This window comes from Lichenostomus cassidix, chromosome 21, assembly GCF_008360975.1.
Source record: "Lichenostomus cassidix isolate B80296 chromosome 21, HeHo_3.0, whole genome shotgun sequence".
Lineage (NCBI taxonomy): Eukaryota > Metazoa > Chordata > Aves > Passeriformes > Meliphagidae > Lichenostomus > Lichenostomus cassidix.
The window spans coordinates 7,333,853-7,477,312 of NC_139501.1; the positions used below are offsets into that span (position 1 = coordinate 7,333,853).

The 143,460-nt window shown below is 51.0% G+C and overlaps 1 protein-coding gene across 2 annotated transcripts; it reads right to left on the reverse strand.

Moving 5' to 3' along the window:
- Nucleotides 1-9,384: 9,384 nt before the first annotated feature.
- On the reverse strand, nt 9,385-62,992 carry EPHA8 (EPH receptor A8). Of its 2 annotated transcripts, XM_085080383.1 has the most exons (17): nt 62,723-62,987; nt 50,275-50,339; nt 39,066-39,729; nt 26,321-26,476; nt 24,807-25,142; nt 22,427-22,551; nt 22,139-22,301; nt 21,279-21,375; nt 20,572-20,639; nt 19,980-20,105; nt 18,986-19,171; nt 18,316-18,377; nt 17,736-17,945; nt 15,546-15,695; nt 14,130-14,320; nt 12,945-13,100; nt 9,385-11,662 (listed from the first exon to the last, which is right to left on the reverse strand). In XM_085080383.1, the coding sequence occupies exons 1-17, from the start codon at nt 62,805-62,807 to the stop codon at nt 11,548-11,550; spliced, it is 2,955 nt and encodes a 984-aa protein (XP_084936509.1). In that variant the 5' UTR covers nt 62,808-62,987; the 3' UTR covers nt 9,385-11,547. The 2 variants fall into 2 exon arrangements, with proteins under 2 accessions (XP_084936509.1, XP_084936508.1); XM_085080382.1 differs by lacking the exons at nt 9,385-11,662; nt 12,945-13,100; nt 14,130-14,320 and having other exon boundaries at nt 14,352-15,695; nt 62,723-62,992.
- Nucleotides 62,993-143,460: the final 80,468 nt, after the last annotated feature.

A 143,460-nucleotide genomic window follows, 5' to 3' on the forward strand; every position in this document is an offset into this window, starting at 1 on the left:
CTCAAAGCGTGTCCTGGCCACCAGCCAGGTGTCCTGAGCCCTCAGGCTGTGCTCCAGAAGGGACCAGGCTCCCTGCTGCTGCCAAACCCATGGTGGAGGCTCCAGGAGCAGAGTGCAGGCACATGCCAGTTAAAACCCGGGGACTTCTGCATGACACTGCTGTCTCCCTGGGACTGCACTCTGCTTTCAGCCAGAAGCCACCTCCCGGGCTCCCAAAGCTTTCCATCCAAAACTGGTGAGTCATTTCAGCATCACATAAAGAGGTCCAAGGGCATTCCCAGGCAGCTCCCCCCATCCCTGTGGTGCCAGGGGGTCACTGACAGGGAAGACACCTTCTTCCTAAAGCAGATCAGTCCCATGTCAAGAAGATGTTGAGCCGGAATTTTGCTAATCCAGGCTCAGGGCTAATAGAGCTGTGCAGAAGCAGAAATGCCACCACAGGGAAAGTGAAAATGAAGGAATGTCAGGAGCAGCCGCTGAGGCTGGGGCTCGTCAGGGATTGCCATGAGGCTCTGGCCACCCTCACCCTCCTCCCATGGCCACAGAGGATGCTAAAATGTTCAGGGATTGTGGCTGAAAGGGTGATTGAACCCTCCAGAGTCCTGATCTCCTACAGGTCTGGGGTGCAAGGCAGCATCCCACGGTGGGACCTGTGCCTAGGGAGAGGGCTGGACCTGAGGACCAACAACCCCACATGTAACCTACAACAGGAAGGGGCTCACTTGAGGGCAAACCCAGCCTCCTGGTGGTGATCCAGGGCAGGTGTATCTGTCTTGGCTTCACAAGCTGCAGGTTTGCATCCCCAGCTCTGCCCCCAAGGGAAGATACTGAAACCTCAACAGGGAAAAGAAGGATTCAGGGCAAACAAACAAAAATACCAGCAATTTCCTGCATGGCCTCTCCTCTACCTCCTCTTCCCATCAAGTGTAAACTCACGACATGCCTACTGCATTTGCTCTCATGTTCTACACTCAAGCTTCCAAAGCCCACACAAAAACATGGGCTCAGTGAGAGACAGCCACAGCAAGATCTGTGGGCAGTCAGCACAGGGGCCTCCCGTGGACACGCAACATTCTGAAAAAACTGTGAATGTCACCCCAGCTGTAACCTCGGCCCTTGAAAACCTGTCCCAGGTGCCAATCGTGTGTACCACACGTGGTGTGTGCTGTTGATTCCTTTCCACTGCTCTTAAATTCCAAGGTGCCCCCCAAGCACCCCAACACCCTTTGCAAATAACTGGGATTTTTGAGAGGCTTGAAAAGTGAGTGTGGATATAGACATTGTAGTAGATGTGGATATAGAGACAGTAATAGATGTGGATATAGACATGGTAGTAGACCTGGAAAATTGAGAACAAAGGATACAGGACTGGAGAGAAGCAGCTGGTACAGACCCTCTTGTCTTCCCAACACTGTTTCACCAGGCTGGTGGAGAACTGGGCCTGGTGCAGCTCATCCTTGACCTGTTTCTTTTCACCCCAGCAGCTTGTTCCTCAGCAAAGACATTCCCCATCAAATCACAGAAACACAGACATGTTTCAGCTGGAAGGGACCTTAAAGTTCGTTCCAGTCCCACCCTCTGCCATGGGCAGGGACACTTTCCACTATCCCAGATCGCTCCAAGCCCTGTCCAGCCTTTCCTTGGACACTTCCAGGGATCCAAGGGTAGCCCCAGCTTCTCTGGGCATCCTGTGCCAGGGCCTCCCCACCCTCACAGGGAGCAATTTCTTCCCAATATCCAATCTAAACCTGCTCTCTTTCAGTTTGAAGTTATTCCCCTTTTTCTGTCACTCTCTGCCCATGTAAAAGGTTAATCTCTCTCTTTTTTTAAGCCACCTTTAAGTACTGGAAGGCCACAGTGAGATGTCCCATAGTTACAGGCTATGAGAATAAAGATTTTGTTAGACTGCACCGGAGCTCTGTGACGGAACAGGATCAGTAGTCTGTGGATGCCCAGCAAGGGCAGGGCAGGCAGGGAGGGCTCTGCCCCGAGGATCAGTGCCCGTTCCAAAGGAGCCATGTCAGGTCTTTGCTGCTGAAATGAGGATGTGTAAAAGCTGAGGATGAGTTTGTGGGGAGAGAATCAGACTGAAGGCACAGCTCTGCAAGGGCAGGGAGCCGGCGGCTGTAAGTGCTGGAGGGCTCGTCAAAGCTCCCCCAGCTCCCAGCAGCACACCCCGAGCATTGCTCAGCCCAGCCACGTCTGTCTGTCCATCCTGTCCTCCCAGAGGTGGGCATCTCTGACAGGCTCTCTGCAGAGAGAAAACAAAACCCAGCTCCCCCCAGCCCAGGCCCCCTCCTGAATACATGTGCAGGGAATTTCAAATGTGCTGCAACTCTGCTCTTCCCAGGAAGGAGCTCTGTGCTGCCATTCTCTTGCAGGCAATGTATTGTCCCAGTCACAGCTGTCCTCCTTGGCGCTGCCCTGCTCAAAGGACACTCTCAGGGAGGTGAAACAGGACTCACAGAATCTGAGACTGAGAGAGATCCTGCCATGGCCAGGGACACCTTCCACTATCCCAGGCTGCTCCAAGCCCTGTCCAACCTGGCCTTGGACTCTTCCAGGGATCCAGGGGCAGCCACAGCTTCTCTGGGCACCCTCTACCAGGGCCTCCCCACCCTCACAGGGAAGGATTTATTCCCAATATGTAGTCCTAATATCCTAATGTCCATCAGAATATCTAACATCCTAATTCCTATTATCTGGAGTGGGCAGTTTGCCTAACCCCACCTTCTCTAATTTTAAAACCATTCCCCCCTTTTCTTATCTCTGCATGAGTACCATGACATCCCTGACCACCCCAGATGCTTCCCCACTGCTGCCCTCAGTGGGCTGTGAGGAAGGTGTAGGGGAGGAGGCAGGAGGCTTTCAGGAAGCAGCTGAACACAGGGTCAGGAGAGCAAGGGGCAAGTGAAGGCTATGGAAACCAGAGCAGGTGAGCTACAAGGAGTCTCGGGCTCGCTTTCTTCCAGGACAGTATCTCCAGGCTCATTGCCAGCTGGAAACAAAGCTCTGCCAGCAGGGAGCCGTTCCAGGTCCCCGTCCCGTGCCTTCTCCCGGCCATGTGCAGACACAAGCTGAGGCTGCCACCGTCTTGTCTGCGGGGGCACTCTTGACTCACCGCTGCCAGCTCTCGCCGTGCAGCCTGGACAAACACCAGCCCCTCGTGCCGCTGCCTCTGCCATACCCGGCTGGGACCCACGGCTGCTCCAGGGGGTGCAGGACAGGTACATACTGGGGGAGGGATGCTGTCTACAGCTGCAGTGCCAAGCCCTTGCTGCTGAAACAGGTGGAAGGTGTGGAAATGTCTCGGAAAGCTGTGTCATAACATTTGAGTGCTTTATGTGCAGCATTTATTGATGAGTTCTGCTGCTTAGAGATGTTTTGCTGCCTGGAAATTTCATAGGATGGAGCAGGGCTGGTGAAAGGGACCTCGAGGTTCTCCTGTCCAGCATCATGTTCATGGTATCGCTGTCACTTGTCACAGGTCAAGTTGTCCTGTAGCACTGTGTGTCCTATCCAGTGGCACATCCTGGCTGAGCATGCTGGAGTCCTGCCAGCCTCTCCTGATTACAGACTCTTCTGCTGCCTCCCCACTGCCAGCTCCAGCCCCCAAGGCTCTCTGAACAGATAATCCCAGCCCATTGCACGCATAGGTGTGTGTGACAGGCACAGTGTAGGCAGAGGACATGTGGTATGGAGGGGTGAGAGCTGAGGTTCTGGCTCAGGCATGAGGGCAGGACTCAGAAAGCACTATGAAACAGAGACTGGAGCAGCGCTGAGGGGACTCACACCTCCCATCAGGCTGGATGTCCTTTATCCCGACAAAGCCTGAGAGGGGCTGTGCTGGGAACCGCACACCGTGTTTGTTCCTATTCCCTGAAGTATCAGAGCATTGAAGTGAATTGAAATGAAAGGGCCTGGAAAAACAAGGATCTGGGGAGGAAGGTCAGGTATTGACAGGAAAAAGGGTGGTGTTTTTTTGCATGGTGAGAACATGCACAGAAAGGTGCCCATGGCCAGAGAAGGGGCCACAAACCAGCAAGCCCCATCCTGTTTTCATCTCTCTGAGCAGAAAAGCCAAAGATTTCACTGCAGCATTTGTTTCCTTTGCAAAGCCTTTGCTCAATAAACCTTTGCCTCTAGGTATGAAAAGCCCTTTTCCACACCAGGCACATCTTGCCCTGGGCTCTTATTTCAGCTACTGCCCCACTCAAGCCCACCTTGACTTCCCTGTACTCCTCATCTCCAGCTCCTCCTCCTGCCTCTGTTCTTCCCAAGTCTCTCAGCCACATCCTATTTCACCCAAATCTTTCCTAGACACCTTCCTTTTCCCACCACCCATGGGTCCTGAAGAGCTCCACCCCCTGAGCAAGGTGCTCCTGTGTGACATTCACACCTCTCGGAGATGGAACTGCAGAGATGGAGCCAGCGGACTCCTGCGAAGTATCTGGAGTCAAGAAGGCTGCTGCTCTACTCCTGAGACCCTGGAGAGCCCAGAGATTTCCAGGTGCCTGGGTTCACCCCTCCCCACCCCAGCAGTGCCACATCAAAGAGCACAGCCTTTTGTTTAGGCCCTGTTTGAAGTTTGTTGCTAATTTTTGGTATGCATGCAGTGGTGTTTGGCTCCTGCTTGTTCCTGGAATAAATGCTCATTGCATTGCTCTTAAATGATTGGAGACCTCCAATTTTAATCTTTTATTCATAATCTTCTTCCAGCTCAGACACAGAAAAAACATGTAAATTCAAAACCTGTGAGAATTGAAAATTTCATAAGTGCTGCTGACCCTTCACTGGCAGCTCTGAATGTGAGAGAAATAAAGGAATTGTAATGAGGAACCTAATCTTTTGATAACAGGTTTAGAGGACTTGGGCTTTAAATGGGGTTTCACACGTTTCTGCTGCGTGTCCATGAGAGATGTGGTTGGTCCTGCTGGGCAGGGAGCGTAATCCTGCTGCTCCTGCCTCTCTGTCATCTCCTGTGTCTCCATCTCATAACCTCTGCACTGAGGTGTGAGCTCACCTGGTGATCACCTGGCGACTTTGAGACATGGCCTGCCCATGATGCAGCACCCATTGGTCTGGTGCTGCAACATGGTCAACAAGCTCATGTCCCATCGGTCACCAAAGCACATCCACCCTAACTGTCTCTGTCCTCCCATCTTCCCTCAGCTCCTGTCCAGGCATAAAGACCATTGCCTCCCATGGTTTGCACCACATTCCTCACCTCTTCTTAGAATCATGGAACCATAGTATCATGGAATATCCTCAGCTGGAAGTGACACACAAAGATCAGTCCAACTCCTGGCCCTGCACAGACACCTCAACAATCCCATCCTGTGTCTGAGTGCAGTGTCCAAACACTTCTGGAGCTCTGGAAGCCTTGGGACCATGACCACTCCCTGGGGAGGCTGTTCAGTGCCCCACAACCCTCTGGGGGAAGAATCTTTTCCTGAAGTCCAGCCTAAGCCTCCCCTGGCACATCTTCCTGCCATTCCTTTGGGTCCTTGACTCACCCATCCTCTGCTCCATTCTGTGCTTGGGAAGGACACGTTACCTGCTGTTACCTGCTCAGTGCCACCCCCCTGCCCCCTCTGTCCCACTGAGTACTCCCTGCAAGGACCACTTTTCAGGACAACTTTGTGAGAGGAAATTTGGAAGGCAGGGAGGAAATGAGACATATGATGAGTAATAAGAAATCTTTAAGAGTAAAAGACTCTGGGGTCAGGCAGATGCCAGTAAGTGCTGGGAACAATTTCACCTTTTTTCAGCATTAGCAAAATGAACATAACTTGTCCTGGCTGGGATTCAAGATCAACAAGTGCCAAAGGCTTTACCCTTTTCACAAGTTTCCCATGTGGTGTGCAACCCCTTAGTCCTTTTAACTCAGTGAACAAATTCTTGCCTTTGTTTTTCTACTTCCTGGAATAAGCAGGATGCTGTATAGGGAAATACTACCAGCTTTGCATCCAGAAATTTTTCTGGCATTTGCAGCTTGTCTGCGATTCCCTTCTGGAAGGACCATCGTAAGCAGGAGTTGCAGCAACTGTGCACCGGGATTCACCAAAACACAACTGCCAGGAGTTTGCACCCAGGAAATGTAAGAGGCTTTGTTGTTTGACTGGATATTGGGGATTTTTGGCAGCCCGTTTGGAAGAGGTTGCTGGATGAGGGCCCCACAAACTGCTGAGGGTGCACAGATAAGGATCCTGCTCACATGCACAGCAAACTCTCCCATCCCAGGCCCTGGGGGCTGGGACACAGGTCCCTGGGGAGCTGGGCTGTCAAGCTGTCCCTGGCACTCCCCTCTGAGTGAGATGGTTCAGGGTGCATCCCATGGACTGGTGGGACTGCCCGGGATGCACATCATGTGACTGGAGGTAAAGTCAGGCTGCTTAGTCCAGGTTTACACCCAGAAGAGAGAGGAAATCCCCTTCACGGGCAGGGGATGAATGCCACTGCTTTCCTCCTTTTCCTGTCACAGCGGGTGACTGCTCCAAGGGAGCCCTCCTAATGTGAGACCTGCCTTTCTGCTCTGAGTCCTGCCTCATATTCCCAGCCCTGCAGCATAAGTCAGGGTTCCTGCAGTCCTGGTTCATCCCTCCTCGAGCCTGGCTTGCTTGAGGTGAGGAGACACTGCCCTGGTGGCAGACCAAGCATTTCTGTCATCCTGGGAGGAACTGTGCTGTTATCTCAATCCTTGATGATGGTTTCCAAGACATGACCTATGGGACACATCAAAACCCACGCAGAACTTAACCCATAATCCTTCCAAGGGTTAAAGCAGCAGCTGGGACTGATACTTCTATCTTGCATCAGATTATCCTGAGTAATTTACTTGGACATGATGCTAAATGACTGTGCTAAAAGCAGGGAGAGAAGATGGTTTGGGAATACAGCCTTCCTTGGCAGACTAAGCTGGTATGTGATCAGACAGGAATCATATCAGGAAATCCGAAGCTGGGTTCACCATCTGTTCCCGCCAGCCCCGGAATGCATCTCACCCCTGCAAACCTGCGCAGGGCTGGCACCGACAGGGTGTGAGGGACAGCCAAGGCGGCGGCTCCATGCAGGGCTCTGCAGGTGCTCCGCAGGTCCAGACTGCCACCTCCAGGCACACAGAGCTCGCAGAGCCTCAGTTCCTAATGGCACAACCAAATTGGGCCCAGGCAGCTGCAAAGCAAATGCTTCCGAGATTAGTTACTGGAAGCCTGTGGTAATGCTGGGTGTGAGCAGGAAAGAAAAGCTGTTTTAGAGGGGAAAGACCAGTTCCCAGTGGTGCAAGATGGGATAAAAGTCTCTTGGCCGATATTTAGGAAGGTGTGAAAATCCTGAGGGCTCTTTTGGTACAGGAAGGGCGTATATGAATCAGGGTGTCCATCATCTCTCCTTGGGTGGAATACTTTGCTTCTTGACCAGCCCCTTCCCCAAGATCCTCTTCCCAGGGGGATTCCTGCTGAGCCAGTTCCTCTCCCAGCCATCAGGATCCCTGGGTGCCAGGTCTGGCCCCACCTGGCCAGATGGAACACCCCCTGAGTGAGTGCAGGAGGTCTGAAAACATGCCTCTGTGTCCTGGACAAGTGTCCCCAGTGATGGGCCTTTGCCAAGACTGTAATTCCATGACAATTTCCATAAAAATAACTCAACTGTGCCTCATCTTCCTGGGGCTGTGAGCAGGATGATGCCCTGGGCGTGGTGCTCAGAGGCTTTGGCAAAGTGATGCTGTAGTGGCAGTGGGCCCCTTCCCACACAAAGCAATGCACACCAATGTGGCTGAGTGCCCCTGCCTCTGCCTGAGGAAGGAGCCAGGCACCAGCATCATCCATCCTTCCAAATGTTTGTGTATGAGAAATGTAAAAAAACCTTGTGCGTTTTGCACGATGTGGGTATTGGCTTTATTAATAACTGAAATAAACTGGTGAAATGTGGGTCCTCAGTGAACAATGACAGGTCCTAGCATGTCCAGGCTGTCCCACTGTGCCCAGTGCCAGCACCAGATCAGGAGCAAGGTATGATGTGGTTGCTGTCCCTGTCTGCATGATGTGATGAGGGTCTGAGCAGAACCTGCACAGGTGTGTGCACTGCACAGGCACCTGGAGTGGCAGGATGAGGTGACCTTCAGAGATTCCTACCAACCATATTTATCACAGAATGGTTTGAAAGGGACCTTAAAGCTCATCTCTTTGACCACCCTCATCCCATGGGCAGGGACACCTTCCGCTAGCCCAGGTTACTTCAAGCCCTGTCCAACCTGGTCTTGGACACTTCCAGGGATCCAGGGGCAGCCACAGCTTCTCTGGGTAAAGGAAGAGGGTCTGGGAGAGGGTCAGGGTTCTTGTGATGGGAAATGTAAATACCAAAATGGGGTAAGTGAAGTGGAATGCAGAGCACAGGACTTGTAAGCTCAACCCTCAGCACAGGGGGCACTGCCTCAGAGCAGCTTGTCCAGCCTGGGGGCCAGTGCTTCCAGAAAGGGGCACTGGAGAGAGCAGTGGGATGGGTGACTGTGAGGGAGGAAGTTCTAGATGGGCTGGCAGGACAACTTGACAGTGCACAGGCAGGCTGGGCTAGGACAGAGCCCTGGGAAGCTGAGCTGGCCTTTCCTCACAGCTGGGATGGGGAACAGGGCTGGGGCCAGTGAATGGTCACCTCCATCCTTGAAGGGTGGCAAAGGCTGGGAGCATGCAAGCAGGCAGTGACAGATTTAGAGCCAACCCCACCCTGTGCTGTGGGGCCCTTTTGCTTTTATAGGGCATTTCCTGAAAATGGTGTTTTCTTTGTCCTTGAACTCATTTGCTGGTAAACCCTTCACTGAAGGGCAGCAGGATCACAGCTAAAGACCTGCAGGAAGAGTTTTGCAAGCCCATCTACAACATACTTGAGCTCAGACTTCAGGGGATGAGGGCTGGTTTGGGTTTTACTGGTTTGGGTTTTTGGTGTTATTTTTTTCTTAAAAAAAAAAATTAAATCTGCATTTCCAAAAGAAGGTAAGCCTGGGTCTGGGAAAACCTGCAAGAGACCCCTGAGGTTCAGAGGAGCCTTTGCACACAAGATATCCTGTGCTTGCATCACATCCTGTATGAGATGCTCCTACATAGCAATGACTTGGTGGCTTTGGGGAATCCTCTCCCAGCCCACAGCACCCCTCCCCTGGGAGTCTACAAACATCCCCTTGGCTCTTCCCTGTCCCCATGGGCCCATCCCATGGATACTCCTGCTTTGCAGGGAAGCATCCTTCACATGTGGGAGGCTTTCTGGAGCAAGGGAGGTGGTGGCTAGCTCAGCATCCCAGCACCCTCTGCAGCAGCTGGGGTGTCCCCTAGTCTCACTGCAAATGGTGGCAGCTCTGTGCAGCCCAGTGACAATAACAGGCAAGGACATGGATCAGGGGAAGAGGGATTTTTATTGTCCAGGGGGAAGTGCACACTCTGAACATAAAAGGCAAACCCTGCCCCACCATCCCCACAGCCAAGAGCAGCCCAGTGACCCCATGCTGCAGGATCTGACCCATGAACCACCTGGAAAGGGGCCATCTGGCAGCTCCCAGCCTCAGATCCTGCAGCCCACCTGACTGGGGTTGCCCAGCAAACCCCAAGGACACAGGTGTGGCACTGGTCTGACCTCTGCTCTCACCAGTGTGTCCATGACGGAGTCCCAAATGTTGGGAAGAGAGGACAGGGCCAGCACCCAGACCCCTGTGCTGCAGGGCTTGGGTGAGCTCCGTCACGTGCTGGCTGCGGGGAGGGAGTGTGCCAGGGCTGTGTGCAGGACACAGGGTGCAATACAAATGAAACAACACATTGCATCTGTCCCCCTTAGAAAAAGCTTCCATAGGAAGAAGTAAAGTGCCCGCCATAGTCAGAGAATCCATCAGGACACAAGTGCCCTGCATGGAAAGCCAAGCCAGCCCTGGAAAGACCAGTTTAGCCAGGATTATTGCAGCTGAGAAATGGCTATAACCCACCCTCCACCCCCCTTGTACCCAAACAGGCCTGGCAGGAATAGCCCTCAGCCCAGGTGCCCCCAGTGCCCATGTTGGAGTGATGCTGGGTTTGCTGTGCCTGTGCAAAGGATGGGGTGCTGTGGGCCAGGCTGGATCCTGGCAGGGACTGTGGCTCCCCTCCAGACCCTCTCCCCTCCTGTCACCCCTGCACCCCAGCCACGCTCCCAGCAGACCTTTTTTTGCAGTGAGTTCAGCCCCATGACTGAGGCTTCTGTGCTTTGAGACCATTTTGTGTACTTAACATCCTATTTCAGTAAAACAGTTCCCAAACCCATAGAAAATTGTATTTACACCAAAAGAAAACTATCCCAGCCCACAGCCTGCACCATTCCCCAGTTCATCTGCACCTCTGCACCCAGCTCAGCCTCTTGGACAAGCTCCACACACCTTTGGAGGCCACTGCTCAGCACCAGGCAAGCTCACCCAGACAGATGCTCTTGTGGAGGACAGATCACCCTCCAAGACACTGGGGTCACCTCCAGTGAGATCCTTAGTGCCCAGAGCCCATGTCCCCAGCCACGGGACACTGTGATTGCAGCTGGAAATGCTGTCAGGACCCCTCCTCTGCAGGTGACCCAGCATCTCTGAGCTCAGGCAGCCAGGTGATGGCACAGCTCTTGGGTTTCTCTAGGACAGTATATGAACAAGGAAGAGTTGTTTCTCTGTCCCTCCATCATGTGAGATGGGAGCACACTCTCCCATTCCTCTCTGTTCTGGGTGAGGCCAGGATGTTTCTGCTGGCAAAGAAACCTGAGCTTGTGGCCCTCGAAAATGTGCCTGGGCTGCCCTGGAGGGCTGTGCTGGATCTGGGGAGGAGTAGTGCTGGTAGGTTGAAGAGGTGGAAAGTGTCCTGCAGCACCCCAGAGCTTCTTGAGGCTCCAGGGAGAAGGCCCTGGACAACTCTCCTCCAAGCTGGGAAGTACAGTCTGAAGGCAGAGACAGCTGTTCCTGGCACTGCCATTTTGTACTCTGTCCCCTGCCCTCTGCCAAGGCAGAGGTGGACCATGAAGTCACCTTCAGGCTGGTGCAGTTCAGGAGGTCCAGGCTGGAGTACGCTGGGAGGTACTGGAAGCAGGCCTGTCTCTGCTGTGTGCAGCCCTGCTCAGTTCAGAGATCTAAGGAACTCCTCAGCTGCCTGATCCAAAGGAGCTGTGTGCCATGGCAAGCCCAGGGCCACTGCTCCTGGTTATTGCTGATGTGTCTGATACCCCTCCCACCCGCAGGAGAAGCTGGACCATCCCGCCGGGTGAAGGGGTTGCCTCCTGTCCTGCATAGCTGTGCGGAGACCCCCAGTCCCACAGGGAAATGGCAGAGGCATGATGTGTCCCTAGCCTGCTTGGAAGGCTGCTCCCCCCTTCAGGTGGGGGAAGGAGGCAGCAGGACCACCAAGGTATCAGGAATGCCATGTTTCCACTGACACTGAAATCAAAGAGATGCTGGCAGGACTCCAGCTCCTGGTGCCCCTGTTCCTGCTCACCACCCTGCTGCCCCTTTGCCAGGGTAAGTGTTAAGGAATGCCCGATGTGGGTCTGCAGAGCTTGTGATCAGAGATGCCTCCTGGGGCCATTTGTATTCAGCAACTGGGATCTCATGGCTTGGATGCTGCTCAAGATCTTCTTCTGGTGGCCCATCATGGTGATGCCCAGACTCCGAACATCCCTGGAGAACAAAGACACTGTCAGACAAAGCCACCTGTGCCAGGCCCCAGGGAGACACTGGCATCCCATGGACCAGCCCAGGAACTTGTGCCTGGCTCTCTGCTTGCCCATCAGCACAAGGCTGGTCCTGCCAAGGGTCCACGGGCATCCTCTCAGGGACATAGAGGCTGCCATTCCTTGGGCACGTCCTCCTGACAAGACCACTGTGACAGCCCTATGTGGAGCAGGAGCAGGATCACTCCTGACAGGCTGGTAGGTGACAAGATTGATGCTCTGAAATTGGATTCAGTTTTAGTGAGATGCCCTCAGATAACCCAGTCAGAAAGATGGATGGATGATAAGGCTTCCCCATTCAAAAGATTGTCTCATGTGCATGAGAAACAAGGATCACTATCAGCTCAATCCCAGAGCAAAGGCCCCGTGTTCAGCCCCCGATCGATGCACATGACAGCCCTCTGTCTGTGTCTCTGTGTCTTCCCTTTCACTGCCACTGACAAAGGCTCCATGCCTTTGGACAGGGAACAAGGCTGCTTGGAGGCAGGAGAGGTTGTTGCCAGCCCTGTCACTACTGGTGACAGCAAGGCATGGGGGATGTAAGCCGGTATAAGGGCAGGAGCAGGTATAGTTGCCTTCTTTTCTGGTACTGCTTCGATACTTCACCTTGGAAACTCCATAGACATGGGGAAGATCAAGTTCCTTACAGCAGAAGGGTGGTGAGACACATCTTCTCCAGCTCTCCTTGCTTAACCCACCCTTGGTCATGTGTGACTTTCCTGGCTGCACTGAGCAGGGGGCCAGTCCTGTGCACAGGGGTCTGACAAAGCTCCAAGGTAACCCCCAGCTCCAATTGTTTCCCAATGATGCGAGAGAAGCTGTGCAGGATGGCACAGCCACACTCTGGTCCAGAGATGCCTTTTGCAGGGGAAGAAAAGATAAGAAGCACAAGGAGACAGCAACCTCCTGCCCAACCCTGCTGTGGCCAGGATTAGGTGACCTCCTGGAGCCCTTGCAACCTGAATTACCTCCTGTGGGCCTATGGTGACATTGGAGAGCCACCACAGAGCACTGGAGACGACTTGGTGCTCACAGCCTCTCAGTATAACTCCCACACCTTCCCTCAAAGTTCAGCACAGCTTTGGACATTGTCCCAGCTCTCAACACTGTTTCCCCAGGAATGTGTCTCTGGTACCAGGGACCAAATAGAACAAGCCAGCGGGATTCTCACTAGCTAATGGGTTGGTGCATGGACACCCAGCCAGCGCTGTTTGTTCCCTGCTACTCACTCAATGTTCATGCGCATCACCATGCCCAGGGAGGAGTACCCGGCCATGGCAAAATTGTCCCGGTAGTGCCCCAGTCGGATGGAGTCCAGCCAGTCCTCCACAGTCAAGCTGTTGGTCAGGTCGAGGAGACTCCTGTTCAAGCATGTCTGGGTGAACCTGGGAGCAGGACAGAAGGGGTTAGACCAGAAATGTCGGTCTAAGGTGACCAGGGGGTGAGTGCCACCTGAATGCACCTAAAGAATCAGGGAAACTTTAAGATTGGAGAAGCCCTCTAAGATGATCAACTCCAGCTATTAACTCGGTACTGTCAGGGCCACCACTAAACCACGTCCCCAAGTGCCACATCCACACATCTTCTCAATTCCTCCAGGGATGGTGATTCTACCACTGGGCAACCAGTACCAGGGCCTGACCACCTTTCTAATGAAAAAATTTGCCATAATGTCAAACCTAAACCTCCCCCTGATGTTACAGCTTCAGGCCATTTCCCCTTGTCCTCTCCCTTGTTTCCTGGGAGCAGAGCCCAACTCTGCCTGGCTGCACCCTCCTGTCAGAGAGTTGTGCCGAGCCAGAAGGTCCCTCCTGAGCCTCCTTTTCTCCAGGCTGAGCTCCCCAGCTCTGTCAGCTGCTTCTGGTGCTTCAGACCCTTCCCCAGCTCTGTTCCCTCCTCTGGACATGCTCCAGTCCCTCCATTTCTGTCTTGTGATGACGAGCACAGAACTGACCTTAGGATTTGAGGTGGGGTCTCACCAGTGCCCACCACAGGGGGACAATCACTGTCTGGTCCTGCTGGCCACACTATTCCTGATCCAGGCCAGATGCCATTGGCCTCTTGCCCACCTGGGAACACAGCTGTGACCCTGCAGGTCCTGCAAGGCAGCACAGAGAGAGCCCTTGCAGGCAGGTAAAGGCAGGGATGCTCCTGCATGGGCACTGCTGCATGGGCACTGCTGCACTTCCTTGGCCTTGGCATGGAGATGTCATGGTGGGAGCAAGGTGGTGAAGTGCAGGAAGTTCCTCGCTACCCACCACAACCTGTGCCCATGGGCCCTGTGCGTGTCCATGGTCCCAAGGGCAGCCATTGGTGCTACAGCCAGTCAGAAATATCCCTTATTCCTGTAACCCACATGCTCTGCCCAGCGTCAGACATCAGCCCCTGCTCACACAGGGTCAGGGAGCCCTCACCTGTTCACAGTGCCTGTGCACTTGAGGTTGTCAGGGTTGCGGATCAGCTTGTCCAGGATGCCGACAATCTGGGAGAAGCGAGGCCTCTCGCTGCGGTCCTTCTGCCAGCAGTCGAGCATGAGCTGGTGCAGGGTGGTGGGGCAGCCCATGGGGGCAGGCAGGCGGTAGCCTTCCTCCACAGAGTTAATGACCTGGAAGGAAGGCACATGGCCACAGTGGAGCTGCATCCACACCCTGCTCCCAGCCCCCGAGGGGAAGGCTTGTGTGAGTTACTGGGGCCATGGGATGGGGAGCAGAGGGCTGTGCACAAGCTTTGTGCTAATCAACAAATGAATGGCTGCATGCAGGCTCTGTGCAGAGCTGGCAGCAGGCTGGACACCATACATGTGCAGGAGATCACTGCTATGACAGCAGAGTTATTTAGTAGTCCAGTGGCCTAAAATATAGCAACTAGTCTACAGCAGACAAGCCATGAGGGCTGCACTCACATTTGGTTGCCCTTACAGCCAGGGCTTGGCACTGCTCAGCACAGTTGGAAGAAAACCTGCTTGCAGGAATTGTGTGGAGGAGGAAGTGTAAGTCACTGCATTCATGCCCTGCTGCCCCCAAAGCCACCACAAAACTAAACAAAACAAAACAACACAACAAAACAACTAGGAAGAGAGGAGACTCCCAGAGCAGGGAGAGATTTATAGTACTCATAGGTTAAAAAAAGGAGTCCTATGGTGCCGCAGAGCCAAACCACTCATTTTACTGCCTCCTTTGGGAAATTTTGCCCTCAGGTTATGGCCAGGATTATAACCTACATTTCCCTTCAGATTTATGCTACTCTTGAGGTGAGAGTGGTTCCACCCAACCCAGACAAGCTAAAAGGCTACAGCTGGGTGGTGCCAGCCTGAGGCTCTCAGCAGCCTCATCTGGGCAGTGGAAGGGATGGACGCTCAGCACTGGGACTGGCAGGCTGGTGCAGTGGGGCTGCAGTGATCCTCGGGAAGCCCTGACCCCTTCCAGGGCTTGGGAAAGGTGGCACAACATGTGCTGAATCTCTCTCCGGAGAGCAGAAAGGAAGGGTTGGGGACAGCCACAGCATACACAGTCAGCGTGGCAGTGACCTCCCTGCCTGCATTCACACCGGGGACATGAGTCAATGTCCCCAGGAACAGGGCGCAATTGGGAAGGACCAGCAGGTAGGTCAATATATGAGCTCTGGTCAGTCCTGGGAGCCACCATGCTGCAAAGGCAAAGGCTGTGCAGTGCAGGGATGGACTGCCATCCCCACAGAGGGGACATGCATCCTGTGCATAGCCATGGGGGATGTGAGGAGAGACAAGCGCTGATCCTTGAGCCCCTGTTCTCAGCCCCCTGCCAGGCTGGTCTGGGCAGGGCAGGAGGAGGAGCAGGTCTGGCACCACTCACGTCCCGGTTGGTCATGTTCCAGTAGGGCCGCTCGCCGTAGGCCAGCACCTCCCACATGACGATACCGTAACTCCACACGTCGCTGGCTGAGGAGAACTTGCGGTATGCGATGGCCTCAGGAGCTGTCCAGCGGATGGGGATCTTTCCCCCCTGGAAAAGTGAGCAAGAGTGGAGGCTCAGAGCAGGCAGGGCTCAGTATCCTGAGTTCTGTAGCTGGGACAGCTGTTGGACAAGTGATAAACTGGGGTGGCATCTCCTGGGAAGGACTGAAGAGGCAATCTGCACAAGATACACAATCTGTGTATCCTTCACATACACCTCTGCATAAGCCCAGAGGTGTATGTGAAGGATGACTTCAAGGTGTTTGCAGCAGAGCAAGGAGAACACTGTGCTCTTTTATAAGGTTGTCATGCACAATTTCGTCCCCCAGTGCTCAAGAGACAAGGAACTCAAAGTGATGAAGAGGACCCCGGGGCTACCAGAGCACACAAGCATGGAGCTGACCCTGGGTGCAAGCTGAGAGCCTGACTTGAGCAGACAGAAAGAGTAATGGGATGTGCTCCCTGTCCTTCCCTGCTTCGACAGGCAAGGACTGAAAAGGAGGATGCATTCAATTAAAGGACCATGCTGACAAAAATCAGCAATATATGGACTAAGAATGCATTTAAGCTGGAAATGTGGTTGCCAACTATCTGAAAATTTGTGGTGTTGGGAACATTGGGTTGGCCACTGGGGCAAGAATGGTGTGCCTGGGGTCACCTTTCAGGGACACCTGTATAGGGGGAGTTGCTTCCACCCAGCTGAGTCCTGCCTGCTCTGACACATGCCTTGATAAGGACTGAAGATGAACAATGCATCCTTTGGGACAGTCCCTTTGGGGAAGCACTCTCCTCAGCATGCTGAAGACAACACAGCAGGAACACAAGTTTATGAACACAAAAGTAATCTCATTTGCAAGGTACCCTGACTGAGACCTCACCAGAGATCCTGACTCTATCACGGCATCCTTGTTGTTCAGCTCTATCCACACTGTGCACTACGCAGTCTTCCTCCAGAGCAACCAGTCCTGGTGGGTTTCACTGCACCAAGGTACCTCAAAGCAGCAGAAACCAAGCAGCAGGCACCTTCCCCAAAGGTAAATTATCTGGAATGCCATGCTATTTCTTGAGATACCAGAGGGAGCAGATGAATGCAAAGACACAGACACACACACACACACACACACACTAAGCCCCTTTGGCTGAGCTTCTTCACTTTGCTGAAGCCAAGCAAAGAGCATAAAGGCCACATTCTTCAGGCTGGACCACTGTGCACTTCTCCCTCAGAGCTGCACCTGCTCTGGGGCATACTCTGCATCACCATGAACCACCCCAAAGGAAGCTGAAGCTCTTTCTGTTTCTCTAGTCTTAGCCCTTCAGAGAAATGATGCTCAGACTGTTAAGCTACAGCTCCAAACTGGCCTCCATCAGGAACAGTCTGTCCACCAGAGGTCTGCCAGGGGAGCACACTAATTCTTTTCATGGCCAGAGAAGAGCAAAAAGAGCTCCTATTATTTAGCATATTCTATGTATTTCATCAAAATGTATTTCATTTTGCTTCTGATGACCTCCCATGTAGGAGCACATCAAGCTCCAGACCTGCCAGGTTGGCCAGAAAAATCTCAACATGGCTTCACAGACAAAAGTGTCCTGCATGAAACAAAAACAGAGGTTGCAAACCCAATTCCCACCTTTTTCACATCCATGAATGAGGCAGAGTCACATGGAAAAACCAGCAAGTGGCCACAGTGCTGAAGGGTGGACCAGAACACCCACTTACGGACTGATGGCTCTAGGACAACTGAGGAGTGGATGGAGCTACACAGCCAAGGCAAGGACTCCTATGGGGACATGTAGGCCACACACACCTGTGGGAGCAGTTGGCTGGGGATGTTTGATAACTCCCTGCCCTCCCATCCTTCTACTCCTTGCTCACTGCACACTCAGTTCTGGGATGTCCCTGTGTGAAGGACAATGCATTAAGGCTCAGGAGCTCTTTGGGTTTGAGCTCTTGGCCCAGATATCAGCAGTGACATGACAACGCCATTCCTGCCCTGCCCTCCCTATTTGGACTTGAGAGTCTCTGACTTTTCCATGTATCAGTGGCCTGGGGCAACAGCCATCAGTAGGGATCAGCACTGGGAGCACCCACCGTGGTGGTGTATGCAGCATCAGGGTCATCCTCCAGGATGCGGGAGAGGCCAAAGTCGGACACCTTGCACACCAGGTTGCTGTTGACCAGGATGTTGCGAGCAGCCAGGTCCCGGTGCACGTAGCCCAGGTCAGACAGGTACCTCATGCCCGCCCCGATGCCCCGCAACATCCCCACCAGCTGGATGATGGTGAACTGCCCGTCGTGTTTCTGGAGAGGATATAACCCAGAGTTCATTTGTGGTGCTCACCAGCGTCCTGTTGGTGCTGCTGTCATTAAACCAGCCCTCCCAGCACCTCTCATCTTTGGCTTAGAATCTACTCTGACCCCAGTGCCTTGTCCCCCTGCCCACTTCCTGCCATCTCAGTGCCTCTGACATGTGCTCAGGCAGTTGTCCCTGCCTTTGCAGTGACACTTCAAGGAGCCAGACATGATGCCTGGAGCCTGTGTCTGCTGGAGAAGTGAGAGCCCAGCACCCACAGCTCTCTCTAACAGAGGGGTTTCAGTGGCTGTGAGGCTGAGAAGCAGGAACCAGCCCCAGGAGATGTGCAGTGAATGAAAATGCAAACTCACTCCTTACCCTAAGGAAGGTATCTAGCGAGCCGTTCTCCATGTATTCAGTAACAATCATTACCAATTTGCCTGCAGAAGACACGGGAGGTCAAATTAGCACAGAAGTCACCTTTCTCTGGGAAGCCCAGTGCCAGGGTTTTACTGGGAGAGACACAAATCCAGGCCTTTGGGTCTCCTGCAGCCCCTCAGAGTGGTGTCTCCCCTGCACTGGGCAGGACTGGCCCAAAAGTGGGGATGTGGCAATAACCCAGACAGGTACCCCTCCCTCCAGGTGCTATTGATGTGGCTGGGTCAGCTTCGTTACCCTGCTGAAATTTGCATGCCATTAGTGTAAGGCTTTGCATCAGAATGTGCCTTTTTTGAGGAAGACTTCAAATTATGATTCAATACAGGCAGCCTTTAAAATAAATGCCTTTGAGAAGGACATCTCCCAAACCAACAATGACCTGGAGCACACTGCAGAGCAAGGTGTGGAACTGCCATGGAGAAGTTTGTCCTGGAAGAGAAGGCAAGTGGGTGGCTGTCCCAGGTAAATGCACAAATCTGAAAAGACACTGGGGCAGTGAAGGATGGAGTGCATCCAAAGTGAGCCCTGACACCCATCTCCCAGGTTGCCCGCAGGGAGATACATTCCAGCTCTGCCCCACCATACACTCCCTTCCCTGCCAGCCACATACTCCTGGTGACCACCCCCTCCAGGTGGATGACATTGGGGTGGTCAAACTGTGCCATGATGCTGGCCTCGCTCAGGAAATCCCGCCTCTGCTTCTCTGTGTAGCCAGCCTTCAGTGCCTTGATGGCCACGGGAATCTCCCTCTTCCCTGGCAGCTTCAGGCGGCCGTAGCACACCTCTCCAGACTCCCCTGCAAGGCAAGGGAAGGTGAGGGCATGGAGAGCTCCTCATTTCTTGTGCTCACCCATCAACAACATGAATCATCCAGTCTACCAGTATACTCACCGCATGCCCCAGCCCCTCTGTGTTTCCGCCTGGATTTCAATCCCCTCCAACCCCTCCAGGATTCAATCCTCTGAAAGGATTGCCCAGCTCTGGCTTTCAGTACAGGAAGGGTGGGAACATCTGAAACCATTTCTCTGTGGTACCTTTCACTGAAGGCAATGGGCCAAGAGCAATGATTACAGTGGCACTTGCTTTATTGCTTTTAATGAACAAATTTGAGAGTCTCAGAGCAGCAAGGATGACCCTCACTATTCCTCTAGGTTAAGCCCTTGGGGTGCTGCTAGTGAAGTTCCAGCTCCATCTCTGCACCATGCTTCCCTGAAAGCCCCTGTTCCTATGCAAAATTCCCTTTTGTTCTGAAAATTTAACATTTCACTTGCAATTTCATTTGCATCTTGTCACCCCAGGTTTTTTCATGGGTGCATGTCAGGGCACCTATGGGGACAGGCCGAGCCATCTGCTGTGTCAGCCTGAGCCGCCCATGCCACACCTGCTGACGAGCAATCCCCTGTGCCAGGCTGCTCCAAAACGTTTATTTCACACCCCCAAACCCCCACTCTATCCATAGTTTTGATCTCACAAGGATAAGGAACAGATGAAGCCCTGCCAAGCACTGCTCTGATCTCAGTGGGCCAGGGGCACAGCACAGCCTCAGATCATGGATTTCCCCGAGCAGACACGATGCAAAGAGGCAGCTGGGCCCCAGCACTCACCAGACCCAATGATTTTCTCGATCTTGATGCGGGAAGCCTCTATTTCACGGGTGAACTCATGCACGGCTTGGCAAGGGTCCTCGTACGTGTGGGGGTCCACATAGAACCTGGACTCGGGGAACTTTACTGCCAAGTTTCAAAGGGGAGAGAGGAGATCAGGGCTCTCAGGTAGCCTTGCACGGAGGGAGGGGCACCCAGCAGCCAGGCAGAGGATGGGCAGAGGTAGGACAGGCTGAGGAGCCACAGAGATCCAGCACAAAGAGCCCTAAGTCACTCTTTGGCCCAGCAGTGTTCTCAGAGCAGTCCAGGACCTGGCTACCCAGGTGTTCTCCACATGATTGTCCCACTCCATCACCCTCCACCCCTGCCCCTGGCCTGCTGCTCTCTGGCATGATACTGCTGTAGTTTCAGTGCACACTGTTCAACATTTGTCCCTGGGATCAGAGCCCCCACTCAGGTCTCCTAAGACATCTTCCCAGCAGCAGGCAGGATACAAAACCCTTCCCCCTAGAAACCCCAGCAGTGTCAGGGGGTAACAGTCCAGCTCTGTGCCCATCCATAGGGCTGGGGTCCTTCCCAGCGAGGGTCGTACCTTGCCCATTCTGATAATGCATCTTCTCCTCATCAGAGTCCTGGAAAGCCTTGCTGTACCCACAGTGCCTGCCACGGGGGGACAAGGGTCAGAAGAGAAGTCCCCATCCCACAAGCATTCCAAAAGCAGGGTGGAAGGCAGTGCATGCTGGGGCTGTGGGCAGCCAGAGATAACACTTGGCCATCCAGCAGCTGCATCCCTGTGTCTCACTGGACTGACATTTTGGCCTGGATCAAAGTACTCTCCAGGTGCTCTCCACGGCTTGGCAGTGGTAAAAGCATGTGTGCTCCACATGCCTGGCTCAGCCATGCTCAGATGGAGCAGACAGTTTCCCTTGGATCTATCTGATGGAGAAAAGATCTCTCCACCTACCCACCAGTCCATCCAGTTAGCCCTTGTACTGGTAGTAGTTCTGGTACTGGTATTGCTACTGCTTGTGCTACTGATATTCTGTATATGATATATTGTAGTATACATACTGATTTATAACTATTCAGCCTGCTGGCGTGAGGGGAAGATCTGGAGACTGGCTCTGCCTCAGGGAAAGTGGTGACCCTTAAATGAAGTCTCTTGGCTACTTATTAACCCCTGACCTATGGATGCTCTGGACAAACTGAAAGGAGAAAAGTTGTGCCCATGTTCTCTCATTCCTCCTGTCCCTGTTGGAGACCTCCAGAAAACCCCACTGGCCTCCATAAAACCCTTACCTCTTCTTGCAGATCAGAACCACCAGCAATGCAACGAGGCCAGTGATGAGTGTCAGGCAGATCCAAACAATTGTCATCGTGTCGTACCGGAGAGACACTGGGAGAAGCAGGGTAGGAAGGGGGTGAGCTGGAGTGGGGAATGCGCTGCTGAGCTCAGGAATGTACCTACCCCATGGCCTTCAAAGATAAAGCCTTGGGCTGACCACAGGGCCATGGTATTCAAGGATAAAGCCCTGTCCCACCTATTCCCAGCTTTGAACCTCTCCCAGTGTGCAGGAGCCATTTACATGTGGGGAAACCAAGCCAAGACCTGAGAAGGCCATGGTAACACAGCAAGCCGGTACAGAGAGGAGTTTGTAGCCTCAGGACCTCTCCAGGTCTTCCGTGACCTAACTGCTACATCCTCCATCGTCTTTCCAATGTATTGGCATGGACTCATTAAGGTAGGAAAAGACCTCTAAGAAAACTGAGTCCAGCCATTAATTAACCCAGCACAGCCAAGGCCATTCCTAAACACTGTCCCCAAGTGCCACATCCACAGATTCATCAAGCACTTCCAGGCATGGTGGTTCCACCACTGTCCTGAGCAGTCTGTTTCAATGTCTCACCAATATCTTCTTTCCACAAAGAAATGTTTCCTAATATCCAATCTAAACATCCCCTGTTTCAACTTGAGTCTGTTTCCTCTTGTCCCAAGCATCTCAGGAGGGCAACCTCAAGAAACCCTGCAGGCTGAAACACCAAGGATTGTGCCTCCAAACCCCCGCCCTGTGTGGCAGAGGAACAGTGACCATGGAGAAGGGCATCACCACCCCCCATGCTCCCTGCCCTTCCCACACCCCATACCTGCACACACTCACCTGGCTTCCCTGTTTCCACTTCCACTGTCTGGCTGAACCTCCCGCAGCCAGCAGAGGTGCGAGCCCGCACCTGGAAAATGTAGCGGGTTGCAGGCTTGAGCCCAGAGATGGTGGCAGTGGTGCTCTTGGATTTCAGAGTTGAGTAGCTCTGCATTTCCTTGTCCTGGGGAAAAATAACAACAAAACCCTCTCTGCATCAGCATAGTGACCACAAAGTCTTCCAAAGAAGCTCCTTGTGCAAGGCTGGCTGATACCAGGGGCTTCTCTGTGAAACAAGCTCAGCATTACCTTCTCGTAGTACTTGATTTCATACTCCAGGATGATGCCGTTGGGCTGGTCCGGCTCTTGCCACAGCAAGGTGACACTATTCTGGCCTGTGCTCTCCTGGTGCACCACCACCACCTGTGACGGGGCTGGGGACCAGACACAAGGGGTTAGATGCCTGCTGAGGAGGGGCCGCAGGGAACAGCAGCAGGGAAGGGTGGAACTAGAGCTCCAGACAGGACCCTCGGCTTAAACCAGGTTTCTGATTTGATTAAAGCCTCGTGGAGACAAGTGCTGTGACCAGGACTGAAAACAGGGTTTTCCTTGCTTTGGCTGCCTCGGTCTCTTCCCCATGGAGTAAAGCAGCTCTGAGGAGATGAGAGAGGAGGGCACTGTCCCAGCACAGGCAGGAGGGGACACTGGTGCTTTGCTGTGATCTGAAGCCAGAAAGCAGAAGGACCAGTGGGGTTGCAGGTCATGGGGATCCCTAACAGGACTCTGTCCCCTCTTGTTCCATCTGGGGTAAAAGGGAAAAGGGCAGGGGAAGAAGGAAAGGGGACATGATAAAGTGTGGTCAGGGTCTGAGCATCAGTCTAAAAGTGCCCTAATGGTGCTCTACTGCCCTGGGATATTTGTCATCTTCCCAGGCCAGAACCTGTGAATCAGTTCTTGTACCTATAGCCATGCCTGAACTGTAGCTGTCACAGCTGGAGGAACCAACTTACCAGTCTCTTTTCCCACTGGGAAAATGCCCCCTGGAAGTTCCCCATAATGTAGTGGGTGCTGTGATGGCCAGGTGCAGCCATTGGGTCTGACTCATGGGAAGGGTTCAGGCCCTGCTTGGGAGCTTCACTGCCAGGTTATAATGGGATGTGGCAGCTCTCGGAAAGACAGAGCTGCCATGGCCATGGCTGCAGTGCAAGGGTGTCACAGGAGCAGCACAGAGACCAAAGACACCACAGGGGCTGCAGCAGCAGTGGGGCACTAAGGGACTGAAAGAAAGCAGTTTTAGCTCAGTTCATCTTTGGACTGACTCCTCTGAGAAGCAGAAAATGCGGTTGGTACATAGCACCCTGGGGAGATGGGACAGGGTGGGATGGTTGGAATCAGTGAAACTGCATGGGCATGGGCAGTGCCTTTGCTCCAAACAGCCCCAGGGAACCTGTGCTGCATCTGCCTCAGCCATGCTCAGTCATTGGGGCTGGGGGGGCAAGGGTGACCAGCACCCAGCATTGGTAGGTCCCCCCATGCATGTCAGGGGTCCCTCAGCCCCCTGGAGGGCAGGGGCTTCTGTCACATGCAGCAGCTGGAGCAGTTGGCTATCCCCTAGTAGAACACTGAACTACCTGTTGCTGAACTACCAAATTCCCACCCCCACTGCTTTCACAGCACCTACTCAGAATCCATTTTGCAGCAGGGAGGTCAAAATGGAATTATTCAGCACTTCCTGAGAACATCCCTCTGAAGCATCCAGCTGAGGCAGCTCATCAGCACTTGGAGGGATTGTGAGAGATAACGCCAGCGGGACTGACCCGTTTCCACATGCTGCAGAAGTGCTACAGGCTGGCATTAGTGACAAAGGGACCTGTTCTCATGCCAGCCATGAGCTATCCAGCAAGGCTCCCCATGTTTCTCCCACTGGCATCCCAGCTATGAGAGCAGAAGAGGCTCAGCATCATGGGAAGTTCTTGTGGGCTCATCTCAAGCTGGGAGGACTGACAAGGAGGGTCCATCCCTGCCCTCATCTCTCTGCCCACAGTGTGCTCCACAGAAAAGTGCCATGGAGCAAAGTCCTGTCCCACCTGGGCTAGAGCACCGCTCAGAGGAATTTACTGGGGAAAGGGGATTTTGCAGGGAGGAATTTGCAAAGGTGAGACATACATGGGAGAGACTTTTTCCAGCGAACATTGCTGTCACTTGCTGGGGCCTGGCATCAGAGTGAGCTAAGAGCAGAGCATGAACTGCTGCCGGGCCCTTTGGGAAGGGACAAAAGGCTGGAGGATCAGCCTGAAACATTAATGCTCTACTTAGTGCTCCTGTCAATAAACAAGTGTTCTCCATATCCCCAGTCTCCTGCAGAAAAGGAGCCTCCAACAGCAGCTGCAAGCTGAAGTGAAGGGAAAGGAACTGGGGAAAGGACATCATGAAGCAGAGAAGGGTGAAAGTTAACTTGGGCAGCAACTTGTCCCCAGCCCACCCCAGCTCTCTGAGCCCACCTCCAGCGGCAGAGAGGACAGGGGCCACATCTCCTGGGTGTCCCAAGCCCATAACCAGACCAGTCTGACCAAACCAAACCTGCTAGAGCAGGATCTGGCTGCTGCAGACACTGGCTGGAGCAACGTCAGAGCAACATCAGTGCAACATCAGCATCACCCACACGGGCCAAGCCTGGAGTTCCTCCTACCTGCCTGATTTGTCGTGATGTTGGCGACCGCAGCTCTCCTGGACTCCAGGCTGAGGTCGGAGACACCATTGACAGCCTCCACCCAGAAGGAGTAGTTGGTGTGTGCCAGCAGGTTGGTGACGGTCAGCGCTCCCTGCACCAGGCTCATCTGCTGCGGCACAAAGCGGATGCCGCTGCCACAGGTCTCGCATGGCCCTGCATCCCCTGCACAGCGCCGGCACAGAACGTTGTACACAATGTCCGCACGGCCACCCTTGTCCAGTGGTGGGCCCCACTCCAGGGTCACCGAGGTGCCATTCACACTGGAGATCAGATTCACGGGAGCAGAGGGGGGCCCTGGAAAAGAAACAGGGATTCAGGTGGAGTGAGGGCTGCTGGAGCATTGAGAGTGGTGGAGCATGGAACCAATGGACAAATATCAGCAAGAGCTGATATTAGTTCTGGGGGAAGCAGGAAGCAAGGGTGAAGCATGAAGATTGTAGAGGAAGAGCCAAGGTGTTGATGAGCTGGATGTGCTCCTCCAAAGGGAAAGGTAAACCCACATTTCCTTGGGTGATTAATAAACTTGGGTGGATATTCCTTATGGAAACACAAGTCAGATGCTCCTGACCTGTCTTTCACCCTGGCCTTAGCTAGCAATGCCACACTTGTCTGTCCTCCTGGACCAACTACAGAAAGGAGGACTCCTCCTGGGATGTCCCTGTCCCCTTTTAATAGCACTAGGCTCCTCAAAGTGGTCTATTGCAAAGCTGAGACCATATGACAAAATGTAATATCACTGTCCACCCACAGAGAAGGAGATCACGGCAACCTTTGGCTGCCCAGGGGTGTCTGGCCACCCTGTGCACTTCTGGAAAAGGAAAGCTGGGTTGGTGGTCAATCACTTCTCCCGGGTTACAAGAGACAGGACAAGAGGAAATGGTCTCAAGTTGTGCCAGGAGAGGGTTAGATTGGGTATTAGAGAAAATTGCATCACAGAAGGGATGGTCAGACATTGGAACAGGCTGCTCAGGGAAATGGTGGAGCCACTGTCCCTGGAAGTGTTAAAAAAAACGTGGATGTGGCACTTGGGGGCATAGTTTAGTGGTAAACATGGTGGGGTGCTGATGGATTGACTTGATGACCACAGAGGTTTTTCCACCCTTAACGGTTTTGTGACTCTCTGACTGTGGTCAGTGGTGTTTGGAGAGCAGCAGGATGTGGATGACACACAGGCAGTGTGGGAGTGCAGCTAAGGGGGGCTCCCAGCTCACATGCCAGACAGAGACTCAGGGTTGTAGGGCTGCTGGAGCACCTTGGGCAGCAGGCATGGGGCTGGAGGGGCGTGCTGGGCTCAGCCAGGAGCAGCTGCCACATCTGAAGATGTGCCATGTGCCCCAGTGCAGCATGGCCAGGCACAGGGCAGCCAGGGGTACCCAGGGGTACACAGGGGGCACTCAAGGGTACGCAGGGGGTACTCAGGGGTACTCAGGCAGCATTGAGGGGGTAATCAGGGGATACTCAGGGGTACTCACGTGTGCAGGCAGCTGATGGGGGGTCCTGCACGGCACGGTAGAAGCTGCTGTCACAGCGGCACACACGGGCTGCCCGGCTCTCTGAGTGGCTGTGCAGGGGACACTTGGCACACAGCTGGTCCCCAGGAGCCGATTTATAAAATCCCAGCTGGCAGGCTGCAGAGGGAAGGGCACAGGTCACAGGGATGTGCCTGGATGAGGAGCATCCCACAGCTCAGAGGATCCCACCAGCTGGGCTGTGCTCTCACGTAGTGCATGCGAAACCAGCCCTTCTCCCCTGCGCCTGGGCGAGTCCCCCTCCAGCTGCCCAGCCAGAAACTGGGCTCTGTGGAAACTTCTGTCTGTTCCCCCAGCTGCACTCACTGCCATCCTGACACCCATTCCCCGCTGCCTCACAAGCAAACTTGGGTGCTTGTGACATTCAGTAGCTGCCTGCAAAGCTCCAGGCATTCTCCTCTTACCTGTGCCTGCTGTCCAGCCACTGTCTGCCCTCAGGACTGCAAGAGAGCACTGTGACGATCAAACCATGCAGCACTGGAAATCACCCTAGCAACTATTCCAAAATATCATTTATGGGGCAAATTTGCAACACAGTCCTCACTTCACAGTGGTTGCCATTGTGCAAAGATGCCTGTGCCCAGGTTCCCAAAAGCATCCATGTGGAAGGCTTTAGAAATTAAATCTCCACACCTGGGACACGGTACCTGTCCTTCTGCAAGACCCTGGGGTGCTGCCCCACAGAGCAACAAGTTCCCTTGCACAAAACAACAGGGAAAGACCCTCTCTTGTTGCACAGTACAGCAAAAAGGCACTGCACACCCATTGCCCTCTCCCTGCAGAAGGACATTCAGGTCAAATGAGACAGCCTTGAAAAAAGGTTTTTTTCTGACAACACAACCCATCTGCACTTCCTCTGCCTCCTCCTGATGCAGGAGCTCATCCCACGCCAGGTCTGGCATCGTTCTGCTTTATCCACCCCCCTTCTCCCAGCAGTCCCTCAGGTGGATCATTTGTCAAACAAACAGCTCGTCTCTTGTTAGGAAAATCGATTCGTTCAAGAGTGACATGTGGCATATCAGGTATCTGTCTGGGGGTGGAAGGATCTGCCCTCTCTTGCAGACTTAGATTCCAAATTAGGGAAAGCAGGCTCTGTCTGGGTCCCTGTACTCATGAGGTACTTTTAGGACCAGTTCCAGTGATTCAAGGATTACTCCTGCTCTGACTCATCTCTGGTTTTTCCCACTGAGGTAGTGATACCTTCATTTTCTCATCTTTACCTCCAGTGGCCAGATCTGCATACAGCCTCATTCTTTGCTTTCTGGCATGTAAAAGGGTTTTGTTTGTGATCCAGCATCATCAGTGGGCTGGGTCCCTCCGTGCTGTTTGTTCTCTTTCAAGGTGCTGATTAGTTTTCTTATTATAACACTCCTTTCCTTGCCAAGGATCTCCCTGGAATATGCTAGCAGCATATTCCACCTATCACATGCTGCACAGTGACACAACGGCCTTTTTAGAACTGAGCTACTCTAGCAATGGCAGCTGAAGGTAGTGCTCCAGTCACACATCCCTGGTGTGGGGACCAGTTGCTGGTCCCTCTCCAGGCACTGTCACCAATTTCTGGTGGCACTTTTGCACCAAATGCTCCATTAACAGCAGGGGAGTGATACCATCAGCAGGACGGACATGTCCTGCACGTGCCAGAGGAGGCATCACAGGCTGGTGTTACAGGTTGGTGTCATATCGTGGTACAGCAAAGGCCAGCAGTTCCAGACTCTGTTCCTAAATTCCTTCTCCTCCACTCCCCAAAGAGCATCAGGGCAAGGAGCAGAAATGCCCAAACCTGGGGATGCAAGGGGAGGCCGATGTGATATTGCAGTAACTTGGGGCTGTTTTTTCCCCCAACTCTTCTGGCACCTTTCACCTCCTCAAGGGCATCAGGAGAGGAGAGAACACAGGGGATGCAGATTTGGGAAGAGGTTTGCTGTCCCTTGCCAGCCACACCAAGGACAGCCTGAGACACTTGGCAGGCTCTGGTGCTGACTGGTCCTGATGATGCCGAGAGATTCAGGGACTCTGCTCTTGTCAAGCAACCCCTGATGCTGCAGCATCCTCCTGTCTGCAGCCCTTTGGTTTTGGGTGTAAGACTGAATGAACACTGATATGCCCTGTTCTCAGGTGGGGAAAAATTTGGGAAGCAGACAGCGGGTGAAAAAAACCCCGACCAAACCCCAAAACAAATCATAAGGAAGAAAATTTCCCAGTTTGTCCATGTGAGAAAGGATGAAGACACTGCACGAGCACAGATGGGAGCTGAGCAATGGGACAGCCCTAGTCAGTGCTGCGCAGGAGCAGGTCAGGAACTGCTGCCTTCAGCTTGTATGAATGTCCCTTGGACCTGCAAACCACCATCATCTCCACCCATGCAGCAACCAGGAACTTGTGATTCCAGAGGCACTGGAGTGGTTCTCTTCACCACTACTTAATTAAAGGCAGAGAAATCAGTGCTACCTCAGGTACGGAGAGACAGGCAACAGGAAGGATGGTAACACAAAGTGCAGCAGATTTGCTTGGAGCAATTGTAATCACTTAGCATTTAATGCTGTAAAAAACCCATTAATTACCTGTAGCAATGAGTCACAATTATTTTAGATGCACTCAAGGGGAAAATTATACTAAATGACAAATTACAGGTGAATTTGTGCACCAGGGCAAAACCATTGGGAGCCAGCTCCTGGCACATGGACAGCATGAGCACATAGGGAGAGCTGGGGCAGGCACTGCCCGGGGGGTCATGCATGTCTAGGTGTCTCAGTGCCTGCTTTAGAGGGAAGCAGGACACACATGCAAAGTCTTTCACAAGCACAGGAGAGGGCACCAGCTTGAACCTACACAAGGTATGAAATACCTCCAGTACAGAATGCCAGGCATGTCCAGTTCTGTATTGATCTCTCTCATGCCATGCTAGTGACATGTGGAAGACCAGGACCTACCAGGTTAGCTCTGGGAAGAGCAATCAGCGGAGAAGTGCCCAGCAGGAAAAATTCAATTAAATGCACCAAGTCTAAAACACACTGGACTCCACAGCCATGGTTGTGGCACACAGAGAAGCCTCCCAAATCTGAATCCACCCAGCAGAGAGGTGCAGAGTGGTTGTCCTGCTGTCTTCACTGCAGCCAGCCATAGCCCCCTGCCAGAAATACCCTCCTTGGAGCCCTGGGGAAGGTGGGGTTTTTTTATTCCCATTACTTTATGTAAGTGACACCCTTGTTCTGTGTCTGAGGATCTCAGGTCCTGCCTCTTTGTGAGCCACCACAAGTGCTGCTATGGAGTGCTCCTGTCCCCAGTGCCACCCCCGGTGACACCCAGCACCAGCTGCCTGTCCCTGCAGTTTGACCTCACACTCACAGGGTGGTTTTGCAGTGCACGTGGGACAGCAGCAGCCCTTCACCTGCCACTCTGCTCATGACTTGCACACCCACATTGTTGCTGCAGCCCAGACTTCTGGCCGGTCCCAATGTCACCAGGAGAGCCTACAAAACCCAGCACTGAACCTGTGCCTGGCAGAGCAGTTTTCTAGCCCTGTATCACACAGGTGAGTCCCCAGTGATCACCCCAGACCTGTTTGGGTCTATACCATGGGGCTTCCAGTGATCCCCCAACCCTGCACAGCACACCTTGCCTGTTTTTCCAGCCCACCAGCCCCACTCTCATGCACTGCCTGCCAAAAGTACCCCAGAGCAGTAGGTTTGTCTCAGGAACAGTGAACATGGAGGGATCTGCCAGCCATCTGGAGTTTGGTCCATTTGTTTCACTCCCTCTCCACCCTCTGGGGACAGGACAACATCTGCTAATAAGCTGGCAGAGCTCAAGAGATGATGGATGGACCTGTCAAGGATACGCTAGCAGGGAATGAGCTGCTCCACTCCCTCTCAAGTGGCTGCCTGGGAGCAGTGCTCTGCAGGTGGCCCTGGTGGGACCACCAAGGGCTGCTCCAGTGGGGCTGCAAAATGAGAGCACTGGCCCCATGCCACTCCCTCTTGGCTCCATCCTCAGCCCAGGAGGTTTGGGCAGGGTGAGGGCATGGCTGAGAGGGTGACATTGGGTGTCACTGATGCCACCAACTGCCCCCCTTCCTGACCCTTTAACAGATCTGGGCATTCACAAGCAACAGAAGAGCAGTCATGTACCTCCCTTTGGCCAGGCTGGGAAGAGATAGAGATGGAAATTAAGGTGTCACAGCCATTGTGACAGCCAGAGACAGGCACCAGTCCCAGAGCTCCCTAGACTGCACAAGCCAGCACAGAAAATCCTAGCTCCTTTCAATCCAGTTTCAGCATGATGCCTCCAATCTCAGCTTCCACACAACACAGACACTGAAACAGAAGCAGGTTATTCTCAGTCATGTCTTAAAGAGAGGTATCTGCCTCATTGCCCCAAATCTTCTGTTTTAGCAGGGCTGTGCTCCCCTTTCCCTGCAATCCTAGGTCAGCCCAGGCTCTGGCCTCTTCAGTGGCCTGGAGGGAGTTTGGGGGCCTGGCTGGGCTGGTGTTTTCAGTAATCTCCTGGTCCTGAGGTCATACCACACCCCACAGCCCTGCTGTTGCTCATACACCCTCCTTGTGCTGCTTGTCCCTGCATCGCCACAGTCCTGGTCACCTCTGGCCCCTGTCCACAGCCCCAGTCCCATCTTGCAGCCCCTTTGCACAGTTCACAACCCTTCCACCCCCAAAGCAACCCGTCACAATCCTACGCACCCCTGAACTTGTCTCCTATCACCCCAGACTCCAGCTCACATCACTTCCCTGCTGCTTGACCCTTCTTCTCACAAACAACCCAGCTTGCACTCTAGTGCATCCCTGAGTCTTTCAGAGGGGGAACAGGAGAAGTTTTTTACCCATGAAGGCTTTGCAAAACCTGTGCTTGAGGCTCCCAGCAAATGGCACACACAGCAAAGGAAAACCTGCATCTTTGGTAACACCCAGACTTCACTGCCACCAGGACAAGTTGTATTTAGAAGGGTTCTGCTCTTCCAAGTGGAGTAATTCCACTTCTAGTGCTGGGAAAACTGAAGCCATGGTGGTCCAGACTGAGTGCATCCCAAACTGGAAATCTGCATGATGCTGCCATAGAAAAATCAGCAGGTCTTAGAGTTTCAGAATCACTTAGAAGAATCTCAGAATGGTTTGGTTTGGTTTGGTTTGGTTTGGTTTGGTTTGGTTTGGTTTGGTTTGGTTTGGTTTGGTTTGGAAGGGACCTCAAAGATTATGCAGCTCCCCTGCCCTGCCATGAGCAGGGACACCTTCCACTAGACCAGATTGCTGACATCCCCATCCAGCCTGATTTCAATACTGTTGGACACACACCTGACTCTCTTCTGCTCTTTCCCACATCTTAAAAAAAATTTAAAAATAAAAAATAAAAAATAAAAAATAAAAACAGGAAGCCTCTAAATCCCAGTTTGCTGTGAGTGCTGCTCTGCTGCTTGGTGCAGACATCCTTCTGTGGGAGTGGAGGTGATGCTGTGCAGACTGGTGTAGGTGAGACAACCTGGCACACTCTGAGCAAAGGCTTTTTTATAAAGCTTATCCAGGGAAATGCCACAGCTTGCTGGAGTCTGATGGAAACAGGCAGCCTGGTGCCAGAATTAGAAAAAAGCTGTTTCCCAAACTCAGTCTTGTCAAATAGTTTTAGGCAGAAGTATCCAAAGTTTATGAAAAAAACCCAAAGATTTCACCAGACCAAAACCACACCCAGAAAACAGAGTCTCAAGGAAGAGGCAGGGTCCAGTGGGACACCCCTGAAGGTGACAGCACTGGAGGGAACCCTGTGTCCCTGCTGCAAGGCATGAAAGAAGAAAGGACACACAGAACACCAAGAACTTCATCCCATCCCTGGCAGGAGCTGAAGGTCATCTTTGAGGGGCATCTCAGCACATCCATATGGCTGTGGATGTGTAGAGGGGCTGAGCTGTAAAATGAGGGTGCCCAGACATCCCAGGGCCAGCACAGCCCTCGCCTCCACACAACTGAGCTCCACCAGCCGTTGGATCCCTTTCTCCTTCTTGGAGAAGTGGCAGCTGCACCAGCTTGTTTTCAGAAGGGGAAGAAGTCATCACACAAATAGTGACGTGGGTGGCATCTGGTGCTCCTGCCAAGGGCAGAACAAGTTTCTGGCAGGGCCCTACTGCTCTGTCAGATGAGGAGCATCCTCTTCATGCAAGGCAATCTCACCAAGCCTCTGAATGTGCTGGTGGGGAATTTGAGATTCCTGCCCCCCTTTATGTTACACTATTCCCAGTGTAAGGACTGGTGCAAAATTCCAGGTCTTTCCTGCGCTCTGTGTCCAAACTCCCCAAAAACAGCTTCCCAGGCACCTGCACACTGTAAATCCAGCGCAACAACCTGTGTTCACCACCTAAACGCAGCCAAATTCTGTGGAAGAGTTCAAACAAACAAAAAGCCCCAAACAAAAAACCACATTCACAAACTCATTAATGTCTTTATCCACCACAGCCCAGCTGCTCTTCACCACTTCTCAGAGGGCCACAGAGACCTGCTAAGCACAAATAAAATTTCATTCATCCCCATCACTTCCCTGAACTCCAGCCTAGCATCATTCTCACCCTTCATTTCTGTCAGCACCCAAACACAGAAAAGTCTGAGGAAAAGTGGCACACAATAAAATATTCAGCCAAGGACAAACCCCATATTGTTGTGTTGCTGGGACACAGAGGGTGCTCTGCAGGCACCTCCATCCTTTTTGTTTGCTCCTTAGCAGAGAAATAAATAAATGAGTTTAGGTGCTGAGGTGCTGCTTTGTTTTATTTTCCAAGTAAATGCAATTAGCCATTGGATTTTAGAGGAGGGAATGAGGTTGCTGGAAATCCTGGGATCACCCTGTTCTGCCTGCTGCCTTCTCCAGCAATCCCACTGGGCTGAATTAGCCACACACACAGCCCAGCACCCTAGGGTCCAAGCCTAGCAGCCAGGTCTGTGACTGGGAGCTGGAGGTCCTGGTGTGAGACAAGTGTGAATCCAAGGATTCCACCTCAGGGCTGGATAAGCCTCCAGAGGAAGAAGTTTTTCCTAATGAAAAAGGAAAGAGCAGATTTAGATGGCATACTAATTAATATTAACATACTAAATTCTTCCCTGTGAGGGTGGACAGGCCCTGGCACAGGTTGCCCAGAGAAGCTGTGGCTGCCCCATCTCTGGAAGTGTTCAAGGCCAGGTTAGACAATAGGGCTTGGAGACCCCTGGGGTAGTGGAAGATGTGTCTGCCCATGGAACAGGGTGCGACTGGCTGAGTTTTAAGGTCTCTTCCAGCCCAAACCTTTCTATGATTCTGTGTTCCTAGGCAGTCATAGTTTATGTGTCTTGGAAAACAAACTGGTTTTCTCTTTCCTTCTTTTTTTTGGGGGGGATGCAGAGCTTTGGGATAACCAGGAGGTGACATGGTCTCACCAGCCAGTATTGCCTGTATTCTACAGAGCAGCTGACAGCCTTGCAAACCACAATGAAAATCTTGTGAGTTACCAACTTTGTTTGATTGCTTTGTCTGAAATCATGGAAAGGACTTTTGCATAACTCCCACAGCACCACTTCAAAACTGATTCTGCTCATACCCTTGGAAGCTTTATCTTGGTACACTCATGGCAGAACCCCTCTGTGAGGGACACCCAGGATATTGGTGCCACCAGCTCTGAGCATGACAGCCTGGTACCGAGGCAGCAGGCACGAGATGCTGCAAGCAGGTAAGGCTGTGGCTTGGGCCTGCCATGTGTGTGCTGGGATTTGCACAGAAATTCCTCTTGAAATCCACACCAAGGAAAGCAGGACATCGTCTAAGATATTTGCTTGGAGCTGTAATGACAAGGTACTCTCATAGAATAATGAAATCACCAAATGGTTTGGATTGGAAGGGACCTTAAAGGCCATCTCGTTCCACCTATGGCAGGGACACCTTCCACTAGACCACTTTGCTCCAAGCCCCATCCAGTGGCTTCACCTGGGACATTTTTCCCCAGGTGTTTCCAGGGCTTTCCCTGCCCCTGTGTCTGGCTGTGCCCCCAGCACAGTACATGGGGTGCAGCTGGATGGGGTTTCCCCTCCTCTCCCACAGCTTGGCTCCGCCTTTGCCCCACCAGCTGTGGGACTTTCTTCATAAAGGGCCATGGATACAAAACTGTATTCACAAGCACATAATTACCAAGCTGGGTATTTTCTCCTCTTATTTAGCAATGCTGTGGTGCTTTAATTGATCAATTAAAGTTGCCCACGAGGAAGGTTTAAGGTACATTAAATCTACTGATTGTTTCATCAGCATGAATCCCACCAACTGGAAAAAATTAACTGGCTTCCAGATTGCTAACCAGACTTTCTAGATCCATTTCCACCAGCTGTGTCCCACAGGAGGCACAAGAGAGCCGAACAGTCCTTTCTCTATTCCCACCTCTCCTTCACTTTGGGAGCTGGAGGGGAAAGGGTCCTAGCAGAGGCTCCTCCCTCTCTTCTCTTGTCCGGAGGAAAAAGGCTAATTTTTGGCTGAAGCAGAACTGGGTAAAGTCTAACCCAGGGCCAGATCCTCATTAAGCCACACACAACAGACCTGTGTTTGGTGGCTGTTCTCACCCAGGCTACAAACACCCATCCTCATGTGCAAATGGGTAGCTGGAGCAGGAATTAGGAATTGCTCCATTCCTGTGCCCTCATCAGTGTTTTCCATCCAAAGGGAGCAGCCAAGCTGAAGGTCTCAAGAACAGCAGAGGGAAAGCAGCCAGAGCAATCAGAACACTCAGAGGATAAGATGTCTGTTCTGCCTGTTTTGATGCATTTCTGCCAAAGGTGCATCCACCTGCTCTGACAACAGGGAAGAGGGCCTGTCCTGTTTTCTATGTGTTTATTAAAGAAAACCCTTTCTGGGAGATTCTGTGCTCCTGGAGGTCCCCATGGCTGGATGCTGGATGGGTTTGTGTCAGCTCCCAGAGAGGAGCACCATGAGCCAAAGCCATGGCACTGCTGCTGATGCTCCAAACCAACTCCCTCTGCATGTACAACCTCCGAGCAGCTGAACAGATTTTAGCCCAACTTTAAGTTTTTGTCATTGATAGCTGGTGAGAGATGCAGCCCAAGAAATAATTCAGACCTGACTCAAAAGGGGGACTCTGATGCAAGGACCATGGATTTACATGGTCCAAGGCCCAAGGTCCATCCACCAAGGACACCACCACAACGCAAGGTCTTGATGGCTCAGGAGCCCGGCAGCCCTCCCCAAAGAGGGGCTGACCAGGGCTGGTAGGAGGGCTGTGGTTGAAGAGCCATTGTCCTCACCTGCCTGAGCCTCTGTGTCCATTTCTCCATCTATCCACTCACAGGACAAGGTACTCATGTTGCAGCCCTCAGCCTTTGGGGAGGTGGGTTATGGGTCCTTCCCTGCCCACAGAAGCACAACCAGGCCCCCCCTTTTCCATCCCTCTAATTGTACTGACTTTATTGAAATGGGTCTCTATCTATTTGTCCTGCACAGCAGCTGCATATCAATAAGGTGAATTATGCTGATTGTCTCCTTATCTGATAGATTGCTGGGACAGATCCTTTTCCCTCCTGCTCTTGCTTATTCTGCTGTTTAGGCAGAGCAGTTGCTATTTGCTGTGTGTAAGAGATGTTAATGTATTGTGTGTGGACTGATGCATTTCAAGGAAGAAAGAACAGCATGTCTGAGGCTGGGGGTGATGGGGTGAGGGAAGAAAAGTCCTTCAGAACCTTGAAAATAGAGGAAAAAACAAGTAGGTTTTCCTGTCACAGGAGGGGTTTCATCCTTAGGGTGGCTGTGTCAGAAGATGCTGTGGGACTAAATGCTGGGAATATTAGGAGCTGCTAGACCCCAGGGTGCCATCAGCAGCTGTGAGAATTCCTGCTCAAACCCCATTTCTGCCCAGCAAGGCACTGTAGCATATGTGCCCAGTCCCAGCTGGAGAAAGGGGCTCTCTGGTGAGGAACCTGGCAGAGGCATTAGGGACAGATACAGGGAAAAATATCTGGTGTGTGGGGGCTGTGACACATCTGATGCCAAGCCAGCTGGCATCCTCATGATCCTGATCCCAGTGCCCCTGAGTGGAGATCTGGCCCCCTCAATCCCATGGAAACTGACCTTTACATCCTTATGACAAACAGCAGGACATCAAAGTAAAGTGAAACGTGTAGATCCTGCTGGGATGAGTGCAGGAGTCGGAGATCCCAGCCACCACCCTCCTACCCCACAAAAGGGCAGTGAAGGATCCAACGTGATGGATGACAGCAAAGCCCCATCCCTAGAAGTGTCCAAGGTTGGACAGGGCTTGGAGCAGCCTGGTGAAGTGGAAGACGTCCCTGCCCATGGCAGGGGGTGGAATGGGATGAGGCTGGGTCCCTTTCAACCCAACATAGTCTGTGATTCTACAACTCTTTAATGGGGATGAGAGGCAAAGAAGTTCCCCATGTTCCTACAGATCTTTTACCATGTCCCACCTCACCCCTTCCTTCCCAGGTCTGTTGGCACTACCTTTCTTCTCTGAAGGGCTGGGAACAGCTCTGGCTATGGTCTGGTTTCCTGAGCTGTCTTCCATCACTCTGGCAGGCCCTTAGAAAAATGGATGTTAAAGAGGAGGGGGAGAAACCTCCACTGTTCAAATATCTTTCGCTTTGACAAATAAGGCATCTGGCTGTGAAAGGCAGAAGGAAATTAATTTGGAATCATATTTTAAACACTGCCATAGAGGCAAAGTATCTTCTCTCTAATTTTCCCCCCCTCCACACCTCCCCTCCCCAAGCAAAAAATGAATTTCCCTGATATTTATAGAAAGATTATTAGGGCCCCAAGGAGTGATTTATATCATCTCATCCCTGTAACTGAGAATGAAAAATTGCTGGGGCGACAGCCACTGGAATCCTGCTTTTGTCCACCTGACAATTAAAATGGCTAATTTCCAACTCCAACAGATCTGCCGGGATTATAAATCATTCCTGAAAGGCACTTTTCAGCCCGAAAAATGAACTCTGCCCCAGTCAGGCACAAGATCAGAGATTTGCATCTGTTTGCCTTCATGTGTAAATATATGTCCTGCTACCCCACCAAAGGAGACATAGGAAAAGAGGTGCTGCCTCTGTTCACTTGATGTCTGGTCATCAAACTGTGCTGGAAGCTGGGAAAATGGGACAGGGAAGGCAGGAGAGTGAGACAATGCTGAGGTCAGACAAAGTCCAGTGACATTTCTGTCCTGTTTCTGATGCCAGAAGGCTTGGATAGTTTCACCAGAGAGCATTGCTGGGTCTGAGTCCCTCTGCAGGGCCACCTGGGGACATATGTTGGACCACACTTCCTCCTGTGCCATGCCTGTAGCAGGAGCAATCCCACCAGAAACAGGCAGGAGTACAGAGAAAGGACTCTACCACGGCTGTGCTGCCAGGAGGGAGCAAACCTGGCTGAGGAATCATATGAAAGTGAAGCAGGCAGAGCCCAGCATCAATGCCACAGCCTCTCTCTGCCTTCTGCCTTTGTGGTGGGGATGTCTTGGGGCAGAGTGTGCAATACAGGACTGCTGGAGGGGAATGCATGGAAGGGCTGTTCGATCCATCTGAGCCAACTCACAGCTGCTTGCAGTGGTGGGGCTGGCACAGCCAGCCAGGAGGCCCATGCAAGTGCCCCCTCCTGCAGCAGCATGTGCCTGGCCCCACATACGCACTGCCCCCACTCTTTAACATGACGGAAGACCTTTCCTGAGTTATTAGAGCTATCCCAGGATAACTTTCAAATTGACGGTCACAGACAGGAGGAATTTCAGATAAAAGCATTTATTCTGTCCGTCCTTCCCACTCTGTAACCGGGGACCTGCAGGAGCCAGCGTGGGTCCCAGCAGCCCCTGGATTCATTCCAGTCCAGTGTTGGACATCCTAACCTTGAGTCAAGTCTACCTAAGACAAATGCTCCACTTGACGTTTCCATGGAACTCAAACAAAGGCCCCGCACTCATATTTGTGCTGCTCCCCCTCACTACATCCCATGAAGAAACAGAGAGCAAACAAATCTGTGTGGAGGGCTCTCCCGGGGCGCCTGTGCTCTGTATACACACATCCCGTGCCTGCTGCTGGTCACCCCACTTCCTTATCACAGTTTGTTCAGTCAGCAGCTTGAAGCTGCCCAGCCGTGCTGAGGGCCCCTAGGAAGACTCCCCACACCCCTGGACTAGGGACTCTGCAGCATCCCCGGGAGGTGAGGGATGGAGGCAACGACCTTGTTCCATGGAAGCCCAGTGTTTTCCTTCTTGTTTTCCTCCCTTTTAAACCCCTCCCAGTGGTGGGTGTTTTGGAGAGGCCAAGTAGTGTGTTGCTGGAGCACACCAGAGATCTCAGCACCAGTCAGAGCTGCTGGGGGCACTGAGCTGGGATCTCTGGGCCAATGATCCATGGTAGGGAAAGATGGAGCCAGAGCAGCCCCTGTCTTGATGCCAGCCGGTCCCCATACCAAAGCCATGCCCTGTGCGTCAGGACCTGTCAGAGCTGCAGGAGCTCCCAGGGAGTTTGCCAGTGGTACCAGCCACATATTTTGGATGCATGAGCCCAGCCAGCAAAGGCATGGGGCCTTGACAGAGACTGGCTGTCCCAGTTTCTGTGAGAACCCTTCTGTTCCTCAGCCCTTCCCCAAAGAAGCAAGAGCCCCTTGCAGCCACCCTTCCCCTTGCAGGCACTGCAGAAAAGAAGTAGGAACTCACCCATGCATGAATCCCGCTGCTCTTCGTAGCCAGCACTGCACACGCACTTCCCGATGGGCACCAACCACTCTCCCTCGGCACTGCAGTACATTTTGGGGGTGTCCCTCTCCTCTGAATGGCCCACGCACTCTCCCCGCACTTCCACCAAGGAGGACGAGTCCGCCCCAGTCACAGCCTCAGAGAAGGATGCCAAGTTCCTCACCGTAGCTGGGCACTTCTTGTAGTACACCCGCACTGAGACGATGGCAATGCAGGCACCTATGTCCTGGAAGGCCAGGTAGAAGCCCCTCTTGCTCAGTGGCCCCACGCCCCGCACCTCTGTGTTCAGCTTCAGGCGCCGCACACCCAGGTCCACGCTGGTGAAGCTCTCATCCGCTGCAATCGTGTCGATCTTCAGGAACTGGCTCTCCCGGGTGCTGGTGCCCAGGTCCCGGTCAGACTCCATGTAGTAGAGGTTGAAGGTCTCCTTGCAGGTGCCCAGCACACCTGGCATGCTGTTACAGTCTCTCAGGGTGAATTTGATCTCTGCATAGACCCGCCGCGCTCCGTCCCGCTGGACCCAGTTGGTCCGGAGCCAGTTGTTTTGGTTGGGAGTCATGACATTACAGACCTGGTAGGTGTGGATGGGGCTGAAAAACTCATCCATTTCATTGATCGAATCCCACTGCAGGACAGAGAGAAAACAGGTCACTCCAGATGTCCCCAACCCCTGGGACAGCAGGGAGCATGCAGGAGTCTGTGCCATCGCCCACCCCTCTGCTCCTGTGTCTGGTTGGGAGGTCACTGCTGCCACAGGGCAAAAGCAAGTGAGGAGCAGCCGTTAGCCAGCACTAATTTGGGCAGTGACACCCAGTTGCAGTGCTGTGGGAGGTGTAGCCCTGCTTGCAGATGGGAACACTTGCTGATGTCCTGGCAGAAGCTGATGGCAGCGAGTGTTTGTGAGGGCTCCAAACCCTCCAGGTCATGTCTGTGAGTGCCTTTTCTTGGTGCTCAGCCTGTCATTTGCAGCAGCAGCCAGAACCACCTGCATGGTGCTCACTGGGGTCTCCTCTGGCTCATGCACTGTCCATGCACAAACTAAACTGAGCACTTTCCAACTCTGAGAAGGAGTTTCAGGGTGGATACCAGAGGGCGAAGGGGAAGCATGCACTGAGCACAGGACTTTCAGCAAGGAATGTGGACCCATGGGGGCTCAGAGGCCCCTTCTTCTCTGCAAGGTGATGCCAGAGTGGCTCCTTGGTGTGAGCCCACAGTGCCCAACCCAGCTGAGAGGCTGGATCAGGGCTGGCTCTGGGAACCAGGATGTTCATGGCTTGACAGCTCAGGGGTGAAAATTCCATGTAGCAGTGGCTGCAGGGTGAGCCTGGGGAGGAGATGCTGGCAAAAGCAGGTTGCAGCAAGCAGAATTGCAATGGAGGGTGGTCTGGGGGAGTTTAGAGGGGCAGAGACATGGGTGTCACACAAGGGAGGGATGCTAAGTGAGTTTAAGTGATAAGAAGTGAGAAGAAGTGGTGATATTTTGGACATGACTTCCACAGGTGAGGGACAAGCTGAACTTGGCTGTTGGGGCCTACATGACACTTCTGGGGGCTCAGTCTTGCCTCATGTCTCCCTCTCCACCCTCACCAAACACCTCACCAGGACCCACAGACTTTGCCTGTGCTGGGGCCTTCCCACCATCTCTTCAACTCACATTCCTGCTCAAACCAGGCACTCCAATCACACCCCCATGGATGGGTCTGAGACCCCTGAATTCTTATGAGAGAAGAAGAGGAGGAAGAGGAGCAGAGAAGAACTTCAAACCATCTGGCTTTTCCCTAAACTTAGAAACTCGCTTTGAAGTCCCACCACCATGACCAAGTCTAGCTGCAAGGGACAGCCCCAGATTCAGTGCTGCAGAAACTGGGGAAGACACTGGCTCTCCTGCTCCTCTGCCTTCCAAATCATCACCATCTTCCTCACCCCAGCCTCAGCATCCCACTCCTGCACCTTCCTGGGGTCCCTGCTATGCCTGGAAGCTGGCAGGGAGTAGCCCCCACCTCAACACCATGTGTACCCCGCTGTCTGCGGGGGCTGGGGCAGCCAAGCAAATCCCTAGCCATGCTGCACAGAGCAGGAAAACATCTTTTAGGCAGCATTATAAGTACATTAAAATAAGCCTCTAGGCTTGGTCTGACAGGGCAAGAATGGTGTTTTCTTATGCGAGGGGTGACTTGTGTTTCATTACAGATACAAAACCAATAGCAGCTCTGAGAGAAGGATGCTTAGCTCAAAGGGGGTGAGCCAGCAGCCTTCACCCCAGTGATGTGGGAGCTGACAAGGATGCAGGTCCCTGGGACAGGCACCCACCAACCTTTCTGTGTGGCTGCCAGCAGTGCAGGGACAGGGCACAGTTGGAGAGGACAACACACCTCCAGAGCATGAGAGATACTGGAAAGAGGTATCAGTGATACCTGTAAGACAGCCCACTCCCTTCTCCCTTCTCAGATGGGAATGTCCTTCCTCATTTGACCTCCCTGACCTGCAGCTCCTGGGGAGGTGTTGTGGTGCCTTGTGCTTGTGTGAGGGTGACCAGAGCAGTCATTTCAGCCATGTACATCTTCAAAACTCCCCCAGCATCTAGAATTTAGGAGAAAACTCTGCTTCTTGGTCCTAAGAAGCTTAAAGCAACCTGGAAAAGGCAGCATTGCCAAGTGCAAACTACAACAGAAGCTCATTTCAAGGGGAATATGCTGGCAAAGGGGGTAAAAGTCAAACGACTCCCAAGGAAGAAAAATGTTTGTGACAGATTTAAAAAAATTGTCTTCTGAATTCCAGAAATGCCCAGGTTTGTCCTGGGATCATTGGGAACATGCCCTGCACTCCAGTGCTCACGTGGACAACGTGGAAAGGGGCCAGGCTACGGGTGTGCTTGGCTGGAGGAATGAGAGCAGCACCCCTCAGCTTCCCAAGCCCAGGGACAAGCCTGTTGAAGGTGCTGTGACATCCAGGACATTGTCCTGCTGCCTGGCCAGAGGTCAGAGGGGTACTGGGAATTGTGTGCATCATCAGGCATAGCCCAGCCCCTGCTGGGGCTGAAGAGCAGAGCAGCTCCCCGCTCCCACACCCACTTGTGCTCATGCTGCTGTGACACTTTGGAGGGGGTGGAAGTCGCTGTTGAAATTAATTGAACACAAATTAACACAACATCTGTTTCCTGTCTTTTCCCTGCTGAGCTTCCTGGGGGAAGTGAGGCAGAGCTGTGCACGGGAGGAGAGGGACAGGGTGAGGGCAGAGCTGGGAGGGTAAGCAGGAGTGTCCCCCACGATGCACAGCCAGCTCCCCTTGGTTAGCATTGCCTCTGGGGTCAGGGCTCTCCACGAGTGTCTGGCAAGGGAAAGATGAGGTTATTGTGTGCACCAAAATGCTTTGGCTCCAGCTCATGTGGTTGGTTTTGGTCTCCAGACATTCACTTTTCTCCCAAATCTGGCAGAGGAGATGGTGCTCATGACTGCCATGCCACTTCTGGCACTGCCAGAGTTGGCAGCATCCTCACCGTTGACAGAGCAGGAGATGAATTCCCACCTCCAAGCACCAGAAACAGTCGGTATCAGCCACATCTCCATACCCTAGGGTGAATTTGGAGAGCTTGCGTTTGCACCATCACTCTTTCAAACTTTGTGCTTTTTTGCACAGAGCTTCACCGTCTGTTCTGACACAGCAGCTGCACAGCAGTTCTGACCCAGGGTCCCTTGGGATCCCAGTCTGACACCAGCCCAAAACACCACACTTGGCCTGCATGGAAATGCTCTATGAATGGGGCACGCAGGCTACCTGAACTCCTGGCTCAGATGTCACAGGTGTATCTTCCCAGCATGTCACAAGGCAACCAAGGTCCCATAGGCTCTGCCAGGTCCCAGGACTTGCAGAGCATTTGGGATGACGGAATACCAGAATGGTTTGGGTTGGAAGGGACCATCTTGCTCCAGGCCCCTGCCATGGGCAGAGACACTTTCCACTATCCTAGGTTGCTCCAATCCCTGTCCAGCCTGGCCTTGGACACTTCCAGGGATGGGGCAGCCACAGCTTCTCTGGGCAGCCTGTGCCAGGGCCTCCCCACTCTCACAGGGAAGAATTTCTCCCCAATGTACGACCAAATATACTCTCCTTCAGCTGAAAGCCATTCCCCCTTAACCTATCACTGCTTGACCTTGCAGTAAGTCCCTTTTCAACCTTCCTGTAGGCCCTTTTTGGTACCAGAATGGGAATGGAGGGGCCTGCTTCTGGAATCCCCACAACTGGAGGGGTTTTTCTGCCTCACTTTACTTCCAGGCTCTGTGGGCAGGAAGGGACATCTGTGACACTGGGTACCACCAGTTCAAGAGCGCAGGCACCGTGCACGCCCCAGGCATTGCCAGCTCTCAGCTCATGTGTTGAAGTGGTTTTATGAACCAAAGTTCAGCTCAGCCCCACCAGTGTGATAAGATGTCCCAGCTAGATGGAGATGAGGACATCATAATTAACGTGGTGAGTGCACGCACTGGGGGGGGAACGTGATTGCATCTGCATTCAGGAGTTTGCCTAATAGTTTAAATTAAAGTCAATACAAGTTATGAAAAAAATTGCCAGATTATGAGAGGCAAGAGATGCAAACACCAGATATCTGGGCAGCTGAGTAAGGTCTTATAAGTCTCCTAGGGCCTGTGTGGCACAGCAGAGGAAGAAGGAGGAGGAGCAGAGGAGAGACCGTGTCCCCCTGGAGCAGCAGCTCAGCCTCCCACCATCTTTGCAGTGCAAAGGAATGAGTGTCCCCAGCCCTGGGACAGCTTCCAGGAGGGATGCCAGGTCAGCCTGGCATAGAAAAGCTTTTGTGGCCACTGAGACATCCAGCACTTTCCTTCCCAGTGTGCTATGGCACCTTCTCGCACCATTGTCACTGGGAGAGGAAAAAAGAGAAGGCTGTTATTGCAGCTATAAATCATTAGATGGGAGGCCTTAATGGAGATAATCCCCGTGAAATCAGTCACTGCTGTGGCTAAGGAGGGATTTGTCAGGCAGTTAACTACCCTGAGCTTCACTGCAGGTGATTAACTCCTGGTAGTGACCAGCATCTGGGGAATTAGCAATAACCCAGCATTTACTGAACACGCACTGGGAGATGAGCTTTTATCTCAATTACCAGTCTAAATCTTTATTTTCCAATGTTCCATTCCTACACATCTTTTTTTTCCCCCCGAAGAAAATTAATTTCACCACAGCTTGAGCTGTAGTTTGCTGGTATTCCTGAATCCAAGTAGAGGCTCCAGCTTGGAAGAGAAAAGCAAGAAATACAACAGGGATACAAAAGTGAGGGAGAGCAGAGACATGGCCTGGGCACATGGGAGAGCCTCAGTATCTCTTGGGGCTCTGAGAAGAAGAGATGACCCTGAAGGGTGGTGGAATGGCAAAGACACAGCGCAGCTCAGACTGTGGATACAGTTTTACAGGGTGGGGTTGGGGCAAAGGGAGACCCTGCTCCATGACAGACGGGGCTTATCCTAGCCATGAAGTGGTTGTTGGCTGCAGGACCAGGCAAAAAATGTCCCCTGGTGTGTAGGCGTGGCTCTGCAAGTAACTCAGTTCCAGGGTTGAAATCCCTATACTTCATGAACAAACACTGCAGGGAGACCATCCTGCGGCTTTGTCTGTGCTCTCAGCTGAGGGTTCCAGCAGATCTGGTACCTTTCTGAATGTTCTCTCTATGTAGGATGAAGCAGAAGCACTCCTGGCTAATTGTGCCCAGGGGCCTCAGGATACATCCCTTTCTGAGGCGCAAAGGGGCAGTGATTGGGAGCTGCAAACCCCTCTGAAGTGTGGCTAGCACAGACCTTTCCCATGGGAACTCTCTTCTTTCTTTTCCTGTGTTTTATAAACAAAGATAAAGTTTGGATGTTGTTAAAAACAGTGTCTCGAGATTTGGACAGTTCAGGCCTGGCCAATTAGCTCAGGGGGAGGTTTCAGACTGACCAATCTGGGTGACCTTTCAAAAGTCTATATAGGTTGGAATTAAATAATAAAAGACACTGTTTTGATGCCATTGAGAACCTGGTCCTCTTTACTCTGCTAGCGGCTCGACAGCGACACTGAAAGTCTGTCGTGGTGCTCCCATCAGCAAAGCCAACATGGAGCACACCAGGTGAGATTTCTGGGAATTGTATTGGGCCAGGAGTTGGACTCAATGACCCTTGTGGGTCCTTCCAGCTCAGGACATTCCCTGACTCTGTGACAGATGTTGGGGCAGCCGCCTGGGTGGCAATGCCCAGCAGCTCTCTGGGGCTGATCCCAGCCCCTGCAGCAAGGGGGAAGATGTGGGGCCACCACAGGAGGTGCTGGGGGGGAGGACAGGGAGGTCGTGGGCAGCATGGGGGGCCTTTCTCCAGCACTCAGGGTGCTCCCATTCTAATTAGCTTTTGCAAGGCATCATTCAGGCTCCTTAGATACCCTGTGTCTGAACAAAATAATTTCCTGTTTGACTTTGTTAATCAAAGTAGACGACACAATAATTATTAATAATGTGTTGACTTATATCATCAGCGTTTTAATTAGTCAGTAGAACGGCAATTTGCAAAGGGTATGATCAGGTTCTCTCTGATCAAGCAGGTCACGTGCTGAGCAAGCAGAGGGGAGAGAAGGGCACTGGGGCACTGGGACGTTTTGCTGGGGAGAACTGGGATACAGGAGGTATGGGAGGGGAAGGGGTTGACCACACTGATAAGAGTTTAATTTTCAATGAAAAGGGAATTGTTCTGGGAAAGAAGCGAGCTGCAAAGCTCCTGGGAGCCCTTTGAAGTTATAATTGAGAGGAACGGCAGCCTGCGGGACAGGGATGCTCCTGGTGACCCTTCCGCTTCCTGCACGTGTCTCTGAGGTGGAGGTGAGGGGGGGATGCAATTAAACCTCTGAGCAGCAATTACAGGCAATTACCCCTCAGTCAATTGTCTGGCAAGAGAAAATGTCAAAATAGGCCAGGCATGGCTCCCTGATGGCCTGACACTTCCCAGGGCTCATGGCACTGCTGACCCTCACCCTGCCCATTGCTCCCAGCTCCTGCTCCTCTGCTCTTGCTGGCCTTGGCAAACCCAGAGAGGGAAGTAATCGTCCAGTGAGGCAAGTTCACCTTGCCCACAGGTGTGATGAAAACATCAGGACTTTGCGAGTGGTACCAGTCCAGTTTTGCAGTGCTGATGCTTTGGACTGTTGCCCTGGCTGTGCAGGCAGCTCTGGGATCTCCCAGTCAGAGGAAGAAGCCTCTAAGGCTGCTGTCTTTCCTCTGGATGCCAGGTGTGACAGGTCCTGCAGGTGCTGGAACAGCAAGCTATAGGGCACTAGGCAGTGAGCTGGCAGGTACAAGTCCCGTTCTGAAGCTATTCAGGCTGGGGACCATATTATTGATAATATGTGGCACCTCTGTGCCACTTAGTGCCATGAAAAGGCCCAGCAGGGCTGCCTGCCTCCCACAGTCACCCATGTGGTGGCCCTGGGGGGAATGGAGATGTGGGTAAAGCAAAACAAACATGACTTCAGCCAGCAGTGCTGTCCCTTGGCAGGAAGATGCTGTGTCTGCCCATGGATGGAGCAGATACACTGTGCGGAAATCCTGCACCCTCCAGAACCCAGTGCATGCTCCAGGCTGTGGCCCAAGCAGGACAGCTGGCAGGCAGCAGGGATGGGGAGGCACTGCTACTAATCTTTCAGCCAGAGGATCTAAATTAAGGAAATGGCAGCAAAAATAAGTGACCTCAATGAAAATCTGGCTTGACAGTACACTGTGATGTGAACCATAGCCCAGGGCTTCCAAAGCCACTGCACAGGGCAGTGGGCAAGGACAGCCAGCCCCACGGACACCTAAAGCACTGGGTACAGATGGTGACCAGCAAACTGAGTCCCTTTCTCAGAGCAGGGATCACACCAGATCTCCCACACCCGAGGCGGAACTGCACTGTAGGGGCTGCTTGGGAGGCATCTGCTCAGAGCCAAACCATCAGCACCAAGTGAGTACCCTACCCCAGTTTCCCTGAGACACCAGCACACTAATCCCTCTCCTGGGGACTGCAACCAGATTCAAGGGCAAATTTACTGCTCAAAAAGACCTGGAGCTGAAGGACCAGCATGAATGTAAAGGAATGAGGTGCTCTTTCTGGATGATGTGATGCAATGGCCCATGAAGGAAGAGCAATGGTCCAGGCAAGTGTTCAGAGGAGCCATTAAAACATCCATCTGGAAAAAGATATGCAAAGTTGTTTGTGCAAGACTGTCACATCAAAACACAGGCCCCTCCTTGAGGGTGCTCAAGACAGTTTCCACAAATGTGTGTGGTCATCCTGTCAGTAACACGGCCACATTTTGGGCAAAAGCACAGGGTAGGTGCACAGTGGAGTTACCCCATGATTGACTGAGGTCCTGTAGGACTCAGCAGCATGGTCAAGAGGTGGCTTTGACACTGGGTGTTACAGAGCACCTCATGTTGTAAGACTTTCTGTTTTTCTTTTCCTTTTTTGGCATCCAGTATTATAATTTCTTATTACTATTTATTATATTTATTATTTACTCTTTAATTAGTTTATTAATTTTTTAACTATTATGGTATTTAATTTATTATATATATTATTTATTATATATATTATTTATTATATTATTGTTTCTTTTTAATAAACATCACCAATAAGATGGAGAATTCAGATGTATTAGTGTTCAAGAGCTGCTGGTGAGGGGCTGCTGGGCATCTGCTGCAGAGAGCCCTTAGATCCAGCCCCAGCCCCTGGGGTCACCTGAGTCACACCTGACAGTCCAAATGGGTTGGGGCTCTGGATTCATCCCTGGATTTGTGAATGTCCAGTACAGGATGCTGCACCTTAGCTGGCCATGTGTCCTAGGTTGCAATATAGATGTATTTAAGTATTCTATTACCACCAGCTGTGGGCCGTTAGCTGCTATCACCTGCTAATGACCCACTCCCGATGACAGGCAATGGGCCATCAGGGACCCGCTGTGTGACTCATGGACTTATCTCATCCCATTGTGAGATGCTCTGCCCTGGAGGGAGGAACCAGGTGTTCCCACCTGGATATAACCTGGCCCTGGAACTGCCTGAGCTAGCCCTGTCTATGGGTTCCCAGAGGACGAGAGCTACCACTTGACCTTCAGCTGGAGACTAGACCTTCACAGGATCACCGCTTCAACTGGACTACTTCAGTTGGACTGCTACCACCACCCTAACAGGGTGTTAGGTTGTATCTGACTTTGTCAGTGCTTTTTCCTTGTATTATTTCACTTATTTTTACTTTCAATCTTGACTTGTGATCTCCCACTGGTTTGTTTTCAAACCAATACACCATGGAAGTCACTGAAGTGGTGAGAATGAGGCTCCTGTAGGCTCAATGCTTTGTCTGCTTTGGGAGTGCAAGGCCCTGCCCAGCACAGCCAGCTCAGGTGGATTCATCCTCACCCAAGTCACCTCAGTGATGCAATGGATCCCACCTGCATTCCTAACAGTGAGAAAGGTCCTGGGCATGGGGTCATCCTGAAGGAGAGTCTTGGACAGTCTGCAAGTGGTGGATGGTCTGTCTGACTATGCAGAAGAATTGCCTAGGGAGTGATGAAGGGCAGAGCACTGGATGTGGACAAAGGAAAACAGCTCTGACTCCCAGAAAATCCCAGAAACATTCTCCCTTGCAGTGAAGCAGAGGAAGCCCTGGTCTCTGATTCCCTGAATGTGCATCAGGCTCCTCCAGGATACTGGCATTTGGCAGCAGGGCTGGAATGAGATGACAGCTGAGTAGTGACAGCACAGTAGAGACAATCAAGGGCAGCCATGAGGAGGACAACATCTGCCTCGTCCAGACAGGGGCAGAAGAAGGTGCCCTGGCTGGAGACCAGAGCAAGGCAAACCCTCATAGCAATGGGTTTTTAACAGGGGCCCGTTAACAGCATCGCTACAGGACCGGGGGATTTACCAGCACTGGCAATTTTGCAGCTAAGGATGTTTTTTCCTCAAAGCTGTGCTGCTCTGAGAGCTGAATGAATTGACAGGTCTGAAGGCCTGTATTTATGCAGCAGATCACATCACATTAGTTCCGTGGTCCCCTCTGACCTTGTACCTCTCAATCTCTTACATTCCCAGGATACTCATCATTGCAACAGCTAACTGCTAAAATTAGAACTGAGTTAACCATTTAATATATTTACATATATGATAAAGTCTGATAGAAATCTGATCATTGGTATTTTTATGAATTCACTGTTCTGATCACTCCTGCTCAAGCAGTGCAGGGACTGAAAGTCTCAAGCAACAGATCAATGAAAATTATTAGAGGCCTGGGAAGATTTCTGTGGGAGGTGGAATTGAAAAGATTAGGACCGTTTAGTTCAGAAAAAGAATGAAAAAGAATGGACATGAAAACTCAACACAGCAGAAACAGCCATGTAGGCACCCCCATTTTGCACATTTTCTGCCTGCAGAAAGCCCCACTGTGCTTTACAGTTGGTCCTGTGGGTATTTATGGGATTGTTTCTGCTTGCTAAATGAATGAGCAAAATCCTTCCAGCCAGGTCACCCTGACATCTGAAACTCACTACTTCCAGAAAGCTGCTGTGGTGGGAAAACCTGGACATGGAAATGCAAGTGAAAGGAGTGTGTGGAGAGGATCCAGCCAGTGGCGATGGCAGGCTCACGTGGAGGTCACCATCCTGCCACCCCTACTGGATACACCACAGGACTGTGTGTTTGCATCCTCATTCCCTGTAAGATGTGATCCACAGGGAACGCTGCCCTGCCCCTCTTGCCCAGTTCCCACAAAAATTCCTCAGATTACAGGTGGTTGGGAGTTTCGCAGTCATTTGGGGCTGTTCCCCTTGATGCTTACCTGGTGCAGTGAGGAATGAGATCCTTCTTAGCATGTCCCAGCTCTTGAGTCCCCTCAAAGTTCAGGACCTGGTGACAACCTGGTCCCTACCAGGGCACATGGAGGGTTAAATGGCACTTCCAAAACAGCTGCATCACTCTGCCAGTCTGTCAGGCTGGCATTTTCCCAACAGACATGGTCTGTTTGCCCCATCAGCCTTGGTATGACTTGGGACTGAGATGTCTATTCCCTATCCATTCCATGAGCCCTGCCACAGGATGGTGACCTGGTGACCCATGGTGACCTGTCCCACTGGGGTCCCCCTGTGCCAACAGCCACTTCATACTTACCCCATGCGAGGGATAAGTCATCCAGCCCCAGTCCCCTGGAATTGTTGACGTGTCTAGCAAGTTCACTGGAAAACACAGGAGCAAAAGCTGTGTTAGATAGCTCTGTCCCCATTCCCAATGGGTGAGAAACAAATCCACCATGAAGAAACTCTCCTCACATGCCACTTCCTTGAATGTGCCCCCCACCCATCAATGTTCCGCCAGGGACTGCCTGGATGGATATGAGGCAGGTCTGGAGTTTGGGGATGGCAACAAGTGATGCTCCCCAGAACTGGTGGTTCAGGATAGAGTTGAGTCCTGGCCCTAGGACTGAGAACAGTGTGACCTTTTGGAGGAGAGGAGGCTGCAAGCAGCAGGTCTGAGGGGATGCAAAGGAAGGAAGGGCTGTGGAAACAAACTCCCAGCATCAGGTTGTCCACCAGTCCCACCCTGGGCCAAGACTGATGCAACTGGAGCATCATTGCTTGGCTGGACACTTCTCCTCTAGAAGCGCTTTAGGCTCAACTCCCTCCCAGCAGCACTGGTTTGAAGTCTGCACTCCAGCAGCTGCTGTAATTGCACACTGCAGTGCCCAGCTCAAGCACAAAGTGACTCCCCATGGTCCTGGCTGACACCCCACAGGAGAAGTCCATCAAAGCCAACCCCTCCAAATCCCTGCCACCACCAGGAGCCTGGCTTAACAAGGAGACACAGGCAAACTGCATGAAGAGGGAGCAGATTGTGTGGGGGGAGAGGTGAGGATGCCTTCCAATGTACTTAGAAGTTTCCTGTGGAAAGCTGTGCAGTGGCAGCAGTGAAGGAAAGCAGGATGCCATGGAACTACTGCCTCTGAGCCATCTGAGCCCCACTCTCAGATCCTGCAGCACCAGGCAGAGGAGAGCCTTACCCTAACTGATAACCCCAACGTGCTCAGCACCTGGGGAAGGAGCCCAGGTCCCAGCTCCACAGTGCAGATCCAGAGGGATGTGGGCTTGGGGGGAGGGTTCAGGCAAGGTGCCTGACCCCTGTGAATGAGTGCAGTGGGAACCAGCAGCCTGATGCCTCATCACCCCTCAACAGCACCAGGCTCCCACAGGGACCCAAAGTGCCTCCCCCTCTCCCCATTCCCTTTATCTGAAGCTACCTGGTGAAGTCAATGCCTCAGAAGGCTTCATCCTTGCTGGCTGCCTTTCCTCACCCTTGAGCAGCACCAAACTGGACCTAGAGATAACTTGTTACAGCATCCCTCTGCAGCACCAGGTCTGGGCTGGTCCCTGGGCTTGGGAGAGATGGTGGTCTGATTGCAAGAACGAGCTTGTCATAGCAGGGACAGGGCACATCAGGAGAGCATCTCCAGTCCTAACTGAGCCTGGGCCCAGAATGAGGCTGGTCCCTGTAGCCCAAGGAACGGGTGCCACTTTCATTTACTATTACCAGGCAGGGAAGGAGGGAAGGGGAGAGAGGAGCAGAGACGTGAGCTGGCTGTGAAACACCCGGACGTCATGCTCCTGACAGAGCAGATTAGGAGCTTTTGAGGCATTTATTAATGTTAGCAGAACAATTTGAAAGAATTTTCAGGGTTTCTTGTGTGGTTCTATTGGCCCAACAGCAAGCCAAGCCCCTCAACTCCCCGTGCAGCGCTACTCCCACTGCTAAAGAGGGCCCTTGCCCTCAGCACGGAGTAATTACCTCAGAGATCTCAAATCCATTTTTATTTGTTATTGTTAATCTGAAGATTTTCTGCCTATTTTCCCTGGGTAATTCGCCCAGCAGGAGCCCAGGCTTGGGAGTTTCCCTGCTCACTGTGCAGGAGCATGGTCCCCGTGACCCTCAGCAGGCAGGTTGCAGAGAGGGGACAGCTTTTGCAGACTCTCTCTCCCCCCCTAACCTTGGTCTCTGCACCCTCTTTCCCACGCTGGGATGTTCAGCAATGGATGTGGCTGCCAAATACTGCTCTGCAGGCAGCAGGAGGAGCCTGCATGGACTGGGGTCCAGCAGGAGCATTGTGCTGTGAGCAATGATGCTGAGAGCACATAGAGGGGTGTACCCCAGACTTGTCTGCCAATGGTGTGTGGGATCTGGAGCCAGCTTGACACACGCCATCCCACCATGCTGACCATAAGGTCATCACCCAGTCTCAAAGAGATGTTGTGACCACCTGAAGGAGTTGTCTCCTTGCGGTTGCTTTGGTGCCCGGACAACCTATGCCAGATTGCATCCCTGAATCCCACCCATGCTCAGATTCCTCTTTGCAGAAAGAGGGATAAGTTATTTCTTTTATTTCCTCACTTCACCCAAGTGCACACCCTGCGCTTTAAGCCCAGGCAGTGGGCACTGCACAAACACAAATGCATTGCGTGTCTGAGACGTCCTGCTAACTCATGGGATAGCACACACGCCTGTGGATCCCAGCATCCATCCAGCAGCATTACGACATGCTGTGCTCGGATGTGGGGACACCCGTGGTCTCCCAAAACCCAACTGGTTACAGCCCAGGTTACAGCCCAGGTTACAGCCCAGCTCCAAAGGGAACCCTCCACACCTCATGCGACAAGTGCCTGTCCAGCCCCATGCAGGTGAGCTCCTGGCTGCACTGCTTCTTCTGCGGTGATGCTCAGAGCCCGCCCTCAATGCCACAGGGTGAGCAAGACCACCACAAAGGACCCCTTTCAGTTGAAACACTTTTCCAGAAAATGTGCCAGTTTAAGAGACCTCTCTCCTACAGCTGGGCAATTCTGTTTGATGTTATGGACTGTCTGCACATATCAGTCTCAAACTACGAGCTCCATTTTGTTTTCTTTAGCACCATTTTGTCATTTCCCTATTCTGTGCCTTGGCCTTGCCTCAGCGTATTGAGCCAAAACACCAGGAGGTGTCAGGGGAAATTCTCACCCTGGTGGAAAAGCTGTCAAGCCGGATTGCCCATTCAAATGGAAGCACCTAGGAGCGAGCAGGTCGCTTCCCAGCACAACTGGGGTCTGCAGACAGAGCCTCACATAAGGCAGACCCTCTTGCTGCATGAAGTTTCATCATGTGATGGTACATGAGTAGTGCACATTGCAACCTCATAGGTACAGACTAGGCAGGAGTCAAAGTGTGTGTATCTGTATATGACGTATGTGTATATAGTATATACACCTGTATCCCTATTTTTGGATCTATATCTGTATCCATTTCCATACCCATATCTACCAAATACTAAACCCTCCTTGGGATCAGTGAGGAAGCTGAGACAGGAAATGGCATCCAGAGGATGGGTGTTTTTCTTGGGATCATATATCTCTTGTCATATATCTATATCTGTATATCTCTAGCTTACATATATATATATACATGTCAATATCTATATTTATATTTATATAATCTGTATCTATATCTATATCATTTATAAAGAGTGAGTGCTTGATACCCTTCCCAACACTTGCGCTGATGGCCACAGCACCTGCAGGGATGTATTGCATCGCCACAAACAGATGTGCAGGCACCTTGGGTCTCACATCGAAGCATCTTGGGCTCAGGAATGGGGTCGTGGTATTTAGGGAAGTCTGTGCATCCTCAGCCCACCCCGGGTTCATGGTGGGGTGACAGAACAAGCATGGGGTTGACACACTGGTAGATGTGCTGAGCCCCAGCCTACAGAAGAGCAGTGGGGGACCAAAGAGGGCTCTGAGCACCCTCGCTAATTGTTAACCCACTGTGATCCTCCCTCTAATTACTCCACCATCTCCCTCTTAGGCAGGGGCTTTGTAGCGCAGGCATGGGGAGGAAGGGTCAGTGGGAGCAGCCCTGTTCCCTTGGGCTTCAGTTCCTCTCCATCACAACTTCAAAGGCCGCCCAAGATTCACAGCAAGGCTCCCCCCCATGCAACAACACCTTTGCATTGATAATTAAACACTTATCAGGGTGGTTTGGCTTCTCCCTGCTACCCAAAGACCAGCAGGCTCAGCTCCACAACCACATGCGGGTTTGCACACCCCACACCAGCCCCACAGCCCAGCCCCACTGCATGGGGGAACAACACGGGGAAGGTTATTCACAGTGGGAAGAGAGTCTGGGAAAGGGGCAGCAAGAGGCTCGCTGAGAGGAGGGGAACAAGCCAGTGGCATTCATTTCCCATAAGCTGGGGCAGGACTGAAGGGGGAGGTGGGGCCAGGGTGGGTCAGCCATTTGTGTCCCACCGTTTAATCCAAGGGCTGGCTGAATAGGCAGCCATGACCTTTCCAACTTGGGAGCCAAAGATGAGACACAAAGTTGTGTCTTACTGGCCTTGGAACATGGTGAGGGGACAGGAAGGGAAGCTTCACTTTCAGACTCCTGATCCCTGGGACAGTATTTATCCTTAAGGATGGAAAAATAGTCATTTATTCCCCAACACATGAGGCCAACCATTGCGGCTTGGAGGGAGGAGCAGCACGTCTGGAGGGTAGGTCACTCTCCCCATTCGGGAGCTGTGTGCAGGGATGTTCCCCATGGATCCAGGTCAGCTGCTCTGCCAGACCAGCAGCCAGATCCCAGCAGGATTTATCCAGCAGCTGCTCATCCACAAGGCTGCACGTACTAAGGACACAGCAGGGATGGGACTCTCCTCAGCACCCACTGGCCTTGGCTCCCCCAAGAAGGAGTTTGGAAAAGCACTGCAGGTAGATCTAAAAAATGTCATCAAATCCAGCAAAAATGTTGGATTTCCACAATTCTGGAAATGCCAGAATCAGGCTGCAAAACAAACCAAAACAAAAAAAAACAAAACAAAAAAAAAACCCAAAAATAAAACAAAACAACCCACAAAAAACTAAAATCAAACAAACAAAAAAAAAAAAGCCCAACCAACAAAAAAAAAAAAGAAAAAAAGCCCAGCTAAAAAGAAACACTTTCAAACAAAAGCAGAGCTGCTTTTTGGCTGTGCCCTAATTCCCATTTCAGGATTTCTTCTCAGACCTCCAGATTGTTGCTGTGAACTTTCTGTATTTAATTTTATATCATTTTGTAATGCATCAGGAGCGGCAATGCCCATAAGGACTGCCCAGAGGGTCACCTATTTTCACTATACCCAGAGCAGGAGATTCTTTGATGTAGGAAGAAAGCTTGTTTGTTCAATCAGTGCTAACAAAAAGCCTCAGTTCAGGTTTTAAAAATAAAATTATCAACCTGATCCTTCCAGCCCCTGCATGATATCATGTAAGAAAATGTACAGCACAAGAGCATAACCTGTGGTAGGACTGAGGTGTTGTGAAATAATGCAAAAAATGAAACAAAACAAAACAAAACACCCTGAATAAAGTACTTCTAAGGCTAAAAACCTTGAAATTATAGGGCATGATTTTTTCTTCCCAGAAAAAAAGAAGTGCATCAAAAGCCAAACAACAAAAAGATGTTCCCTCTCAAAACTACAGGTGAGAAAACAGAGATGTAAAATGGTCGCATTTCCTGTTCCCTTTGAAACTGCCAATGCTTTTGTGCAATGGGACAGACAGGGAGAACTGGGCATGCTGGTGTGGGAGACCCAAATGAAACACACTACACTACCCACCACTGGGCAGGGCATTACAGTACTGGTGTATGTCCCTGGTACTGGTGCACACCCCCAGTATTAGTGTGCATGCTCAGTACTTGTGGGCATCCTCATACTGGTGTGTACCCCCCGTACTGGTGCGCATCACTGTTACTGGCAGGCACCCCCAGTACTGGGGTATATCCCCGGTAGTGGTATGCATCCCTGGCACTAATCCCCAGTCCAGGGGAGCAGTCCCACACTGTGGCACTCACTGGTTTCAGTGCAAGCTGAAACTGGGTATGTCAGAACCCCCTTGCTGTGCCAGGGCTCGAGGATGGGTGTGCAGGGCTGGGCGAGGCTCAAAGTGAGGGTGAGCCCACAATTCCATGTCCATGATCCCAGAGCCAGTGGAAAAGGAACTATTTCAGTCTCTAGGGGTGACTAGGCTCGTTGTAATTCAGGGCAGAAGCCAGAGGAGGAGGTGGGAAGGCTCTGGAGATGGGGGGTGAGAAAGGTCAGGGAGGCAAGAAATTCCATGGAAACATCCAATGTGAGCAGGGAAGAGGCAGGACTGAAGTGAGACTGGGGAAGGGTCACCAGGGTCCCGATGGCCCTGGAGGAGGGCTCTGCACAACTGGTGTCCCCAGGTCTGGATTTGGCCATCTGGGAGTCACATGAGTCTTTTCCACCATAATGTCCCCAGCCTGAGGGACAGCACAATGACATAGCCCCATCTATCAGCAGAGAGGAGCCCATGTCCAGCACAGCCACACCTTGGCATCTCATCTGGCTAAAGCCCTGCCAGAGCTGATCCATTCAACCCCCACACCACCAAAGGGTGGCTCCTATCACCCCTGACCACTGTCCCCAAAGCCAGAAGCTTGAGGAACATCACCTGAACCGGGACTTCCCACTGAGATGCAGTCCAGGTACAGGGACAGCCTAAACACCTTGTGGTACCAGTAATGCAGTATCGTGACAGCCTTTAAAAATTATACAGGAGTTTTCTAACACAAAATATGTGTCCTCTGCTTGCAGTCAGCAGCACCTCTGTGGTATGCACTCCAACAAATGAGAGCCGTGTCCAGAAGGATTTGTCCCAGTGTCCTCATACCAGTCCTGACTCCCTCTTCTGTTTTCTCACATCTGTTGAGTACAATAAAATAGACACAAATGCATTTTCAGCTTCAGTCACTGAGGTTTCTGACCTCTGCTGCACTTTTTGGGCACTGAAGCTCATGCCAGATAAGCTGCTAACACTGTCCCAGAGCATCTCACGCCCCACCCATAAGCTACATGCCCACTCAGTTATCTCCTGCCTGTTTGGGGTTTGGCAGGTTTCTTACCCCAAACTGCCACTTCCCATGCCACCCACAGACTCAGGCAGACTGGGCACTGGAGATCTCTGCCTGTATCAGAGCCAGGGTAAACCTTGCAGCACCCTGAAAATGCCACCCTGCCCTTCCCACAGATCCCTGCATCCCAGCAGTCCTGGCAAAGCTTTGAGTGTTATCCTCTCTGGAATCCTCACTAGGGAAATGTGGGTTTTACAAAGGTGGTCACTTATCTGGATTATCTGGAGGAGCTTTGCGTGGCAGTTTTCAGGCTGTTGGGTGATTCTTCCCTAATTTCTCTGAGGACATCTTTGCTCTCACACGAGTTGGCCACCCTAAACCATCCTCAGTTGTTTGTACCCCGGTGACATTTTTAAAGCAAGATAATTTCTTTTAAAAGCTTTTGCCTTTGCTCCCTTAAAAATAGCTTTCTAAAATGGAACATTTTCACAGACAAAAATACCAATACTAACTGTGTTTGAGGGGACAGGCTGAATATCTCATACCACTGGTAATTAAATATTGCAGAAGGCCTTAAAAATTGCATAGAAGGAACATAACACAGAAAGTATTTCATCCAAGGAAAGACCCAGGAACTTGGGGCATCTTTGATGCTGGGATGGAGCTGGGATAGAGCTGGGATGGAGCTCATCTACCCAGCTGAAGCCAGCACTGTTGCCACTCACCAATGTGGTTAAATAAGCATTTTAAATATGAGAAACTGGAGATAGAGCAGAAGATATCACAGGCACAACCGTCATACCAGGGCTGGAGGTAAAGAGATGTCACAGAAGGGAACCTGCAGAGCCTGATCTGCTCGTGCCCACAAGGGCTGCGAGATGCCCATGTTGAGTTTGGCACTTCCACAGCTGAAAAATATTGGTTCTTTAATCCTGCAGAAGTCTAACAAGAACAAATGGCTGGAAGATGAAGCCAGGGAAATTTGTATTAGGGAAAGAGATGGCCGATTTTTAAAGGCTGGGGCTGATGATCCCTTGGAAGGGATTATTAGAAGCAGGGCTGCCTTTGCCGATGCCTTCAGATAAACGGTGAGTACCTTTCTGGACACTATCCCTAGGCCAAGCACATTTCATTAGGCTTTATCAGTGTGCCTGGATCTGATCCGTTAAGGAATTACATCCTTTATGAGGTTGTTTATGACACTGAGTGCCACGCATCAACAAGAGTAGGACATGGGGGTTTTGTTTTATTTTGAAGGAAATACGAGTGCCCAATCCCACCACTCACTTTGGAACTGGTAGGGCTGAAGGGGTTAATTGCCTCTGTGACAGAGGAATCATTTTGAGTGTTGGCCAGGCAAAAAGGCTGGGTTAGGAGTCTGAGCTATCAAAAACTGTAAGAGTATGAATAGAGTTATCATATGAATGGATGTTCCCCTGGAGATAAAGGCAGCACCGAAGGCTGCCAGCAAGGCCAGCAGGGACAGGCAAAACACAGGACCTGAGCAGAACAAAGAGCAGAGGTGTTGGGATGTCTCCATGAGACCAATGCTCCCCAAGTCCTGCCGCAGGGACCCAGCGCTGATGCCGGGATGTGTGGGATGAGCAGCCAACCCTCCTGAGCATCTTTGGGGGCTGGGGTTCATTGCTGGGTTGTTGGAGTTTTTTTGAGGAAAATATTTCACTTATCATCTTTCAGCAATCAAAAAAATAAGGAATTATTTCCTCCCTGTAGCAATTAATCAGATTTTCAGTTTACTTAAATTTGGCTTCATTGGATCCATTTCCACCATCACCAAAACAGGTGCTCATGTATTGTCACTGGAAACAACCCATTGCAATTTCAGGAAACAAGAATTCAAGGAGAATGAAAAAACCTGCCAAAGTAGATGTGTTTTGTGCACTGGTGTGTTATTTTTCTGCAAATTTTGGAGGTTGATTTTCCAGAAGTTTTATAAGCTATTAATACGAGAGGGATGGAAATTGAAATGGCACCAGAAACATATCCCTACCTAAAATCATGCAAATATTTGCTTTATATCAGCATTTTGTGAGCAATCAAAAAATTAAACACTCCGAATTTTTTTTCTCACAAACATAGCATAAATCAACTCCCTGTTTTAAACCAATGCTTCTCCATCTCCCATCACCAAAAGTCCATATGCCTAAATGCTCATGTTTCCTACCCTTACAGAGGAACACACATCCCCACAGCCTTTTTAAAACGGAAAAGGCGATTTCCTCTCCCTTTCAGTGCCTTTCTTTTGCCGCAGCCCCAACTTCGGCATCGCTGCAGAGGGGTAGGAAAGTAGTGTTGAATAAACACACGGACGAGTTTTTACCTCTTTTTCTGTTTGAGCAGAGGGGCAATTAATGAGATTACAATAAGAGAATAGCAGGGAAGACCCCCACAAACCCTTCCTGTGGACCCCATTTCAGCAGTGCAGCAAGCAGCTGGGTTTTCCCAAGGATCCTGGTGCTTTCCCTCATCCATCCGTGTTGAGTGGAGGAAACCCCACTCATGGTGGTAAGAGGAAAAGATCAGCATCCCCTCATCAGCTCTGCGCCCTCCTCTGTACATCACCCCATCCCCATCACCTGCTGTTTGCCTCACCCAGCATGACATGCCCCAAAATGCTGGGGGAGATGTCCCCAGATCCCCCTTCCCTGCTGCACCAGCTCCCCACGAGGACCCCCCAAAGTTCATCCATGGGCCATGGGGGTCTGTGCTGTGATGGGGTGGAAGGTCACCCATTTCACGGATGGAGGGCAGAGCTGAGCCGGGGGCATCACCTGGGAGAGAGCAAATCCCCAGCAGCAGCATTTTAAGCACCATTTTTTGGCAGAAAATACAATTTTGTTACCCCCCACTCAAATGTGGTATTTTCTGCTCATCTGATTTCTTTCAAGACAATGAAGATATTTCATATTTTATTATTATTTAACTTCAATTCATTGTATAGTATTAAATACCCGCTTTACTATTTTCACCTATGCAACTCAGTGTGAAGTAGTGTAAATATTTTAGTCTCTCATACTTGATATTATTGAAAATAACTTTTCTACCTCCCTGCTCTAAAGCAATTTAATAATTTCAGACAATTCTTTTTCCAGTGCTACAAATAAAAATCTTCCACATCCTGCAAATTTTTAACCCTCTTTAAAAAATATTCTGAGTTTTGGCTTTCCATACATTTCACAATGGCTGCCGTGCTGAAATGGGGGATTTCCCACGGAATGGCGATTCCCTTTTTCCTCCTATTTCTTGGGCACCCCTGCATACAAGACTGAAAGGAATAAAAAATATAAGCTTAAAACTTCTTGGAACAAATCTTTCAGGTAAGAGAAGGGCACTGGGAGCTCTTGGGAAGAAAAAACCTAGGATTGAATCTGGTTTTTTGGTTAATACCTGTTTTTGTACACCAATTGCCTCCCAATACACGCACACAGAGTGTTACACACCCCGGTCTGAAATTTGCTTTGCGGCTGTCATTTTCTACCCTGCAGTTCTCAAACCAGCACTGGGTTTGCTGGGGCGCACAGCCAGAGATGCAGGGCACGGAGAGGCTGAGGGAGCAGGCAGAGGTGACGGGCAGCAGGGCTACACCCTCACACCGTGCTTACACTCACCACAAGCGCTGGGAATGGGGAAGCCTAGCCTGCCACAACCAGAGTGTGGCACACACCAGGGCTGGGCTGTGCTCTGTGGCATCTCCCACATTTCCAGTTCCATCCCATGCCAGGGTGCTCGATGACCGGCACTGCAGCTGATCCTGGCGCAGAGGCTGCTCCCAGCCCATTCCAATGCCTGGGACTCTGAAAACTGGCAGAGCCCACAGCCACATCCCAGCTCCACAGCTCGTGTTGCGGGGCCCAGCTGGCACTGAGTGCCCCATCCCACGGCATCCACAGGGCCATGAGTGTCCTTCGGGCAGTGGATGAGAGCACTGCCAGCTTTCTGCAGGCTCCCACACCTTTTTTTTGATGCCACCCAGCACCTTCTGTCTGGTCTAATCCTGATCCAGCCCCCTTGTTCTGTCCCAGAGCCCAGCTCATCCCCAGCCCAATGCAACCTCCTGACCAAAGCTGTAATTCAGGATAGCTTCCTTTTCCAACAAGTCTTGCAGGAAAGCCAGGTCTTTCCCATCTGGCGACAGACAGACAGCAGTCCAGGGCCAGGCTGTCCATGCAGACACCATAAAACCCAACCTAGCATCCAGCGATCTCCTCCACAGAGGACAGCAAGGGGGCCTTGGCCTCGCTTATCCGTGCCCAGGGTGTGCTAAGTCCAGGTAGCGCTGTTTGGCTTTGTGGGGCTGCAGTGCCGAAAGCCCAGCGCAGCACAGGCAGCATCCTGCACCGCTCCCTGCCCGGGGCTCAGGGCACAGGGCAGCTGCTGCATCCCAGAGCAAAGCTCAAGCAAGGGCTGGGAGCGTCAGAGTCCTGGGGCCCTATCCTGCACAGCCCATCCCCAACAGTGAAACCCCATTGCATCACCCTGCACGGGCAGGAAAGCTGATGGGGAAAGGAGCAGGAAGAGGGCCAGGAAGTGGGTACTGGGCAGAAAACAGGGTTTGGACCAGAAAATAGCTGAAAATGGGGAAAAGAAGTGACGAAGATGCTGGTGGGTGTTGGATGATGGTAATAAGTGCAAGGACCCGGACCAGCAGGGTGCTGCAAAGTGCACGAGGTGCTGCGGTGGCAGCCTGTGGGCCTCAGCATGCCAAAAGGATGGCAGGGATGGAGGGGCAGGAGAAGAGAGAGATGCCATCACCTCCATGGGGCAGGGACATCGGCCCCAAGGCTCGCTGCAGAGGGCTGTGCTATGCTGGCCGTGGCTCTCAAGCACAGCAGAAGGGAGGAAGGATGCTGCTGCCAGTGCCAAGGACACGCTCGGGAGAGGGAACGACAGATCTCTGGCGATGAAGATCAGCAGACCTGGGAAGCAGCCCTGACGCCGCTGCCAGTGCAGAGGGAGGCAGGTGAGCGGGTGGGTGGCAGGAGCAGAAGCAGCACTGCCGAAACCAAGGGGGGCCTGAGATAGCAGAGTAGGGGTGCGGAAAAGGGCCAGGGATGAGGGCAGCCAGGAGCTGGGTAGAGCGGTTGGGTAGAGAGAGCAGGCCTGACGTGGCTGACACCAAAATGTCGGGAGACGATCCCTGGCTGCATACCTGCGTTCCACTTCAGAAGTTTTCAGCCCTTTCTCCCACAAGAAGTTTCCCACCTGAGCGCCCTTTCCAGCTCCCTTCATCCTCTGCACACCTTCCCGTGCCCACCCACTCGCTCCATCACAGCCCACACTACTCGGCCAATATGCACGGCCCCGCGCTGCTGCCAGCTCTGGTGATGGGATCGCCATGGCTGAGCTGGTGCTGGTGTCCCTGTCCCCTCTGCAGCCACCCCTGCATGCTGCAGCAGAGCCCGGGCAGATGAGTGAGGCAAAGCTCCCAGCATTGTTGCAGAATCAGATTCTCCTGACCAGCTCCGAAGTTTTGCCTCTGGTGAAAAAGCTCCAGGATTAGCAAACTCAGGCAGGCAGGAACCTGGAGCTGCACTCCCCTGGGAGCACGGAGAAGCCAAGCCCGGCAGGGCTAAGCCCATGTGGACACATCCAAACAGCCACAGCGATCCCGCAGGTCCCCCCAACACTGCCCCATCACTTCCAGGGCCACCCCGGTTCCTACCTTCACTGGTGGTGGCAGAGAGGCAGGCAGCCAAGGCGATGACGATGGAGAGCAAGGATGTCAGATCCCTCTGTGCCCATGCCATGGTCCGGCAGGGCCACCAGGCGCAGGACAGGGCCAGCTCGGTTGTCCCAGCACGTCTGCAAGCGAGCTACCTCTGCCCAGAGCTACGCTACTCGCCGGCTAATGCAAAGGCACTTTGCGCACATTGCTCGCAGCCACACAGGCGAACGAGCAGGGAGGGAGCAGCCTGCCCGTCACCGCTCGCAAGCCAATGGGCTGGGTGGGCTCTGCAGTGAGCCCCCCTTTCCGCACCACACGCGCTCGCTGTACCCAGACCCAGAATCCGGACTCGGGCTCCCACTCCCCACTTTCCCCCACCCTTCCGCCCTCGGGATGCTCCAGCAGTCCCCACTGCTTCCTGTGCCCCCCATCCCTCTTTGCTGTTCTCACTGGCCGCGGCGAGAGCCAAACTTGCAGCCCTGCAGGGAGCTCTGCACTCCGTCGGGGTCAGGTGTGAAGGGGATGGGGTTACCCGTCCCTCCTGGTGTGCACAGAGAGGAAAACCGCTTGTAAGCACTCCCCTTGCATGTCTGAAGAAGACAGGCAGGACACCCTCATCCTGCTGCTTTCCATGCCATGTCATTCTGGGATAGACACTCTGCTCACAATTGACCTGTGGCAGTGGGAGCAGGGGACAGCACAGCCAGGGCTCACAATGCCCTTTTTACTGCCACGTTGGCCACCTGAGAGAGGGTCAACCCTTCCCAAAGCAGTCTGGCAGGACACAACAGTTGTGCCAAGGCAGAAAGGCCAGGCACTGGGCAAGGGTGCCCTGTGACAGGGACCTGGGGCTACCTGGGAAACACAGAGCATCCTTCCCACAGCCTCTGCATCCATCCTGTTTGGAGTCACCAGAATTGCCGAGCCAGGTGAGTACCTTGCTCAGCATTAAACACTCGACATCTGTCAACAGACCCCCTACAGCCACGACTGCTTCCCTATCTAAATGCTGAACAATCATTAATTCCTGCACGTGGTAACCACAGATGCTGACTCCCACCTACACCACATGCAGGGAGTTATTTTCTCCTTCATGCACTCCTGGCCGGTGCATTGTGTCTGCAGATCTACCCTGCCCCAGAAATCACACCAAGACAAGACACACAGGCCAGGATGGGCATCTCTCTCTGTTGTCTCTCTGTCATGCCAGCCATTGGAAAAAGCTCATCCCAGACTTACTCAGTGGGGACAGGGAGGGAGAGGGGGTGTTGCACACCCACCATCCATTCCACTCTGTGTACCCTGTGTGTTCCCTGGAGATGCTGGACCCCATGCTGGAGCACCCCATGGTGCTACCAGCAGCTTCCTGCATGCAGAGGCGAGAGGAGCTCCCCGCCCAACTCCCAGCACAGAGTGGCAACAATTCTTCATTCAGAACAGATGAGGACTGTGACTGCAGTGACATGTCTGCACCACTCATCACCAGGACCTGGGAACAGCACAGAGCCTCGGGTCCCTCCAAGCTTTTTCCCCTGCCTGCCTGGGAAGCCGTCCGTCCAGAGACAGCGCTGGAGAGATCCTGTCATCAGCAGTATCATGGGATGGGCTTGCAGAGCGGCTTAGGCAGGGACACAGCTGTGGCTCAGGAAGACACCAGACATTCCCAAGGCAGCTGGCAGAGGCCAAACAGTGCTGTTGGGCTGGGGGTATAGCTACATAGTGGCCTTTGCAGCAGACCTTGGAGCAAAGGGGTAACAGCTGATAGTCTCCCAAATCGCAACAAGCCACCAGGAAGCCCCAGATGATGCCACAATAGTTGCACCCCTGCGGCTGCTGGGAAAGCAGATTTTCTGCCAGCTATCACATTGCTACTCCGACCCAGACATCTCCATGTGCTGAAAGGGCTTGTCACGGCTCAGTGCTGGATCCTTTATCTCTCTGTTCCCCAGTGCCCAAGCGGAGCCAGGCATTCCACAGGGATGCCATTCACACTGCCATCATCTTCTGCTTGGCTCTTGTGAGACCTCCCTGCAGAGCTGCCTCCAGCTCTGGGGTCCCCAGCATCAGAAGGATGTGGACTCATTGGAGCAAGTCCAGAGGAGACCACAGAGATACTTCGAGGGCTGAAGCCAGGCTGGGAGAGCTGAGGGTGTTCACCTGGAGAAGAAAAGGCTCTGGGGAGACCTTAGAGCCCCTTCTAGAGCCAAAAGGGGCTCTCAGAGAGCTGGGGAGGGACTTTAGACAAGGGATGGAGTGAAAAGATAAGGGAGAATGGCTTCGCGCTCATACAGAGCAGGGTTAGACAGGGTATTTGGAAGAAATTCTTCCCTCAGAGGGTGGGGAGGTCCTGGCACAGGTTGCCCAGAGAAGCTGTCACTGCCTCATCCCTGACAGTGTCGAAGACCAGGCTGGAAAGGGCTTGGAGCAACACGGTCTGTTGGATGGGGGGTGGAATCAGATTGTCTTTAAGGTTCCTTCCAACGCAAACAATTCTATGATTCTGTGATCTCAGTCCCAAGCTGTGGAAAAAGCTCTGGGGAGGAAGAAGCCAGCTTTGGCCTTGCAGCACTGAGTGATTCCTCTCCCAGTGCCATGCCCCAAACTTTGCAGACCTTCAACACATCCTAGCTACCCACATGGGTTCTCCAGGCACTTGGTGTCATCCCTGCCCCATATGTGACAGGAACTTGGGTCCTCTGGGTATTACAAAGGTGCCAATAGCTAACAGCTATTGCACCTCCCCACAGGTTTTGGCTTTGCTGTGCTCCAGGATCCCAGAAAAGCTCTTCTGGCTGAGCACTGTCACACACCAAAAAGCAGCCTTACAGGAGCCAGGACACAATCATCCCAGGAATGCCCCAAAATCCCTTCCAGGGGATGGGAGGCCTTTCAGATATACTGCCAGCTCTGGGAAGAGGGGATGGTGTGTAGTGGGATGCCTGCAAGCAGTGGTGGGTGCAGCATGATGCTGGATCCTTATGAACTCTGTACCACAACACAATGCACACACACTAGGCACCAAAGGGCTGTAGGGGTAGGGGCAGACATTCTGGTTTTCCTGAACACTTGGTTTTGTGGTCAGGATGTGCCTCATGTGCATAATCAGTGTGTGTGCGTGAAGGCTGGGCACTGTCAGAGATGTTGGAGCTGGTACAGGGTCAAACACTTCTGGGATGCTCCTGCAGGGGAATGCAGACACCTTCTGTACTAGGATATATGTGCAGCCATGGACATGGTCACAAGGCGTCCCAGGAACCCCTAACGGATGCATGGAGGGCATCACACCAGGATCCCTGGCCCTCTCACCATGTGCAACCCTCCCCAGGCTCCCATTTAGATCTCCCTGGTCTAAGCCCAGCTGCCTCCCCCACCTTGTTGAGTGCTGCTGTCTCAGCTCCTTGGTGAGTCTCTTGCCATGTTGCCATGTCCCTCAGCCGCGGTCCCACACCTGGCTGTCACCGAGATGGGGAGGATATTTATAGATGCAACAGAGAGAGGAGAGCGCAGCTCAGACAGGGACGATCAGCAAAGGAGGGAAGCAAGCCTGGGTTTAGCCCCTTTTAGCACCATCCAGGTCACTGTGCATTTAGCAGGGAGGTACAGCCTCCTTGCTAACTTGGTAGCTCAGACCCGAGTGGTTGTTGCCCTTTGCACCCAGGGATTGCCCACTGCAGCCCTGAAAGAGCAAATCTGTGCCTGGGCTGGGGAGGGCAGCCCTGCCTCTGGTGTCCCAGCACTTCTCCAGCACGTCCAGCCACTTCTGCCCTCCTGTAGCATTTGCAGGGCCATGTGCCTCAGGGTAAAGGCTGGTGGAGGCAGCACAGCTGGCAGTCATCAAGGGAATGGCACCATCTCCACACCCTTGCCACTCTGTGTTGGTACACCAGAAGAGCCAGGACTCCCTGCTCCACCCCCCGTGGAGAAGAGGATGTTCAGGGTAAGGACAGAGCCATGCTGCAGGTCGCCGTAACCTCTGACACCTGTTCATCCATCTGTCCTCTGCTGTACATTCCTTTCCAAGGAGGAAGAGAGAGGATGGGACATGGGTGCCCTCTCCCAAGCCCATGTACTTCCTTGTCCCATTCACCAGGTGTCTGCAGAAGGAGGACAAGAATGAGCTGAGTATGTCCCTTAGCAGAGGCAACACTGCACAGAGGTCCAGGATTCTCCCAGCAAAGCACTGATCACTGTGGGTAGGAGGACAGGACTCCTGGGGGACTTTCTCCACCCACATGGCCTTGAACAATGCTCTATCCATGTCTTGACTAGGCAACAGCCCTGAATCCAAGGAGATTTAAAACCCAAGGTTTAATAAATCAGACTCCTACTGTCTTCCCCCACAGCCCTGAGCCCTCCATCCTGGCTCTACAGCAGAGCCCCAGACGTCACAGGACAGGAGGAGGGTGCCAGACCCATGCAGGTGAGACATACCCCTCCACACTTCCAGTGGCTGTGGCATCCCCTAGCAAAGTTTGTATTTGGTGTCCCAGCCTGAGCTGTCAGCAGGAATTCCCAGGGAACTCCAGTGTGCCTCACATAACTATGCCTGTGGACAGCCCTTTAAAATGGCATCTGCTAAAGTTATCTACGTCCCTACGTCCCTTAAAGGGCTGTGGACAGCCCTTTGAAATGGCATCTGCTAAAGTTATCTACGTCCCTACTGACGTAACCTGCTGACAAGTTATCTATGTCCCTACAACAATTTACCTGGAGCAATCTGGGTGCGAAATCACTGTAATTCCTTGTGCTGTGTCAGGGCTGGGACAGATTGCTCAGCTGCAAGGTTGAGGATCACAGGGACCTCATCTCATCTTCTCCCTGCATCCTGGGCAGCCTGACAGGCTTTTCTTCCCTCTCCAATGTCCTGGGTTTGTTCTTTTCCTAGTGTGCCAAGACCCCTTTTCAGCCAAGCGCCTTCCCTGCTTGCCCAGTCCTCCTTTGGGCTCACCAATATTCCCATCACTGACTATCCTCTTACCCAGGGTAGCAGCCATCCAGCCAGGATCTTTCATGAGATGCCATGGCTGAAGATCTCCCTGAGTTCTTCAGCACGGCCAGGTGGAGGGTGCTGCTCCCTCCTCATTATCACAGACAGGTGCCCAGGTTGTTCCATTAATGCCAGTGGAGAGGGCCAGTCCTTGGCATCAATCATGATGACATATGGCTGTGGGAACCACTGGCCAGCTGAGCAATCAGCACCCAATTAATTCAGGTCAAGGCTGGGGAGGCTAGGTATGCCTCTCCTCCTTGTCATTATCAGAAATGCTGTGTATTTATACCGCTTATATTTAAAAAAATGATCTTATAATAATTTTTCCTCATTGAAAGAGGCAGTTTGGAATTGGAATTGAGACAAACACAAGCCAGGAGCACCGGCTGCAGAAGGGGAGAGTTTAAGAAATGCCTTTTGGTAATATCCATCATTCCCTTATCAGTGAGGATATTAAACGTATTGAAATGCTAAGCAGCTCTTTAAGGGCTGTCTCTGATTTTCATTAAACAAGCAGGGGATGAGCAGGAGGGAAGGGGATGCAGCACTGTTCTCTCCCTAAGAAATTCTGATTGTTGGATATTAACAGCATTAATGTCCTTTTATCCAAGAGCACCAGGGTTGCACTTGCCTTCTTGTCTTGCTGAAGTGGAACTAAGTCTCTGCTGCCTTACATGGGTACACAGTGGCTTTGGAGCTTTTAGGGACCAGGGCTGTACAGAGATGTACAGCAAGAGTCTCCCAGGGACCATAAGCTGGGTCCCAGTATCTCCCAGTCCCACCATGTCTTTGCTGCCCAAAAGGAGATGCAAGCTTGTGCCTTGGCAGGGCAGTCTGGTCCTGAGAGGAGATGGGTATGAGCAGTCAGAAGTTTAACCCAAGGGAAATCACACCAACAGCCTCAGGCCCAAAGAGGAAGCACGTGAGGGATGGGCTACACCCCTGAAATGTATCTGGCAGTGAGTCGTGGTGATCTCCAGGCACCTCCAGGCATGGAGAAAAATGCTTCTGTGCCCTGCTTGAAGGGAGATTTGGGGAACTCTGCCCCACTCTGGGGAACACACAGTGCTGTAATTACCTCAGAGACCATCCCACAGCTTCCTAAATGGGGATATTGCTACGGAGGTGTGGGCGGGAACCACCACAGCATGGGCTGACAGTAGGGCTGGGGCCACAGCAGAAGCTTTGGGCTACTCTGCAAAGGGTCTCAAGCCTGTCTGCAATGCTGGCATGGTCAGCTGAGTTACAGGAGCTCCAGCCCACACTCCAGCTCTGACATCCAGGCAGGGCTGTGACAGCCTCTGGATTTCTCTGCAGACAGCCCAAGCAATGATGCATTGCTGACTGAAGAAGCAGAGGTGCAACGCAGTAAAGTCCAACCAGTTTTGAAGATACATCATAAAACAAAAGCCATGAATCAGGTGCTAAAAGGGCACAAGAGCCACAAATACACCTCAGTGCTCTTAATATCTCTCCTTTCCCTTCCAGTTTCTAACCCTGGCCTTTCTGTGGCTCTGCTCTGAATGGTCACAGAGGCCAAAGGCTCTGCTGCAATAACCACATGCCTCCAGAAGCTGGGGCTTGAAAGCACTGAAAAATAACAAGGTTGCCCATGGCATTTGTGAGAGACAGCAGACATGGAGGAAGGCAGGCAACCCCCATCTACATGCATTTGGAAAAGAAAGGGGTACAGGGACAGCCCCAGCACTCTCTAGAGAAGAGCTGGTACAAACAAACAGAAATTAGCTGGAGCAAATAAAACAGGGGCTGCCACAAGCCCAGGCAGCATGGCGTATGTTTAACCCTGGTCTCCAGAGCCCAGCAGCTCCGATATTGCCAAAGGGAATAGCTCTGTGGGCTAAGCAGGTGGTTTGAAACACTCAGACTTTGGGAAAGCACAGGGTCCACACAGGACAGCTGAGTCTGCAACCCAGCTCACTACCCCTCCCATACAGGACCCTGGCATCACCCTGCTCTGGGCCTTCCCTCCTGTGTGTTTGGACCCCACTTGTGATTATTTCCTCCCGATTTATTCCACACTTTTTTCTTCACTTCCTTCTGTCCTTGCTCTTTGCTTTCTTGTGCATGGTTTATTCTGTCCTGTCTCAGGGGCTTTATCCCACACGGACAGATGAACAGCTTTATGTCTGCCAGATGGCTGTGGCACCTCCGTCCCCATCCCCTGCCACCCATCACCGCCTCCTCTGTTCACAGAGCTGGTGACTGCTTCCACAAAACCCCAGAACCCCAGAATGATTTGGGTTGGGAGGGGCCTTAAAGCTCATCTTGTTCCAATCCCCTGCCATGGGCAGGGATACCTTCCCCTAGGCCAAGTTGCTTTGCTCCCAGCTCAAACTCACCCTGCCTGCACCACCAGGCTTCTCCAGCAGAAATGAGACATGTGCTCTCCAAGGCACCCAAAACCCCTGATGTTTGTGCTATGGGATACAAATCCTCCGCAGGATCAAATGTGGCACATCCATGGTTGCTTCTTCTTGTGGTTTCTGGACTGAAATAATCAAGCCTGTCTTCAGACACTGTCATGAAATGGAAAGGAAAGCAGGACAACCACACCAGCCACCTCAAGAGTCCTGCAGCCTGCCTTGGAAGTACATTACAGCACCCTTTGGCATCCCCAGCCTCTGCCATCCCAAGCTAAAGATCTCTGCTTGGTCCCAAATCACTGGTGCTAAGGGCCAAGACACAAGAGGGACAAAAAATACCTCCAGCCCCATCTCCCCAGCCCCCAAGGCATCCCTTGCACAGCCAAGAGAATGCTCTGATGCTGTTGAAACTGTCGGCTTCACTTCAAGTACGTTATTTCCGCTGGAAGCGGAAATCTCAAAGAGACTTAATCAGAGAACTGGGAAGGCCCAGACATAATCCTTTTGAAAGCTGACAATGAGATGCGGTCCAAAATTAATTTTGATGCTATAAAAGTAACCAAACAAAGCTGCATTTAAAATGGGGTGAGTAATGGGGGAACAACAGCAAAACATATGGCAACACCCATAGCGACTTCAGAGCCCAGGCAGGGTTTCCATGAGCAGAGGGAGGCACTGGTCAGGCAGGAGCTGCTCCCAGAGAGTGGTACACAGGTCTTACTTACCTGGGCTATGCTTTCCCAGAGCTCTGTCCCTGTTATGTGCCACTTTAGGGAATTTGGGAACAGGCCATCAGTGTGCAAAGGTGGGGCTGGCAACAGTAAAGGACAGTCCCAAGCCACGATTTTCTCCTCTGGTTTTGGTTACATCCTGGGATCACCAGCTGCAGCTTCAGGTTTAATATTTGCTCTCTCTGATGACAAAGTTCAGCTGTAGCAGGGACTATGCCACCAGCTGGGCCTATTTATTACCCAGCATAGGTCTCTGTGTACACAGTGTGGAGCCAGGCTCCTGCCCAGTAGCATTCCTTCATGGGGCATATTGGATGCAGGAATATTCAGGAAGAAATGGAGCTATGCACCCAGCCCTGGCTATTGCAGGTTACCTTGGCTAACCTTTCAGAATTGCAGCCTAATTTCTTCAGACATCCACCCCTCCACCTTATTTCACTGAAATTTAACTCCTTGTGGGGTGTAAGGGGTCAGTGAGAAGCCCTTCATCCATTCAAGGGTCAGCAGAAGATGAAAAAACAAATTGAAATTTCATAAAGATTGTGTATTCAACTAATCCTGTCGCAGGAAATAATTAACAGATTCACCTGGAAATTGTCCAGAATATAATCTGTGTTTTAACAGAAGGTGAAAAAGGTCAGGGACAACACACATATTTCACACGGAGAGGACTCAGGTCTGGCACTCAGATGTAGACAAAGCCCAGCCTTCAGCCTGGAGCTGAGGCTTTGCTGCATGAAGCACCATGTGTGACCACATTGTCACCATGACCAGAAGCAAAGGGTCACATTGCCAGATTCTGGCAACACTTTTCCCCATGCTATGTTTTCAAACATCATGAGATTTTCCTGGTCTGCAGCATGGGGGAAGTTTATTTCTCCCCTGGTTTGGCGAATTTGGGCTGAATTGAAGTCAAGTGGCTTCATATGGGAATGTCATCAAACCCCAGATATTGCAGAGCCTGAGACAAGTGCCCAGGAACAGGCAGGATAGACACTCCCCAGTGATCTTCCTCTTTTTCTGACTGACAGCAAGCTGTCTCTAATTTTTAAATATATACATTTATCCCCTTCTGTCTTTGGAAACAGTCTGTCCATAAGGCAAAGTAAACAGAGCTTTAAGCAGGGTTGATTTAGTCACTCCATCTTCCCCATGGCTGTTCTCCTCTCCAGTACCCCATACTGAGGACACTGCAGAAAAGCTCCTCACTCACTGCCAGCAACCCTGGCAATGGCTCTGTTGTGCTGTGTGAGGTCCTATGGGGCACCAGACACTGGCAAGAACCCACCCAAGGTTTTGGTCTGCCTGCCTGGACACCTCAGTCCACTAAGGCAACACCCCTAGGTCCATGTCTTCTTTCCAAGCTCTCTTTGAAAATACATCTCAACAGGATAATACTTCTCTTTGCCAACAGTGTGTCCAGGGTCTTGAGGTGCCCTAATTTAGACAACAGGCTCCTTTTGAAGGCAGCTCTGCTGTCAATTGCGCTTCTGGCCATTTCATGCCCTAAGGGTCTCTCATCCTAATCTAGCCACTGAAAGCTTTGCAGTAGACTTCATGCCCTTCATTCCTCTCATCTGGCTACACAGGAGGACATTCCCTAACACATTTCACTCCTTTGGTCCTCCAGTTACAGCATTCAGGTGCTGATGTTAGCAGAAATAGGTTCTTATCTCGTCAGTGGCACACTCAGGTGATGCTCACACAGAAGAGACAAGTCTCTTCACCACTCTCAGAGGTAGATCCTTTTGTAGAGATACTTTCTGTTTTGGACTGAAATATCTGTATTCAAAGTAAAGCAAGTTGCCTTGACCTGTATATTTAGAGTCTCTTTGCCTTCTGCAGCAGCTCTTTCCTTCACTGCTTTGAAGAACTCATCTAAGCTAATAGCATTGGCACTTTCTTCTTTATCCTCCCCGTGCATCTGCTGGTGCTTACAGGCTCTTGCATTTGCTGCCTCTCCCAGCTGCAGGCGCTTTGCTGTCGGCACTTAGCAGAGCCCATGCAGCATCCAGGTGCTGTGCTGGCTTCATCCCTGCTCTCAGATCTGCTCTCAGATCTGCCACAGGTCACTCTAGTGGTGTCAAGTGTTTTCAACCATGTTTATGAAGGCTCCACACTGCTCACCCTTCAAAGATGTCACTCTGGACAGGGTGACTTCTGCTGCCTGGCAAATTCTAATTGATGTGCCTGGCCTTAGCTCTGCAACCAGACCTCACTCACTGCCTCTGCCTTCCTCTCAGCTGTCACACATCAGTCACCAGCTCTTCTGAGATTTTCTTTCAGTCCTCTCTGATTAAACCATGTCTTTTATATGTTTCATTTTTTCCCATGGTGTTCCCACATGCCTCAGATTTCTGTGCCGCACTCCCATAATTAGCTTCCTCAGCCTCAGTCAACTGAACACTACCAGAGAAATCAAATGCTTCAGAACAAACCAGCGTCAAAAATAAGGCCTTGACACCTTTGTTTTTACCTCAACTCCAGTGGTTGTGAGAAAGCTGCTTGAAGGTCTCTCCCCATGCCAGGGAATTCCAGCATCCTACTCTGGACCCCAGCAGCCAGAGGAGCAGGTCAGGAGGATAAACACTGCAGGCATACAGCAGCACAAGTGACCAGCAAACTCACCTGTGCTGTGGGGCAGAAGTGTCACACCTCCCTCTGCCCAAGAGGATTCAACCTCCATCTTTTGTCTCTCCACACTGTCCTCCAGCCTTTGGTAGATGGTGCACGGCTAGACCCCTTGGGGAGATTTGAGCCTTGAACACAGCCTTGTGCAGCAGTTCACCCTTCTTCAGGGCTTGGAGAGACAGATTTTGTCCCAACAAGCTCTCTGGAGGGTCTGATGTGGAAACCAAACTCAGAAAATCACTCTGGATTTAAGATCACATTTGAGATGTGCCCCAACCTCAGAAAGAGTAGAAATTCTGGCTTCTCAGCTTTTCCAAAGCTCCAGAAGATTCCAGGTGCCTTGGATGGGAAAGGTGGGTTTGGCTGGTTTTGTGGTGTGAACATCTCATTAGAGATGTTGCCTCCAGACCTGAGGCACATGAGAGTGAAGTGTACGAGGCTCTAACCACCAAAGTAAAAATCTTATCTCCCTGCTTGTCTGGGAAGTTGAGTCGCACAGCAGACCATCCACAACATGACCAAGGCTGAAGATTTCCAGACCATATTTTTCCTCTACCCAGAAGAAAATGCTGCTGCTCCAGAAGTTATTAAATAAAATTGCTGAAGAGGGGAGAAAGGGACAGAGAGGACAGGACTGCCTTTGCACATCAGATGGAGACCTGGGTTCTGTTCTCTCCTTTGCTTGCAGCTCCCCAAGTATTGCCTTGCCTTAAAGCCCAGGCAGCAGATGTCCCGGCCAGGCTACCAGGTCTGAAGTTCTTCCACATGCACATTACATGGAATGCCTTTGTCCTGTCCCGAAGGGTTGGAAAATTGTCTTGTACACTCAAAAAGATACTGTGAGTGCTTCCCATGCAGCAGAAGAGAGAAGATGAGGACAATCTACATCTAGGAGTGGCAAATGTCCTAAAGAATGGCACCAGGGTGTCCCACAGAGAGGACAATTTTCGCAGTGGACATGTCAAAGACGAACCTAAACCCAAGCTGGAACATTTCTCCTGTCTAAATAATGTGGTGAATGTGGGTAAGACATACACATCACCAAGGAAAAGACTCCAAAATCAATGGGTAAAGTTAAGGACCAGGCCAGGTACTTTCTGCTGACTATGCTGGATCCACCAACCACCTCTCCTTCCCTGCAGCAGAACTGACGCACCAGTTATCATCCCAGGGCAGTGTGAGGGCACTGCAGTAGGTGTTATTGTGCATGGGGACAGCAACACAGAGCAAATAGCTTTAGACTGGGGTCAGAATTGTCATTTGAAATCAGAATTAATATTGTTATAACTCTGTTACCTTCAACCTGTCCCCCTTTGGCACAAATCCTTTGACCTTCCCACAAAGGCACTCCCTGCTACAACAGGTGGAGGGGAGCAAGGACGGGCTGTTGGGGTTCTTTGGAAACACTCTCTAGATTTTCTGAGCTCCTGGGAAAGCAGAGAAGCACCCTCACAGCTCAGAGCAAAGTGCCCCTTGCCCAGCACAGCTGTCAGACCTTCCCAGCACGGCCTTGTCAAAGGCAGAGGTCCCAGTTGCGGCGCAGCCCTGGGGCTGGGCTGACGGACAGGCGCTGCGGAGGGCGCGGGGGACAAACCCCCGAGGCGAGTGCCAGCGCCGTGCCGGGGCCGCCAGCCTGCCCTTGCAGGGTCCAGGGCTGGGAACAGCATCCCAGCGCTGTCAGCAGCACATCAAGCTGCAGCGTGGGCTGGGGCTGATGCTGACAGACACGTCTGGACATTCCTGCAGTCAGTGAAAAACAAGTTCCATCTGGTCCTGCAGAGGGGTGAGGTGCCTGAACAAGGCATGGTGCGATGCCACCTGCACCCACTTGCCCTCCCCCTGTCCTTTGCCTCCTCACACACAGGTGATGAAGGTCCAGCTCAGCACCACCCACCGACAGATCTGATTCAGGGCATTGCTGGCTGCTCACCTTTGGGGCAGCCCAGGAGCTGGGAGACCTTGGAGGGATGCTCTGTGGAAGATGACAGGTCTCCAGCTCAGATTAAGGCTCTTTACTTCTCCACCTAGCAATGAAGAAGTTTAACTGGATTTTAAATGAGAGACAGAAGGGTTGGATGGGATATTGGGAAGAAATCCTTCCCTGTGAGGGTGGGAAGGCCCTGGCACAGGCTGCCCAGAGAAGTTGTGGCTGCCCCATCCCTGGAAGTGTCCAAGGCCAGGTTGGATGGGGCTTGGAGCAACCTGGGATAGTGGAAGGTGTCCCTGCCTGTGGCAAGGGGTGGGACTGGATGGGCTTTAAGGTCCCTTCCAACCCAAACCATTCAGGGTTCTATGATAATTACAAGCTATAATTTATTCATTATTGCTTATCTTGTTACTCTGTCTAAGCCTGTTCCCCCTGAGCTGGAAGACAGGGCCAGGGAGCAGAATGACAGTCCCATAACAAAAGGGTTAATGGTCAGCCAACTACACCAGAGACACCCACCAATCTATGGGGTCAGATGGGATCTGGTGGAAGTGGTCACCAAGTCACTTTCGATCATTTGTCAGCAGTCCTGGCTCACTCAGGAGGTCCCAGCTGTCCCAAGCATTCCCCAGGGCTCAGTAGTGAGTCCAGTCCTGTCTAACTCCTTTACCAATGATTTTGGATGGGGGGATTGAGTGCATCCCCAGTAAGTTTACAGACAACACCAGACTGGCTGAGAGTGTGGATCTGCTGGAGGGCAGGATCATTCTGCAGAGGGATCAGGACAGGCTGGATTGATGGGCCAAGGCCAATTGCACAAGGTTCAACAAAGCCAAGTGCCGGGTCCTGAATCTGGGTCACACCAAACCCAAGCAGTGCTCTAGACATGGGAAAGAGGCTGGAAAATTGCTGGGCAGAAAAGGACCTGAGGGTGCTGAACATGAGCCAGTGTGTGCCCAGGTGGGCAAGAGGCCAATGGTAAAGTAGGACCAGGCAGCAACTGTCCCCCTGTGCAGGCCACTGGTGAGGCCCTGCCTCAAATCCTGGGGGATTCTCATGAAAGGAAAGACATTGAGGGGCTGGAGTGTACCCAGAGAAGAGCTGGAGAAGGGTCTGGGGCACCAGGAATACCTCAGGGAGCTCCTCAAGAAAATGAGGTTCTGGGGTAACTTTCTTGCTCTCCACAACTCCCTGACAGGAGGTTGCAGCCAGGTGGGGGTCAAGCTCTGCTCCCAGGGAACGAGGGACAACAAACTGAAATGGCCTCAAGCTGTGCCAGGGGAGGTTTAGTTTGGATATTAGGGGAAATTTCTTCACTGAGAGGGTGTTCAGGCATTGGAACAGGCTGCCACAGCAGTGGTGAAGTCACCATCACTGGAATTGTTAAAAAAATGTGTTGATGTGGCACTTCGGGACATGGTTTAATGGTAAACATGGTGGTGCTGGGTTGATGGTTGGACTAGATGATCTTAAAGGTCTTTTTCAACCTAAACGATTATATGATCTAATTAGAAAACAGGGACCCAGCTGTCTGTCCTGGGTGGTCTCCTTTTCCATCATCAATGCCCACTGCTAAGCAGAAATGGAGCTGCAGAACCACTGCCCTCCCACAGTGCAGCGATGCAGGAATGAGGGGCTGGGGAGCTGCAAAGGACTCTGGCTGACTCAGGGCAGCCCTCATCAGGGCTGTGCATCACAGGGCTTCACAAGAGGCACCCAACTCATTGCAGAGGGATCACAGAATCCCAGAATGGTTTGGGTTGGAAAGGACTTTAAAGATCATCTTATTCTACCCCCTGCCATGGGCAGGGACACCTTCCATTAGCCCAGGGTGCTCCAAGCCCCATCCAACCCAGCCTTGGAGTCTTTCAGGGATCCAGGGGCAGCCACAACTTCTCTGGGCAACCTGTGCCAGAGCCTCACTAGAAGCTTCAGAGGGAGGAATTTCCTCCTAACACCCAATCTAAAACAGTCCTCAATTAGTTTAAAACCATCCCCCCCTTGTTCTATCACTGCCTGCCTGTGCAAAAACTCTCTTTTCCTCTTTTTTATAAGCCCATCTTATCAAATTTGCAGCTGCTTTGGTATTAGCAAACAGCAGAGGCTGAGTCAGACCCTCCGCATCAGCAACATGTTTAGTGGCTGTCACAAGGGAGGCCCTGAGCCCCTGTGCCAAAGCAGGAAAGCTGAAATTGATGAAGCTAGCTGTAGCAGCCAGCTATATAGTCAGCTATAGCAAATTAGAATAGAATAGAATAGAATAGAATAGAATAGAATAGAATAGAATAGAATGGAATATCCTGAGGTGGGAGGGGTCCACAAGGAGCATGGAGGTCTGCCAGCCCTGCACAGACAGCCCTACCTCCCTCACCATGAACAAGGAGCTGTCCCAAAGCAGTGATGCCTCACGTCAATGCCAAAATTCCATTTTCCTTTTCCTCCTCCTCACCCCTCATCCGCTCACCTACAGGATGGTGGTTGCAGGGAGAGGAAGAGGAGGGATGTCTGGATGCAGCAGAGCATTGGGAGCAGGGCTCAGGGCAGGGCTGAGAGCTTGTGCCTGTGCCCACAGCTTCCTGCCAGGCCACTGCAGTGGAGCCCAGCCTGCAAGGTGCACACAGCTGCCTGCACTGCCAGGCCTCCCGATTTCATCTCTTTGAAATCCACATTAAAATACATGAGCCACACTCTCTGGCCAAGGCTCCCAGCACTGGATAATTGCTTTGTAAGTGCTTTCTAAATGCAAACTGCATGTCATTCTTACCACCATTGCCACCTCCCCGGCACCCAGTCTTTGATCTGCTACAATATATCAATTACCCTGTCAGTGTCAGGAAGTGCAGGCACTCCCGGATGGAAAGTACAGGGGTGTGCTGGACACTGGAATCCTGCCCTCCCAATCGCTACAGATGAGGGGCTGGCAAGAGTCCTAGACACTGGTTAAGCCCCAGTCTTTGGTGTATCCAGAAGAGCATGTGAGGGTCACCAGGGAGTAGCACTGGGACAGATTCCCTCAGGTAAGGAGGTGACATGCTGCAGTCTGTGGCTGGCAAACGCAGTGGATCCCTGATGATGCAACGGATCCTTGATGATACAATGGATCCCCTTGCAAAAGCCAGTGTGTGAAACTTCCTGGCTGTGTGCTCTCCTTCCTCTGCAAGGTATCTGCAAAGTCCATGGCCTTTAAAACTTTAAACCTGCCTGCATATCCTTTTTTCTCATGTCCTTGAACCTTAAGTGATGCTGAAGTGCAAAAATCACTCACTTCATCCCAAAACCAACTTACAGTCACAGAATCATAGAATCACTGGGGTTGGAAAAGCTGACTAAGATCTAGTCCATCTATTAACCCAGCACTGCCAGATCCACCACTAAACCATGTCCCTAAGCACAACAACTACACAGTTTTTTAACCCTTCCAGAGACTTTTTCTGACTTTTTGCTTTGTGGGAAATGCTGAGGGAGACAAAGAGAAAAGAAAAAGAAGGTAAAAAGAAGCTAGTACCATTCTGGACTGGTTCCAGGTGTTGACTTAAAGGCACTATTTCCAGACCTGGCAGCAAAGCTGAACTCCAACCCACCCACCACATCATGGGAGGACACAGCTCTGAAGGCAGCAGCAGTCAGGCTTCTCCACAGCTCACTCCAAGTTCTGTGCCAGCATCACTCCCAGGTGCTGGGGGGCTGCTGGTGGGGACCTGTCCCTGCCACTACCTGCAGCTATCTGGCCCTACCATTCCCACCACAGCCAGACCATTGGACAGGGAAGATCCTTTGCACCCAGGTGAGACCAGGCAGTGCTGCTTAGCAGAGCATGGCTCAGAAAACCTTTAGGGATGCCATGGGAATGCAGTGAGGAGGAGCAGCCCTGAGGTCTTTTCCTTCCCCACCTGCTCCATCTGGCCCAAACAGGAATGGTGAGGCTGGGACACAGGTGGTCACCAGCAAGGGACACTGATTGGGATGGAAATGCTGTGGAATATACCTCCCTGTGGCAGCAGAGCCTTTTGGACTGTCATGTCAGCAGACCTGGGAAAAACACCCAAAATTATTCTAATGCAGCTCTGTGGGAGCAACATGCACCACATCACTGTCCACAGCATCACCCTCTTGTTGTCACTGTCACCAGGTAGGGTCAGGGGTACAGAGCTGTGGACTGGCTCCTCCATCAGCTTCTGGTATGCCCAAGTGTGCCTGGCAAAGCAGTGCCCCAGGGAGAGGGCACAGGGACCTAGCAGTTCCCACTCCACAAGGAAAGGACAGAGCAACTTCTCATCCAATGGGAAGCCCCAGGAGGCACATTGCTGTCTGATCCTGAATAAAGTGGACCAGAAAGGACATACCAAAGATGATATTAATGCTGCTTTCCTTCCCCATTCATTCTGGATGGGTAACTACCTTCTGACTGTTCCTAAATCCTACAGGGATCCACTGGATATCAATTTCCACATCACACCCACCTCTGAGCCTCTGTGCATTGCAGTTCTTCTGCAGCCAGCTCCCCCTCACCCATCACCTTTACTCTGGAGTACCCAACAGCATCTCAGGCCATATTTCCCAATTTCCAGAACTTCTTGCCCAGTCACACATGAACTGAGTGGCCAGGATTCAGCAGGGAACTGTCTTTGAGCTCACCCCAACTTGCATTCACTGCCTTGGGGTGCAACATGGGTGGGAATGTGCAGCCGGGGCATGGGCACTCCAATCTCCATGGATGTGTCTGCTGTGACTGACATACACAGTCATTTCAGAAGGCATTTGGTGCCCAGCACTGTCTGGGAGCTGCTGCATTTCATAGCTGGCTGACTTGTCTGCAATATGCCAGGGCCCTGTGGCCACCACCACAGTCTTTCTGACTATGAGTGGCCACAGCCACTGTGCTTGGTGTGACAGCAGAGGGAAACACCACACTAGAAACTGCTGGGTATCTCTGCCATTTTGGAAAGCAGACAGAGCAGAACAGAGATCCTTGCTTGATGCTGGTGGGAAGGTGGAGACACATGGAGACATTGCAGGCAGAAATGTGCTGGTAGTTTATTCTCTGCTTCCTGCTGCCTTGGATCCCACAGGTGACTTGAACCCTGCTGTCCCAGATTCCACAGACAGATCACTTGAACCCTAAGAAAGCTCTCTCCTACATCCATTTGCAAGAAGGACCCTTTCAGCTCCCCAGGCACCTCTTGCTTTGCTGAGCATGGCTGGTGGGTGCATGTCTGCTGGCCCATTCATTATTCTCTCCATCTCACTGTTTCCTCATTCATCCCTTCTCAAACTAAATAGCTCCTTTCTTCTCTCTTCTCACGTGGAAATCACTCTCCACCCATTATCATTTTCACGATTTAACTTTGTGCTGTATCCACTGTGATGACTCACCAACACACAGCAGTTCTCTGTGCATTTCTGGGTGCGTGGGACATCCGCCTTTACGCTGGCGTGTCTTGTTTTAATGTATGTAGAAAAGCTCATTTCATCCCTTTTAGTGGCAATACCATCCCCCAGTGAGAGCTCACTGCTGCCATTCCCAGGTCCTGTCTTGATGCAGGGGCATTGGAAACATATATGAGGGTCTTGTTCCCACCTTCAGATGATCCTCCTCTTAGCTGTTGCATTGTCATCTTTAATTTCCTTCTTTTCATCCTCTCATGTCGGTATAGGAAGATGTACCATGTGCCTCTCCATGATTCCTGACCAATTTTCTCCTGAATATCAGGACCACAGCACCACGTGGGCTTCAGAAGGATGCAATGCCTTGGAGGCGTTTCCAGCTGTGGGTCAAGTGTGGCGTGGTCCTGTCTCAGCCAACAGAGAACTGCCAGCATCGTGCAATCAGCAGTTGGCCAGGCTCACACTGCCTAGCTCAGCCTCCCCGTTACACCCAACAGAGCAGTGCTGGGACACAATGCAGGGCAGCACCTCTCCCACCTGAGATCCAGCATCCAGCCCCCCCAGCCACTGCCTGGCCACTCCCAGAGTCAGCTGCTCACAGAGCTGAACAAACACTTGGGCTAGTATATTCCTGATAAGGTTCTTTTTCATTCTGCAAAACAATGTCACACTTCTTATCTGACATTAATCTGCAGCGTTGCTCCAGTAGCTCTCCAAAGCAGCAATTTAACCCTGAACCCATTGATGTGAACTTGGGTAATTATAGCTGGAGATGCCTCAAGCTCTGCGAGGGCTGTGGGTGTTACAGGTGCTCTGTCTCAGCAAGGTGAGCAAGATTAGAGATATCATCCACCCAGGAGATGGTAGCTCAGTCCTGGAATATAAATCAGCCTCTTCTCCAGGCTGATATGTCATTTTTCCTGACCCCCAGAGCGTGGTGCAATGCTTTACACCAGTTCCCCGTGACTAACCAAGGCATTAGCAATGGCAGTTGGGCTTTGGGCTCTGCCCGTTTGTGGCCAGGTGGGTTTTAAGTGTGGTCTTCAGAAGATAAGCAGGTGTAACACCAAGCCTGTCCAGAACCACCAGCAGAGCCTGGAGTGGAGGGGCTCAGAGTGGCTCCTCCTGCCACTCTCCTGCTCTCAGCAAAATTCAAGACTCAAACCCTTTCCACCCTGTCCCTTTCCTGCCAGAAAAGGAAAGGCCACCAGTAGCTGACCAACACAGAGAGGGAGTGCCAGCCTTGAGGACAGCCCAGGGAGACGCTGCCCTGCCCGAGTGCTTGCTGGACTTAGGGAGCCTTTCTGAAGGTCAGACCTTACAGTGGGGAGTGTCCTGGCAGTTCACAGGTGATCAGAGAGCCTAGTGCTCCTCCACAAGCTGGGAACAACCTTTGTGCTTTTTGTCCCCAGATGTCCCCGATGCCTGAGGCTACAATCACCATGGTACCTGGGCTGGGCACAGTGGGGAAGGGCAACAGATTCACAGCAGGGTCCTTGGGCTGAGTCTAAGGGACAGTGATATCTGCAGTGACATCTGCAGTAGCACTGCCCTACTTCGGTCCCAGCTTGGACCCTGGGCAATAGGAGTGGAGGGACACTGGCTCTGCCCAGAGTCCCAAGACCACCCAGGCACCGACTCCTGGTAGGGACAGTGGGGGACATGGCCAGGCTGGAGGAAGGGATGGAATGACCACGGTGCCACAGTGACTTTTGCAGCCTGGTCCCAGGAATGTTCTCAAATCCTGACACGTCCCATAGCCACCGTCTGGTGGCAGACCTTGCTGCTGGAGAGAAAACCCTCTCATCCCCCAGGCTGTGGGAGAGAAATGGGAATTTCCCAGGGTCGAGGACAAAAGGATGCATAAGGACCGGAGCATCAGCACTATGCATAGGGCTGGGACAAATTTCAGGTCTGATCTCTGCATGTTTAATGGAAAGAGAAGCCTCCCCGCACAGACTGTTCCACTGCAGCAGGGACAGGCTCAGATGCACGCTGAGGGAAGCGCTCAGATGCACGCTGAGTGAAGCACACAGATGCCAGCATAATTAGCCACAAAATAGACTTTCCAGTATCACACAATGACAAAGGAAAATAAAAAATCCCTGCGTGCTGATAATTCCTCAGTGCACCTCAGCAACAAGGAACTGGGACAGACCTGAGCTTCCACTGAGCCAGAGGAAAAGATATTTTTAAAAAGCAGATTATCTGGTTAAACAGAGGGCAGGGGGCTGAGCCAGGAGATAATGGGGGTGTCTGTGACAGCTTTATTAGGAAGTGCCTAACGTCAGAGTGATTTCACAGAGGCTCTCAGAACAGAGACTGACTCTGGGAGCTGGATACCCACCAGGGAGCCTCGGCAGCACTGTCACACAGACTTAGATGGCAACTCACCCCAGCGCTGTGTATCAGGGGACAATGGGAGCAGCAGAGATGTGCTGCAGGGAGTCCCCACCTGTGTGTCCTCCTGGGGTACTGCCTGAGGAGTGCAGTGGGCAAGCGCTGTATCCATGAGCCATTATCAGTAGGAGTAGCTCTACTAAGCCCAAAGAGGGGGAATGCTCAGAGACACTGGGAGTGCCATTGCCTCCACCATCAGGACAGCAGTCCTGATCCAAACACTCCCAAGCTCAGCACTGGCAGGATACAGCCATTCCTTGGCCTTGCGGCTGCCACCCTCTCACTTACCTTTTGCAGGGTTTCCTTGGTGCTTCTGTCTTGTTCCTTGCTGTGTCATGTTCTCACATAGTGCAAAGACCCCTCAGAGCTGGCATTGCAATCGTGCAGCTGATCCCAGCCAAGGACACTCCTCAAGGGTGGTGGGCACTGCTCAGGCTCCCCAGGGAATGGTCATGGTCCCAAGGCTGCCAGAGCTCCAGGAGCATATGGACAATGCTCTCAGGGATACACAGACTGGGATGGTTAGGGTGTCCTGTGCAAGGCCAGGAGTTGGGCTCAATGATTTTTCTGGGTCACTTCTACTTCAGAATGTTCTGTGATTCTGATTCTCATCACATCTCCAGCACCTTTTGCATACAGGGCCTGCAGAATGTTACTATCTCCAGCTCTTGGGGTCTGGCTCTCCCACTGGCAGCACACCACATCCCACACAGGCACCTCCTGGCACTGACCCCTGCAGCACTGGGCTCCCAGAGGTTTTGAAGAACACTGCTCCAGAGTGCACAAGCAGGACATTGATGGGATGGGTGCATGGGGATGGGGCACGTTCTCTCCTGTTCCAGACTCTTCTGTTAGGGCGGGCATTAGGGTGTCACCAGTGTGCACTAGCAGGGTGCTCACCACTGAGAAACGCAAATTGTGATCATCCCGTTCCCAGGGACCAGCCAGCAATGTATGGTACCACTGAAAGCAAGGCTTTGCCAGCATGACTCCTGGCCTAAGTCTCTGGGAGCAGCTGTAAGTGGGAATAGGGGCACTTGAACCTATCTCTAATCCCAGATTTTACATGACTGAAGAGGTCCTGCGCAGCTTGCCTGGGGTTTACTGTGGGATTGACAGCCACTCCCACACTGCCCAGATGCCCCGGCCAGCCAGGGCTGCTCCGAGTGGCTACCATCATCTGGGCCAGGGCTTCCCTGTGAGAGGAGGGCAAGCTCAGATGCTGGGACTGGCCTTGAACGTGCCTGGCCATGGCTCTGTCCATGGGCATCAGATGGAGGATGTAAATCCGGGTCCCTGGGAACAAAAGGCTGCGGTGCCTCTGCCCCCAGAGCTGCCAGCTCAGCGTGAGAGGACTCCTCAGGGCTCAGGGGAGCCAGCAATGAAGCTGTCTCTGACAAGGGAAGCGAAAGATGTAAAAGGCGGCATGAAATCACGGGTGACAACCATAACAGGCAGCTCCAGACGTGTGAGGGGGAGCAGGAGCTGTGCTGCCTCCACCCAGGAGGCTCGGTCGCGTTTGTAGGGAGTGGTGCATGCAGTGCTGGGGCGCAGGACTTACGTAGGAGGAGAGGGAGACAGGCCCTACACTGGCCCCATTGCCTGGTGATGCTCTGTCGTGTCTCACCAGCACGGGGACTGGGTGACACATTATTCCAATCCTGGCCATTATTCCAGTTGCTGGGATTTGCTGTCCAATGCTGCAACCCTGAATGAAATGTATTTAACACGAAGGAGATTGCAGTACCCAGGGTCCTTCACCTTGACTGGGCTGCCAGCCTGAGTGCCCAGCCAGGACAGAAAACACTTGCTAATTTCCTTATGAAAGTGTTTCTGTGTTATTATCAGTTTAACCTGGACTGCCTGAGCCAATGCACCATCTTGTGAAACCCTGGAGCTGCAGAACACAATGCCTGTGTGGGCAGGGTGCTGCCTGTGCTGGCATCTTACCTGTGCTGGGATCTTACCTGTGCTGGGATGTGCCTGTGCTGGGATGCTGTCTGTGGTGGCAGGAATGCTGCCCAACTGCCCCCATCACCTCCTCCCACCACCAGCTCTACATTTCCCCTTTGTGTGCCTCTGCACAAGGGCACCAGAATTTAGCCACCCTCCCTTTCAACTTTTCCCCTCTCTCCTTTCCCCCACCCTGTAACAAATCAGTGAAAAGAGGGGAGAGAAGAGGCTCCAATGACAGATGGAGCTGGCGCTATCATCTCTCTTAACTGTCACCGAGAAAATCACACGGCAGCCACTGAAATTCAAATTAGAGTTTTGCTGAAGCTGCTAAAACTCATCAAAAGATATCTTTGAAGTCCACTGGCAGGCTGGTCATTTCTTTTAAATTAGTCCCTGTTGAAAATGAAATTGCAGGGAGTTGGTGTATTAGCATACTGGAGTGAGAGAGACAGCATAATGCTGCCTTTCCAGGGAGCAGAGGCAGTTTGCTCCTTCACAAAGCCCACACTCAAACCGGGCTCTTATTGCATTAGTTTAAATGAGCAAGTCATTTCAAAGCTCCCATTAAGGGGGCTGGGCTGGCGCTCGCAGGGAAGGCGGCAAAGACAGGTCAGTGCTGTCCCCGTGTCCGTGCCCTCGGCCCTCGGAGCTGAGCTCCCGGCCACAGTACTGCTGACTGTGCAAATGAGGAGCTGTCTCGTTAGCAAAGCCAAACTGGTGCCCAGGGGAGAGGGGCCCTCTCCAGTCCCAGTCCAAAGACTGGCTGTTCTCAGAGCTGATGTTACGTTCAGGACACGCAGCTCATCACAGCCTTCTTGGGGGATGCAGAGCCAGGATCAGTCCCACAAAAGCAGGGACAGTCCCCTCCCCAGGCTTCTTCCATATTGTGTTTTATTCCAGCACCTTCTAGACAGACTGGAGTCAGCATCCTGCTGTCCCAGAGGCAGCTGAGCCCCAAGGAAGGGCCCTGCAGGTCCCTAACTGCTCCTGGAAAGCTGCAGCAGCACCAGCATGAACCCCAGGCAGATATCCTCTGATGGCTCTGAAAAAGATCAGTCCCAGCAATGGCTTCTTCTCACCTGAACCCCAGGTGCCTTGCATCCCAACAGTGCCTGTCAGAGGTGAGTGCAGGCATTCATGGCCCTTGTGAGCCACAGATTGTGGTGGGACTCCCCTGAGACACTGGAAACCAGTGACTGGCCACAGTAGGGTGATGGCCAGTGGCCCCAAGAAGCATCTCCCATTAGTGAATATTTTCAACACAGACAAAATTGGGCTGCCAACCTATTCCAGCTCAGTCCAACAACGATTTGCCCAGAAATACTGTGTTTTAGGATGAGTATGAACCCCCTGCTCATCTCCCAAGCCCTGCACCACACCACCCTCCCCTCTCCTGGGAGGCTGAGCATAGCATTCCTGCTCTTCAGGAAGTAGCTAGCCACTGCTCCTTCTTTCCCCAGCTCCACTAGCTCAGGACATCCAGTTTCCTCCACCTGCACTGAGTATCTGAGCAGAGGTTTCCCTGTCAGCCTGAATCCTCAGGCAGACAGCTGCTGTTGGATAGAGCTGTTTCTTTCATTCCCAGGCTGATATGATGGGATTTAGAGTGGCACGAGTCACACTCTGGTGTCTTGACACAGAATGTCTTCAAGCCAAGAGCTAACAGCTGCAGATTTCACAGGGCTCTGAGAGGGGTTGGAAGCAGGTCAGGGGTGGAGAGTGTGGCCAATTCCCCCCTGAGCTGCAGGAGAAGACAGGAGAGAACAGAACAGAACTTGCCCCAGAGCATGTAACCTGTGACATTTTCCTGAGCTAATGCAAATTGCACCAATCCAGGCAGAGACTTGAGCTCCTGCCATAATCAGAACACATGGTACAGGCTGAGCAGAGGCTTTTGCTGAAGGTTTTGTCAGAGAGGATACACAGTCCAGGACTGAATCTGTCCTCCAAATTGTTAGCTCCTTACAGTGATTTTCCCTGGATTTCTGACAAAGAGGCACAAGGAGGCACAGATCCAATCTAGCAAATGCACCATCATGGTGCATAGTGAGAAGGTTTTTCTCCACCACCTTGGTTAGTTCATGGCATTTAACTGCATTTCCCAGCCTTGGCTGGGCTGAGCACCAAAGTGTTGGAAGGGCAGGGGACACTCTGAAGGTTGTGTAGCCTATGCTGTGGTACAGCCCAGCACTCCATGCTCTGGTATAGCCCAGCACCCCAACATCCCAGGCAGGAGCAGCAATCAGGGAAGCCGGTGCCTGGGTTCTGAGTGTGTGTTTCTGCCATGCAACCCCAAGTTCCCTGCATGGGAGGAGGCTTGAAGCAGCACAGGATGGCCAGAAAGCCATGACAGAAACAAAACTTCTTCAGCCCTGGGCTGTTAATTGCCCTCTCTCTAAAATGACACCAGAAGCTGGGATGCTGTAGGCTCCAACTGCTTTGCTTTTTCCCAGCAGATCTTCATCCTTCCACAGGCACCAGCAGTGCCAATAAGAGTGTGCCTGGGGCAAGGGCAGCAGCCTCCTGCCTAGCTGGACCAGACACCTCCATTGCTCACCTCAGCACCAAACCCCATCCATACCTGCTGAGCTCCCCTTTGCTGCCGTTGGAATGCTTGGCTCCAAGGCAGCAGCTGCAGCGGGAGTGGGGGAGGCAGTGCAGAGCCTCTGTTCCTGCATCAAACGCGGGAGGACTGCTCCTTTCATCTGCTCCGTGTGACAAGAGCAGCAGCTGGTGCCTTGCCCAACCCACCCCTGCCCTGCTGCCTTCTGTCCTGGCAAACACGGCCCAGCCCAGCCAGCCAGACACGGCACTAACAGGGAGCAGAGAGGATGGCAGGGAAGGGCAGAGCCCAGAGCCCACAGGGCATAGCTGCCGTCACTAACTTCTCATTGCATGCTCCGCTTCCTCTTATGGAAAAAGGATTTAAATACTACCATTTTCTGCTGTGACCACCCAAGAGGGAGGTCACAAGAGTCGCAAGCCCTGGGCAGGTTTCCAGCACGTGGGCATTTACAAGAGCCGATAGGGTCCCCAACCAGCCTGGGCATCAGCTCCCCAAATATCCCTTTGCTGAGTCCAGAAAGCCTTATGTGTTGTGAGAGGCCCTTCTTGGGATATTTCCTGAGGGATTTGAAAAGCCCCTCAGAGGGATAGGATTGTTTCCTATAGGTTCATGGGAGAAGTGGGATGGAGGACAGAAGTGGGCAATTCATGTCAGGGACCAGCATGATGGCACAGTATCCAACAGGGCTCTCATCTGAAGTGATCCTGAGACTTCTCCTTTTAAACCTGCTTGTTTTACCTATTGATAAGCTCAAAAGGCAGGAATTGGATGTCAGACCTCAGTGGGAGACTGCATGAATGGGAAAGGGATTTATTTAATGCCATTTCTGAGATGAACCCTTCCACTTGCCCTCAGCACCCAGCAGTGTCCAGGTGATGTGAGCAGAGAACCCCTTGTGTGTGACAGAAGGGACACGAGATGTCAGACAATGTCGCATCTCCAGCAGTAGTGACAACAAACTGGCTTTAACACCTTTTGGGAGGCACTGGTGGTCCCAGGGTAATCTCTCACCTCAGGATCTTGCTTAGTTCACCTCACAGATCTTGGGCCAAGACACTGCTCATTGCATTGGCTGTTGTGTCCTCATTCTGCACAGCCACAGCCACATTCACAACCACAGCCTTCCTTCCAGAGGTCTTTCCCAACTAACCCTTCTGCTGCTGGATGTTCCCATGGCAGGGCACAAAGGCTGGGTTTGCAGGATGGGCACAGGGTAATGCAGTGGGGGGAGGAGGGGTGGAACAGGCCTCTGTGTTTACCGAAAATGTCTCTAAGTCTATTGAGAGATCACTCCAGCCAGCACTGCTCTGGTGCTGTACAGAAAGACCCTTCTCACACCCGAGCCGGTGTAAGGCACAGATTCTCACTCACCCAGAGAGCCGGATAGCTCATGCGTTACCAGAGACAAAGAATCCAGAGGCTCAATCAGCTGGATGTTCCAGATATTTATTCTGAAGGGGTCCAGCGTGAAAGAGGAAGAGGAGCCCCAGGTGTCCCTAGATACAGGGATCACCTGGGGTCAGGGGAGAGGAGGCGGGGGGAACACTACAACCAATGGGGAGAAGGGAGGGATGGAGTCAGAGGTTAGGTTACAGCCAGGGGGACTTACATAATTTGGGGAGGGACTTATCGTGTTAATTGGACAGGGATGTTTTCCCACCAGTGACACCCTGCTGTACTGGGACTACTCGGCTCCCCAGCAGTTCCTGAGGTGGTATTATCCACCACCACAACAGGGGAGGAAAGACTAAGTCATGAGCTGTTTTCAGGGCAGGGATCTAGTCTGTGCCCTGTGGAGAAGGAAAAACTAATATGAATTTCTGTAGACTGGTGAGGATTTACCATCTGCTGCTCCAAGGGGATCTTCACACCAACACACACAAACTGCAGAGCATCCCTTCAATGTCTTGCCCAAAGGAAGGATCTGTCATACAGGCAAACACAGTGTCAAGTGTTCATGAACTGCTTTATCATCTTTTTGGATTTTTCATCAGCCTTGATGCCTGATGGTGAATAATCCAGGGTCCACTGAGGCAGCTGGAAAGACAGAAATGGGGTGACTGAACCAGGAATGCAGACAGGTGAGTAGGAAACCAAGGTCTCTTTAATGCTATCCAATTATTAAAGGGACCTTAAAGCTCATCCTATTCCACCCTCTGCCATGGGCAGGGACACCTTCTACTATCCCAGGCAGCTCCAAGCCCCGTCTGACCTGGCCTTGGACATTTCCAGGCATGGGGCAGCCACAGCTTCTCTGGGCAATGTGCCAGCTTCTCAGGGCCTCCCTGTGCCATGGCCTCCCCACCCTCACAGCCAGGAATTCCTTCCTTGTATGTACTCTAAATCTGCCCTCATTCAACTTAAGGCCATTGTGAAAAAAAAGACCCATATTATCTAGAAGGATTAATGGTAGGAGTAGGTTGGTCTGTGCTGGGCTGAGGGAATCACTCTCTCCTCTCTCTGCTGGGGTCTGGCATTTTTTCTGCATGGGGACAGTTGGGTCTGGGTGACGGATGGCCTTGCAGCAAGCTCCCAGAGCTACGTGTTCTTTGGGCTGGATCCCCATAATGAAGTCTGACAGCACTGCTCAGATCTGCTCTCCTACTCAGCATTATCTTAATGAGGGGGCAGATGAAAAAGAAAACTACATATATCTTATTTTCCCATTCAAGAGATAAACAACACACAAATGCAAGTGAGCGAAGTTTGGAGAGGCTGGAGCAGAGCTTGGAGACACTGGTGCAGAGCCTGGTGCTGCATAGACAGGCTGGCACAGAACATCTCAACTCTTCTCTCTGGAAATGGATCACTGCTTTCCTTCCAGAAACAGAAGCAACATCTGCAAACAGCCTGGACCACTATCTCCACAGGCACAGACTGTGAAGGAGTTTTGCACCTCCAGGCAGGAGCAGAGGAATCAGTTTTAGTTGTTAAAGCACAGACCAGCTCTGAACAAAGATATTCTGAGCTTCTCCATCTGATGGCTTCCAAAGGGGTCACTTTAGAAATCTGGAACCTCCTGAATTCTATTTTTTTCCAAAGACGTATTTTTGCCCAAGCTAATTTTAAATGTCTTTAAGATTAGCAAAACAGCATTTTCTGTGGAAAAAATCCCAGTCTGTCCAGCCTCAGTCACCCATCTGCATCCTTGATCCCACTGAAGACACTATCAAATCCAGCAGACACAAAGCATGAGCTGGATGCACCCACCTCTACCATGTGCTAATGCAGAGCTCACCAGATGTGCTCACCAAGCATCTCTTCATCTCCTGAAGCCCAGGACACAACACTATCTTGGACTTCTTCTTCCCACTCCTGCGCTGCTGAGGTCTAGCCCATATTGCTGTGGTCTGGCTTTCTGGGGTAGGAGTTACTGAGTGAGGCCATGAGCTGCAGCCCTGTCCCTGCCGCACCTGCAGGGATGTGGACCTGGGTGGCCCTTGATGCAGCCAACACCTGAACAGCTTGCTAATGGCAGAGGCTGCTCACATGATACATCCCTCACACAGTGACAGGGTCAATCAATACAGAGGCTGCTCCTCAGCAATCCCTGGCAGGCAGTGACAGCTCTCCCAGGCTCTCTGCCAGGCAGGGAGGCAGCTGCTCATCTGCAGGATGGATTAGGGCTAGAGTGACAGTGGGTGGCTCTTGCCTCACCAGTGCCACCCACAAACTCGCATCACAGCTGTGCTGCTTGGAGCAGCAGGAGGCCTGTGGATGTGGGAATCAGGCCCTGGGACCATGTTATGTCCCACCACACGTGTTCACCTCAGGGCTCTGTGGGAGGACAGCGCTGACTCGCACAGGGTTCTCCTCATCTCCACGGTTCCACAGGGCACCTTCTGTTCCCTGGGCATGGCACAGTGGGACAACACAGAGCCCAGGCTGTGCTGAGCCAGTCCTGGTGCATGGCAAGGGGCTCATGGCATAATGCCACCAGCATCTGCCCACATGAGTCATATGCAGTCCCACTGTCAGCAGGAGGTGGATGGACACCAGGGAACATGCTCAGAGAAAGGTTTATCCCAGCACCCTGGGCTTAAATTGGCTTAACCTGGCCTGCTGCAGAGCCCAAACAAACAAATCCCTTGTAACAAACCAAAGCAACAGAGATACAGCCAGCTGGGCCAGGCATTGCTGCCAGAAAGTCCCATGTCCATCCCATTGCCCTTTTCACACCAGCATGGAGTAACAGGACACGGGCAGATGGCTTCCCACTGCCAGAGGGCAGGGTTAGATTTGGATATTAGGAAGAAATTCCTCCCTGTGAGGGTGGGGAGGCCCTGGCATAGGTTTCCCAGAGAAGCTGTGGCTGCCCCATCCCTGGAAGTGTCCGAGGCCAGGTTGGACATTGGGGCTTGGAGCAGCCTGGGATAGTGGAAGGTGTCCCTGCCCATGACAAGGGGTGGAATGTGATGAGCTTTAAGGTCCCTTTCATCCCAAACCATCCTATGATTCTGTGATTGTAAAATGGATCTGGGTAATTTCAGAACTCTGGCTGCACTCTTGTTCCTTGCGAAGTCCTTTGGGATGGTGCTGTCTCTCCATAGCACTTGCTCTTTTTCTTCACAGGCCATGTGCATCTCCCCTGCCCCTGGCTGCACCAGGGCTTGGTATCCAGGCCTTCACCCCTGCATGTGCCTGAGCTCTGCTGGTCTTGGGATGTGACTCTTCCTTGGGCCATATGACCAGGGCCAGCAGCAGGGTCCTGAGGGACCATGCATGGTAAGGGAAAGTCCAAGACACCCAGCATCCTGTGCTGACCTGCCCCTGGGGCTCCCACAGGCAAGATACTTGAAGGGACCAGGGAAGAAATGAGAGGAAAGATCTCCCACTGCCACCACAGGTCCTGCTGTAGCAAAGGATCAAGGACTCAACATGGAGTCCACAGGTCTGGCAACATACTCAGACAACTGATCAGACATATTCAACATACTCAGACAGCTGTTCAACTGCTCAGACAACTGCTCATGACACAGAGATGAGCCAGGGAAGGCAGCCAAGCCCATCCCAGGAGAGCCCATCCATGATCAGGAGGATGTTAAAGTCTCTGTTGTCTGTGCATGGGAAGGAGCATTACAGCCCTGCCAAGGTGCCACTGCCAGTGCAGGGCTTGCTGGGGACAGGATGCAGAGCTGCAGAGGGAACACCGTGGTCAGTGGTGCAGGGCCAAGGTGACTAGTATGGTCATGGCAGTGGTGGGAGCTTGCATGGTTGTGTTCACCTGTGCAGTGCTCCTGGGATACATGCTGCACTGTGGAGTAGAGGGTGAACCAAAGCAATGGGACTTGTTCTGGAGACTGGGAAAATAGCTGCAGATGCAGTTGGACTGCATCTCTCAGTGCAAATCCCAAACCAGTGCCAACATGTAACAGAAACACCCTCCTGCTATTGCAGCCACATGGTGTGGGCACAGACCAGCAGCAACAGCACCCAGGAGCAGCCTGACAAGGAGCAGCCTGAGAAGAGGCTGCAAATAGTGCCTGAGAGCCCTTCTGTGGTTCTTAGCAATGATAAATTTGGCATTACTCAGCAAATTACCCCAGCTTTTCCCCTGCTGCAGGATGGCACAGGCCATCCCGGAGTTCCTATAACGGGTCTGCAGCTGCAGACCTGCATCAGCAGGGAGGTGTCAAGAGAAAATAGAGTTAGATGGGACAGGTAAACTGCACATACATGTAAAGTCTGGAATGGGCTCTCCCCAGCACCTTTGAGCAGTCAGAAGCAAAATGTGTTGATTCTGATTAAATTGTAGAAAATAGTTCAAATGCAATAGAGGGGCCCTTTGCACGATCCAAGACATGAAAGACAGTTTTGGACACCAGGTTTCCAGGCCACCTTCTGCTGGAGAAGCAGAGGCATCTTCCAGATCCAGAGGATCCTTGGCTGCAGGAAGAGGGCCCTGGGAGCCTGTCATCCTGGATCTCAGCCCCTGTGGGCTGTCTGCAGAAGCAAGGAAGATGGAGAGCAATATGTATTAAGCAGATTAACTTTGTGCCAGACCAGAAGAACCCCTGAAGCAGCTGCTGTGCCACAGCTGGAGCAGAGAGCCTGCCCTGAGCAAAGCAGACCTTGCTGCCATGCAGCAGGTATCATTTGACCCTCGTTGGCTGGGTACTGTGTCTCCCCCCATCATTTCAAGAGACAAAGAGAGGAGATGGTTTCTTCCTCCTGAAAGATAAATGCTTCCAGACTGTAGCCACTCGACAGGTCCACTGAAATTCATCAGTTCTGACTTGAAATGAAAGCTCTAATAAATCTCCCCATTGAATAGGAGATCAAAGGCAGATCATTAGAGCTCTTGGATTACCCAGTGAGAGTGCACTTCCATCAGCCACTGTGCTGCCAGTCCCCCATGTCCAGAACAAGCCCTTTGACAGGGCAGCTTTGACTCTAAAGAAAAGAACAACTTCCCTCTGAGAAGGTGTGGGTTGTGCCCCTTTTCTCTGCCCACCTCTTCTCTGACTGCTCTCAGACAGCTCTATGTGGCTGGTGGCCACGTCCTTGGCAGCCAAAAGAACACAGTGAGACATTGCTCCACCCCGCAGGCACAGCAGAACTCAGTGTTGGTCCAGCCCTCAGGGAAGGCCCTTACCCACATCACAAACCTCCCGCATCTTCTTTCCAGGGAAGGAAAGTCCTCCACAAGATCTGGGAACTATCCCAGCTCACCTGCTCTCCTTCAATTAAAAACAGACCTCAAAACTGCAAGGTAGAGCCCTGCAAGCCTTCAGTGGTACCAGGTATCTGTGTCACCCCTGGCTCTGGAGGGATGTATGAGGACATTGTGCTGATTTTCCACTCTGTTCTGTAGATTCCCAGCAGGAATCAGGAACAATCTCTGTCTCAGCCTCTCAAAATATATTTGTTGGGAGCAGCCTATGATATGGCCATGGTCTCAATAGGCTCCCCAGAGAAAATGTCCCCCTTTCCCAAATCTGTGTGGGTTAACCCCTTCTCTCTGCTTGGGCTATGAGATCCCAAACTCAGCCAGTCCCCTGGGCTTCCTCCTTCTCTCCTTTCAACCTCAATAGCCATGGTCACACATCCAAATTGGCACCTGCAATGTGGGTGCAGGGGAAGGATGTGCAGCAGGAGCATAAGGTAAAGGAGGCTTCAAGCTGCAGGTGGCCGCATCCTATCAACCATCCAGCTGCTGGTCCACCCTTCCTGGCTCCTTGGTTCTGCTGGGGAGGATCTTCTCCCAGACTAATGACGATTTGATGAGACAGTTGTGCCTCAGCCAGCTGGAGGATGCTGGAGAGCGAATTCTCTAAATGGCTCCGTTTCTCTAACAGCTTAAGGCAAGTAGGTCTTTTCTAATGCCCTGGCCTGTGGGTTGCTAGATTTTCACCAGAAAAAGCTGGCAAACATCATTTGACATCACTGCCTCAGCACAGTTTGGACTCAGACTTTGCTCCAGGTGCAGCAGAGCTGGATCTGGGCTGTGGGCTGCCTGCCCAGCAGTGCCAGGGGACAGTGAGGGGACCAGGCCCTGCAGAAGCCACACAGAGGGAACTTTATCTCCATGGAAAACGTGTCACACATGACAGAGTGAATTTCATCCCTGGAGAGATTTTTTCCCCCCTGAGACCAGGTTTGCTGAGCTTAGGTCTGAAATGAGGGACCATAGTAAGTCCATTAGCTTCAGAGGAGTTATCCTGAGCGCACAGTTCGACCTGTGATCCCTCATTTTACAAAGGGCTAAACACGGAGAGGATGTAGCAGTGGAAGTGAGAGATCCTCTGCCATTTTGCACGGCTGTGATGTGGAAATCAGTGCTGGGGTGAAAGCGGGGTTATGTGGGACTTATTTCACTGACTGAAACACTTGGTCCTGGCAACTGAGCTTCTCATGCTGTAGCTGCTCTTCTGTTCTGCAGGATGGGGCATGGGGTGTCTTACACCAAAGAGTGTATGGGGACCTGGAGTATTTGTGTTGAAGGTGTCCCATGACATGGGGAGTCCTGCAGCTGGGTGTCCCGGGATACATCCAACCACACAAGGTATCCTCAATTGCAGGGTATCCCAGAGCACAGGAAGTCCTGAAACAGGTGTTGATACAGGACATTAAGCACCCTGAGAAGAGACATTTTGGGTGGATTTTCACTGGGTACCAGCCTGGCTGGCTGCAGGGAAATGTCTGCAGCTGGGCAGAATGCAACAAAAAAGAAAAAGCCCCAGTGCTGGGGCTCCAATAATGAAGAAACAGCCATGCAATTTGTAGCTGAACCCACGGTTTTAGAAGCCCATCCTGTGGCTTTTGAAGTGCAAACCAGCACAACACCCCCCATTGCCCAGCTCACCCCTGGAACAGCCGCAGCCCTTTATGTCACCTCCAATGCAGGAGCAAAGCCTGGACCCCTGAGCAAAGCCCTCGCCAGACACTCACACAGATGAAACTGCTGAGCAAGATCAAACACAAACCATTCCCCAGGCTCCCCCCCCGCCTGCTCCAGCTGCCGATAATCCCTCTGACTGAAAGGGAACCTGAACCCTGAGTGGTTTCATGAACTGGGAAATGGAGCTGAGCCACCAAACTCTCTTTGTGCTGGGATAATGGTCCCGGTGCCTTCCACCCCTGCACTGTCCCACTCCCCGCTGGCATCGACCAGCTGGGAAGATGAGCTCTGGAGCTATCACTGCTACAAGCTTCAATCTGGCATAAACCAAACTTTTTGTTTAAGGTAGTAGTTAAAAAAAACAAAAAAAGCAAAAAGCAGCATATGTCTTTGATCTTTAATAAAGCTTTTATCACAGCGCCTTCAGTCCCGGTGAGCAAAGGGGATTATCTTTCTCTCACACAAAAGTTCACCTCCCGGTGCAGGTCACGGGAGGAAGATTTCACTGGAATGGGACGCATTTTCTCTGGGGCATTCACCTCAAGTCCAGCAGGCAGCTGCTCCCAGGGAAACCCTTCTGTGAGCTAACCTACTGCCTCAAATCCTTTCACATGCAAAGGGAACAAAAATAAGAGCCCTCTAAAAGAAAGACATGGGTGCAAACTCCCTGACAATCACTGCCAGCCTCATTTAGCAAGAAAGACCTCAGCTCAGCATCCTGCCAGCTATCCTAACTCCCAGTGACCAGCCAGGACTCAGGGAAGTCATTTGAGGCTGTGTCCTGGCCCAAACCCAGCCTGCATGCAGCCGGAGTAGGGACTGGATTTAGCCTTGTGCAGGGTCTACTCTGAATCTGGCCAAGGGTGTCCCCATGATGCTGCTCCCCATGGTGGGCAGGCTGGATCCATGAGGACCATCCCCTTCCCCACAATAGGTTAATACCAGAGGTGTTCGCTGCCTGCAACGGGGCTCAATACCTGTGCTCTGGGCAGCCTCCCTGCCCTCACCTGTCCTGCCTGTGCATCGGGCAGGCAGTGCCAGATAATGGGATTTACTGGGAGTGCCTAGAAACTGCTGCCTGTTCCCAGGATCTGGCAAGAACTGAGGCAGGAGGCAGTATCAATCAGCACACTGTAACCTGCCCAGGCGGGGCACAGAGGTATGGCAGGGCTTCCTGAGGTGTAGAACCCATCTCCACTCTCCTGCAGCCATCGGGAGCCGTGGGGAGCAGGGTGCTGCTGGCTGCCTGGTGAAGGAAGGGTGCTGTGGTTGAGGTCCAAGATTCCCCCCCTCCCAGGACATTAATTGAAGTGACAAATATGCTTTGACATCAATTATGTTGCTTTCTTGTTCAGCCAAGAAGTAATTAACTTAAGTGAAGCAATTAGCTAAACTTATCAAGTGAGGTTTGCAGTACCTTAAACAAACAGCTAATTGGGCTGGGAAGGAGTGGAGATAAAAGGGGATAGGATGACACTCCCATAAGGGACCTGGGGGTCCCAAGGGGCTAAGGCTGCTGCAGGCATCAGTTCAAGGGGGATATTCTGCAACGGGGATGTCTGGAGTGGAACATCCCTCCTCCAGTCTGTACCTCTGAAATTGTCCCTCTTGCTCTTCTCAGGACACAGGCAAGAGGAAAAGACACAGCCCCAGGGGTCTGCTAAGAGCAGAGGTAAGAGATGAAGTGATTGATGGAGACCCCCACAGTGTACAAAAGACTCAGACAAGCAGATCTCAAAGCATTTGCTGATAATAACAGGTGAGGCAGAGGATGGAGATGAACACTCAGTGATGGATTCCCTGCAGGGACTGCAAAGACACAACTGACTGTGTCTCATTCCCAGCCTTCTCTACTAGAGGAGCAAGAAGGGCTGGGGTGTTCTGCTGGGACAGATGGTCACAGGGCACTGTCCCACGGAAGGGTGGGATGGTGGCATAGAGAGAAGTACCATGGCCCAGAAATGCTCCTGGGAAGCCCTTCTGCTCCCAGGACCTATCACTTTATAAAATAATTAAAACTCTGAAAAAGGTCCCTCAAGAATGGCAGAGAGACAACACAGCCACACCATGCACCAGGCCCCTGTCATGTGTGGAGATGGATGGTGTGTCACCCAGCCAGTGCCATGCCCTTGGGCAGCGGGCACAGCCACACCGCTCTAGAGTGTGGTCGCTGTTCAATTTCAGATTATTTTCTTCATGGTGCATCCAGCCCACTGCCCTATGTTTCAAGCCAATGAACTGCTAAATTTTAAGATTTCATTTCCAGATTTCAGCAGAATTTGTGGCACAATCCGGTTTTAAAGGTTGCTAAGGTGTTGAATCAAAATGCAATACTATAAATCATTAATGCACCCCTGTGTTGCAATGAAGTTGGAATATTTTAATCACTGAATAATGAAGTCAATAATCACAAATCTCAGCTGTCATTAGAAGAGTCACATGCTTCTGTGCACCCTGCTGGAAAGGAAATTTTGCAAGTGGACTGGATTTACCAAGAGGAAGTGCAGGCAGGAGCACTGCAGCGGCGGTGGGACACGAGGGCGAGGGTTTTGCACCTCAGTTTTTTGACCAGAAGTCAGCAGCATTGTGGTACCTGCTTTGAGCAACATGATGACCTTTTTACAAGGGCATGTAGTGATTGGACAAGAGAGAATAGCTTTAAACTGAATGACAGAAGGTTTAGATTAGATACTGGGAAGGAATTCTACCCTATGAGGGTGGGGAGGCCCTGGCACAGGTTGCCCAGAGAAGCTGGGGCTGCCCCATCCCTGGACGTGTCCAAGGCCAGGTCAGATAGGGCTTGGAGCAGCCTAGGATAGTGGAAGGTGTTCTTCCAATCCAAACCACTTTGGGATTCTGTGATTGCTAAAATAAAGAAACTCGAGCTAACACACGGCATGGTTCCTCTAACACAGTGGCTGGAGCATTTACAGCTTCGATGAGCAATGGGTTTTTGAAGTGAACACTACCAGGCTGCTCACCTTGGTACCAGGAGAGTTTTGTCCATTCTCATTAAGGATAGCCCAGAGTGGGAATGTCCCGCATCTAGCACCAGACACCATTCTTGAGCTGGAGAAGTCCTGGAGACAGCAGTGTGGAGAGAACCAGAAACCTGGTGAACAGAAGGCAGAAGGGCAAAGTTAGAACAGCTTTGTGAATGCTGGGACATGCCTGCAGGCAGCAAGAGCCACTGTGTCCCTGGCACAGATGGAGCATGTGGCTTGGAGCTGCAGCAACTGCACAGGTGGGAGGAGGGTTGACCCTGCCAGGGAAAAGGGGAACAGGTATCAGGCACTACCGAGTAACACCAGCTTCCTCAAAGAAAGGAAACCCCTGGAATACAGCATCAGGCTGGCAAACAGCCATGGCCAGCATGGAGGCTGAACACAGACAGAAGTGCCAATGTCTCTGCCCACCCTCAGTTAGGATGCTCACAGTGATGCACTACTCAGGTGTGTGTTCCCACCACTTCTAGGACATACCTTGTGGTGTCTTGCACTGCGACAACAAGCCTGAGCCTGAAAATGCAATGGGACTGCCATCCAGCTGGATGTCTGAGTAGTCATGGAACCTTCACGGTCAGATGAATATCACAGGGACAAGAGGGCACTGTGGACCAGGACAGAGGGACCTGTCACTTGATACCTGAAGAGCTGGGTCCAAATCACATTAATACAAAGACAGAGCTGGTGGGACCTGTGGGAAGCGGAAAAGGTGAGAAACTGCCTCTTTGTTTCATCATAAAACTAAAAGCAGTCATAACAATGCTCTCGTGGGGCTACTGCAGTGGGCACAGAGCTGTCAAATGGTGACCTGAACCACAGGAAACCTCCTTGGCTCTGCACAGAGCAGACCAAAGTACTGCATGCCCTGGCTAAGTGACATAACTTTGAGTCAGATATTCCTCCCTCAGCAACCCGGTGAGACAAATTGTCCACCTTGAGTTGTCCTGCTCCACCCTGTCTTGATACTAGGATTGCACTGGGGCCATCACTAAAAGTATTTTTGGTTTGGTCTATTTTTTTCCTTTAGCTGACAAATGGCAGTAGCACTCTTGAATTCAGGGTTTGCTTAGGTTGAAGAGGGACATTTTCACACCAGCATGGAGTAACAGGACAAGGGGAAATGGCCTTAAGGTGAAGGAGGGTAGATTTAGATTGGATATTAGGAAGAAATTCTTCCCTGTGAGGGTGGGGAGGCCCTGGCACAAGTTGCTTAGAGAACCTGTGGCTGCCATCCCTGGAATTGTTCAAGGCCAGGTTGGACAGGGCTTGGAGCAACCTGAGACAGTGAAAGGGGGTGGAACGGGATGGGCTTTTAGGTCCCTGCCAACCCAAACCATTCTATGGTTCTACGATAGTTCTCTGTTGTAGTTAGAGAAACATAGCCAAAGCCATTAATTCAATCCTCAGGGTAAAAATTGAAAAGATCTTTCAAAGATTTTCAATCACAGAGTCACAGAGTAAGGGGAGGTTGGACAGAAGCTCTAAAGATCACCTAGTTCACCACAACCCCCTGCTCAAATCATTGCTGTGCCTTTTTCTCCCAACTTCACAAAACCCTCAGAGATACCGCACTGGTGGAGCTGGTCACGCCCCAGGGTGTAACAGCACAGAGGCACAGCAGGACAAACAGCTGGCATCCTTCTGTGGGTGGCATCAACATCAACAGTGCCCATCAGATACTGCTTCTGTTTCACTCTTTTTGAGGTCATGATTTAACAGCTGGAGCTTCCTGGAGTTGCTCCCCTAAACAAGAGAGGCCTGGAATAACTCCTGCCAACGATCCCTAAATTCGTTCCAACCTGGACAACTCCATGGGCTTTGCAGCAGTGTAACAGGGTTTAGCCCTCCAACAGCAATGGCCAAAATATTTACTTAAAATCTGAGGTGATACAGTGCTCCAAAGGGCTTTCTTTCCCCCTCAGGCTGCTGCAGAAGTGTTCGCATGGGTGGCAGAAGATTTTCACCTTTAGTGCAAGAGTCCAGTCACCACTGAAGAGGGGACCCTGAGTGAACTGAACCAGCATGGCAAATCCCATTTCCTCATCGATTTTCTTGAAGGATGCTCTGGAGGAAGCTGAGTGTATGTATTCGTGTGAGCAAGGGATATTACAGACTCATGCAGTGAGATTATAACCAACACCAAAGGTCATTCTCTCCTAAACCCCTCTTTTAAGGCATTAACAATTAAAAAAAAATCTCTTTGTGCTGGAGATGTCTCAGGATTCATCACAAACGAAAGGGTTTTTTGGAGAAACCTGAGCCAAAATCTCCGTGGATGTGTTCTGCATTATCTGAGCTTGTATTAAAAAAAAAAAAAAAAAAAAAAAAAGTGAGGCAGGGGAAGCACTCCTGGTAATACCATTTGTCATAATCCTCTTCTTCCATCATCCTGCCCAGCAACAGCTGCTTGGCTCTGCCACTGCTCATCCTCTGAGAACAGTCAGCCTTGTGTGAGCACCTTCCTGCTCTCCCCTTTCCCTCTGGAGCAGTGCCCTGATCCATCTGTGCATGTAAGATGCCCTCTTAAACCATCCCTTGGGCAGGCAGCTGGGAGACTCTTGCCCCCCCATCACCTCCCTGCTGCCTCCAGGGCAGAGTGACCAGGCTGATTCCCCAGCGCTCAGTGCCAACAGGGTCATCAGCAATGCCAGGACAAGGCAGGAAGCAAAAGGGTTCAGAAGACAGTTATTCTGGCTGTGCTTCCACAGAGTTGGGAAGGGAAACTTCATCCAGTCTGTCCAGCACATGCAATACAGAGCATGGAGGAAGACTCGCCAGGAGAGCTCACTGAAGTCAAAGAGGGAAACGGCATGGTGGGCAGGGCCAGAAAAAAATGGAGCAACCCCTCAATGAGCAGAGACCTGCCCCAAACACACGAGAGCAGAGGATGATGATAGCTCCCTGCAGAGCAGGGAGGGAAAATACCCCAGCCCTCATCATTGCCCCCAATTAAACAACTTCTGCAGCTGAAACTGCAGAAGGCTTGTTCAGGGTCCTTAGAGCTCCAGCAGTGTGGTTTCCTCCAAGGAACTGCCATCAGTGCAGGGGTTTAGCAGCACACAGGGCCAAGCCAGCAGAGGTGCTCTAGGGATCAGGGACCACTGGAGTTGCCAATGTCTGAACCCTCAGGGCCCAGCCAGTGTCCCCAAGCGATGAGAAGATCCTACAGCCCCTGCTGAAGCCCATGACTTGCTTGGGGCTCCATTCATCCCCCTGATCTGCAGCCACTGATTCCAGATGCTTTTGGGTTCTTTCTTCTTCCCATCATGGCAGACAGGAGTTTCCATATTTAAACAAACATCAGTTAGTCCCCCCTCAAACTACAGGTCTGAGTAATCCCCCCAGCCCAGTGGAAGGGATTCTTCCCAACAGGAGATCTCTCCCTGCAAGCACCTGGCCTGAGCACAGCCCCAGGAATGAGCTTGTGACACAGAAAAAGGAAATTTTGATCGCTCTGGCAAGATGAGCTGCCTGCTCCCTGAGGGGAAAGGGGAGCGCGGGATCCCTGACAGTGCTGTAGGTTTTGGAAGGGGGAGAGCAGCCAGGCAGGCTCAAGGACAGGCATGCAGCAGTCGACAGCATGTGGGACTGTCCCAAGGCTGCGTCTCATATCCCTACACGGGCCATAGCTGACACGTTGAGGAAGTCCAGGGACCCTGAGCACCCCATTGCTTCCCAGAGCTGCTCCAAGATGCTCAAAATAATCTCTGAAGCGTCTGCAGTTCTCTGCCAGGTGCTGAATCATCTTCCTGCAACGTTTGCATTAGGAATGCAGGAGTGGTAGAGCCCTTTGCAGAGACAGCCAGGGAGGCAGGGACAAGTACTGGCACTGAGCAAGGGGAGTATCAGCAATAAGGTGCTCTCAGTGCTACCTGCCCTGCTGGCCCTCCTAAGTGCCAACACTTAGCAAACAGCTGGGCACATCCCAGAGGGACACAGGCAGAGAGTCTGGACACATGGCAAGGCTGAAGGTTTTGTTTCATTATCATGGAATGAGTCACTGTGAACCTCCAAAGCAAGTCCAACCTGTCCTCATCCTCCACTAGAGCTGTAGAGAGACCCAACCTCACTTGTGCAAAGCTCCTGGAATCCCAAATCCAATCCCCTACATTGGGTTCCCATCAGCTGCATCAGCTCCTGGCCAGCTGTACCACCAATGATCTGAACCAGCTCATCGGGGGAACAGCAATGCCTCACCTTTAAAACAGAAAAGCCCTCAGAGCCACAGAGAAACGGATGAGTGAAAGGGGTACATTTATTTAGACTTTGACAGAAACTTTGATAGAGTCCTACACTGGAGGATTTGAAATCATTCAGCATACCCTGGTTACACACAAGGACATCAGAACTCATGTGTGTTTAATAGATCTACTGAGATGTGGCAGATAGCAAAGGATTATCTGGGTTAGTCCTTGTAAGAGGCTGGAGGGAGCTGGGGAGGGAATTCACTGCTCACAGAGACCAGCTCTGTGGCAAGGGGAGTGCAGTGTTAATAAATGGGAGTTCACACGTGCCACGGGGATCATCTGACCTGCTCCTGAGTACCACCAAACTCATCCTCATCTATAACCCTGCTGGAGAAAGCCCCATGTGCCACCAGACAGCTCAAAAACAACAGCTTTACATGCTCAAAGACGAAAAAACTTCAGGTCTGAAGTGCAATGTCCTAAACCAAGGTGATGTTAGTATGGCATTAAGTATCAACTGATGGGGCAGCTCCACTCTAAGCAATACCTCACTGGACCCTCTGAGCTGGAAAAAAAAAAAAAAAAAGAACACAAGTTGGATAAAGGGAACAACCCACACATTCATAATTGCCATGGGATCCTTCCAGCCATCCTACCCATCTTCTACCCAGCCCAGAGCCCTCCTTGTGACTTCTGCAGAAGGCCAGAATTATTTACCTGCAGCTGTAGACTTTCCAGATGTGCCTCTGCATGTACAGAAAGCAGAGCATGGGGCAGGCACATGTCGAGAGGTGCCACCTCCACAGGATGAGCTTTGGGAAGGTCTGAGTGGTGGCAGACCAGGGGAATGTGGGTGAAGGGCTGCAGTGAGCCAGCAGAGAGACCTAGTCCAGGTGAAGGACAGCAACGTGGAAGGACAAGGGTGGCTGGGAAGGGCTGGAGCTCAACTCTTCCCTACCAAAGTGCTGGCCAGAAGGCCAAGGCCATCAAGTAGGTGACATATGGCCTTGGCCTCCTTGGACAGAGAAAGCCAGATTCACATGTCAGGAAAAGACATCATCACACCCATCAGCAGGTTCAGCACAGCTGGACGGGCATGGATTATCTCCCCAGGAAGCCTGAAACCTGAAGCAGGGCTCTGCTCACCTTATTTCAGCCAAAAGGAGGAGGGCAAACTCCATCTCCAGCAGTGAGCCTCCAGTGGCTAGAAGACTGTGGGCTGAGACCATTTTGCACAGTCTCCAGCTAGATCTAATCTATCTGGACAGACCCATTTGATGGCAGCTCCATTCTGCTGGGAAGTGAGGATGTGCACACCAGACCCACCCTGGCCAGTCCTCCCCATCAGCAGAAGGCTCTGGGGCCAGCAGAAAAGGGTGTAGGAGGCACAGAGAAGAGCTTTCCATGTGCTGCAGAGCTCTAAGCATCCCTGACCCATGGGATGAAGGAATATAGGCCAACAAACTTTACCCTGACCTCCCTAGGAGCAAGACAGGGACTGACTGCTCCCATTAGAAGTGGAAAGGTCACTCTCTGGACTGCCCATAATGCTGGGGATCCCAGGGTGTCCAAGACAAGGGAAATAAGGCAAATCTAAGCATTTGTGCTCTGCACAGATGGGCCCTGACTAGTGCTGATGCCCTTCAGCACTTGCCAGAGAGAAAAGATGGGAATGAGCACCAGCACAGGGGTGAAGGCTGTCACCAGTTAACTCAGCCACGCCAAGCAGTGCAAGCTCCTTCACACTAGTGCTCTATTGCAGATTTCCCACCTCTTGACTCGTGCTGGTAGTTGTTTCCTGCACAGCCTCCAGTTTGTCATTTACGTGTCATATGCTGCTGTGGCTGAGCAGCTGCAGGCAATGACATCTCATTGCAGCAACGCTCAGAGCAGGGGCAGCAGGAAATGCCTTCTGACCTGCCAGAAGCAGCTCCAAAAGCCCCTGTCACTCAGGGCTCCGCATGCCTCTGGTTCCAACCAGCAGCCCTCAGGATGCTGTCACACATCCTGACCAGTCCCCTCCTGTCCCCATGCAGCCAGCATTGCTACTTCCCAAGCACGTGGCCTCACATTTAGTGGTGCTGAGCTGCTCAACTGTGCTCATGTGCTGGGCAATTCAGAACCTACTGCTCCTTACTGCTCCTCCAGCCTCTGTCTCAGCAAGGGCTTCCTGTTTCCTTGCAGGTCACAGAAAACAGTGCCATGGCCCTACCCATGGGTGTGTTCCAGCCCCACTGCCATTGTAGATAAGAGTTCTGTACCACAACTTACAGAGCATCCATGTGTCTGCCATCTCATGGACTAAGAACTACACTTCATCAAGTTTGCTTAACTAAAGGATAAACTAAAGGATAAATAAAGGATGCAGGGAAAGAAAAGCGAAAGCTTCCGCCTTCAATAAAAGGAATTAATGTGTTAACACAGGAAATCAGGAATTGTGGTGACTTACTGAAGGTGGGCCCATGCAGCTGATGGTGCTGGGGGCTCAGGAACATAAATTAAAGCTGGAGAGGCAGCCAAGCACCCATCAGTCAGCCTGCTCCTCCCCAGGACAGAAGGTTACCGAGCCCATCTCCTGGGGATATGCCTTAGCTCCCACTGCCTGCAGCTAACCACCAAAATTTGGGAAAATCCCCCTGGCTGCTGAAGCATCTCAACTCCGTGCTGTGAAAGGGCACTCAGGTTTGTTGAGTTGGAGGGAGGCCATTGGAGACATCACTTTCCTTTTCCAGTGCCTGAATTCACTGGGGACAGGCTGGCAGCCTGCCAGATCAATAACAGAATTTGCCAGGACATCAGCATCAGCTGGAGCTGCCAGGGCTTGTCCAAATCACAAGGAGGGTTTTCAGACCACTGGTATCCATTTTCCTCCTGTTCTCCCCCACAAGAGAGGCTTCAAGGAACATCCAAACTGCCTCTGTGCTCCCACCACCACGGTCCCTCACTCCTGGGTGAGCAACATATCTTTGCATCTAATTACAGACAGGTTGGGTTTAAAAATAATAAAAAACAACACCCAAATGAAGGCTAGAGCAATGAATTTGCATATACTGTGTTAAAATAACACTTGGTGACTGTGAAATGATGTTTTTCATGGGAAATGTCAAGTGAGGGCTGCTCAGGGCCACTACTGTACCCAGGGCACTCTGCCTTCTTCCGAAGGATCCCACAGCAACAGGACAGCCACTGAGTCAAAATGAGAGTTGTACACAAAACAGACATTTCCTAACAGCCACAGCCTCAGTCCTGCACCCTAAATGGCATGAATTAATGCAAGGAAATTGTGCTGGTTTTGGCTGGGGTGGAGTTAAATGTCTTCATAGCGGGTGGTGTGGAGCTGTGTTTTGGATTTATGCTGAACACAGGGTTGATAATATAGAGATGTTTTTGTTATTGCTGAGTGTGGCTTACACAGGGCCAAGGCCTTTTCTGCTATTCATCAGGCTATGCTGTGGAAGAGGAGTGCATGGGAGGCTGGGAGGAGGCACAGCCAGGACAGGTGACTCAAACTGATCAAAGGAATATCCAAACCACATGACATCATGTGTCTGCATATACACATACATATATATTTATATATATATATATATATATATATATATAAAATTATGTATTATAATATATAATATATATTTTATCTATATATAATATAGATATAATATATATAATATATATAATATACAGATATATTTAAATATTTTTATATATATAGTCGGGGTTTGACTCTGATTAAACGCCAGGCACTTCAACTCTTTTTTGCTGCAAGAAAAAAAACTGCAAAAATACACACTAATTTTGTGAGTTAAATGAGATAGGACACTGGTAGGAGGACGCACGGAAGAAAAAAGGGCAGACAGGCTTTAAACTTAAAGTTGCAAAAAATTATTTAATTACTTAACAGAGTTGGAGGATAAATGCAAGACAAAAATAAACTTTTCATACACTATTTTGTTCACTCACCCCCCTCCCTCTTACGAACTTATTTTATTTACTTCTTTTCCTCTTTTTTAACCACCAAGCTCAGGTAGGGGGCAGGGTGTAGGGTATTTTCTCAGTCTACAGAGCAGGTTTATAAATCTATTTATCACTACAATTCTTCTACTACAAATACTCTTTATTTCTACTTATCTCTCTCTCTCTCCAGACAGTTTTTCTGCTCTCACCCCCACTCTCTTAAGAAGCAGTCTCTCCACTCACCCCCCTCTCCTTCTTTTTAAACCAACAGCACGGTCAGGGGTCAGGGTGAGGGGTGTTCTCTGGTCAGTTTATCAGGGAGAGGGGTTTTTTACTTAGCCATGGGGTCCCTCCCATGAGAGACAGTCCTCTGGAAACTTTTTTGGCGTGCAACATCCCACCCAAATTTTGCTGCAACATGAGTCTCTTTGTCTGTAAGGTGCTGTGCAGACTCTCCTGAGCTGAGGCCAGGCTGCTTCTATCCCAGGAGCAACACCTTTCTCTCCCTTGCAAGGCCTTTGCAGTTTTAACTCTTCGATGAGACTCTCACTTGTTCACAGTCTTTTCCAAGCATCTACCTGCTCTTCTGGCGAGGGGTGTGGGTGAATTTCTGCACTCCTGCGGACTCCATGGGCTGCAGGGGGACCTCCTGTTCCCCAATGGCCTTCAGCACGGCTAGCAGAGTTTTCAGCTCCGGCACCTGGAGCACTGGAGCACCTCCTCCCCCACCTTCTTCACTGACCTTGGCATCTCCATGCTTTCTCCCTTCACATATTTTCACTTCCACTTCCTCCTCCTCCAACTACAAAGAAGTGCGTCCCTACCTTGTTTTGATTTCTTCTTAAATATGTTTTCACAGAGGTGTAACAAGCACTTCTAATTGGCCCAAATTTGGCTGGCAGCATGTCCATCACTCTCAGAGCCATCAGAGATTGGCTCTGCCTGACTTAATGTAAAAAATTCCAGAACTTTCACTCAGGACACACAGGAGCCATCTTTGTGCCACTCCCCACCTATAAGACACCTCCCCAGGCTTACCACAACAGTTTCTGAGGGGTCCAAATTTCTCCTAGATGTCAAAAAATTTATTGAAGTTTGGGCCAATCAAAACCACCATAATATATATATAGAAAAAAAAAAAATATATATATATATCAGGAGGGAAGAAGGAGGAAGGGTGGGGAGCATTTAGAGGGATGGTGCTTCTCTTCCCAAGTTGCATCCCTGTGGGATGGGGCTCTGCTTTCCTGGAGGTGCTGAACACCTGCCTGCCCATTGGAAGCAGTGAATTAATTCTGTTTTTCTTTGCTTGTGTGCGTGGCTTTTGCTTTCCCTATTAAACTGTGTTAATCTCAACCCACAAATTCTCCAGATTTTACCCTTCCAATTCTATCAAGTCCCGCTGATGGGTGACGTAACGGGCTGTGGGAGGGCAGCAGGAGCCGGCGGCCACCCAAAACGAGGTCCCTGGGGTGCATATCTCCACCGAGTTCAGGGTGGGCGGCTCCCGGGGCGTGCTCACCATGGTGTGAGTCTCCGAGTCACAGAAATTCTGCAGGAAATGTAGTAAGATGAAAGAACGAACTGGAGCCATCTCCGTTCTGCCAGGGAGGTTTATCTGGGGTAAGGGAAGAAGATTGCAGGCAAAGGAGGGGAGGAGAAAAGCGAGGGATGGGAATAGGGGCTAGCAGCTCAAAGATGGGACCACAAACATTGGCTTATAAGGCAAAGGAAGGGGGCGGGGCTGGCTCCCCCAGAGCCAGTCCCAGGAGCTCTGAAGGCAAGACGGGTGGGGGGAACACACCAATAGATTTCAGGTACAGCAAGGTGCATATTTCAAAAAGAACCAATAACATACAGGGCAGGGGAATAAAGGAAGCCACATGGAATCTGAAAATCACGTTGCTACAGATGGAGGAGTGAGTGAGTGGCTGTGAGGGGTTTCGCTTCTGGCTGGGGTTAAACCAGGACAGAGATGTATAAATCATAGAATCATAGGATGGTTTGGGTTGGAAAGGACCTTAAAGCTCACCCCATTCCACCCCCTGCCATGGGCAGAGACACCTTCCACTAGACCAGGTTGTTCCAAGCCCTGTCCAACCTGGCCTTGGACACTGCCAAGAATGAGGCAGCCACAGCTTCTCTGCGCAGCCTGTGCCAGGGCCCCCCCACCCACACAGTGAACAATTCCTTCCTAATATCCATTCTAAATCTACCTTCTTTCAGCTTAAAGCCATTCCCCTTTGTCCTGTCACTCCACCATTACCTGATCTAACATCCTCCATGGGATGTCACTTCCCAGTTTGTTACAGGCACTTTCCCTTTCCCCAAAAGCATTTGGCAGCTGCAACAGGAGGACACAGTGAAGGGCAGGATGGTCTCATGTTCCAGCCTGACCTTAAAACAGCTTGTCTGCTTCCTTAGAGGATGGCACCAAGGTCAAGAGGGGCACAGGATGCCCCCAAAACCCAATGGGTCACCCAGAATCCAAGAGAAGACTTGAAAAAATCATATTTTCAAAAACCAAGGATTTTTCCTTAGAGTGAATTGCTTCACATGAAACTCCGCAGCTACATCTCTCTTTCTCCACATTTTATTTTTACAAAGGAAAAAAGGCAACATAACAAGGAATCACCAGCAATCAGTATCTCCAATGTGGTGCACACCAGACCAGGACATGTCCTGGGAAATGCATCTCCCTCCCGGGTAGTACATAGGTGTTGCTAATGCTGCAATTTGCTTTGCTGTGCCTATCTCATCCATCAGGAAGGAACTGAAATGGGGGGATGTGAGTTATTATCTCCTCATAATGATACAGGAGATGCCCAGTGGGCTCTTTCAAGCTGCAGAGTTCTCACTGGGTATGTGCTGCTGGCAGGACTCTGCTGAGGATATGTCCACACAGGATCTTGCTGAGAGAAAGGCAGGAGAGACGGCCCCGAACACGACAGGTGAGCCTGAACCACCCCTGATGTAACACCTACACTGTCCTCTTTCAGCTGTGACAACACTCCAGCAACAGGGACCAAAGGGATCACAGCCAACAGGCCCCATGCTCATGCTCTGCCCTGGCTGAGCTGCCTCTGCCCTAGGACAGGGCTAGAAATAAGGCAACCTCTCCTCAAGCCCTGCTGAACATTTTCCCTCCCTCCACAGTTTTTCAGGAACAAAGGGAGATCAGCTTCACCTTAGTGCTCTCTGCAGATATCAGCTCACACATAAAGGCCAGGACACTTTCAAAGCATTGTCTGGACAATCCACTTCCCACTCCAGAGCACTCCCACAGCCTGTATAGCATTTCCACAGCTCCCAGCCCCCGTGAAGTCAGAAATGGGAAAACAGATTCCAACTCCATGAGTCTGTGGGACAAAATCCACTACTTTCCTCCAAACACATCTGTTCTGAAACCACCAAGACCTACTGGCTTGTTCTGTCATTACTGCTATGCTCAATCCCAAGTGCCATGCTCAGTACCCAGGCAGGCACCTGGGTTCCAGCAGTCCCCCCTCTGGCCCCTCTCCTCCTGGCCAAGGGGCATCCCAGGTTTTTCACCTCTTCACCTCAGTAGCAGGTGTATTTTACCCTCTCTGCAGGTGTCCAGGGCCCAGTTTCAGGCTCTTTAATAAGTGATAGTCAGGGTTTAGAGCTGACTTACCATGGCTTGGAGTTCTCCTTCAGCCTGGCAGTGGCTCAAGATTTCCCCACAGCAGCCCAGGAGCTGGGGAAGGCCTAGAAAGGCTCAGAGGAGCTTCCACAAAGGTGCTGAGGCACCTGAGCACTAGCACTAATCCTCAAGGCTTTGAGCACCATCTCCTGGTCATTCCTGGATTTAATGGCAACTTAACCTCAGGCTTCCTCCATGACATTATCCCCGAAAAGCTTGGGGGAACAAACCGCACATGGGAGCCCTTCAAGACATGCAACACTTCTGCAGGGTCACTCAAACACTTGCTGCCACACACACAAAATGCCATGAGCTCCCCCAGCCCCTCTCCTGGGAGCTCTGCTGCTCCCTTCTTCCTTCCAAATTGTAACGGGAACAAACTCTCTCACTGGCACAGCCACCTTGGCATGCTCCTGTGCCACGATCTCTGCCTGGTGGCACTAAACAGCCACCACAAGATGCTCTTGGAAAGCTCCAATCTGTTCCCCTCCCACACTGCTGTGGCTCTGGGCAGGACAACAGGCACTGCTCATGGCGGGTTCCTAGGCTCTGAGATCCAGCAGGACCACTGCTCTGTGAGTAAATATTACAGTGGCAGAGTTCAACCTTTTGGCATAAGGAAATGGAAAATAAATGCTACCAGTCCCCTCAGAGCCACAGGAACCCTGCATCTATCTAATTGCACTTCCTAATGGATTCAGCAAACCATTAATTATCAGATTATATTTTAGGAAGCTGCTGATAAAAAAGCTGTATGAAATTTAGCCTTAAAGGAGCTGGCATGTGCAATGAAGCTGTTGCATCATGCTGGTTCCAGAGAAGCAAACTTTACAGTAGGTACTGAGTGCATTTTACAAGACATGTAAAGCATGCCCTGTGTGCCAGGGTAATGTTCACATGCAGTCACAGCAGCTATCTCACACTCCAACACCTTCATTAGTGCCACGCCACAAGGGACACTAGCATGTAGGCACAGCTCCTTCCTGGTTTTCAGTATGTCCCTGCTGAATTAGAGGGTGGTAGGAGATCTTAGGGCTGTTTGCTTGCAGAGGATGGATATGCCCAGACCCATGGTCTGGCCAGGATATGTGCCTGCCTGGGACCCTCCTTCCTAACAGACAGCCACAGCAAAAACATGGATGGGATCAGACGTGTGTGGCACAAGGTGCCACCCAAATAGCACTGAAGTCATTTAGCACAATTCCCAAGAAGTCTGCTGGAGAAGAGAGGCCCAAAGGTCAGCTCTTCAGCTCTGTGCTGCAAGAGTTCTCCAACTGCACAACAATACAGATGAGAGCAGAAGGAACAAAACAGCTCTTATACCTTGCAGAAGAAGATACCTGTGAGCACATCACTGACTGAGCCATAAAAATCTCCATGCTAAATTCTCAGGACAGCTTTTTTTGGTTTCCCAGATCTGTAAGACCCAGCTCTGTCCTGCACTAGTCCTCTCCCCTCCATTCACGGCCATGGAGGATCACACCTGATTTCCGTCTTTTCCTCTGCTGCTTTATTTCTCATGTGCTGGGGAGATGAGTGGTCTACCTCACCAAAACTGGCTGACTGCAGGGAGATTTCCCAGGCCATGAACATCTATTAACCTCTCCTGTCCCTGGTCATGCTGTGCTTGCTGCATGCCTGGGATTGCTTTCCCAAAGAAACCCTGAATCTCCCAGGTGGAGCAGCACACTGAGCTCCTGAACAAACCTAGTGGATACCAGGGGCCAGGCACAGGTCCCCTCCACTGTCCCTCACTTGGTTTCTTCACAAATCAGAGTGACTGTCATCGAACAAGTGTTCCATAGTCACTACCACAAGCTCAGAGCCAGTTTGACTCACTGGGATTCAGGCAATGTCAAATTAACTGGGATTCCGGCAATGTCACAGGTTTGGCATCATCAAAAGAGATGATGTGCTCTGCTGCTCCTTGCTATGACGTCTGAGTCACCTGTATGGAAGGAAGATGATCCAAGAGTCAGACACATACAGCACCACCTTCCCCTGGATGCTTTTGCTGCCCACACCATTCCCAGCCCCAGTTCAGGTAATAACATTTAGCTTCACACCACAGGTCTGCAATTACAATAGGCGTGAGACTAATGGGAAACACCAAACCACACACACCAGTGAGGCAGAAGAAGACAGGAGAGTAATTTAAATATTTCTCTACACAAAATTGGTATAATTTAGCTCCACAAGCAGTCGTAGATAGTAAACACTCTTTGATTACACACTGGAGGAATGCCATCCTGGGGAATCTTGCACACTGGGCTCCCTCATCCAAGGAACTCTTCTCCAGTGATGGATGAGATATTGAAGAGGAAGAGGCTAGCTTCAAACCTAGCACTGGGCCTCCAACAAAACAGCTGTAGTCTCATGGGGTGTCATAGAAATGTTAACACCCCCTGAGTAACCAGGCACTTCCACACACACTGCCAATCCTCCTCCTTGTCTCCTTAAAATCACGACTGACCTGCTTCCCCTCCAGCAAAGCCACCTCATGACAGCACAGAAATCCCAGAGCACCGTGGGTTAGGAGTTTGCATCATGGACCCCTCTAAGAATGACAAATCAGGGAGCAGAGGCGGTGACAGGGCCCACGGGGTGGATTTGGGAAGAATAAGAGGCTGGAAGAGGAGGATGGATGAACAAGCACAGCAGCTGTGACACTAGAGCAGTCTTACCTGCACAATCTGGCCACAGTGGCTTGGGAGAAGGCTACCTTGGATGCTCAGTGCTGAGGTGCCCCTCCAGCTCACTCTGCAAAGGGAAGCATGCCCCACAAAGCTCACAGGTGAATGTGCTCTCTGTGTGAAATGCTGTCTGGTGACATGGCTCTGCAGGGCCCCCAGGGAGTGGAAGGCCATGGAGCACAACAAGCAGCGGAACAGCTGGGAATCTGTGGGAAAAGCACTGCCTGAGCCTAGGCTGGCCTGAGGGCACGTGGAACTGCAATGGCCAGGACACACAGGGCTGAAACCCAGCAGGGTCTGGCATGTGCCAGTGTCCCTTCTCCTGGCTGCACCACTGGCTGTCAAATGGTTTATGGCTGCTTGAGTCCATTTTGGCTCCCTGCAGCACTAGCATTCAGAAGCCAGGCTGGTTTACCTGCAGCTGTGGCTGTCTCTGCTCTCAGGAATGCTTTCTCCCAGTTCCCTCACTCCATCCAGCACTGCTCCTTGCTGGCCTGGTTTGCACCTCCTGATCCAGCTATTGCAAACTCATTACTCACCTCAGGGGTTCTCCACTTTTAAGAGAGGTTTTTTTAGGTCTTCTCCTTCCTCATTCTGCAGCCTGCTGTTGGCTGTCCCCTCCAAAGTCTCCTGATTCATATTCTCTCCTGCTATCTCATGCATTGTCCTGGGGACCCACTTTCTGAAGTAGCATGGTCTGCCAGTTAACTCTGCCCTTACAGCTTGCAAACTTGTCAAAGCATGGAACTGGTTGATTTTTAAAGTCCCTTCCAACCCAAATAATTCTATGATTCAAAGTGTCCTTGACATGGTGTCCCCAAGTCCAGGTCTCTCTCTGATCTTTCTGGTGCTACACTCCCTTTTGCTCCAGTCTCCCCCACTAGCTATGTACACAAACCTAGTGCTCAGGGTTCAGTCCATCATTCCTCATGCTGATGTCTCCTCACCTACACTTAGCTCTGTTCTCTACTGTAACAAGCAAAACCATAACTTTCCATGATTTCAGAAGGTCCAGAAGCTTAATAAGCATGTCCCAGCCTCACCAAACCCAGAGTTTTTCCAGTTCATCCTTATTTTGTGTTTCCTCACATTGTTTCCCTACCATGTCCCTCTTCACTCTCCTGCTTACAACTGAGACATCACCAAGAGGAGCCTTCATTGCTCACAAGGTAACCTGAACAGCAGCAAAGGTGACAGACCTGAGTGCCTGCACTTCATGTGCACCTGCAGGAGAGAAGCGTGGGGAACAGCTCCTTGCACAACTCACACTTCTGGAACTTCCCATCTGCAAACAAAGCCAAGAGCAGAAAAACATGCTCTCAGAGTCTTCTACATAAGACCTTCCAGACCAGAGCTCTCCAGTATTTCATCACCACCGCACCTGCACACAAGCATGAGGAGCATCCTTAGAGATGCAGCCAGGAGCAAGTGAGCCGCAAGATTCTGAGATGAGCCAGAAGAGACAACTACAGGTCACAAGAATCTACTGTGACTTGAAGGTAAATGGGATGTGCAGCCTTGTCCTATCAGAGTTACTACTGCATCAGTCTCTTCTCCCACGTAACAAGTGACAGGACAAGAGGAAATGACCATGAGAAGCTCCAGAGGAGGATTAGGCCCTGTGCTCTTCAACATCCTCATAAATTACTTGGATGCAGGACTGGAAGGAATATGAGGCAAGTTCACAGATGACACAAAACTGGAAGGAGCTGTTGCCTCCCTCAAAGGCAGAGAGGCCCTGCAGAGAGACCTTAACAAAATAGAGGACGGGGCCATCACCAACCACGTGAAATTCAACAAGGGAAAGTGCTGGATTCTGCACCTGGGAAGGGACAACCCTGGCTGTGTGTAGGGACTGGGGAACGAGAGGCTGGAGAGCAGCTGCAGGAAGGGACCTGAGGGTCCTGACCAATGGGCAGTTGGATCTGAGTCAGCAGTGCCCTGGCAGCCAGGAGGGACATCCCTGTCCTGGGGGATCAGGCCAAGCATCACTAGCCAGGCAAGGGAGGTGATTGTCCTGCTGTATTCCGCACTGGGGCAGTTCTGAGCACCATGAAGTAAGAAAGATATTAAACTATTAGAGTGGGTCCAAAAGAGGGCCATGGTGATGGTGGAGGGTCTTGAGAGGAAGCAATGTTAGGAGTTGCTGAGGGCACTTCCTCTGTTCAGCCAGTACTGACTGAGGTCAGACCTTATAGCAATCTATCATTTCCTCATGAGGGAAGAGGAGGGGAAGATACTGATCTCTTCTCTGTTGTGACCAGTGACAGGACTCAAGGGATTGGCCTGAAGTTGTGTCAGGAGAGGTTTAACTTGGATATCAGGAAAAAGGCTTTTCACCCAGAGGGTGGTCAGGCACTGAAACAGGCTCCCCAGAGAAGTAGTTCCAGCACCAAACCTGACAGATATCAAGAAGCATTTGGACAATACCCTTGGGCACATGGTGTGACTCCTGGAGACAGCACTGTGCAGGGCCGGGAACTGGACTCAATGATCTTTGTGGGTCTCTTCCAACTCAGCATATTCTGTGATCAGGGAAAATTTCTTCATGGAAAGCATGGTCTGGCACTGGAACAAACTGCCCAGGACCATGGTGGAGTCACCATCCCTGGAACTGTTCAAAAAATGTGTGGATGTGGCACTTGGGGACAGGTTTGGTGGTGAACATGGTAGTGTTGGGTTAATGGCTGAACTCAATCCTGGAGAGCTTTTTCAACCTAAGTGGTTCTGTGAATCTCTCTATCCCAGCAGTCACCACGTTACTAATCATGGGTTCTTAACTGTGTGCTCTGCCTTGATGTGCTTTCAGTGAGCAGCAGTGCTGGTGACGGTTTTGTTGCAAGAGCTGCACTGCAGGGAGAACTTGGAGGAGCGGTGATTCTGAACTGCAAAGACATCACAGTGGTGGGTCCTGTTGTGATACCATAACCCTGACTACTGCTGCAATGACAAGGATCAAATCATGGTTACCATCCAAAGCCACTAGCTTTAAACTGAAAAGAGAGCAGGTTTAGATGGGATATTGGGAAGGAATTCTTTCCTGTGAGAAGACTCAGGTTGCCCAGAGAAGCTGTGGCTGCCCCATCCCTAGCAGGACAGGCTGGACAGGGCTTGGAGCAGCCTGGGATAGTGGAAGGTGTCCCTGTCCAGAGCAGGGGGTGGAACAAGATGAGCTTTAAGGTCCCCTCCAACCCAACCCACTCTGACATTCTATGATTTTGTTCCAGGGGCAGCATGACAGCCAGAAACCATGTGGAAAGCAAAAGAACAGGAGAGGTGTGCTCAGCAGGTACACGACTAAGGACAAGCACGAGCATCCCACTGTGTTTCTTCATTGTCCCTAAGGATCTGAACACAGCTGAATCCCTGATCCTTGTCTCACTCATTGCAGGTCTCCTTTTGGTGTGAATTCTTGTTCCCTTGAAGCAATGTGTTCCCACACACATTCCTTCAAGGCATGCCATTTGCAACCTGACTGTTTTTATTCCTAGAACTTCCTAGCAGCTGGAACTTGAGTAAATGAGATTCCTGAGGGTCTTGATAAGCAGATACATAGCCCTTCACAGTCACAGCTCATCTCCCCCCATGGACCTGTCTCTTCCCTATGGACTCTGCCTCTGTACAATTTTTCCCTCTGCCGACCCCAAACTGCTGCATATGGCCAGGAGAGACACCCTGATGCAGAAGTGGGCAACAGCAACGTCGGCGTATGAGATCAACTGGGTACACCAGCTCCCCTGGTAAGCCTTGTCACACACTTCACAGGCAAAGGGCTTTCCCCCAACGTGGGTCACCATGTGGCGCTCCAGGAGCGATGGGGCACTGAAGACTTTGGAGCATGTAGGACAGGAGTGGTATTCCCGGCAATGGGCTTCATGGACATGCTTGAGGTGTTCCTGCAGGGTGGCAAAGCTCATCTTCACTGTCTGCTGCCCAGAAACAGCAAAAATCAGAGAGGGCAAAGAAATCAAGGGAAAAGAAGAGAAGAATTAAGAGGGAAATTCACAGAGGGAGTTAAAAAAAGGGGAAAAAAATGTGCCTTCCCAGGTGAAAACTAGAACTGGAGTTTGGGCTTTACATATAGGTGTTGCTGCTCCTGATCACTGACAGTTTCCCATGGTGGCATCCCAGCAGCTTGTTTGCTGGAAGCCACCCCTGCCATTTGTTTTGGGATAACTCTACTCATAGCATCAATCCACTAAAATCTCACTTTTCTTGGGAGAGAAAAGTCCCCTCATGAGACCCCCAGCAGACACCAGAAACTGCCTGGCATGGGGCTGCCATGACCCTGCAGAAGCCGTGCTCCGCAGGCTGGGCTGCCCATGCCTGGGAGGCAGCTGGCCACACTCACTGTGGAAGGTGCAGAGGTGGATGAAGAGCCCGTTGACCTGGCGAAAGCCTTTCCCACACTCACGGCAGACGTAGGGCTTGTCCTCGGTGTGGGTGCAGATGTGGTGTGACAGCTCAATGGACTGGGCAAACACAGCATTGCAGCACTAGCAGGAATACATCTTCCCTGCAGGGACACCCTAGTGAGAGCCTGCACCAATACACAGCAGCTCTGTCTGAACTATGCCTGATTTCAGAGGGAGAGGGAAGAGACTGTGACGTGAACAGGTTAGCCATTTCCTGGGGTAGCCGTAACATCTCAGTACAAGATCCAAAATGTCCTGGAGGTGCTGGTGAAAAACACACCTACACAGGGAGGATAAAATTACTACAGACCTCAGGTATCCAGAGGTACTACACACTTCCAGGGGTACTAAATGCTGGTGTGTGTCTCATGTTCAAAATTAATTGTACAACTGCATCACAGTCATGGAACAGTGGGAAATACACCTAAGTGCATTTATTACAACCTCTGCAATGCCTCATCTGTGCCAATGAGCTAGAGGAGTCCTGCCTCAGTCCCAGTAGTGCACAGCACTGAGTACAAGGCAGGAGAAGCAGTGGCATAAAAGATATGTGCAATTCAGCCAAAGGGAGGGATGGGAGAAGGTAGGATAACCAGAGGAAGGATGCATCGCTGGAGTCTAGGTGTGATGGAACAGAGAGGAGCTATTCAGGAGAAAAACAAGGAATATAGAGGAAGTGGAGGAGTGTGTGGGTAATCTGAGGACCTGGATAAGGGAACGAGGGAAAGGCAGAGTGGGGAATTGCCAGCAAACCCATGCAGGTGAAGAAGATCTGGGAGTAGCATGACGCCCAGAGGTAGTGCAAAGGATGGGGAAGTAGGCAGGAGGCAAAGGGAGGAGCAGGCCATGAAGGGGTGGATGGAGCAAATGGAACTCAGAGACAGCTCCCACAGGGAAGCTCACCCTCAGCATGCTTCTTCTTGGTATGGTAGGCAAGGGCCAAGGCCTGCATGAAGGTCATCAGGCAGGGCTTGCACATGAAGGGCCGGTCCCCTGCAAGCAACCGCAGGTGGTTCTTCAGCATGGAGTTATTGCAGTTTTGTTGGATATTATGGCAGACCTTACCCAAGAGCGTCTCTGCCCAGCTTGGGTCAGTGCCTCAGTGCACCAAACCTTCTGTTCCAGGGCCGGTCACTGTGCTCTCACAGGCCGGGGAGCCATGAGGCTAGCTCTGGTTTCGTCTGCTTCCACAACCGGCGGTGGTAAAGGAGGCCAGGAGGGTCTGTGCACAGTGTCCATGGAAGATTTTATTCACATGGCTACACCAGAGGCTAAAGCCCTCCCAGAGGCAGAGATGCCTCATGGGCGAAGACCTCACATGCACAGACACATGCACACAGACCACGTGCATAAACAACAACATGGCGGAGGGTCAGGAGTTTTCTAGGGAGACGGGGGGCAGGGACAGCACACTGGCCCAATGATCTCTGGGCACAGGGGCAGTACATGGGCGGAGTTAGGGTACAGGAACCAATAGGGAAAACCCGAGGGAGCGGCCAGGGCTAGGGGCAGGGAAGGCAGCATAATAGGAGAAAAATAACCATATAAGAGAGAAAAAGGGATGGGGAGATACAATTTGTACCACAACATGGAGTTGTCCGCAAACTTGGCCCCTCACTCCTGGCAGGAGAAGGGCTTCTCTTCAAGGTGTTCTGTCAGCTTGTGGTACTCCATCTGTGGGGAGGCTAGCAGGACACTAGGGTGGCACTGGTGGGACCCAGTACTAGCCCTAATTCAGCTGCAGAGGCACCACTTCACCCTACTGCAGATCTACCAGCCCACCAGTGACACCACAGTCCTCCCATGTCCTCCAGCCTGGAGGTCCACCATGACACTGTGAGCTGCCCCAGGAAGGGCAAAGAGATGTGGCTTCTCTTAGGCATCCTGCTAAAGCCGCCAGGAACTGGAACAGCTTGATTACTTTTGGAGGCTTTTAAGTTTGCCAGTAGCCCCACTTTTCCTTAATGAGCTATGTGGAAAACCAATTAGGGAAGAACTAATCAGAAAGTGGTTGTGCTCAGTGGGGCAGGAAAAATGAGCTGAGCTGTGTTTCTTACACATCGCACTCACAGAGCTGCAGGGAGAAGGAGGAGATTTCAGACTATCACTTTACTATATTGTCCAAACTTCTGTCTAAACACTCCTGCTCCTACCAACCCTACCTGAGGCATGAGCAAACTCTGTTCCACAGATGTTACATGCCACAGGGAGCTGCTGCTTCTTCTTCTTCTTGGCCATCCCCACCATCCCGTGGACCTCCAGCTGATGCTTCTCCAGCTCCTTCTTTGTTGATTTGACCTCACTGCACTCTTTACATTGGATCTGCTTTCCTCTGGCCACCCAACAGCGTTTCATGTGCGCCTTCAGGCGGCAGTAGAAGTGCAAGACCTTAACACAGACTTTGCAGACAAAACTCTTCTTGGAAGAAGCTTTGTCTTGGGATTCCTTTGCTTCTTTAGCACTGGCACCTCCTGCCTTGTCCTCACCTTTGTCCAGAGCTTCAAGCTGGGATTCACTGTTCACTTTCCACTTCCTGATCCCAGGTTTCTCCCCTCGTCCCTCAGTCAAGAGACCTATGGAAATAGCAATTACTATTTTGGTGGTGACCAGTAGGACCGAGCACCTGCCCCTTAGTCTCCCATCTCCTGAATGCTCCTACATAGTTTTCCCTGCACAGAAACAACAGACACAGACATGCTCTCCAATCACAATGGTGGCACACGGCTCTGCACAGAAGTGGTTCTGGCCATGCATGGTTAGATGCACAAAGAATGATCCTTGAATTTCTCCACCATACATGCAAGGGTCTGCATGAGATGCCAAGAGCCAGGGCCAGATTTTCCTAAAAGGTTGTTTCTCAAACTCTTGTTTCCAAGCATTTGCCTCCTGCTCAGACACATGAAGTTACAACCCTGCTTAAATGTTTGCAGACTTGAGCCTCGGGTATGATGTTGTCCAAATCTGCCACTGAGAGTGGATATCCAGCCCTAATTACAAGAAACCTCAGAAACACTTCACAAACACAAACTCTTTGAAAGGGTACAGATTATCTTGTTACAACCATTTTGAGTCTTCTGCTCAGGGCCCTGAGGTGTTTTAAACTGCTCATTACATTCATTTCTCACAAAGTGTAAATGCCTTCCTGAGTCACTCTAACACCATCATCTCAAAAAGCACAAGCTGGAAAATTCACCCAGGATCTCAATCTACAGAAAAGACCCACAGGGAATGTATGTATGGAAGAAATCAAAATACAAACAGATACATTTGTCTTCTTTGCTACAATGAGAACTCGGAAACTGTGTGGCCATGGAAACTGGTGACTTCTCCTTCTGCCAATGTACAGGAAATTCAGCCTTGCAAAACTACATCTCTGCCTCCATCACTATGGGAAGAGCTCAGCACTGTGTCCCCTCACACAGCATTATTGCCCCAGATTTCCAAACAGCTAGAGACCAGATGACACATTCCAATGGACCTGGAAATCTTAAGATGCCAAGTGGTGATCGATAACCTGGAAACACATCAGGGAACAACAGAAGACTGGAAGACTGGTTCTGTCAAGATCACCTTGACCTGTGACCTCTGTGATCTCTTTCCACATCCCTTCAGCCAACACTGTCAGTTTTTCTGACCCAAGTGAAGAAGGATTTTTAAATCTCTGTCGGGGGTTAAGTACTTTTAGAATTTCTTCCCATTCCTGTTACTAAGCAACAAGTAGTTGTATGTTCAGAGCCATCAAGTCTTTTGTTAAAGACAAAAGCTGGGCTTGGGCAGGGCAGGGTGAGGGAAGAGCTGGCCCTTGGAACGCTCTCTTGTGGTTCGGACACTGAGAGGAGAGGCTGCTCTTTGCTTTTCGGCTGCCACCAGAGGAAATCCAACTGTGCCCTGTTTTTCTCTTCTCCTGGCTGGGTGAGCTTTTGATTCAACCTTTTTTTCTTCCGACTGGGGAGGGCACGTTTCCCCGGGCTGCGTTTTTCCCGCAGCTGCTGCCGGGAGAGTCCGGCTGCCTCTGCTGCCTGCCCCCACCCTCTGCCGCACGAGACCGCGGCGTCTGCTGTGACTGCAGAAATCCTTGCTACCTCACTGGCTAGCCGGGAGAGAAAGCCAGCTCCTATCCCTGCTGCCCTGCTTTCTTGCTGCTCCGAGCCGCTTCGCTGCCCTCCGCGCTTCTCAGCCTCTTCCGCCATTACCAGTGCCTGAGGCTGACCTGACCCTGCGCCACAGCGCCACCTGCAGCCGCTCAGCAGTCATCACACCTGCCCTGCCCGGCTGGGAGCTCAACAGCACCCCTGCTGCCTGCAACTGTGATTACACCACACGGGAAAAGGCTCGGCAGCTCACAAGTCATCTGCTATTGGTTTTCTGGTTCTAGTTGTGGTTGCTATTATTGTTATTGCTTGTTTATAGATACTAGTAAAGAACTGATATTCCTTTTTTCCCATACCTTTGCCTGAAAGCCCGTGATTTACAAAATTAAATAATTCGGAGGGAGGGGAAAAAATCACATTCTCTGTCCTAAGGGAGGGTTCAACCTCTCTTGGCAGACACCTGTCTTTCAAACCAAGACAATCTCCCAGTTAGACGACAACTGTATTTTTTAAAAAAACACAAGACCATGGGGAGGAAAAGCCTTTTTTGTAAAGCTCTTGACACATTTCTGAGATTTGAGAGTGAGATCAATCTTGACAAACATGATCTCCTTAGAAGCAACTGTAGAGAGCCCTGGAAAACAGATGGCTAGAGAGGGGGTTATGGAGTTGGCTGGAAGAGCTAAACCCTGCCCTTGCATGCACCAGCTGCCAACAGTGACAGTGCTCTGACAACAGCAGGGTCCAAAGGAGAAGCCAAGAGATTCCATGTTGTACCTCCACCAAAGAAACCTATCCCTTACTTACAGTGCTGAGCATAGTTGGGGATGGATGCCGTTTTCTTCCACAAGGATGCTCTGTGCCTTCCAAGTAGTTCAGTTCATCTAACTTAATTTCCAGAAATTTTTGAGGGTTTTTTTTGCAGTAGAGATGCAAAAACTGTTGTTTTCAAGTGGAAGTGCAAATTGAACACATTTCCATGCAGCACATACACTCTCAGAAACATACGGTCTCCTCAGTTTCAATAGGAAGCTCACACCCCTCAGACATGAGGCCTGCGGTTATCACTCATATCTCATGCCAAAAGCCACAAGGTCCATAAAGTCACCTGCAATATTTGGGCCTGGTAAGCAGTGATGTCAGAGCTGAGTAGACTGGCCTTGAAATTAAGATATAGAAGTTCAGTGCAAAGATCTGTAGGATGCCAGAAAGAGGCTGGTACCTGGCAACCCTCCTCTGGGACACTTCATCCAGAATAGATGTTTTTGCCAAATAAATGGCATTTTCCAGGGCTTTTTTTTCTGATGTTGCTTCTTGCTTGATTTCGTCTCGACCTTGGCTTGATGCCCTGCAAAGCCACTCAGTGGCAGCAATCTGCTCTCTTTGATATCACTGCCAGAGTGGCAGCAGCTGCCAGAGCAGTCATGCTGACTCCCCAGGCCCCTCTGCTGCACACCACAAGGTGTTGAGGAGCTCACATGGGGCTGCGTGTTCTCAGACACGTGAATTGTTGGTTCATCTGCTCCAAAGTCATCAGGGCATCAGCCCTGGCACATCCCAGAGACACACAGCGTCAGGGGGAGTGGGACAAGTGCCTGTAGCATCAGAAGGTGATAGAACGAGTGGCAGGTAAGAAAGCATCATCCTTTCTCTGGAAATCAAAGCCATGACCAGGTGAAAATGCCAGCTAGATTGGAGGCAGCTCTTGGTGCAGTTAGAAGAAAGTACGTAGATCTGAACTGGGCATGAATATTGGATCTGCAGAATAGGACATCTCTCAGGAGGCCACTGAGCCAAGGAAGGGGAGTGGAACATATGCTGTCACCCTCCAAGCCCTACAGCTAGAGCAGTCATCGAGAGCCTCAGTTTTTTCTACCTGTGCCTGCTCCTAGTCACACACTCTCACCTTCCACCCCAGCAGCATTTCCTCACTGCCCAAGACCACAGGCAGGCCAACGAGCCCAGGGTGCAGAGGGTGACCTGCCCTCAGCACACGGGGGACAGGCTTTGCCTGTCCCTGCCAAACACAAAATGATGGCAAGTGTCAAAGCCATGAGGCTTGTGTTCATTCATAAAGACTGACGGCCTTGACCCAAATTTTCAGACAAAGTAATTAAACCTTCAATCCTAAAAAAAAAATCACATTACTAGCAACCTACTTTCTACTCTAACTCCCCAGCAATCTCATGGCATTTCCACATGGCTTGTCAGCTAAGCAACTCTGGCACCACAAGAAAATAGGAATGGATTGAGCCTGTACTTGGATAAAAACCACCCTGTGCACATTCCAGTGGACTCTGCAGTCCAAAGAATCTGGATATGCTGGGAAACAGATGAAAATGCATGTAAGCAAACAGCATAAGCAAGTCACATTTGCATCTTTTCTGGAAGAACACACACCTGCAGTTACCTTCCCAACCCTCTGGTATCCTTATCATTAAAGCACCAAATTCAGTCAAGCATTTTTCCTTCAAATTATGGATGCAAAGATACAATTGGGTTCAGTTGAAAAGCCTCCCACAGCTCAGGGCAGGATTTATGCATGGTTATTGCTCTGCATTTGTTCTGGAGTTCACAAATTGCTATCTCCATGTGTTTTGTCCACAACTTTGCCAAACTAGTATAGCATGTAACACTGTCTTCCTTCTGTGTGATGCTCACAAGGGATTGTTTATTTATAAAGTGCATACAGAGCAAGGCCAAATTAAAGCTTTCTAAGAAAACTAACTTAGAACATAGTCTAGAACTACAAACTGCACCATCATGGTCATCTTTGCACAAGAGGAGTATGCTCTGTCATGACCTTTCTGCAGCCTGTGAAAAATCCAAACGTACACATAGAAAGTCAAAGAAATGCAACTGTCATGTTTTGACCCTGGCTGAACACCAGGCACCCACGACATCTGCTCACTCACTCTTCCCTGCCACAGCTGGGCAGAGGAGAGAAAAAAAAAAGTTAACACAAAGGGTTCATGAGTGAGATAAAGACCTAGAGAAAACACTTCAAGGGCAAAACAGGCTAAACTTAGAGTTGCAATGTCAATTTATTACTAATAGAGTCAAAGGAGGATAATGAGAAGTAAAATAAGTCCTTAAAACACCGTTCTTCCCCCCCAACCCCTCCCTCCTTCCCACTAATAATGCAGGGGGACAGGGTGTCCTGAGGGTTTGAGTCAGTTCATCACCAAGGTCTTCTGCCACTCAGGGAGAGGAGTCCTTCCCCTGCTGTGCTGTGGGGTCCCTCCCATGGGAGACAGTTCTCTGTGAACTTCTCCAGCATGGTTCCAATGTCATGAGCAGCAGTCCACTCACACCTGCTGCAACATGAGTCATCCCACGGGCAGACAGTTGTCCCAGACTGCTGTGGCATGGGTCACTCTTCCACAGGGTGCACACCTGCAAGGACAGGCTGCTCCAGCCTGGGAGCAGGGGCCTTCTCACTCCACCATGTCTCCCACTGGATCACAGCCTCCTCCAGGCATCCACCCGCTCTGGTGTGGGCACCTCCACCATGGGCTGCAGGTGGATCTCTGCATCTCCATATATGCCCATGGGCTGCAGGAGGACAGCTGCTCCACCATGGTCTTCACCACAGCCTGCAGAGGAAATTCAGCTCTGGCGCCTGGAGCACCTCCTTCCCCACCTTCTTCACTGACCTTGGTATCTCCATGTTTTTTCCCTCATATGTTCTCACCTCCTCCTCCTTCTCTGGCAACAAAAAAACTGCATGCACCTTTGCTTTGATTTTCTTCTTGAGTATGTTATCACAGAGGTGTCACCATCATCTCTAACTGGCCCAGCCTTAGCCAGCAGCACGCCCATCATCTTCAGAGCCATCAGAGATTGGCTCTGCTGGATGTGGTGGAAGTTTCCAGAAGCTTCTCACAGGAGCCATCTTTGTGCCACCCCCACTACCAAAAACTGGGCCAAGCAAAACCAACACAGTAATGTAAGTCCAAACTCATACAGATCCAACAGCACAGGAAGAGCCAATGAAACTCCACAGCTTAAGGATAGTAATTGTGAAAAATAATCCAATACAGATACATATTACAGAACTAAGCTGCTTAAATGCCTCCAGAGCAAGGGCTGGGGCAGAGAAATGCAAAAACAGTTAAGGAACACCAATATGGCGTAAGTTATGGGCTCCACAGCCCTCGTAAGGTACAAAACTTTAACATGGTGCATGTTGCCAGCAGGAAAAACACACACTCCAGTGCCTGGATCCAGAGATCACCCTGCGAATCCTCCTCCAAGTACAATCCCAACATCTGGCCAGAGGTAGCTGTGTGAAATGGCCTCAGCCCACCAGGACACTTGGTTCACCACCTTACTGCCCCAGACCCCTATAACCATGTGTAAAAGCCCACTGAAGGGTAAACCCTGTGCTTCTCTTACCCACATCACTGGCTTCAGGCCTGGGAAGGACTCATGGACACTGCACAGCAGCTGGCAGATCTTGATGGCTGGGACAGACTTCTCCTGGGCTGTGCACAGAGCTGCGTTCAAAGAGGCCTCTGAACTTTCAGTCTGAGCAGAAATACTCAGTAGCTGGAGAGGTAAGAAGAAAAGATCATATGACAGAGATTTTGGGCTGTGAAAGTTCAAGATGGTCTGGGAGTGAGGGTACATCCCTTCTGTTTCACCTCTACTGCTGGGAACCGGCTTCAAGAAACCAGAAAATAAATCCCTTTCCATACAGGTCTTTGCTCCTCCACAGATACATGAGCATGAGTTAAGAGAATTTCAGGATTAAAAAAAGATACAACAAACTAAATTCTCAGACTTTCTGACTTGGTATTAGCCCACTTAAAACCACCTTTGCATTGAAAGAGAGGTCGTTCCTCAACATCTGGCAGCATTACCAGCTTACCTAACTCAAATATTTTCATTGTCAGAGGGACAATGGGGAAGGTACTCTGGGATGTTACACATTTATGGCATCCTCGGGGCATTTTGTAGGAGTACTTCATTCCCATACAGCTGGAACAGTCAACTCAATTGGAAACACACAGCTCTGCTTTCCCCAGGACCTCAGTAACCTTGCAAAGCTCAAACAGGTCTGTTGCATTTGAATATCCACATCTTCAACTGAGAATCTCACTGGCACCTTCTTTTACCTAAGAACTCCTGCAGAATTTATACAGAATCCCAGAACAGTTTGAGTTGGAAGAGACCTCCAAATCATCAAGTTCCAACCCCTCTGCCATGGGCAGGAACACGTTCCACTACCCCAGGTTGCTCCAAGCTCCATCCAACCTGGCCTTGGACACTTCCAGGGATGGGGCAGACACAGTTTCTCTGGGCAACCTGGGTCAGGGCCTCCTCACCCTCACAGGGAGCAATTTCTTCCTCATATCTAATGTAAATCTGCTCTCTGGCAGCTTAAGGCCATTCACCCTGATCTTGTCACTGCTTGCCCTTGCAAAAAGTCCCTCTCCAGCCTTCCTCTAGGCCCTCATTTATATAAAACACCCAAGAAAATATCCAGCACACTCTCACTTCAGCAAAGGGGCACTTCCACCTTTGGATGGCTTCCCCAGCCTAAGCAATGTCCCTTGATCTCAGTGCACACTAGGACCTGTCCACCCTTTGTGCCCCAAACCACGCCAGCTCTGAGAACATCCCCTCATACCTCTTCCACCTGAGCCCTGCCTCCCCCAGAACAAAGCACTTCAGGTCCTCTCTCTAACAGATGGTTTCTGAGATCAGTGTACTGTGCTGCAGGATGATCTCAAAGGCTCTGCCCTCACTGGTGGCCACTGAAGGTGAAAATGAAAAGAAAAGGTATTAAAAACATAAGGAGAACCTGAAGCTGAGTTGTTAAGAGGGCTGACTTCTTCAGGGAACAGAAAACAGCACAGTACTATATTCAAGCTTTGGTTATACTAATTGCAGCACAGCATGAGGCCCTAGCAGACCTCCCTTCTCACTGCATCTCCAACTTTGGGTGAGAAGATCTTGGTTTTTCAAAGTATGTTGCTGGAAGAGACAGTGACAACTTCAAAAGGCAAGGCATGGCTCTGCCGAGACTCAGGATTTCTTCTCTCCCTGGTTATAGAGATCCCGACTTTTGCAGAGAACAGCCATTCCTACGCACAATTTGCCTCATCTGAAGACAGCCACATGAAAATTGGCTGGATGCACCAGGGGCCAGAGGTGCTGGTTTCTCCAGGCTGAGCACAGAGGGGATGGAGGAGTTTGGATGGAGGCACTCGGCTGCAGGTGAACCCCAGCTCTGTGTCCACAGGGCAAGCACACACAGCCAGGCTCTGCTGCACAGACCACCATGCTGAGCTCTCCTCACACTTGTGTGAGAGTTTAACAATGATTTTAAGGGAAAAGCACAGTTTAGGTTTTACAGCAGGAAAACCGAAAGCCAGAGGCCAAGACAGGATGGTGGCTGCACAGAGACCTCTGATGAACCCCGGGCTCCCAGGCTGATGGGCGTTCTACGTGGCTGTTCCACAGGATGGTGGCCAGCTGTCAAAGGTTTACTCATTATAAAACCTGAATGCACAGTGCCACAAGCAAAGCAGCTGTGTTTGCCAAACTCCCCACCGGAGTTATCTGTGTTCTGCCACGAAGCAGAAGGAGAGAGAGGAGGGGGAGGATGTCCTGCCACAGGGACCACATAGAACCTAAACACATCAGCCATTCCCTCTGCTTGCTGTGAACAAGCATCTCCCTTCAGAGCCCACTCTCAGTTGCTAATCTTCAGTTTCACGTACGTTACCCTGCCTCACACCCACTACACAAATACTAAGGAATCATTAAACCAAGTTCTGCTGGAGGACTGCCCCAAATCCAGCATGGCAGGTAGTAAACCAAGTCCTAAGGATTTCCAGTATTTCTCCCCAGATCAGGATGAAAGCTCAGTATCTGCGTGTACATGTGCAGGAGCCTGCTCACCTCCTTCTCCGCAGATGCCAGGCTCCATGCAGCAGAGATGTGCTGCTGCAGCAGCTGGGCATCTGCCAGGAGCTCCATGAAGTTCTCTCTGTATTGTCACAATGGTTTGGCTCCATAATCCTCTGGGCTCCATTTGCCTGAACCCAGTAAATAGGAAAACGAACAGGTCAGCTTGCAGCATCTTCCCAAAGGGCTTCAAAGGTAGGGGAGACAGAAAAAGCCCAGGCACCTGGGTTCTCCCTGGGTCACTAAAGCTCAGGGCCTTATGTTCAGCATACCTTGATTCACATTCAAGCAGAGGATGAGCATGACAAATCAGAACTTCTCCAAAGCAGACACAACACAGAATATTTTCTACCCCCACATGCCAACAGAAATGGATCTTTGGCACCCAAATGTCTCCTGAGGATCAGTCCAAGTCTGAGCCCAGAAGAAGAAAGTGTCAATGTTCAGCAAATGAACATGAGGCCTTGTCTGTGAAGGCCATGTCTCCAACATCTCAAGATGTTCATCAGCCTCTTCTGATGCCCTGGAATCACAAAGACCCCATTACTGACTCTTAACTGGAGTTTGATTGTAAGAGGTCTGTATGTTAGTGTTTGATCCACTCCACCAAGAAAGAGCTCTGCAATGCCCTGGCTCATGTCCCACACATGCCCTTGTATGACTGTCAAGCACACTGACATTTTACAAATGGTTGGTCCAAGATAATCAAGAACTCAGTGGGCTGAGTTGCCCTTGGTAAAAATGTTAAGGGCATGCAAACCAGACTTGCGATTGCAGAGCACTTATAGTACTTTACTCTCTCTCTTACACTAAAAAAATGCAACTTTAACCTCATTCCTTCCTCCTCTCCTATCTAATTCCAGGCTGGATCTGCTGAGTTTGCCTTGATGAATCAGAAAAATGATGACTCCAGAGTAAAACTTCAACCCCTTAAAGACACCCCAGCATCAGGACACAACAGACTAAGTCAGGAAAAGGAACAGTGTTTATTCAGGATAATGAAGAGACTTGGGCAAAATCTACTGTGTCCCAAAAGTAATCCAAGGTTGTATTTGTCACTTGATTAATTGATAAACAAAACTGGAAATTGGAAAACAGATGAATGTAAAAAGGATTTTTTTCATTACTGCAGTTACTAAATTGAAGAAGATACGCGGATATACTATTGCGGAAGAAACCAAACCCAAAACCTGTAGTTCATCCCAGACATCCATGCATGATTTTTGTGCTTGTGTCTTTTAATCGTTCTGGTTCAGTACCAACCAAAACAATCCATTATTCTCACAGCAGTACCTGGGAGAAAAGCAGCTAAGCACAGCTGGGGAAAAAAGATAAATTCTCTGGGACCCAGAAAAGACACTGTGCCGTGTAAGAAGAGAAAACTCTCCAGGATGGGGAAGGAAGCAATGGCAGGCTGGGAGAATATTCGGTGAAGATGTTGAGGTGCTATGAACAGCTCCCTGAAAAAAGACTTCTTGGAGATGTGAATCTGATCGCCAGCAAAGCCAAAGGAAATTGATAGATGATTTCCCACCTTCTCCCATCAGAACATTTCTGACTTTATGACACAAACCAGAGGTGTTATGAATGCACTCTCTGCTCTGCTGCCATGGCAAGGTGAGGTCCAGAACCAGCACATGCCCTGTGCCATAGCGCAGGACCTCCTGCTCCCTGTTAGCTGGACAGCACGGGACACCAAAAGTACCACCAGTTAATCCATCAGCTGCCAGCAGACTCAAATCATCCCCTCTCTCTTCATTCATTTTAAGAAATATTTTTGCTTCTGTTTGTTCAAGCTGCAATTTGAGGAAATTCAGCTCTTCGTAATTAAGGAATGCTCCTCCTTGGAATGGCTATTACCACAAGATAATTAACCATGGTGGGAGTCTAATGTTTCGAGAAAGCAATCATGCTTAACAAATGACAAAGTGCCTGTCGGGAATGTTTGCTACAGGGGAAATGATCAGCATTATGAAAACAGTTTTGCTTTCTATTAAACATTTATTTACATTTTGCGGCATGTTAGTTTAGCTTTAAATTTTATGTGACTTCAGAGTCTCTTGATCTGAATTGTTCAGGGTGTGCCTAAACCCACTTAAATTTGCAAGGCTGTCCCACCAGAGAAAAGATGGTGTCTCCTGAGTCCCTGAACCACCACAGGCAGGCAGCAAACAATAAAATCCCAACAAAACAAAAAGGAGGAATGGCCTGGCCATCCAACAGAATGATGCACAATGGGGACACTAAGTGTAGGATTCCCATTAGCACACTCTGCTCCACACAGGAGACCACGAATCAGTGTCCAACCCAAGCAGAAATGCTACCTGGATCAATGAAAGAAGCACAGCCCAAATACATTTTTCTCCCATCTCCCTCAATCACAAGGAATTCCAGGTAAGACACTGTATTTAATGTCAAGACATCTCCAGCTTAGGGGTATTTCTAGCTATTTGCTTTCAAAGGTAGTCAGTACCACACAGCAAAGTCACCAATGGAAGTTTAGTTTACTCATACCTTTTCCATCAGAGATGTTTCCTGTTGCCACCAAGTTGTCCAGCAGAAGCTGGAGTCCATGGAAGGATGCTTTCACACCCCCCAGAAGTTTGACCAAGCTTTCCACTTTCAGGGTTTTTTCTTCATCCACCTTCCTGAGCAGATTATCCATGCCTTCCCTCTGACAGGTGCCTTCACAGCAATCCAAAACTACCTGCAACAAAGAAACAGCAATAGAACTGTCTGTGAGAGCTTCCTACAAATTCTTGGATGTGAACAGAGATCAGAAAACAGGAACAGTATCACAATACTGCACTAGATCCCTACCCACTGCTTACACAGTTTAACTGGGAGGTGTTATGGGGTGGTAGTTACAGGAACACCGAGACATGGCCCAGGTGTAACAGATGTGTCACCCTGAAAACCAGCCTAGTGGGTTCTTCCACCAAGTCCAGCTATATGTGCTCTCCAGCCTGTCTCAATACCTTCCTGTGCACCCACAGAGCTCACTGCCTAGATCACTGCCTTCTTCTCCTCATGTCTAGTCCTGCTCATCAATTGTTGCGACCACTCTCAGCTTGGAGAACAATACAGTTGAGAAGCCTTCCTGTCACTTTCACAGCCACAAGTGTCAGCTCTTCCCATCTGTTCACAAAATCACAGAATAGTTATGGTTGGAAGCAACTGCTGGAGACCATTTAGTTCTAATCCCCTGGCATGGCAGGATCACCCAGAGCAGGTGACACAGGAACTCATGCAGGTGGGTTTGAAATGTCTCCAAAGAGGGAGACTCCACACCTCCTTGGGCAGCCTGTTCCAGTTGTCTGCCACCCTCAATGAAAAGAAGGTCTTCCTTACGTTGAGGTGGAACTTCTTATGTTTTATGGCCATTGCTACTCATTCTGTCGCTGGGCACCACTGAACAGAGTCTGGCACCATCCTCTTGGCACCCTCCTTTGAGATATCTGTATGGATTAATGAGATGCCCTCTGTCTTCTCCAGACTACCAAGGCCCAGTTCCCACAGTCTCTCCTCATAAGAGAGATGCTCCAGACCACTCATCTTTGTGGTTTCTGCTGGACCCTCTCCAGTAGCCCCTTGTCTTTCTTGTACTGGGCAGCACTGGACACAGCACTCCACATGTGCCTCACTAGGGACAAGTAGAGGGGCAGGATCACTTCCCTTGACCTGCTGGTCACACTCATCTTGATGTCCCCCAGGACCCCACTGGCCCTCCTGGCTGCAAGCACACATTGCAAGTTCATAGACAGCTTGTTACCCAAGACTCCCATGGCCTTTTCAGCAGAGCTGCTCCCCAGTAATTCAGCTCCCAATATGTTCTGGTACTGGGGGTTATCCCTCTCCAGGTGCGGAATCCTACACTTGCCCTTACTGAACCTCATTCTGTTTCTCTCCACCCAGTTCTCCAGCCTATCAAGGTCCCGCTGAATGGCAGCTCAGCCTTCAGGTGCATCAGTCACTCCCTCCAGTTCTGTATCATCACCAAAACTGTTCAGGGCCCATTCTATCCCTTCATCCAGCGCATTGATAAACAAGTTGAATAAGTATTGACCCCTGGGGAATGCCATTAACTACAGGCCCCCAGCTGGATTTTACTCCACTGCTCACAACCTTCTGCCACTCAGCCAGTTCTTGATACACCTCACTGTGCATTCATCTAACCCACATTTCCTGAGCATACCTACAAGGATGTTGTGGGAGACAGTGTCCAAAGCCTTGATGAATTTGAGGTAGACACCATCCACTACTCTCCCCTTGTCGACCCATCCTGCTGTGCCATCACAGAAGGCTTTCAGATTGGTCCTAATTGATTGTTGAGGGATATCATCATTTGAGTTGTGATTTTCCTTCAGCTGCAGGAAATTTCTGTTTCTGTGTTTCTCCTGGATCAGGCTCCAGGCTCAGCCATAAATTTGCAGATCATCTCCTCTCCTTATTAGTTTTCTTGGTCAGACAATGATGTCCAGCAGCCTGATGTGCCACAAGCCTCTCCACAGCTCTACAGTACATTTCTTTGCCTGTTGGATGTTTCAGCCACTCCCTGAATGTCCTAACGCTCAGCCATTCCCTGAATGTCCTAACGCTCTTCCTCAAGTTATTTGCTCATGCAGGTCTGCAACCTCTCATGTAAGTTCTCTCTCATTCAGAATGCAAACTTCAGAGAGTTCTCCTACCTTTAACATAAAAGAAACTAATCCAACAGCTCCTCCTGTGCTCTAATGAGCACCTGAACTCCTTAATTAGTTTCTCTCATTTCTGAAGATATGTCCTTTTATAATCCAAACTCTGTCAGTGAACCTGCTGATGTATTCTCCCATTCAACTCACACTGAGCTGCCTCTGGATCCCTTAGTCTGAAGTCCTCTTCTGAGAGAACACAAAAAGAGGTACAAGAGCAGCATCCTTTGGGGAGCTCCTGCTGTAACCTACCACTGCTCCCAGGTAGAAGTGATGTCCCTGGCAGCGGGAGATGCAGTGGTGACATTTTAAGACTTATTTTGACAACTCCAGGTGAGACAGTTAGAAAACATCCTCCCCATTCTGCTTGCAGCACGATTTCTCCATCCCCAGTGCAGCCACTTAAGATTCCTCCTGCAGTGGCCAGCAACCTGCTTGTATTGTCCCTGATACCTGTCTGGGCTTTGAATCAGCTTGGTTTGAGCATCAAGGTGTGCAGGCACTGGAGTCAAAGGGGAGAGAAATCACATAGCTGTAAATATCCAGGTGCCTTCTAGAAGAGAGCATGGACAGAAGGAAAGCACTGATGTTGCTACCACCAACTCTGATTTTCTGGGTTCAGGGCTGTATTGTGGACCGGTCACTGAACTCTGCAACAACCTAAGTTATGTGGGACACCAGGCATGAAAGGTTACCCCCTCTTCCTTTGTATCCAACTTTATTTCTTTGAAGTGATAATCTGTATCCAAATCCTCCACCCCACCTCGCCAAGTACAAAAACACCAAAAAAGCCACAGAAGTTAAGCACGCAAAAAAGAGAAAGGCTAGGTTCAAAAGTTACCCAGAAAAAACAGATATTTACAAAGAGGCTTCACAAAACATCATGTACTGGTTTTCCAGCAAAGAAAATCAAACTTGCTCCATGCGCAGCTCGGACCAGGCACAGAAAGAATCCAGCTGCAGAGAATAAAGGCTGCTATGTGAGAAACTCACACTTGTCTTGCTGAATAAATGTGTAGCTAATGAGGCAGTGACAGTGAGAAGAAAAAGGAAAGCCTCATCTTCATGAACCCTTGGAGAACTAGATCCCATCCCTGCCAGCCCAGAGCTCCAGTGCAACCCTGAATGAACCAGGTAAGATGAAACCTTCAGAGGTGGCTGCTAATTCCCAGTTCGTTTTCCCGGTCCTACATCTGAGACACCAGAGATCCCACCTGCACACATGCCATGGGCCCACAGTTTTTATCAGTTTAACTTCTGAAATAATTAAACACTTCCCCACTTGTCTGAGTGAGAGAGGGTGAAATTAACAAATAATGCCCCCCCTTCCCCCTTCCCCCCAAGGACAGTCTACATTTGGCAATTTCTGCCTTGTTTTCTTGTGTCACAGCAGCAGAGCTCTGCCCCCAGCCTCACCAGAGTGCTCCCCAAATAGATCTGTCATTTGATGGGAAACTGTAGGCTGAAACAAGAGCACGAAGGGATCCCACAGAGAGGAGTAGAATTTGGTATTCGGAGCAGGGTTTGAATGCTCTGTAGCAAACGGAGCACACTGTGAGTGATGAGGATGAAAAGAAACACTGTTCCTCCACCAAATGAGGCAGGAGCTCTGCAGTACATGATGATGTAATTACAGACTGTATCCTGTGCCCAAGGAGCAGAATTACAATGGCAGAATGGTTTTCATTTATTATTGGGGGCCTTTGTTTGGTTTTCTCAATGTGAAGGGAGATTAAAAAAATTGCTGAATTTTAACCACCTAATTCCACGAAGACAAAGAGAAGAGTGCAGGGAAAAGATGAAGCCTTTAAAAGAAAGGCTACACTGCAACATGAACAGGCATACACAAAAATCCTGATCTCCCCACTGCCGATGAAGCTTCCATGGCTTGGAGGTCAGCTCCAGACCCCCCACAGGGGTCTCTGCTGACAGCTACAATGTCCCCTGCAGATGCCAAATCCTTTGCTGTACTCACACCCTGCTCTCTCCTCTCACATCTCCATTCCGGGCACACCTATGTGCTTTCACAGGCAAAAATTCATCAGCTGCCAGTTACGCCCCAGTCACACCAGTCACACCCCAGCCCATGAGGAGAGGACAGATGCCTCTGTTGGCAACACCTTTTTGGGTCTCCTCTTCTGATCTGTGCCTGTGCTCAGGGATGCTCCACACTGGATGTGGTGAGGGACCGTGAGACCTTAATTGAGGGGCTTATGAGCCAGGCAGAAGTTCTCAGCCCACCTGTTGTGGCTTTGGTCAGGCTCACTCAGACAGAAAGCAGAGATCATTCATGCCACGGAGCACAACTTTCCACGCACTATAATCCTGTGTCAGGCAAGCTCAATGATGTGACAAACTAGGACTGGAGGTCTCAAGCTGTGTCCTGATCACAGCATGTGAGGACACCCTGTAAGTCCCAACTACATAGGGTACAGCCAGCTCCCCTCAAAGACAAAGGAAAGCAGCTTATACACAGTATTTTGTCCCTTATGGCTTCTGCAAATCAGCATACAGAGTGCAATTGCTTACAGGAAAGGAAAGCAACGGTCCTCCCAACCAACCGCTGCCTTCAACACATAAAAAACCAAATCAGTTAGTGGATGTGCTAGTCTTGCATACAACTGTGTGGTAAGAGTTACAAAAGAGTTACAATAAAGCTGGGAGACAGCTGCAAGAGAAGCTGATGACCAGGAACTGACAAGCAGGTAGCAGAGAGGTATTAATGGTGCCTCAAACTCCCATACAGAGCCTTGTCCTTGTTACCAAAAAGGCTTTTTCAGGGTATGAGGCGTATCAGGCACCTCTTCTTCCCCAGGCTCCTCTTGCAGAGATAGTCTGACACTGATCTGGGCCTCAAGGTTGCCTTCCCTGCCCAGTTTTCACTGCTCCCACAGTCCAGCACAGAGGGACTTGAGACTACAATATGCAGTCCATGCTGTGCAAAAGGCAGGGGAAAGTGCCAGGTGAAGTTTGCCCATCAAACTTCCCATACATTTTGCCTTATTTCAGATTTTTTTACCCACTTCTCTGAGGCAGTCAGGAATCCCTTTCCTACTGCCTCCAAGAACTCTATGATGGGGCTCAGCTGTGTCACACTCTGGATCAGCTCCTCCCTGCAGCATAGCAAGCGAGCGGTCAGCATCTCTTCCTCAGCTGTGCTCTCTGGGGGCAGAAAGATTCAGAAACACAAGAGAAGAAACAAGTCAGTCTGAAGGAACTGACAGGTTCCTGAAGCGAGGGAGACTCTCTGAAAGATCTAAGTGAATAGCAAAGCTCATCTCAAACACAAACAGCAGAGGAAAATCACTTTACTATTCTCTTTAAACTCTATGAAAGGAAAATGTCTCATTTATCTAACAGAGCACAAAGCCATAAAGCAAGCTGGAGGTTAACACCAGGTTTGCAAGGCCACTGCTTTGTGTCAGACTCAAGTAAAAAAGAAGTTTTTAATCCCAAGGCACAGCTGTGCTCTGACCCACGCTGGCTGCCAGCCATTGATCCAGCCCTCCAGCAATGGGGAGAGCCCTGCACAGTTACACCTCCTGCTGCAGGCAGAAATGCTCCAGGATCTTGGCCAGCATGTGATAAACCTCCCACATCCAAGGATGCAGGGTTTCTCTGGTTTTCCTGTAAGGTTGCCCACTCATTTTGCCAGAGGTTGCACCAAATTTCCTACCTGCTTGCTGTGGGGCTTCTCTGCTGTCTTGTTTCCTCTCCAGGAAAGCTGCTCTCAGCACAGGATTTGTGTCTTGAAACACCTCCAGAAAAGACACAAGGCTCTGAGTCTCCAAGGGCCGAGCATCCCAAGTGTCACTATCCTGGGTGACCATCCTGGGGCCAAGCATCCTTTCCTTTGCCCAGCATTTTCTTGAACACTGACTGTTCCTCTGACTTGACCAGATAGGCAGACAGAGCCTGCAGCTGAACAGAAATGCAAGAAGGTTTAGATAACAGAGTCAACTGCCCTATACAGACAGACACAACAAGCAGAATCCTGGGGTTTTGGTCAGGGGACCAAAAATTAAACAGAACAAAAAATTAACCACAAAGACACACACCACTGAACCCAAGCTCTGGCCTGTTGCCACTAACCCTGGGAAGGAGGGCAGCAAGCCCTACTGCCAGCCCCTATCCATACAGCAAATCATACAAACTGGAGCTGGTTCCAGCACCAAACATCTCTTCATGTCCAAATAGCCAAAGACCAGTAAGTGTAAAAGACCTAATAAAGCATGAATTAAACACTGCTACTTCGGAAGGCAAAGCTAGGGCAAGGGATACTGGATCTCACTGCAGAACAAGGGGGGATCACTTGCACAGAAAGCAGAGAGCATTTCAAGGGAAACTTTCAGGAATCTCCATTCTCAATCACAATGGAGTTCTGTCTCCTAGAGAAAACTCTAGAAAGGAGGCACATAAACTTTGAGTGCATGGGCTCTCAGCGTGCCTGGCAATCAAACCCAGAGCTCCAAAATCTACTTCAGTGACCTAAAACAGCAACCAGAGGCAAACATGACTGTACAGTTACAGAAACAAAAGGCAAAGAAATAAGCTGGAACCCTTGCTCCCATTTCCCCAGAGTCCTTTAACGCTGTAAATATTGCCCCTGAAGACACATGCTCCCCAGCTCTGCAAGAGAGATGCCAGCCTTTTGGAGCAGGCAGCCTTTATTGGAGACTCCAGGGATGCTATAAAGGTACCTTTGAAGTGGGAAGTTCAGCTCTGCTCCAGGGAGAACGGCCACTTTCTGCTGTCATTGTCATTTTTATTCTGATGATAAAAAGAGTGAATGCAACTGCTTGGTGCTCCACCAGGGGCCAGTGCACTGGCTTTTCCTACCAGGTGTAAATGCTCACACATTAGGGCAGCGTGGCAGTGCAATGACCTACTGCAACAACTCCACAGAGGGGAAACTGCAGCAGTCCCAACTCTTCCCATTCACGGCAGTTTGCCTGCTGAACAGAGTGTGGACATGAAGGGCTCTGGTGTAAAGAAAAACACAGATGTGCTGAAGAACAAACTTACAAGTACTTTTTAAAGACAAACATTAATTTGTAATGAGATTTGATAATCAGATTACGTTTGTTCTCAAGGTTTGCGTGCCTGGCCCCTTCCTGATCAAAATGAGCATGTAAAACATAAAACATCTCCACTGTCACCAGCCTAAAGATGCTCAGATCCTGCCAAAGCCATGTTTGCACTAATATGGATGAAAAGTAACTTGCATTGTTGCAATATATTTTTTAATTTTGGGGGATTTTAATTAAAATCAGCACAGCATTGCTACGCAGAGCCCCAGGTAACATCCTTTCCTCAGCACATGGATTTGGTTAATAGAAATGAGTTTTCAGTAACTGAAATGTTCTGCTATTTATAGGCTCTTTCCAGAAGACCTTTCATTGGACATGTTGCTCAGTGGGAACAACAGCCTTTCAGTACTGTTGTGAAAGAGCACATAGCTCATTTCAGACTTACTTCAAAGCACTAACAATTCCCAAAGATCCTGCAAAAAATGGAGAAATACTGATACCAGCTGGAATCCCAGCTTCCACCTATCACAACGTGCCCCCACATTACAGCCTGATCCATGAGACTTTCACTGCCTGGCACACTGCAAAACTCTTCATAGCCAAGTTGGCATAAATTAGCACACATCCAGGTTCCAGATGGGAGGAAGAGTCTGCCTCTCTGTGCAGAGAAACTGCACCACCAAGACCTGGCTTAAGCTTGGTCAGAGCTGTGCCACCAAACAGATTTCACGGCACCCAAGAAGTCTGGTCCCAGCTGAGGATGTCAGTTCTGGTGGCCACAACACTTCCACCTCAGCACCACGGAACACATCACACACCATGGAACAGCCCTCCTAGTTCATCTTAAACCTCCCCATGTCCACAGCAGCTCCAAGGCAAGCTCTGAACAGGAATCTCGGCAGGACCCAAGAGGTAGATCTCCTGTCTCCGTATCATCTCCATATCTCCCACATTTTTCCAGGGAGGATGTCAAATGGATGGGCAAATAATGTACATCCCCCTGAGCAATGTGCAGTGGCCCAGAACTGAGACTAAAGAGGGATGTGTGGAGAGAGGGAGGCCACGCAGGGCAGTCATTAGCCCAGCTGGCCATTAGCTCTTCCTGGCAGGTGGGTGAGCACAGTTATGGCTTTTCATGCCTTATCCATGCTCCTGCTCCCACTGTGAGAGCACATCCCATCAAAAGCCACTTTAGAGACTATTCCTGACTGATCTGCTTCAAGCATCAGCTTTAGAGCAAATGCAAACATCCAGAGGGTGGTGGGGAGGGATCTGCAAGACAGATTGGGAAGCATCTGCTCAGGGTGACAGAAGAAGCTTGACAGAACCTGTCCAAGGGACACTCACATACACCACAGCAGGTCAAGCACTGTAGGGAAACTTCCACAGCCATAATCATCAGTCTTCTGTAAATGCACACTGCTTCGGGTTTTATACTAGTTAATTTTTTATATACAGAAGGTGAAAAAAATATAAAAAAGCAAATGGAAACCTGCATGGTTAGGGATTGTTTCACTGCTGGCTCTTCTGTGGCTCCATGGTTATCCAGCCTTTGGAAGATGAGCAGTGCTGTTCATCTTTGGAAGACCTTTGGAAGATGAGCAGGCTGCTGCTGCTGCTTGAAAGGTCAGTGGCACAGACAGCCCCAGGACTGGCTCCACACACCTCATCCTCAGAGAAGCTCCCTGGCTGTGACCCCATCATGAAGTCAATTAACTATCACTGTGCACACAATAATCAGAGAAAAACTATGTTCCCATTTTTCCTTTAGAAAACTAAAGTGCTTTTTTTTTCAAGCCTGCATCTGTACATGACTCATGAGGGAGACCCCAGGAAAGCTCCATGGAAAACACTGATCCTCTGCTTGCTCCACACAAGAAGAACAAAAGCTCAGCCCAAACTTCTACAAAAATACACCAGAACAGAGGAAAAACAAGTTCTCTAGCTCTGTCACCATGAAAAAAAACCCAAACCCTCACAAGCTCTCTCTCCTAATCAGGATGCAGAAGATAACAGGAAACTTCTTTCTTCTGCCTCATCTAGAAATCCCTGCAGCTGCAAATGAAGGGCGACAATGACTGGATAGGCCCACAGGCAATGGAAATGATCCACAAGCAGAGTGACATTTATTCTATGTGGGAGAATCAACACTCCCCCACCTCATCTGAACCCAGTAGCAGAGGGAACAAATGAGCTGTGCAATAATTTGAATTGAGTTTCTCTAAGAGAGCACAGGAAGATAAGACTTGACATCAGCAAAGCTTTTCTACGCTTCTCTAAATTACTGCAATTTCAGTCTTGTTCTCATTTCCAAGCAGGTTTCATCCAAGCCAGAACCAAATTAGATAGGAATAGTTTATGTGAAACATACAGAGAAACTATAAAACAGAAACAACACCAAAAATCACATCTCCCTAAACTGAAAAGCAATTCATCTGCATTTTTCAGACTGAGGAGCCGAACAGAACATCAAACTCAGAGAGAACCAATAGTTCTCACAAAAGCCAGCCCAGCACCACAAATCTTGTTGGGGAAAAACCCCATGACCAAATGAATCTCCACTGAAGGTAGGAGGAAATAGGCAGGAACAACAGAGAGGAGTGCTGAGAGGCATCCAAGGCCAAATTCCACTGAAACCAGAGGAGCCTGAACACCAGGACAGCCTTGGTGCCAATTGGCAGGCTGGCAAAACCCCCCTAAACCCCTACACTACCCAGGCTTTACTGCCCAAAACACATCAGTGCTTGCCTAGAGAGATCAGCTACTTCCAAAAGGCTCCCGAGAGGATGCTCTCAAGGAATGGAAGATCTCCCCTGCAGCAGGGAAAGCACACCCAGCAAGAATGCTTTCTTCAAAGAAACAGGGTCTCACCAGCTTCCAAACTCACTTTTACTTGCCCCGAGGCACCTGAGACTTCAAGCAAATGACTAGCAAAAGAATACAAAGAAAGGGAGAGAGGAGAAAAAGTAGAGAAAAAAATCCATTGACATCTACCACTGGCACAACCTCAGCCTGACACATTACATATCTGAGTTCAGCCCTTTGGAGCTGAACTTGCCCTTCAAGCTGATTTTAAAAATACACCTCTGTGTCTCACCCCTCACAGGAAACTCCAGGCCCTTGTGGGAAAAAAATGCTCTGTGTGGTAGAAACAGACTCACTGCTGGTGTCCACAGGTCCTGCTGGTCCCAGAGAGGAACTCAGAGAGGGACAGATCTGGTGGACCCCTTGCTTATAAAAGGCTGCAGCCTGTTCTCCCACTGCCCTGGAGCTGACACTTTTCACGCTTGTCACAGTTGACAAGTGATTTTTCAGGAAGGCTTAAAGAAAATCCATTTCTCATTTATTCAGCATTTATTTATAGCTGCAGAAAAATTGTCCAGATACCACTTTGCAGTCAGACACCTGAACTGGCTCTGAGCTCCACAACCTCTCACTTGGCTCCTGCTATAACAGGTCATTTGGGAGCACAAAGGGCCAGGAATGGATCTCTAAACCTTCCCTGCTGGGTCTGAAGTGCTGAAGGAACATGAAACAGCAGTGACTGCAAAGCAATAGCAAACGGGGCTGCTGTGCAGTGCAGAAGCTGCAGCTCACCTGCCTCAGTACTCTGCTGGCACACCTCCACCCTGCCACCAGCAGTGAGGGGAGGCAGGAGCAGGGACAGGGTCTACTGGCACAGGAGCATGGAGCTGCCAAATCCCTTCTGGCAGCACTCATTCATACTGCACAGAACACACCCCAGCTTGGCTCCATTTGTACAAGTGGACAACTAGTAAAACCCTAAACCTGACGTATTTATCTGATCATAGTGAAAAAGAAATACACAAAAACCTAATCCTTCTCTGAGCCGGGCACTCAGAGGTGCTTGCCAGCCCAGCTGGGCTTGTGCTTGCTACTGCAAACATGAATTAGGACCCTCATCTCTCTCCTAAAGTCCCCAAGATGTTATATTCCACACCATCAGGAGAAACAGCAGCTAAGAGAACACGAGCTTCCTTCTATGAACATTGAAGGGCTCAGCAGAAAACAATCCTGCACTCCCCAGCTCAAGGGAATTCTCCTCCCTGCTGTCACAGGTTTGGCTTCTTTCTAATAAAGATGTGGTTTTGGGCTTTTATAAGCAGAATGCCACAATGGCCAAAATGTCCCATGTCCTGTGATCACACTGCTACTGGAGGGACTTGAATCCAGACAGCTTCCAGCCACCAAGCACATGGGAACCTAGAGAGCATGGCAGCCCCCAGCCTACAGAACAGCACTGCTCAGTTTCCAAAGCTTGGATAACCAGGAAGCCATGGAAGAGCCAGCACATACTTTTTCCTCTTCAGAAAGGCATGCAGGGCAGTTCATGCAGGCTGGTAGGAAAAATGCTCTACCAGAAATGGCCAGGCTGAGGACAGCAAGCAGAGTCCCATCCTTGCTCCACACTGGCCACAGCTTTTCTACACTGCACAGCTTTTCTACACTGCACAGCCACTGCACAGCAGCATGCAGCCAGCATGAGTGCCCACTGGATTTCCCACAATCATTCCCAAGCTCTGTGTCCTCCTGCTCCACTGTCACACCAGTATGGACATCACAGGCTGTTTCTGTGTTGGCTCTGAGCTAGGACAATGGCTGGCATCTGGCTACCACTGCTCAGAGCCCAGAGAAGCAACCCTTCAGCATACACCCAGCAGCAGACTCAGTTACCCCCTCCAACAGGAACTGAGCATCATTCAGCAGCTCTGACTGCTCTTAAAGCGGCACAGTGGCAGGAGAAGCACCACGGGG

Excerpts from the sequence above, each read along its gene's own strand:
- EPHA8 (XM_085080382.1), bottom strand. The coding sequence starts at position 62,807 with ATGGCATGGGCACAGAGGGATCTGACATCCTTGCTCTCCATCGTCATC. Across the intron at positions 18,378-18,985 it reads GGAGGGGGTGGTCACCAGGA|GCAAATTGGTAATGATTGTT; the intron begins GTATGTGGCTGG and ends TGTCTTCTGCAG. Across the intron at positions 17,946-18,315 it reads CGCTAGATACCTTCCTTAGG|AAACACGACGGGCAGTTCAC; the intron begins GTAAGGAGTGAG and ends TATCCTCTCCAG.